Consider the following 144,179-nt stretch of genomic DNA (forward strand, 5'->3'; position numbering starts at 1 on the left):
AAGTGTAATAGTTCAGGAGGAGATAAAAATTTAAATGTAACAGGTTGGCCTAAAACATGTGTAGTGATTCCTGTACTAGATGTAGTAAAGGGATAAAGTAAATAGATAAATGGAGAGCCTAAGATAATTTTATCAGTCATGTTGGTGACTAAAACAAAAGAGGTTTTGAAACATACATTATCTTGGCAAACATGTACTTTTGGTAATTTATATCTGATATGCATTTTAGTACCATTAGCAGAGGTTAACTTTTCTTGACATTTTTCATAACATGTAGTAGGGAGTAATCCTTCTTGAATACAATTTAAATCAGCACCAGTATCAATTAAAGCGATTAATTCTAATTCAAAATCATTAACAATTATCTTAATTTTAGAATACCATTTTTGAATGTAAAGTTTGTTGATTAAACTTAATCGTTTTTCTTCAGGATTATTAGAAGGGGATTGGTGTGATTGGTTATCAAATATTAAATTATCCGGATTAGGATCAGATTCATGTTCAGATTCATGTGGGGACTCTTGTCCATTGGTTTGGAAATTGTCTAAACTTTTATCAAGTTTGAAAGTAATAATTTCATCTTCTAATTTTTTATCTTTATGTTGTAATTCTTTGATTGTTTGTTTAATCCGATTAATTTCTTGTTGTAAATCTTGTAATGTGACTTCTTTTTGTTTATTTTTAAATCTTTCTAAAGTTTTGGAGAGACTAATAATAGGTTTATCAAATTTTGGTTTGGAATCTGAATGAATTAATAGGGATTTTAATTTATCAGTATATTTTTGTTTTAACTTGGGATCATCTAATTTACTAATCAGGTCAATTAAAGCAGATTCTTCTTGAGTAGTTTTGGTAAGGACAGTAATTTGTTTAACTGGTTTACAACAAACATCATTACAACCTATTGTAATATCATTACCAGAATCATCACTAGGTGAGGAGGAATCAGATGAAGTAGCAGGAGGATCCGAAGAGGAACTACTAAGGGAGTGATTTAATTGAAAGATTTCAAATAATTGATTTTTGGAATTATCATCAATTTGAAGTTGATTTACTTTATCTTTTAATTTTTGTTTTTCTTTACATTTATTAGAGTAATGACCTTTTTGACCACAGTTATAACAAGTAACATCTTTAGTGGATTTAGATTTTGGATGTGATTTAGATTTATAATATTTCTTTTTAGGTTTAGTATAAAATTTATCATTGGATTTGGAAGGTGAATAGTTCTTCTTATATTTATATTTATTGGAATGTTTATAGGAGGATTTATGTTTGGAGTATTTGTGTGATTTTCTACGAGAGGGTGCAATAGGAGGTAAACCATATTGTTCACAGAAATTTCCTAATTCGTACTTAGCTTTATGTTTATCTTTATTAGCTTTTTGAGTAAGTTTAAGATCAATACACATTTTTAATCCTTCTTTTTGAATAGTACTAATTATATCACCATACGTGAGATTATCATATTCAATAACACCAGTAGGTTTACTAAGAACTTCTCTAATTTTATGAGCAAATAAGCTAGGTAATCCATTAATAAATTTTTCTTTCCAAAATGATTTAGTACAATCTTCTCTTAACATAACGCGAGAGGTAAATACATCTTTATACCAGCGGAAATCACTTAAGGTTGGACAATTAAGATTACTAAGTTGATCATGTATACGAGAATAGATATGGGTAGGAGTACCAATAAAATGTCGGACTATGGTATATATGAGTTGGTTAATACCATCAGGATGACAACAACCGATATTTTCATCAAAAATAGGGAGACCATTTTCATCAGTTTGATTAGCATATATTATTGTGTCACGTTGGTCTTCAGTGAGGTACTTTTCCCACCAAGATTTGAGCATACCAGTAAAACCAGAGGTAAGCAAGGAAACAATTTCAGGTTGAGTATATTGGGGATAATTACTGAGGTAACTATTGGCGACCATAGATAAATGATTTAATTTTTGAAGGATTTGATCTTCACTGAGACCATCAATATTCCATTCGTATAATCTTTTAGCAGAAACAGAAAATTGATTACTAATATTTGTGTCTTCAAATTGGAGGTCGACAGGAGTAGGTTTAGAATACCAGTTTTTGGTAGTTTGGGGATTAACTTTGGGATAGTGTATTTTATTAAGAGTAGTAGGTTGAAATTGTTGAGTTAATTGATTTGGTTCATTATCAGTAGTGTCGGTTTCAGATTGATCAGATATAGTATTAATAATAGGCTGTTGATTTAAAACAGTAAGACCTTTATCTTTAGATGTAGAAGTATCAGTAGGAGTTAATTTGGTAAATAATTGTTCAATAGCTTTGACAGTAGATTGGTCAGTAGTAACTAGACTATTTCGTTTAGAACGATGACTAGGTAAATTTAGTAACGGTTGATCTAGAGATTTAGTTGATTTGGCAGATTGGTCATCTAAATTAGTTTCTAATTTATCTAATTGTTTACCAATTGTTTTTAAACATTGATTAGTATAATTATTTTGTTCAATGACCTTTTTTATTTCAGGGTCAGTACCAGGTAACTTAAAAGGAGAGGCTGGGACTTCAGAACCTTGGTGATCAATAATTATATTTTCTAATGGCGGGTGATTAGAGCTAACAGAAGTATTTGGAGAAGTTTTCCATTTATGTTTTGTGATTGTATTAACTTTTTTGTAATATTGATCCATATAATCAAAGAAAGATAATTCAAAACCATATTGAATCATAAAATTATACCATTCTCTAGTTATTCTGGATTGTTGAACAGAATTATATTTGGCACTATAAGCATGGCGTTTATTTTTATTTTCTTTAGATCGGAATTCAATAAGTAATTTATCTAAATTAGGAGTAAAATCTTTTTTAATTGTCATTAGCTGAGGATTGACGGGTGGTATTATTCCTTCGAAATCAGTTTGAGTTGGGGAATTATTTGAAGCTATTTCTTCGTCAGGGAAATGTGAAGTAGTAGTATAAACAGGTTTACTAATTTGGGAAGTGGTAGAATGATCGATTCCTTTTAATTTATTTGTTGAAGTTGGATTAATTGGATTAGTTGGACCAAGATGGATTTGACTGTTTTTCCTAAATAGAGGAGTGTTAAATATTTCATCTTCAGTTGAAATTTCAGAAGGGACACTAGATGTACTATGTCTAGAAGATTGACTTCGATTGAATTTAATATTAACGGATCCATCATTATTTTGTTGGATATGTTGAATGTCTTGGATTGAAGATTGTTGTTGATTATGTTTGTAATTTTCATTGACAGTAACCCATTGATCAGGTAAATTAATATCTTTCCATTCAATCATGTGAGGAATATTAATGTTTGATTCATTAGTACTACTGCTTTGGATTAATAAAGTTTTATCTTTGGGACTTTTATGGAGAGCATGAACATTTAAATTAGTTTGCATACATTTATAATGAACACGATAAATCAAAGCAATATTATGAGAAGAATCTAACATTTCAGTATATTCACCATGTAATTGAATGTTTAATGTTAATGCCTTGAGAATATGTGGATCTCTTAAACTTAATGTAAAATCAGGAAAACAGTTAAAATGTACTGGACCTTTATTAAGACCAGTTTCCATCATTCCCATTAAACTAGCATTATAATTAAGAAAACGAGCATCTCTTAAACATAGCAAAACAGAAGTATTTTGTCCTATCATAGTTAATGGATTGACACCAATTTGAATTAAACCAATATGCATAAAATTGTAACCACGGTCTAAATGGCGTTTGATTAATTTTTTATCAAATAGCTGACAGGTTTCTCTTGGTTTTTCGAGAGCATAAACTTGTTCAATAGTTTTAACATGAAGAGTAACTTTAAAAACATTCTGTATAAAAGAAGTTTGATAAATTTCTTTAATAGGCAGTTTTGGAATATTCCATCCAGAATTTATTGAATCATTTTGTATTTCAACATCTTCTTCATTAATTATGATACCTGGATTAGGTATGGAAGGCAAGGTAGTTGACCTAGAACTAACTGATGAGTTGCTCCTAAATAATCGATTCATTGTTTTGTTTTAATTAACCAATTTTACAGATATCTTAATACATACCCTATTCTTGTCAATTTTACCACATACCTAGTATACATACATACCCTATCTTATAACCCCAAAGTCTGACTCTGCCTAAACCGAAGGACTTACAGAAGACTGGGAAGAAGTGGGTGACTTAAACTAGGTGGATAAAATAGACTGATCTTGTGGGTGATTAAGATGAACTGAAAACAGGATTAATTAAACAAACAAGGAAGACGATTGATCAGAAGTAGCTAATCAGTGAGAAACAGGAGATCGACACCCACAAGACGATTGATCAGAAGTAGCTAATCAGACGATTGATCAGAAGTAGCTACTTCTGATCAATCGTCTTGTGGGTGTCGATCTCCTGTTTCTCACTGATTAGCTACTTCTGATCAATCGTCTTCCTTGTTTGTTTAATTAATCCTGTTTTCAGTTCATCTTAATCACCCACAAGATCAGTCTATTTTATCCACCTAGTTTAAGTCACCCACTTCTTCCCAGTCTTCTGTAAGTCCTTCGGTTTAGGCAGAGTCAGACTTTGGGGTTATAAGATAGGGTATGTATGTATACTAGGTATGTGGTAAAATTGACAAGAATAGGGTATGTATTAAGATATCTGTAAAATTGGTTAATTAAAACAAAACAATGAATCGATTATTTAGGAGCAACTCATCAGTTAGTTCTAGGTCAACTACCTTGCCTTCCATACCTAATCCAGGTATCATAATTAATGAAGAAGATGTTGAAATACAAAATGATTCAATAAATTCTGGATGGAATATTCCAAAACTGCCTATTAAAGAAATTTATCAAACTTCTTTTATACAGAATGTTTTTAAAGTTACTCTTCATGTTAAAACTATTGAACAAGTTTATGCTCTCGAAAAACCAAGAGAAACCTGTCAGCTATTTGATAAAAAATTAATCAAACGCCATTTAGACCGTGGTTACAATTTTATGCATATTGGTTTAATTCAAATTGGTGTCAATCCATTAACTATGATAGGACAAAATACTTCTGTTTTGCTATGTTTAAGAGATGCTCGTTTTCTTAATTATAATGCTAGTTTAATGGGAATGATGGAAACTGGTCTTAATAAAGGTCCAGTACATTTTAACTGTTTTCCTGATTTTACATTAAGTTTAAGAGATCCACATATTCTCAAGGCATTAACATTAAACATTCAATTACATGGTGAATATACTGAAATGTTAGATTCTTCTCATAATATTGCTTTGATTTATCGTGTTCATTATAAATGTATGCAAACTAATTTAAATGTTCATGCTCTCCATAAAAGTCCCAAAGATAAAACTTTATTAATCCAAAGCAGTAGTACTAATGAATCAAACATTAATATTCCTCACATGATTGAATGGAAAGATATTAATTTACCTGATCAATGGGTTACTGTCAATGAAAATTACAAACATAATCAACAACAATCTTCAATCCAAGACATTCAACATATCCAACAAAATAATGATGGATCCGTTAATATTAAATTCAATCGAAGTCAATCTTCTAGACATAGTACATCTAGTGTCCCTTCTGAAATTTCAACTGAAGATGAAATATTTAACACTCCTCTATTTAGGAAAAACAGTCAAATCCATCTTGGTCCAACTAATCCAATTAATCCAACTTCAACAAATAAATTAAAAGGAATCGATCATTCTACCACTTCCCAAATTAGTAAACCTGTTTATACTACTACTTCACATTTCCCTGACGAAGAAATAGCTTCAAATAATTCCCCAACTCAAACTGATTTCGAAGGAATAATACCACCCGTCAATCCTCAGCTAATGACAATTAAAAAAGATTTTACTCCTGATTTAGATAAATTACTTATTGAATTCCGATCTAAAGAAAATAAAAATAAACGCCATGCTTATAGTGCCAAATATAATTCTGTTCAACAATCCAGAATAACTAGAGAATGGTATAATTTTATGATTCAATATGGTTTTGAATTATCTTTCTTTGATTATATGGATCAATATTACAAAAAAGTTAATACAATCACAAAACATAAATGGAAAACTTCTCCAAATACTTCTGTTAGCTCTAATCACCCGCCATTAGAAAATATAATTATTGATCACCAAGGTTCTGAAGTCCCAGCCTCTCCTTTTAAGTTACCTGGTACTGACCCTGAAATAAAAAAGGTCATTGAACAAAATAATTATACTAATCAATGTTTAAAAACAATTGGTAAACAATTAGATAAATTAGAAACTAATTTAGATGACCAATCTGCCAAATCAACTAAATCTCTAGATCAACCGTTACTAAATTTACCTAGTCATCGTTCTAAACGAAATAGTCTAGTTACTACTGACCAATCTACTGTCAAAGCTATTGAACAATTATTTACCAAATTAACTCCTACTGATACTTCTACATCTAAAGATAAAGGTCTTACTGTTTTAAATCAACAGCCTATTATTAATACTATATCTGATCAATCTGAAACCGACACTACTGATAATGAACCAAATCAATTAACTCAACAATTTCAACCTACTACTCTTAATAAAATACACTATCCCAAAGTTAATCCCCAAACTACCAAAAACTGGTATTCTAAACCTACTCCTGTCGACCTCCAATTTGAAGACACAAATATTAGTAATCAATTTTCTGTTTCTGCTAAAAGATTATACGAATGGAATATTGATGGTCTCAGTGAAGATCAAATCCTTCAAAAATTAAATCATTTATCTATGGTCGCCAATAGTTACCTCAGTAATTATCCCCAATATACTCAACCTGAAATTGTTTCCTTGCTTACCTCTGGTTTTACTGGTATGCTCAAATCTTGGTGGGAAAAGTACCTCACTGAAGACCAACGTGACACAATAATATATGCTAATCAAACTGATGAAAATGGTCTCCCTATTTTTGATGAAAATATCGGTTGTTGTCATCCTGATGGTATTAACCAACTCATATATACCATAGTCCGACATTTTATTGGTACTCCTACCCATATCTATTCTCGTATACATGATCAACTTAGTAATCTTAATTGTCCAACCTTAAGTGATTTCCGCTGGTATAAAGATGTATTTACCTCTCGCGTTATGTTAAGAGAAGATTGTACTAAATCATTTTGGAAAGAAAAATTTATTAATGGATTACCTAGCTTATTTGCTCATAAAATTAGAGAAGTTCTTAGTAAACCTACTGGTGTTATTGAATATGATAATCTCACGTATGGTGATATAATTAGTACTATTCAAAAAGAAGGATTAAAAATGTGTATTGATCTTAAACTTACTCAAAAAGCTAATAAAGATAAACATAAAGCTAAGTACGAATTAGGAAATTTCTGTGAACAATATGGTTTACCTCCTATTGCACCCTCTCGTAGAAAATCACACAAATACTCCAAACATAAATCCTCCTATAAACATTCCAATAAATATAAATATAAGAAGAACTATTCACCTTCCAAATCCAATGATAAATTTTATACTAAACCTAAAAAGAAATATTATAAATCTAAATCACATCCAAAATCTAAATCCACTAAAGATGTTACTTGTTATAACTGTGGTCAAAAAGGTCATTACTCTAATAAATGTAAAGAAAAACAAAAATTAAAAGATAAAGTAAATCAACTTCAAATTGATGATAATTCCAAAAATCAATTATTTGAAATCTTTCAATTAAATCACTCCCTTAGTAGTTCCTCTTCGGATCCTCCTGCTACTTCATCTGATTCCTCCTCACCTAGTGATGATTCTGGTAATGATATTACAATAGGTTGTAATGATGTTTGTTGTAAACCAGTTAAACAAATTACTGTCCTTACCAAAACTACTCAAGAAGAATCTGCTTTAATTGACCTGATTAGTAAATTAGATGATCCCAAGTTAAAACAAAAATATACTGATAAATTAAAATCCCTATTAATTCATTCAGATTCCAAACCAAAATTTGATAAACCTATTATTAGTCTCTCCAAAACTTTAGAAAGATTTAAAAATAAACAAAAAGAAGTCACATTACAAGATTTACAACAAGAAATTAATCGGATTAAACAAACAATCAAAGAATTACAACATAAAGATAAAAAATTAGAAGATGAAATTATTACTTTCAAACTTGATAAAAGTTTAGACAATTTCCAAACCAATGGACAAGAGTCCCCACATGAATCTGAACATGAATCTGATCCTAATCCGGATAATTTAATATTTGATAACCAATCACACCAATCCCCTTCTAATAATCCTGAAGAAAAACGATTAAGTTTAATCAACAAACTTTACATTCAAAAATGGTATTCTAAAATTAAGATAATTGTTAATGATTTTGAATTAGAATTAATCGCTTTAATTGATACTGGTGCTGATTTAAATTGTATTCAAGAAGGATTACTCCCTACTACATGTTATGAAAAATGTCAAGAAAAGTTAACCTCTGCTAATGGTACTAAAATGCATATCAGATATAAATTACCAAAAGTACATGTTTGCCAAGATAATGTATGTTTCAAAACCTCTTTTGTTTTAGTCACCAACATGACTGATAAAATTATCTTAGGCTCTCCATTTATCTATTTACTTTATCCCTTTACTACATCTAGTACAGGAATCACTACACATGTTTTAGGCCAACCTGTTACATTTAAATTTTTATCTCCTCCTGAACTATTACACTTAAACCAATTAAAAGATTGTTCTATTTCTCATCAAATTACCCGCCTAACTAGACATTTAAAATTTCTGAAAGAAGAAGTAAATCATAAACGTATTGACCAACAATTGACTGATCCAATTCTTGTTTCCAAAATCCATGATTTTCAATTAAAACTTGAGTCAACTGTTTGTTCTACTTTACCCACTGCCTTCTGGCATCGGAAAAAACATGTTGTTACCTTACCCTATATTAAGAATTTCAATGAATCACAAATTCCTACTAAATCTCGACCTATTCAAATGAACTATGAATTACTTGAAATGTGTAAAAAAGAAATTAAAGAACTATTAAGAAATCGCATTATTAGCCCAAGTAAATCACCTTGGTCCTGTCCTGCTTTCTATGTTAATAAAAATGCTGAGTTAGAACGAGGTGTCCCTCGACTTGTTATTAATTATAAACCATTAAATTCTGTTTTAGAATGGATTCGGTATCCTATTCCTAATAAAAAAGATTTAATTAAACGACTTAGTCAAGCCGTTATTTTCAGTAAATTCGATTTAAAAAGTGGTTTTTGGCAAATTCAAATTCATCCTAAAGATAGGTATAAAACTGCATTTAATACACCCTTTGGTCAATATGAATGGAATGTCATGCCATTTGGTTTAAAAAATGCTCCTAGTGAATTCCAACATATCATGAATGACATATTTAACCCATTTAGTCATTTTTCAATTGTTTACATTGATGACATCTTAATTTTTTCAAAATCACTTAGTGAACATTGGAAGCATTTACATGCATTCTATTATACCATCAAAAGTCATGGTCTTGTTATTTCTGCTCTTAAAATTAAATTATTTCAAACGAAAGTCAGATTTTTAGGATACGATATTCATCATAATACTATCCTACCCATTAGTCGATCCATTGAATTTGCATCCAAATTTCCTGATGAAATCCTTGATAAAACTCAATTACAACGGTTCTTAGGTTCCCTCAATTACATTGCTGAGTTTTATAAAGACCTTCGGAAAACTTGTCAACCTCTATTTGATCGGTTAAAAGATAATCCTCCTCCTTGGTCTTCTGTTCATACTTCTATTGTCAAACAGGTCAAACAATATGTTAAGTCTCTTCCTTGTCTTGGTATTCCCACTGAAAATTCATTCAAAATTATTCAAACTGATGCCTCCGATATTGGTTATGGTGGCATTCTCCTTCAACAACTTACTCCTCAATCATCTGAACAAATTGTTCGCTATCATTCTGGTGTCTGGAATAAAGCACAATTTAATTATAGTACTATTAAAAAAGAAATTTTATCTACTGTTTTATGTATTCAAAAATTTCAAGATGATGTTTTAAATCAAAAATTCTTACTTCGTGTTGATTGCAAATCTGCTAAATTTATTTTAGAAAAAGATGTTCAAAATCTTGCTAGTAAACAAATTTTTGCCCGTTGGCAGGCTATTTTAAGTATTTTTGATTTTGATATTACCTATATACCTGGTTGTCAAAATTCCCTACCTGATTTTCTTACCCGGGAATTTTTACAGGGGGGTAAGGGATGACTACACCATTTACTGCTTACCATAAATCCCGCATTACCTATTTCAAAACCCTTATTAAACAGCTTACCTATCGCATCCACCGCCTCAAATCAGCTAAACCTACTACCAAAAGAGCCCAATACATCAATTACCAACAGCTTCTAGCTCGCCGCAATTTACTTGCTCACAACTACAATTGTTTACATCATCATCAAGATTATTTAGATCTTCTTTCTAGTTGCTAATCACTGTTTATTATTTCACAGATGTCTCGTCCAAAGCCCCCTTCAAAGGCTTTGGCCTCCTCTTCCAATAAACCAAATCAACTCATTGTCCCTCCTCCTTTGGAGTCAGTTTCCCCCTCTTATTCACTTGACCTCATTAACCGTTACCAAACCCTTGGTACTATTCAACGCCCTGATTATTCATCTGCATTGGCCTCTGATCCGTTTGTATCTAGCCAATCAGTTTCAGTTACTCCATTCCCAGTTAACCCTGTTAAAACATCTCGATCTGCATATACCAATTCACATGTTACCAACCTGTTCTATAAAGAACCCAGTCACCCAAGAAATCAAACCATCAATGACATTGCTAAATTCCATTTTGGCTCTGGATGCCATTTCATTCTTTCCCATCCAGAGAAAACCCTAGCCTATTACAAGGATATTTTAATCAACCATCATTCCATCTTAATCAAGCCAATTCAGGACCGCACCTATGCCTATAAGGTCCTATATCATTCACTTTATATTCACAACATTGTTTCCATGGCTGAATGGGGTAATCCTAATCAGCTTCGTGATCTACCTGGCCATTCTATTTCATATAATTATCATGATTACGTTGATGCTTGGTTCAAGATTTTCTTGTACCAAAATGAAACTTTTAGTCATTCTTGGTTCATCTCATTTGATCAAAAATTCAAATCTGAGTTACCAACTTGGTTTCTGAGATGGTGGTCTCACTATGGCGCCATTTCAGCTATCCTTCCTGATGATCTCAAAAATATAATTCATTATTTCAACTCTGTTTACCCATTTTCTGCTCACCAGAAGCAATTTCCCTTATTACTCATATTCATTGCCAAATACAAGATTCCATGGATATTCAAATGGAATTATGGGATTGATGATAATATTATCATCCGCCAACACACAGTTAAATGGTGGGATAAATTCAATGTTCCCAGAATTCTTGAAATTGTTCCAGCAGAATTTCCACCTGATCAATATGCTCCAACTCCTGCTCTTGCTCAAGCCCAGCAGAACCCAACTGCTGCAATCACTCAAGGAAGCCAGCCCAGTCTTCCTCCAGTCAACCTTGGCAGTCCCTCATCTAGTGGCTCCAAGCCCAAATCGACAAAATCAAAGTCCAAAGCTGTTGCTGCTCAACCAGCCCAATCCAAGTCCAAAGTACAGTCCAAAGTCAAGGCAAAACCTATTCCACCTCCTATTCAGCCCAAAGGTAAATCGAAAAGTAAAGCCCAATCATCCAAAGCAGACATGATCCAGTTAGCCCATCAGCTGTTGAATCAAGCTAAAGCTCAATCCACCGATTCAGACAGTTCAGACGGTTCAGCCCAGGTCCATTCCTCTGAAGAATCAACCAATCAATATTCAGGACCCGAGTTTCAAGATGCTCAGGACCCATTTGTTTAAATCAACATTGGATTCCATATAGATACAAATTAGCTTCAATCAATACTCTTTTGAGAAAAGCTGCCAATTTGTATTTATATTAATCCCTTTATTTTTATGTTCCACCGAAAGTAATGAATAGTAAAAGTTACTGTTCACTTTTACTGTTCACTATTCACCCAATCAACTTTTGTTTAAAGCTGCTCAATGATTCAATCAATTAGCCGAAAGCACCCGACAGCATCTACTTTTCACATGCTCGGCCAGCTGCTTTCAGAAGTCACATGTTTACTGTGTCTACTTTATTTCTTTAAATTGTAATCAATTGTAAGGATTCAGGCATTCTTCAATTTTTCTTCTCCATTTCTGTTGTAAGAAAAACCAGAGTGTTTTGAGAGCCTTACCAATTTCCCTGTTGTACCTATTTAAGATCCTTGCAGTTGCTACTAATACAATTGTAAGTTATGTTTTAAGTTTTCAGTTAATTAAATGTATTTTAATTAAATAATGCATTCCAGTATCTTGCATGTTGATTTCGTAATCCATCTCCTTCATACATATGCTGCTTGGGCCTTCATGGTATCAGAGCCAGAAGTATTTGAAAATTACAAACATATGCTGCTTGCGCCTACATATGCTACTCTTAATATGTAATATATATATATATATATATATATATTACATATATATATTATATTCACTAACAGCCTTCCTCAAACTCAAAGTGCTTGCAAAGAGACCAACTAGAGTTTGGAAAGAAAAACTAGAGAAAATAAAATAGAATAAAAATAATAATGTTGAAAAACAGTTTATGGTCATGCCAAACCATTGTAGAAGCAACCGAGACTAATGCCGGAACACAATTTTTGATCATGTCGGACCATTGTAGGAGCAGGGCCAGAGCTAATGCCAGGAGACAGAAAATAGTTTTTGGTGAGGTGCCAGACCGTTGAAGAAGAAGCCAATAGCATAAGTTTGAACCGGAAAAGAAACATGTGTGCTAGGAGGAGGCTTAGGTAGTGCGCCAAGGGAGCAGCTTAGGGAGTGCGTCAAGGGGGTGACTTAGGTGGTTCGTGTGGTTCGCATGGTATGACCATGCTCACCATGATATAGGTATAATACCCTCCCTCAAACTCAAATAGGTTTAAAGATAGAAACCTATTTGAAGTTGAAGTAGAGGGACAAACAGAGTGAAGAACTGCAGAGGAACTTTAAGGAACTTTGGCCGGTGATGAAGGAACATAGAAAAACCAACAAACAGAGAAGGAGATTACCACGAAGTGATATTGAAAGGAAAATATGACAGCGGAATGGGTTAAGGTCCAGCGGACGGCCAAGGCAAGGTTACCGGGCGCCAATAAGGCAAAGAACACGAAGAACATAACCTATAACTCTGATACCATGTTAGAGCATCTCCAACAGTGCATCGAAATTTTCACCAAATTTGAGTAAAAGGTCCAATTGATATCAAGTGCTCCAACAGAGGTATCTATCTATTAAAAATTACATCAAGAGTTTTTGTAGGTCTCTCTCTCTCTCTCTCTCTAAAAACCTCCACCCCCGGGCCTTACTTTTGGCCGGTCGACCACCGCCTTTCGCTATGGCGGTCAGCTGGCACAGCTCTCTTTTGTGTTTGTGTGCTGGTTTCTGCTTTCAATAAACTTAATTCCCACAATTTCTTTCCACTTTGGTGTCCTTTTTTGTTTCAGCAGGGGGTGCTTCGGTTTGTTTATTTTGTATCATCAGGGGGTTGTTTATTTTGTTGTCTGTTTTTGTCTCAACCTTGGGGTTGCAAGTTTTGTTTCAACTGGGGGTGCTTGGTTTAAGGGTCTAAACAAAGTAGAAGGAGGTCGGTTTTGGACCGGAATAGAGGATGGTCAGATCTTGCTGGATCTTCATTCGGGCGCTCTTTTGTGAGTGGGAGTTTGAGGGATGGGCTCGGTTTCGGATCTATGGAGTTGCTTCGGTGCTTTGGTTGGAGGGAACAAGGGTGTTGTAGTTGATCCAGATTTGTCTAAGATTTCATTCGAGCGCTCCTTTTCGAGTGGGAGTTTGAGGAGTGAACTTCATCCAGATGTTTGGTGATGTCTCGGCGGTTGTTCGATGTTCTGGGTTGTCAACACCGGGGCTTTTGCAGTGGGCGTGTTCGGAGTTTGGAACCGGAAAGCTGTGTCCGACCATGGAAGTGGAGATGGCAGTGGGTCTTGGTCGGTTGTGGTGATGGTCGTGAGTCTTGATCATCCTTGGGTGTGTTCGATTGCAAGGAGTGCCCGGTCTCGACCATGGAAGTGGAGCTGGGTGTGGAGTTTCTCCAGCCTTGGAGCTGTTGGCTATGGAGTTTTTCGGCCAAGGACTGTCTCAGCAGAGTGTTGTCAAGTGTGGGCTGCAGAAACGGTTTGGTTTGGGTGGTGCAGAGTGCTTTTCATGCCTTGGTAGAGTGTTGTCTGGTGGGCTGTTGATAAGATTTGTTTTTGCTGGCATGGGTCTTGGTTTTGGTGGGCAGCAGAATGGGTGAATAAAATATTCGGGTTGATTAGTAGTGTGTGGTCTGTTGTTAAGAAGAGTTAGCTCTTAGGTGTTGTTAAGAGGTGTGTAGCAGCTTGGGTGTTTGGTGTTGGTTTTTTGTTTTTTGGGTTGTGTGGGTTGTTTTTGTGGGGATTTTTTTTTTTTTTTAGTTAAGTCCCTCTTAACTTTTTTGTTTAAAAGAAAAAATCGTGAGGCCAAGGGGTTGGTTGTATGGGTGTGAGTAGCACTAGTAGGGGTATTTTGTACTTTTCGAATCTCTCTCGATGCATGTCATCTTCCTGTACCTTTTAATTTCATGTTGTTAATGAAATTTTTCTTTGTTGATCAAAAAAGTGCTGCAACGGAGGTTTTTGAAGCTTCATCAAAACACCGGTCTACCGGGCGGACGACTAGGCGGATGTTCGGTCAGTTGACCGGCCAATGTAAATTTTCCAAAATTTTTGCCTTGAGGCGGTCATCTAGGGGGACAATCGAGTGGATGTCTAGCCAGTCGACCAGCCAGTGTAAATTTTTCACAATTTTTTTCCTTGAGGTGGTCAACCGAGGGGACATCCAGTGGTGAAAATCTAACGGCTATGACTAGTGATTTGTTTTTAGGCACATCCATCCTCAATCTAATGAAAGATTTGAGAAATCCTAGATTTGTTGAAAGATTTGGTGAACTATTGGAGCAGCAGAAAGTAAGTTTTTTCATCAAATTTAGATTTGATGAAACAGTTGGTTAACCATTGGAGATGGTCTTACAAATTCTAAAAGAGAGAGAAAGAGAATATTATATGTATATTATGTGTATACTTATGTAACACGCCCGCGTGGGGCCTCATGCTACAGTTCGGACTCGACTCGATGCTACAGTTCGGACTCGATTTTGTGTCACGGTTCTTAATCTGAACCAAAGAGTCCAAATCTGGCAAATCGTTTTGAGAAACAGATTTTTGAAAAAGTAGTGCCAAACATGTACTGCTTTGCCAGATACAGAGTCACCACCTAAATATTTTAAAATGGGGGAATTTAGGAAACCCTGACTCGGTGCCGAAGGCCACATGTCCGTCATCACCAGAGTTGTCTCGGCTCGGGAGCTTGGGTACGATCGGGGAAGGTCAGCTATGAGCACCCCCTTTCGCCCGGTTCGAAGACCGGCCTTTACTAACCGTGATATCTGATTTTGAAAACTTTATATGTCCTTATTCCAATTGTTAGCCTAGAATTACTATGTTATGCACGCAACAAACAAGTATAGACTAGATTGCCTAATTTGGAAATAAGCATTGCATATCCGTTTATTTTGGAAAAAGTGTTTTGGAATTTGCTACTCGCAAGTAGGCTAAAATACGGATTTCAACGAGTTTTCCCAACTCAAGCAATCCAACCTTCACCCACAGGCATTCAAGCAATTTAACACATAAGCATCTAGCCACATGGTAAGCATGCTGTCATGATAGCATTCACACGCATGCGATATGCTAAAGCAGGAAAATACTTACATAGTACTCCGTGCCAAAACAATGAACTAGTTAGCAAGCATGCATGTCCTAGTTCATGTTAAAAAATGACTAATGCATCGCATGCAAAAATACAATTAGAGTAGGCTCGGCTAATCTAAACATGGCATGTGAAATGCGATCAATTTGATGCACGTATTCAATTTTAAATTGGAATACAAATGCAGTTAGCATGATGTACCGAGCCTAATGCATGCAATACAAATGCATGAATGCACGCATGCATAGCATAAGGTATGCTAATTTAAACGTGCCCTAATACGAACCATCAAAGCAGTTAAATAAAAGGGAAGAAAGACGTGAGGTTGGAAGACATACACACACTCACGTACACTTATTACAGATTTGCCCTCGCCCGGAGGGACCGAATAAATATTACAGATTAATTAACTACGCAAGCTAATTAAATATTACAAATTAATTAATTAATTAACAAATTAACTAATCTAATGAAAACGGTAAACGGCCTCGGGAAGAGGGCCCAATGCAATGCGCGCTCGGTCCTGCTCGGAAATGCACCGCCATGCATAGGCTGCCTCTGTTTTCCTTCCTTTACTCCTCTAGAGGCTGCCAAAACCTCAGGATTGCTTCTCTGGACATTGAGGAGTGCCACCGGCTGAATAGAATTGTCACCGGCAGTGTCATGTGATCATCGGCACAAAACAAATCCATCGGCTGGTGATTAACTGCCGGTCGGCAATGAATTCTGCCGGTCGGCAAAGAAAGCCTGCAGAACCTGCAACTCACAGCAGCAGAGGACAGAACTTGCATGGCAATACAATTCAAGCAATGTATGCATCAATCATGTCCCTTATCATGATAATGACTCAAAAGGGCATGTGTCTCGATTCTCGGGCCATCAATCACGCATTTCCATGCATGATGGCCCAAGTGACCAAGTGTGCAACTTTCATGTCAAATGAAATGCAAACCAAACAAACAAACCAAGGCCCAATTCCTATCACCAAGTCAAGGAACAAGGCATGCATGCAAGATGCAATGCAACCTAGGCATGCAAGCTAAGGATGCAACATGGCATGGCAAGGCACTTATGCAAGCATACAAGCAAACATGAGGCAATGCAAATGGATGGGAAAATGGACTTATACATGATTTAGGCAACTCTAAATAGGCCTAAAACAGTGGCCAAAGTGACCAAAATAAGGGACCAAATACACATACACGCATGCACATGTTAAAGGGCCAACACTTAGGCACAAATGGGGCAACTCTCAAGCACATTTGAATGAGGCAATCATGGACAAATGACATGCAAATTAAGCCTTGAAAACATGTAGGAAATGATGCTAAATTAACCTACCAATGCAAGCTATGCATGCAACGAGGCCCAAGGACCTAAAGCATGATCACACGACTCATGAAGCAAATGACCAAATTGGACCAAAACAGTCCCAAATCATGCAAAAACAAGCCTCAAGAACCACTTCGATGGCATCCAAGCAACCTAATCCTAGAGGCATGCACCATGGCATAAACATAAAGCATGAAACATCAACTCTTGAAACATCAAAAGGGTCATGGAACATGAGCATATAAGCATGCTAAATGGACTGAAATAACATGTAGGGTGGTTCCAAACCACCGAGATGATGCAAGCAACACATACTACCCATTCACATACTTGAAGCATACAAGCTCGAATACAAAGGAGCTATACTAGGCATGCCAAATCCGACCCGAACAACTTAGGACAGACCTTAAACATGGCAAAATATGCACAAAATCTTCACAAGATTAAGCCTAAAACACGCTTGAACAAAGGCAAACAACCTAAGGCATATTAAGGCAATAACAAGGCATTACATGGTAGGTATGCTAAGCATGTATGGTGTACCAAAACCAACAATAAACAGAGGCATATTATGATATAATAGGCACAAAAAACAGCCAAGGCATGGTCAACATGAAACTTAGCTAGATGCTCCCTCAAGAGGCCAAAAAAAGATCCCTTTCAAGGACAACAAGGGGAGGGGATGGCCCTTCCCTTTTCGAGACTTCAAGGCACCATCTCCACCACTGAAATCCCTCAAGATTTTAGTGGTGAAGAGGCCCAAACACCAAAGTCTCGAAACTTGCACAAAATAGCACAAAATGGGGCCTTTCAAGGTCTAAGAGGGGTCAAACACCTCCAAACCACAAAACACTCTAAACAAACAATTTAGAGGGATAAAAAACAGAACTTTTTTGTATTATACACCAAGCTCAAAAACGATTTGAAGACAGGTAAAAATACAATGCAAGATTGGGGAATAAAGAGGCTAAATTCTTACCCTTGAAGACCCATTCAACAATGGTGCTCCAACAGCTCCTTCTAGGTTGAAAACAGCTCCAAAACCTCAAAACCAACCTCTTATAACCTCAGTAGCTAAGTGAAGGTGAAACACTATGTGTTTGTGTGCAATAGTAAGACACAAACACAATTTAACACACACAAGAGGGAGATATAGAGATAGAAAGTGTATGGTTTCTAACCCTAGAACTCAAGAACCCTAAAAATGGCTGTCTAAGCTCTCTAAAATATCTCAAGTGTCTAATCCTTGCAACAAGAGAGAAGGCTCTCTCTTATAGAGCCTTTTGTCTTGTAAAGCTTACAAGACAAGCTTCTAAAGAGAGAGATCCCTCCATACACGTGTATGGAGGGGAGCAAAAAGCAAGACAGCTGTCTTAAAATATCTGCAAAAGCAGATGCACAGTAGTCGGCCGGCCAAAGATGCCATTTTGGCAAAATTTAGTGCCGACCGGCAACAAAAAGTGCCGGTCGGCAATATACATTGCCGGTGGCAGCAAAAACCAGCCGGTGGCCTCTAGCCACTGCCAGTGGTGTGTGGGGATGCCTCACAAGGCATTCCCTGCCCTTCCAAGGCAAAATGCAAGTGTTTGGTGCAAAACCAGACACTAAACGGTCGAATTCGGAGATCCCAAGGCAAGGCACGTAGCTGAGACCTCCGGGAACTCCAAACGAACACAAACATGGATAATCACCGAGTGTTCAAATGGTGACGTCCAAGTCTTGAGGACGGTCAAAAATGGGGTGTCTACAACTTACTATTATGTATCTTACAATACAATGAAGATACCTACATATAGGTTAGGTAAGAGTGGGTAACAAGAAAGTTATGGAAATATCCTAATACGGTAAAACCTAACTACAACATCTAACATATATAGTGAATATATATATATATATATATTTTATCAACCAAAGAAACTTCATTAATGGTGAAAACCATACAAGAGTACAAAATACATCAGTAAAGGAAAAACAAAAATAACTGCACAAGCATCACAGCAAGCCACTACAGATCACAACAATGTTAACACTGCAAGGCACACCAACTCATATGCACCGCAGCTACCCACTGCTAGTGAGATACCAACAGTGTCACGCCCCAAAATTTAGACAATTAAATATTAAATTAGGACTGAACCCCAATCAATATTCCATCATCCAAATCCTAGGGGTGAAACAAAAAAACTAAAACGCCAATTAAACCATCCACCATAATCTCATTACTAACAAATACCTCAACATTAAGTGCCAACAACTGGTCCAAACAACTTAAATAAAATACGGTTACAAACCAATCTAAATTATTCCAATACTAAAGTCATAAAGAGAATAATAAATACATAGACTAATATCAATCCTAAGCTCAATAAAACAAAAGAAGTCCAAACGGCAGGTCCAACACTATCGTAAATCCAAGTCACCACCGTAGCCCCAACTAATCCTGCAAATGAAGCTCAGCTGCGCTCAAACAGAACGCACCCGAGTTGCCAAGAGACAAAACGGGTCAGTATACAGGTATACTGGTATGAGTACAAGAATTTACACCCACGTGTCCACCAGACACAAACAAAAAAAACGTTAAATTCTTATTACAGGACAAGACAAGTAGTTCCAACCGCACCGAGACGAATGGGTAGTTTCTCGAGACACGATGGCATTTAGTTTCTTGTCCGTACACAACGAAATATAAATTTATTATAAAATAAACAAAATAGAAATAGAAATATGGTGGGTCAGCCCTGCATAAAAAGTTAGTAAGACCCACCATCCTGCAAAAACAAATAAAGTTAGTATAATTTAATCATAAGTAACTTGTTGAAACAAATATAAAATTACACCGTTTCATACTTAAATAATTCGAATTTATCAAAACTCAAAGAACGAAAGTTGTACAGAATCAAATTTCCTATAAGGCAACGTGAACGAATTTAACAGAAACTGAACAGGTTAAGAGAAAAACTTGATCTAAAAATCTAGACGGAATTCAATCGAAAAATATGAAGCTGAAAACGAACAAAAACTGCCATAAGATAATTTTTTTCCGAAAAAGTTCAAAACATGAAAAGTGTGCAGAATAATGTTTTTACTTCAGTTTACGCGAAACCAATAAAAATGAACTCGTTTCGTGGTTAAAACATGTAACGCCCTCAAAAAAATAACATTAAACCCATCAAATAGGACATGCATTTACAATTAAACTAACCGCATTCCTTTATTCATTCGAATTCCATTGCATAAGTATTACATGTTAACATCAAAACAAAATGCCCTACGGGCTTACAGCTTTCCAAGTTAACACTTGGTTTCAACAAAAGAGTACTAACTCGTTTACACATTAAGCCCTTGGCTTGAAGTTACATGTAATACATCAAAAGTAAAACAACTACACTATGTCCGCCTCTAGCCTCCCAAGCTATGTCCTTGGAGGTGGCATGCTTCCTGCACCTGAAAATGATATTCCCATATAGGGTGAGCCACAGCCCAGTAGAAATACACTAAACCAACCATGGATAATGACTAAAACATTAGCAATTGATAGTTGGTCAACACTGATACAATCACATAAATTACATATTTATGTCAACGACTTACAAGTCCCAATTACTTTTCATTTTCCCTTTTTCAACAGATAAGCTTGCTAGCTCTATCATCATTTCCACAGATATGTATAAAAACTATATCTCACATTCAGATAAGCATAAAAGCTATATCCACATTCTCAACAGATATGTATATCGACAATATCCACAGATAAGCATACAAGCTGTATCCACACTCTACAACAGATATGTATATCAACAATATCCACAGATAAGCATACAAGCTGTATCCACACTTCACAAAGATAAGCATATGAGCTCTATCTTCACTTCTCTAGACAAGCATATGAGCTCTGTCTACGGAGTTCATCCCCTATCTCCTCCCAATACCTATCCGGTTTAGAGGTACATCCCCTATCTTCCCCTAAACCGCGGAGTACATCCCCTATCTCCTCCTCTACACATAACGTATATAAACACATTGGTTCTATATACAATCACACAATACACACAATTAATGTATTCTATCAACCGTCAAGTTCCATGACACATTCCATTGATTAGTTTCCGTTTACCTAATCATCATGCATTGTCTACAACAATCTCGACTATCCTCCACCGATAGCCCAAAGCAGTTATTTCTAATACAGAAAATAAATGCACAAATGGATATTCAATCAACATTTTGTTTCCTCATTTCTCACCAATTAATTATCCCAATTAATTAAACAATGTAATTAGGCCATTTTCCATAATTACTATTTCAACCCTTAGGTCCCATTTTCATCAATGATTCAACAATCATTCCATTTTCTATGCCAAACATGCATCTAGGTTTATTATGAATAAAACCCCAACTTTTGTAAAATTACACATAAGCCCCAAACTTTCACAAAATTACCAAACCAAGCCCAACATCTCAAAATACCAAAATTTAAAGACAAAACCCATAGAGAGGAGTAGGTTATCCCTACCTCAAATTCGGAGTCCCAAAGGAGAAGACGACAAAACCCAACGTGCTCCAAAACCCGTGATTTTCAGATTAAAATGTAGCCCTCGACGATCAACAACTTTTTTTGTAAAGGCCAAAGGTGAGTAAATCACTCCTACTAGATCAAAACCTAGAGAGAAGGTAGAGTCTAGAGTGAGAGGCTCAACAATGGTGATTTTGGAAAAGTAAGAGAGAGAAGAGAAAGTGAAAAAGTGATTTAAAGAGTCACAAATTCGGAACTTTAACCCAGGTCTCCGCTCGAGCGTAAAACACCCCGCTCGAGCGGCCACTCACAGACTTCCGCTCGAGCGGCCAACCTCCCGCTCGAACGCAAAATGCACTCGCCCAGCACTTTTGCAGAACCAGGCCTCCGCTCGAGCTCCCAACCCTACGCTCGAGCGTACAACACTGCACAACAATTACTGAATGGGTGTAATCTACGCTCGAGCGCCAACACCTCCGCTCGAGCTTACAGGCCAAAAATCTGGGCAACTAGTTTTGGTTTCTAAACTCAACCAACCTGAAACAAATCCGCCCAACACATCCTATAACTCGATATACAAGGTACAAAGGATGCAAACATGATAATAAACAACAACCAACATCCACGGACACATGTCCGGATCACTGTACAACAAGGGTAAACCCGAGATCGCTATAAAACAGCCTATGAAAATCTGCATTACCGGAGTGAATCAAACCGACAATAGCCAAGGTCATCCAATTATAAGTTCTAATCGATCTTTTTAATAAAAAGCTACAACACAAGAGTTGTCCAAAATCACGTATACATACCTCTCCTCAAATTTCATAATTTATCAAGATCGTTTACTTTTCTTCTTTTTTTTTTTATCATGTACATAACAGTACCATACACACTATACTAATAAATTCATAATTACATTCTTTGTTCCTTAACTCCACCACTTCGGCCCTCCACTTCTGGCCTACACATATATCCCATGTGCCTCCCATATATCTAACACCGCTCCGAAGCCAAACTTGCACGGGGATATCGTCCCGAGTTTGACTCACACTCCTCGGATGGTTAGCATATACGTACGCGCGCAAATCAAAGCACTCGTCTACTCATGAGAACGAGGCAACAATATAAATAACATCTCATCAACATCATGAGACAAATATAACAATGCCGGGCATAAGGCATTAAACAACTCTCATAATCCTCACTTTTTTATACACTCTTTCTCCCCATCACTCAAATAAAACAACAATCCATGGAGTCATGGTGGAGTGTAAGGAATTTATCTATATGTTCTTAATTAATATTAATTTCATATAACCATGAGTGTAATTAAAATCATAAAATAAATTCATATAAAAATCCTAAACATGGCATACACAACTAATCAAACTAATTAAAATCAAATCATCATCTACATGCAAATACAAAATCAATCCAACATCAAATAAAAATAAATAAGTAAATAAAAACAATGAATCAATCTATCCTCCAACCAATATCTATGGATTCTAAACTTATTTTAATTTTATATAATCATGAGTATGATTACGATTATAAAATCAATCCATATAAAAATCATAAATCTTGCATATACAACTAATCAAAATAATTAAAATCAATCAATCATCTAAAAACCCTAAACCTTACATAAACAACTAATCAAAATAATTAAAATTAATCAATCATCTAAAAACCCTAAACTTTACCTACACAACTAATCAAAGTAATTAAAATCAATCAATTATCTAAGAACCCTAAACTTTACATACACCACTAGTCAAAATAATTAAAATCAATCTATCATCTTTGTGTGAATACAAAATCAAACTAATATCAAATAAATAAATAAAAACAAAGAATTAAATATAAATCCAGGGAAGTGAATTTTGTACTCACAATTATTTTTGAAGATCAAAGAATCACTCAAAGAATTAATAAAGTCACCCAAAATAAAACCCTAAACCTTGCATACCCAACTAATGCAAATAATTAAAATCAATCAATCATTCAAAAACTCTAAACCTTACATACACGTCTAATCAAAATAATAAAAAATTAGTCAATCATTTAAAAATTCTAAACCTTACATATCCAACTAATTAAAATAATTGCAATCAATTAATTATCTAAAATCTTAGACCTTACATATACATCTAATCAACATAATTAAAATTAATCAATCATCTAAAAATTCTAAATCTTACATATACGTCTAATCAACATAATTAAAATTAATCAATCATCTAAAACAATCCCAAACCTTACATACCCAACTAATTAAAATTATAACAATCTATTAATCATCTAAAAATCCTAAATCTTACATATACGTCTAATCAACATAATTAAAATTAATCAATCGTCTAAAAAAAATCCCAAACCTTTCATACCCAACTAATTAAAATTATTACAATCAACTAATCATCTAAAAATCTTAAACCTTACATATACGTCTAATAAACATAATTAAAATTAATCAATCGTCTAAAAAAAATCCCAAACCTTTCATACCCAACTAATTAAAATTATTACAATCAACTAATCATCTAAAAATCTTAAACCTTACATATACGTCTAATAAACATAATTAAAATTAATCAATCGTCTAAAAAAAATCCCAAACCTTTCATACCCAACTAATTAAAATTATTACAATCAACTAATCATCTAAAAATCTTAAACCTTACATATACGTCTAATCAACATAATTAAAATTGATCAATCGTCTAAAAAAAATCCCAAACCTTTCATACCCAACAAATTAAAATTATTACAATCAACTAATCATCTAAAAATCTTAAACCTTACATATACGTCTAATCAACATAATTAAAATTAATCAATCGTCTAAAAATCCTAAACTTTACATATACATCTAATCAAAGTAATTAAAATTAATCAATCATCTAAAAACCCTAAAGTTTACCTACACAACTAATCAAAGTAATTAAAATCAATCACTTATCTAAGAACCCTAAACTTTACATATACTACTAGTCAAAATACTTAAAATCAATCTATCATCTATAAACCGTAAATCTTATATCCACAACTAATCAAAATAATTAAAATTAATCTATCATCTTTATGTAAAACAAAATCAAACCAACATCAAACAAATAAAAATAAATAAAACAGCGAATTAAACATAAATCAAGAAAAATGGATTTTGTACTCACAATATTATTTTGAAGGTCAATAAAATATTTGAAGAACTAAAACAGCCACCAAAACAAAACCTTAATCTTTCTTTTTCTTTTCTCTCCTCCTTTTTCCGCCGTTCCCCTCTCTCTCGGGTGCTTCTCTATTTTGTGAATAATCTCTCTCTCTCTCTCTCTCTCCCGTAGCCCTGCTGCCTCTGCTTCTCTTTTTTCCTTAATTTGTTTATAACCTAAACACTTCTTATAAATCCTAATAGTTATAATATTATATAACCTCATAGTTATTATACTATATAATATAAATACAACATAATTATAATATATATAAATATAAATATAAGATAATATATATATATATAACACCTCTTTTCTTTATATAACAAATATAAATATTTAAATATTTAGATTAATTATATATAATAAATAACACATTAAATTAATTAATCACCACATTAAATTCATTAAACTCACATTAAATTCTCATGTGACCACACAATTAATAAAACTAAAAATAAAATAAGATAATAATAATCATAATAATAAATAATGACTTAAGAAAATTAGGGTCGCTACAAACAAGGCAACAACCACAATAGCTACAGAACAAAACGTACCCACCTATCCTCAGTCAGACAAAATCAACGCCAACCATTACAAGCAAAATCTGACCTCCCTAATGTTTGAGACAAGGTCATGAACAGAAAAATGGACACCTTTCAAACTTGATTTCGCCCACATTGTCACCCTTACCTTCACAAGCTCCTCAACTTTAGCAAAGTTTGGTATATGGTCATTAAATACATACTCATTCCTTACATTCCAAATAGACCATAACATGGCAAAAGGTAATATCTTCAAAATCTGTAATTCCAATTTTCTAAACTTCACCCTCATCCACCAATTCAACAGGCCCTCCACGTTTGCAGGTGGTACCCAACTAATTTCCCACCAATCCAATAGGGTTGACCACATCTTCCATACTTGGGGGTAGTGAATCAGCACATGAGATCTTGTTTCCACCTCAGATTTGCAAAAAGGGCACATGCTATCTTCACTACATCTAATGACCCTAATGTTGGGTAAGAAAACTGTTGTTTTGACCCTACCTTTCCAAGCTAACCAACCAAAGAATTGTGCTTTTAGTGGAGCTGCATTTTGCCACATCCACTTGGCTACTTTTAGCCTAGGTCCACATTTGGCTTCACACAAATTCTTGACTGATGCAATAGAAAAAAGACCTGAAGAAGTAGCCTCCCAAGACAAGTTATCAAGGCTATTTAAACTAAGATCTGGTGCTTTTGATAGCCAGCCTTGTAATCTAGCAACCTCCTCCTCTTCCTAAGCTAGAAGAGTCCTTCTAAAATTAAACACCCAACCTGTAGATCTCTATCTTCTTCGAACAAAATCCTTCAAGGTTCCTTCTTTATCCACAGATAAGCTATACAACCTAGGAAATTCCTCCTTAGTTTGAATGTTCATATGCCACATGTCAGACCATAAATGAATTCTACAACCATCCCCAATCCCTATCTTTATTGTCACGACCCCAAACCGCCCCTAGTAGTTTGGTGCCGTGATGGCCAGTAATCCGTAATTACCGAAGGCCAACTTACAAAATTCACACACAATCAGAGTATTTATATAAGGGGCTCACAAATGCGGAAGCAATAATTCAAGATACAAGTGGTCCATAAGAGCAGTGCATAAGTCAAATGAAATGGCATACATCTTTACATAGCTTTACAACTTGAATACATAAAGAAATGAAGTACAAAATACATATCACATCTTAACGAAAGGGCTTCTCAGCCGACATGTTCAAATACAAAAGCTTCAAGATTGCCGACGTCCTCACTGCCGACATAACATGCATACAAAACACACATCTCGGCGTAGCGGACTTCTAACTTGTTACCTACATATATACATAGGGAGGGTGAGCTTGGATACTCAGTGAATGATATAAGTAATAAAGGGGTAAATGAATGATTCCCGAGGTTCTTGTCAAAACAATACATATGTCATAACTTGTACAAAACAAAGCATGGGATGAATCAAGTTCATTAATCAAATCTTGGTCTTTCAAATCTTGCTTGGGATGTTAATAACATCTACATAATACTTGTGATGACATTTCGGACAAGACAAGGGAATAATCGACCCGGAATCGATTAGACAAATCCACCCGTTCATAGACCGTCGGTGGGGCCATCCGTTCATAGACCGTCGATGACAGAGATCTCTCAAACATGGTGCTACATGGGCTTAGAGTCCCCTAGCATGGGAGGACTTTCCAAGAATGTCATCAAAACAAAGCTTATACTTGATACACAAAATAGAGATAATCATTCATGCTTGATCAAATACTTTTCTAAAACGAAGCAAGGCTTTGTCAAAACTTTATAACATAACTTTATTAAAAATACCACTCACTTAGTTCTTGGGACGTCGGGATCAAGGCAAAGGTCCAAGTCCTACAAACACGTGGCAAAGTCTATTGAACGCACTCTTAAAACAAGCTTCACATGAATGCAAATGATCTAGGGAAAACATGCTGAAAACATCTAGGGAAAACATGCTGGAAATCATCTAGGGAAAACATGCTGAAAATCATCTAGGGAAAACATGCTGGAAATCATCTAGGGAAAACATGCTGGAAATCATCTAGGGAAAACATGCTGAAAACATCTAGGGAAAACATGCTGAAAACATCTAGGGAAAACATGCTGGAAATCATCTAGGGAAAACATGCTGAAAATCATCTAGGGAAAACATGCTGGGTACCAACCAGGTCCTGGAATGGATGCACAGAGATGATCTAGGCTAAAACGACCTAGCTGGGTGAACTCAGGAGGTCTTGGCCGAGGTCCCACACCTCTTGGCCGAGGTGTGGTTACCTAGGCTTCAGTATGCAGCTGTCTGCCGAGGTGTTACAAGGTGCCGGCATGGGTGTACCATGGTCGGCCTAGGTGTGCAGTGGTTAGCCTAGGTGTGCATGCAAGATAAACTAACGTGCAAGTGATCATGCAAGGTAGACCAAGGTGTGTGATCTAGGCAAGAGTGGTCTCGGTGATCACACCTAGGGAAATCAAGCCTGGAAATCTGGGTTTCCTCCTTGAAGAACATGAAGAACATGAGCATGAAGAACATGAAGAACATGAATGCTAAAATCATAACTTGTTATTACAAGATCTGGGATTTCATGACATGAGTTCGAAAACATGGACCTGGGTACCCATACTTGAAAATCATGTGGAAACAAACACAAAAACATGGATCTTGGCATGAGCTTTCGGATCAAAACATGACTTTTCTTGAAGACCACATGAAAACCATTTTCTCTTTCTAAAACCAAACTTCAAAGCAATGCATGGCTTACAAATCATATTCAATCATGCAATGCAATATCATAAACATATAGAACAACAAGAGCGGATCAAGAATCTAACCTTAGAACACGGATCTAACGGTTCGATCTCAAAGAATCAAGCTTGGAAATCCACTCTCTCTCAAGAACTCTTCTCCCTCTTCTAGAGCTTCTCTCTCTACTCTTCAAAACAAGATACAACAAATGAGGGGTTTCTCTCTCTGCCGGCTAACTTAACTCTCAGCTCGGACACGTGGCAACGGTTGGTTGGTTCTCTTCAAAAAGGTGATAGATTGACAAGACAAGGCCCTGACAAGGCGTATCTAGCAAGCTACTCGGAATGGCACTCCGGCAAGGGGTGACATCGGCTAACCACAAGACTTCGGCAACTAGGGTGACAATGACCTCGGCTAGGAAGGACAACACTTGACTAAGCTGTGCCACACCTCGGCCTAGATGTGCCACACCTCGGTCTAGGTCATTCCAGTCCCAGAACAAGATCACTAGGTGCAAGGATTAAGGATCTCGGACGCCTAGGTGATAATATCTCGGCCAATATGCCTAGGTGACGGTGGAGGTCAACCAAAGGGGTTCCAAGATGGTCCAAGGTGTAAGAGGTTCAAAGGTGTGACCTAGGCTTAACATGACCTCGGCTTGGCATGACCTAGGCTTAACATGACCTAGGCTTGGCATGACCTAGGCTTGGCATGACCTAGGCTTAACATGACCTTGGCTTGGCATGACCTAGGCTTAACATGACCTAGGCTTGGCATGACCTAGGCTTAACATGACCTAGGCTTGGCATGACCTAGGCTTGGCATGACCTAGGCTTAACATGACCTAGGCTTGGCATGACCTAGGCTTGGCATGACCTAGGCTTGACATGACCTAGGCTTGACATGACCTAGGCTTAACATGACCTAGGCTTGACATGACCTAGGCTTAACATGACCTAGGCTTAACATGACCTAGGCTTGGCATGACCTAGGCTTGACATGACCTAGGCTTAACATGACCTAGGCTTAACATGACCTAGGCTTGACATGACCTAGACTTAACATGACCTAGGCTTAACATGACCTAGGCTTGACATAGCAAGGAAGGAACAAAGCATGCATACAACACTTAGGGAAAACATGATAGCATCAAGACAAGACAAGAACCTTTACCTAGGCAAAACAAGTCCAAGTCTACAAATGCAAGCTTAACAAGACAAAATCATGCAAATGTACATGAACATGACTAAGACATTAATGTGGGTTATTACATTTATATTACTTACAGAAAAATCATGAAGGGAAGAGTTAGACCTCACTACTTGCAATATGTCACTCCAAATCCTAGATACCTTCCTATCTTCTTCAAAATTTTAATCAGGTAACCATCTTCCCCCTTGTGATCCATACTTGCTAATTAACACTTGTTTTGACAAAGCTTTGTCATCCACCCCATACCTCCATGTAGACGCGCCCGCGTGGGGGGCCCTCGCTACTACAGTTCGGACTTGATTTGTGTCACGGTTCTAAATCTGAACCAAAGAGTCCAAATCTGGCAAATCGTTTTGAGAAAACAGATTTTTAGAAAAAAAGAAGTGCCAAACATGGACTGCTTTGCCAGATACAGAGTCGCCACCTAAATATTTTAAAATGGGAGAATTTAGGAAACCCTGACTCGGTGCCGAAGGCCACATGTCCGTCATCACCAGAGTTGCCTCGGCTCGGGAGCTAGGGTACGATTGGGGAAGGTCAGCTATGAGCACCCCCTCTCGCCCGATCCGAAGATCGGCCTCTACTAACCGTGATATCCGTTTTTGAAAACATTATGTGTTCTTATTCCATTTATTAGCCTAGAATTACTATGTTATGCGCACAGCAAACAAGTATAGACTAGATTGCCTAATTTGGAAAGAAGCATTGCATATCCGTTTGTTTTGGAAAATGTTTCAGAATTTGCTACTCGCAAGTAGGCTAAAATACGGATTTCAACGAGTTTTTCCAACTCAAACAATCCAACCTTCACCCACAGGCATTCAAACAGTTCATAACACATAAGCATCTAGCCACATGGTAAGCATACTGTCATGTTAGCATTCACACACATGCGAGGATGCTAAAGCATAAATACTTACATCGTACTTCGTGCCAAAACAACAAACTAGTTAGCCAACATGCATGGTCGTAGTTCATGTCAAATTGACTAATGCAACACATACATGATGCAATTAGAGTAGGCTCGGCTAACCTAAACATGGCATGTGAAATGCAACCAATTGATGCACGTATTCAAATTGGAATTGGAATACAAATGCAGTTAGTATGATGCGTCGAGCCCGGTGCATGCAAGACAAATGTATGAATGCACGCATGCATAGCATAAGGTATGCTAATTTTAAATATGCCCTAGTCTACCATCATAAGCAGGTAAATAAAAGGGAAGAAAGACGTGGGGTTGGAAGACATACACACACTCACGCACACTTATTACATAATTGCCCTTACTCAGAGGGTCCAAATAAATATTACAGTCCGAATAATAAACACATAAATTATTACAGAATTTTTAATTAATTAACAGAAAGAATGCAAAAATAAGAAAGGTGGCCACAGCCCCCGCCTCGGGATGCGCGAATGATGTATGCTCGAACCCGTCTCGTCCGGAAAGTCCGTACCATACCAAGGCTGCCTCTGTTTACACTGCCCCGCTTCTCTGAAAAATGCCAAAGTTCTGAGACAGGTTTCTTGCATACTGCAGAATACCACCGGCTGGGGGAAATGCCCACCGGCCATGTATAATTTCCATCGGCTGATGTTGGAGTTATCGGCCATTAAACTATGGCCGGTCGGCATTGAATACTAACGGTCGGCAGAAACTTCCTGCAGGAGACAATTTTGACAGCAACAGAGGACAGACAGTATATGGCATGGGATTTCAGGCACATGTGAGCATGGTCATGTTTCCCATCATGTGTTGAGCTCAGGGAAGCATGGCCCTCGATCCTCGAGCCATCAATGGTGCATGATAGTCCAAGAGATCAAGCTTGCCACTTGATGTAAAAATGCATGCAACACACAAATGAGAACCAAGACCCTATCATGCCGAAGTCAAGGGCCCCGGTGACCGAGAGTCAAGGCGCATTACATCACTTATAGTATGAACGCTCCTTAACTCTCACACTTTGTTTGACACCCCAACCAAGTAATACAATGCATGTTATGCAAACATGACTCAAAAATGCAACATGAGATTTAAGATGCAAGGCATGCCAAATGCTATGCAAACATAGATGGTTTAAGCAATAGGATCATCATGTTACAACACCCTATGAAGCAATTATGCAACAAACATGAGACAAGCATGCAAGGGTGGCCTTAAACCATAAAGGGGCAGACCTCAATCCACCTCAAAACAGTGGCCAAAAGTGCCCAAAAAGGTGGACAAAAACTCATGCCAACAAGCAAGCCAATGGTCCTAAGGTTAAGGCACGAAAGGGGGCACTTTACTTCCACCAACATGACCACTCATGGCATGAATTAGACAAGCAAAAACAGAAACTTAACATGCAAAAATAGACTCCAAAAGCCTACTAATATGGCAGCTAAAGTGGCTCCAATGAGATGCATTCACCAAGACTCATTTCTAGGCATAAAAGGGCACATCCTCAAAGCATGAAAGAGGTCACTTATGCACACATACAAACATGATTTATGGACTGAAATACGATCCTAAATGATGCCAAATCATGAGGATGGTCTAAGCTATGCATGCTAGAGGTTAATATGCTCAAAGCTTACAAGCCAAAACACAAAGAGATGACACCAAACAAGGCAAGCATGACTGAAATAGATGGTCAACAGGTCTTAAACATGGTAAAGTAAGGCCAATACCTTCATGAAATTAGGCTAACACATGCAAGAATCATGACCTAAACATGAGATGCATTTCTAGGCCAAATGGAGGAACGCAAAGCAAGTATGTTAAGCATGCAAAAGGCCACAAATCCGACCAAAAACAAAGATGACATGTGACCTAGAGACACCAAAAAAACTCTGAAATAGGGCCAAAATGAGTCGAGCATGCATGTTGCCCTTCAAGCCAAAAGGCAAGGAAATAAAGCAATGAAGGGAGAGGGGTGTCCCTCCCCTATACAAGAATTCAAACCATCTTTCTTACCACTGAAAATCCACTGGTTTTCAGTGGTGAGAAGGCTAAGACACTCAAGTAAACAAGACCTTATAAATGAAGCACCAAAAGGGGCCAAATAAGCCCTAAGAGGGTGAGTTTGAACTCAAACCACAAAACACCCTTAATGAAAGTTCTTAAGCATGAAAATATAAGCCTTTTTTATGTTATGCACAAAGCCTAAATCAGTAAGCAAGACAGGTAAAAAACTAGTGCAAGTTTGGGAAAACTAAAGCAAAGTGATTACCCTTGAAGAACCTTTGAAGAACAGATGATCCAGCCACCTTCTATTGATCAAAACCAGTCCAAAAACTCAACAAACAACCCTCAAAGTGCCTCAAAGTCGAAGAAAGGTGTGATAGTGTGTGTGTTAGTGCAAAACTAAGGTAGAAATGCACTTTAAGGCCACCAAACACACACAAAGGAGGAGAGAGGGGGAAATATAGAGAGAGAGTGTATGTATATGTATGAGCTCTGGTTTTCTCTTCAAAATTTCTAACCAAGAACAAGGAGAAGAGCTCTCCTCTTATAGAAGTCCCTCTTGCAAAGCTTACACAACAAGCTTGCTTAGAGGGAAATCCCTCCATACACATGTATGGAGGGGAACAGAGTTGGTGCCAGCTATCATAGCTGGCACAAAATATCTACATAAAGTAGATGAACAGTAGTCGGCTGCTCAAAAATGCCATTTTGACAAAATCGAGTGCCGACCGGCAACAAATAGTGCCGACCGGCAACAAAGATTGCCAATGGCAACAAAACACTAGCCGGTGGCCTCTGGCCATCGCCGGTGATGTGTGGGGATGCCTCACAAGGCATTCCCTGCCCCTCCAAGGCAAAACACAAGTGTTTGGTACAAAACCAGATACTAAACAGTCGAGTTCGGAGATCCTGAGGCAAGGCGCGTAGCCGGGACCCCTGGGAACTCCAAACGAACACAAACATGGATGATCACCGGGTGTTCAAACGGTGACGTCCAAGTCTTGAGGACGGTCAAAAATTGGGTGTCTACACTCCACCACCATTTCAATAACAAAACCTAATTCACCTCCTTAATTCTCCTAATGCCTAATCCTCCTTGCTCTTTTGACATTGACACATCCCCCTATTTAACCATATGCACCTTTCTCTTTAGATTTGACTCTCTTCCCCCCCCCCTCCGGCGGAAAGAAAAGAAGCTTGCAACCTATCAATCACCTTGGCCACTCCTTTTCGAATTAAATATAAAGACAGATAATAACATGGTAAATTTGACAATACCGACCATATCAAAGTCAACCTACCAGGAAAAGACAAAAAAAAAAATTTCCATGATGCCAACTTGAACCTGCTCTTATCAACCACTAGATTCCACATCTCTTGCTTTTTGGGCTAGCACCGAGAGGAAAACCTAAATACTTTAGAGGTAGCTTTTGACTTGTACAATTTAGAATAGAGGCAAACTCCTAGATCTTCTTATCATACATTCCCACACCACACACTACACTCTTGTGAAAATTAATCTTAAGCCCTGATATCACTTCAAAACATCTAAGAATCCTTTTAATAACTATAATTTCCTCCACCACAACTTCACAAAAGATTATAGTATTGTTTGCAAACTGAAGATGAGAAAGCTTCAACTCAGATGGCCCAATAGAAGCACCCTTTAACTGGTCTATCTCCTTCACCCTTTCTAATAGAATGTTGAGCCCTTCAACTGCTATGTTGAAAAGAAAAGGTGACAGGGGATCACCTTATCTAATCCCTTTTTGAGGAGAAAACGCATATTTTGGAGACCCATTCACTAATACTTAAACTCTTGCCTTGGTTACACAAGAAACCATCCATTTCTTCCATTTATCACCTAAACCAATGTTGGACATCATATAAAACAGATAGTTTCAGTTCACAGAGTCATAGGCCTTCTCAAAGTCAACTTTCAAAACAACTCCCTTCTTTTTTGTATTCTTCCACCAATCAACCACCTCATTTGCTATCATCATCCAATAAAAAATATTTCTATCTCCCAGAAATGCTGATTGTACTTTACTAATAACATCTGGTAATACCTTTCTAATTCTTCTTGAGAGCAATTTAGCCAATATTTTATAAGCAGAACTAGCCAAACTAATCTACCCATAATAACTCAAACCACTGCGACTATCCTTTTAGGAATCAAAGTTATAAATGAACAATTCAAGCCTTCACAATCTTCCCATTAGAATGAAATTCCTTCACAAGTTGAATCAACCCACCCTTCATGAACTTCCAGCACTGTTAAATACATGACAAATTAAACCCATCTAGCCCAGGTGCTTTGTTTCCATCGCAATCCGTAAATGCTTCCCAAACTTCCGTATCAAAGAACTAAGCTTCAAGTATCTCCCCAACCTTTGATCTACTCACTATTGGAATAGAACCTACTAACTTTGGCCTTGATGCCTAGTCTTCTTTGAACAACATAGAAAAGTGCCTTAACATTTCCTGTTTCACTTGATCAGGCCCCCCAACTCTGACCCCATCAACCTCTAGCGAATCCACCAGATTTTTGGTGAATCTTTTGTTGGCCATTAGATGGGAAAAAAAACCTTGTGTTTTTATCCCCATTTACTGTCCATTACAATTTTGACTTCTGCAACCATACCCACTCATTTTTCTTCCCCAAATTCCAAACCAAACTTCTAACCTCCCTTCTCATTGACACCTCTTGTGGTAGTAATTCTCTTCATTCAGGTCTCAAATCAAAATCACATAATTCATCCTATGTCATCTTAAGCTGGTGATCCACATTTCCAAATCTTGATTTCATCTTTTTAGATCACTCTTTGAAGAGTTCAGTTTGCTGACAAATCTATACCTAACCCAACCATCAATCTTTGAGTCTGCCTAAGATTTCTACATTGTTCTAAGGAAATTAGGATATAGGGTCCAAGCATTCAAGAATCTAAATGGTCTAGGACCCCAATTCCTACCATCCTTCCTAAGTAATATAAGGTAATGAACTGATACATCCCTAGGTAAACCCCACAATTGAAACTTAAACTTCTCCAACCACCTTGGATCAATTAAGAATCTGTCAATCCTACTCCACCTCTCCCCATCAAGTGAATTGTACATTGTAAAGCTTCTCCCTACCATTGGTAAATCATCCAATTCCATTTTTTCAATGAAGTTACCAGACTCTCTCATCCCTTTATCCCTTCTAGATACTCCTTTTCCCTCAGATAAATACCTGATTTCATTAAAATCCCCTCCAGCACACCAAGGTTTTTGGAAATCATTTTTAATCCTTACAAGTGTATCCCACAACTTACCTCTACTATCAACATCATTGGGTGCGTAAATATTTGAAGTCACACACTCAAAAAGATCAGAAGTGATACCTAAGAGCACTATGAAATGCTTGCTGCAGCAACACTCTGACATCATAAAAACTTCAGGGTTCCAAACACACAATAAGCCTCCAACACTCCCCATATATAGTGAATATATATATATACATCATATTCACTAACACATTCTAGGATCTCTTTCTATGCAAGTATCTTTTTTATGGCTAAATTTGTCGCCGATCTCCATGTTGAGTCTCAGCTAACATGGACTGACAATATTTCTCCCTGGCCTGGCTTGTTTACCCAGCCTAATTATAAAACCTATTAATCCATGTTTCTTTCAAAAGAATTATGTTTATGAAATCCCAACAAAATAGCTTGTGTATTTGCTGATAAATAAATAAATAAATACCCTGCAAGTGTATATCCCACATAATTAGCATACCTAGCATCTAAAATCATACAAATTCTATCTCATCAACAAGTCCAAGAACCAAGATAGAGTAATATGAGATTACATTTAGGTTTATTACTACCACACACACACACACACACATGTATATATATATATATCATTTCTTATACAACTATAGGTAGCTGAATAGTTTTGCAATAAACACACTAATGTAGTAGTATATGACAACGTAGACATAAATGACGGGAATTAGAAATCATCTAAAAATTTATTTTTTATTTTATAACTTATTGGAAGAAACAATAAGTTTGCCATTGATTGTAGGAGGGTAATCCAGCATACTCCAATCTTAGCAACTTGAACTCGATCATATCTAACTGCACACAAAATATTGATGGAGTCAAAGTAAAACAAAATATACAATTCCTTAGAAAAAATTGTTGGAAGATGCATGGAGATTTTATAATTACAAAAAGCATTTTGAATTTAATCATTTAAGAAAACAAAATTCAAAATTTTTGATATGGACTTTTAGATTTTTCATTTGAGAAGTGATTTGTGAAAGAGACTAATGAATAAAATAAAAATTCAAATAATTTCTCTTATTGAATTAATATGTACAGGTACCTTTTGATTAGTTTTCCTTTTCAAAAACTTTTTAGTAAAGGGACTCAAATCTTAACATTATGTTTGGGTTTTGAATTTTGTTGTGAGGTATCTATTTTATTTGACTACATGTTCAGATTTATTGTCAAGAGTTTTTTTATGAAGGGAAAGAACTAGAACGTATCATGTCTATCTTATGTTATGTGTTTTGTTTTGTTTTCTTACTACTACTACTACTACTACTACTACTTCTTCTTCTTCTTCTTTATTATTTTTTTATTTTTTAATGATTGGAATGATTAAATTTCTACATAGCATATTTGTCAAGAGAAAAAAAAAAGATTAAATAAATTTAGTTTATTTTACTTCATTTTCTTCTTTTTTTTTTTCATTTTCTTTTTATTTGAATTCACAATCCCTCCACAAATTCATGATTTTTTAACATAGCCTACACTAAGAGAGTTAAACCTGAACTCAAGTTGCACCAAGGTAGCAGAGAGTGTCCTAATAGGAAAATGGTTTGTTGCCTACCAATGATTCTACCAATTACTTGTCTAGATATATATAAATATACATTAAAAAGTTGTTAGTGTTAGGAATTTAGCAATATTATAATAGGGTATTTGATACAGATTATTTGAGTTATTTGCAATATACATATTTTTTATTTTAAAAATGTGATAGATTATTTAGTGAACCTTTTATTTATATATATTACAAAACCAAAATAATTTAAATAAACTAAAAACGAAAGAAGACTATTTAGGAGATGGAAGAGGGACCCTCCACAAATTCATGATTTTTTAACATAGCCTACACTAAGAGAGTTAAACCTGAACTCAAGTTGCACCAAGGTAGCAGAGAGTGTCCTAATAGGAAAATGGTTTGTTGCCTACCAATGATTCTACCAATTACTTGTCTACATATATATAAATATACATTAAAAAGTTGTTAGTGTTAGGAATTTAGCAATATTATAATAGGGTATTTGATACAGATTATTTGAGTTATTTGCAATATACATATTTTTTATTTTAAAAATGTGATAGATTATTTAGTGAACCTTTTATTTATATATATTACAAAACCAAAATAATTTAAATAAACTAAAAGCGAGAGAAGACTATTTAGGAGATGGAAGAGGGAGTGCTTTTTTATTTTATTTTATTTTATTTTTTTTGTTATCAACTTTTAGCTTACCAGTTACACCAAACATACAGAATAAAAGGAGCTTCTACAAAACTTCTATTTTGGAGTGCACCACATGCAAGTTAAGTTATTTTTTGTGATTTTAATACAACTTTCAGTCATAAGCAGATGGGCCACGATAAATCATAATTAAATATCACTTTAGATATAACCATTAAATTCTCCGGTTAAACCAAAATAACAATTACAGTAAGTCATAATTAAATTATAGCCAACATTACAACGAGTTATAACCAACACCAAAACGCATCATAATCTAATATCACTTGAGGTATTATCAAAAATTTCTTCAGTTATAACCAAAATAACATCTATAATTAATTATAAGTAAATAAGTCATAACTAATGACTACAAAAAGTCAAGCATATAATACATCATTTGTTAAAGTGTTATATAGAATTCCGTTATAAATATTGTGAAATATGTATATATATATATATATATAATATTCGAAAATTCTATGCTTTGGTTTACACTTTTGTGTCTTTGATTATGACCTGTTATCTTGTTAGTTATGACACATTGTGATATTGGTTATGAAATTATTTCGGTGATGATTTAAGAGTTCTTTGGTTATACCTAATGTGATATTTGGTTATAACTCAAAAGTTTTTATTTATTTATTTTATATATATATATATGATTCCCCTAGTATTGAGTTAGGTCGTTTGTGATAATCAAACTCACAAATAACATAACTTGTATATGGTAGCATTACCCTATATATATATATATATATATTGGGTAAATTAAGACGGTAGTCCCTGTACTTTACCTCTTGCGCCATTTTAGTCTTTGTATTTTCAATTGACTCGATTTTGACCCTAAATTTAAGATTTTATCTCAATTTGATTCAATTACAACTCTTAGCATTTTTTAATGAAAAATACACATATAAGTATCATGTGCCATATTCTTAAGGGTAAAATTACAAACTTACTCAACTCATTTAATTAATCTCAATCAATTTAGTGATTTTCCTATTAAAAAAAAAAAAACTAACAATATTATTAATTGGACCAAATTAAAATAAAATTTAAAATTAGGAGTTAAAATTGAGGTAATTGAAAGCGTATAGACCAAAATGACACAAGTAAAATATAGGGACCACCATCGTAATTTTATTTTATTTTTTTTTTTTAATAAAGGAGGATATCAACTTATTACATTCAGCTTATAAAATCATAACTAGACATATGATACACTTTTTTTTTAACGTGTTTATTATAAATTTTTCTTATAAATATTATGAAATTTATACATATATATATATATATATATATATATATTTATAATAAAGGATGATCAACTTACTTTACTCATCTAGCCAATAAAGGTTAGAGAACACTTCTTCGATGTTAAAATCACTTTCATCCACGGTTGCGCATTCCTAAAAGAAAAGAAAGTAAAATACATATAAACAAAAAATACATATGAAGCACTCCAGTTTAGTAGTCTCTTGTAAATGTTCAAAGATAAAAGAGTTCATCAACTAACAAAAATAATTAACCGTAAATCAAGTTGAAAAAGAAAGTCAACCTCTTCTTTCGGAAGTCGTTCCTCTAAATACTTATTGAGATCTTCTGTCCAAAGGCCTTCATTGCCACGTGTACTTACAAATATCTGTGACATGCGTACTTGTCCCAAAGTAAAGTTGTGCATATCCGGACACCTCTTCAGAACAACTCTGTTTAATGATGGCAAATTAAAATTATAGTTTGCATTACAAAAACTGTTGAGGTTTGGTAGATCTTTCAGTATTAGCCACTCCAACTTTGGGAATTCAATCACATCAATCACTTCCTTGAGCCCATCCTCTGTTGCTGCAATAACTTCTTCCATCACTGGACAAGACTCCAAATAAAGTACTTTAAGTTGTTGAAGAGCCATGGCGGTGGAACATGTGAATAGATTTCTCAAGAGGTAACATTTCTTAATTGTTAGGTATTGTAGGCTTTGAAGGCCCAGAATTCCATGGGGATCCTTGTTCCACAAACATGTCAATTGACGTAATCCATCCAATTCCATCATTCTTACTTCAATTAATGGCCTAACATGTTGTCCTTCTCCAACATTTAGCCCCTCAAGTTGAAAAACCTCTGCCACCTCACTACAATTTCTCACAATTAACTTGTCCAGATTCGCTACGTCTAAGAATTTTAAACTTATTTTGCTAGCCTGAAGATTCCAAGGATGTATCTCTCTTGAGTTTACACAATTATCGAGAACTAGTGTCTTCAACTTTGGGAAAGAAACCTGCAAAGATTCATTTAGTCATCTTGTTTTATAACAGAATGAAATAGGCTTGTATATTGGAATTCAACGTCAGTGATGATTGATGAGACATGTTTCTCATATTGATGAGCCAAAATTTTATTTTATGTGTGGATTACGAATTTAAGTAAAGATTTTTAAAAAAAAATTGTAAAAGCAATGTCAACAAAATATAAATTATTTTTTTTTTATTTCCCATTGTCTTTCCAAATTTCTATCCAAATTTATGATCAAAATGTTCAAAATAAATAAATATATATATATATACATATAGATTTGTGTATTAAAAATGATAAATCACGTAAATAATGATTAGCAAGTGACACACGCAATGCGTGTGCAATTCAGATAAATCAGAATAAAAATAAATAATAAAAAAATTAATATCATAATATTTATGTTGCCTAAGTGGTAAGATTGTTCTTAATGAAACTTAAAGTCTTGGGATCAAACCTGGATCATGCTTTTGAATTACAATTTTTTTTTTAATTTTAGGCTAGATAAAGCTACCACAGCATGACGTGAAGGCTTGACTAAACAAGACAAAAAATGAGATACAGATATCTCATAAAAGGTAGGTCTCACGTATATTTGGAGGTGTAAATCCTTATTATTTTTAATTATTTTAAATTTTCTAACATAATATATGATATTTTCTAAATTTTTGGGAGTGTGGTCGCCTCCCTCTACACCCCCTAGATCCATCCTTGGGGATCTCACCCTTTGTAAGATATCTATATTTCATTATGTGTTTAATTTTTTGAGTATTATTGCTTTATTCCATTTATAGATTAAACTTAACCTTTTGTCTCCTAAAACATTGTGTGGGAGCCGAGTTTTGACGATTGCAGAAAGGCCAAGTACATTCTTGGAAGCTTATTATGTGAACATCTCATTCGCCCCATCTTGCATCACTCGGAAGCCGAACATCCTAGTCGGTCGCAGAACTAGTTAAGCAAGGAGCCGAGTGGGAATTGATTCATGATGAAAGAAGCCGAGTGAACATTCACAGGGTGGATTGAAAGTGGGCCAGACCCTAAGGCCCACAGAACAAGTATATATAAAGGAAGGACAGCCAAAATAGAGGTATGAGTGAAAAAATCCAAGAAACTTAAGACTTAAGCAAACGTGAGATATATACTGACTTATCCGTCGGAGTGCTAATTCTGGCACCACCGACCGGAGTGTTCATTCCTTTTCAGGTGATTGGCTGAGGATCTCAGGTGTCACATTGGATTCAAAGAGTATTTCCAAACCACATCGCCACAATTGGTGCCATCTGTGGGAATTACTTCAGCACATCCATGGCGGGCGTGAAGGAAGATCCTCCGGCAGTCGCTGACGACCTTACACCACAAGTTGATACCACTCCAAGCAACCTACTTGGACCAGAAAACGTTAACGCACGAAGAGCTTTGAACTTCGACTCAGCTGCCCCGACCTCACCCTCGACATCAGGACGTGAGACAATGAAAGCAATTATGGATCAAGCGAAGCAAAACGAACAGAGGTTGGAGAACATGATGGCGGAGAATGAGCGCCTTCGACAAGATTTAGCCCTGGAGGTGGCAAAATCCCAACAGGTTGTGTGCCAAGATCCGGAACGACCTCTGAGAAAGGATCGTCGACGACCTCAAATTCGGAGACAAGACCGTAGCACTGATTCTGACTCATTATCCCCAGAATCCAAAAAGAAATGACGGGTCTAGGTCTCCAGTTCTTTCGAGGGGAGTCCGCGTCCAAGGACTAAACGAAGAAGAAATGATTCAGACGAAGAGGATCAACATGACCCCTTTGTGCGACGGATCGCAAGGGCTGTACTACCCAAAAAGTTCAAAGCTCCATCGTTCACCCTGTATGATGGCAAATCAGACCCCACCAATCATATCCGTCATTACAAGCAAGCCACGACATTGCATGCAAACGACGAGGCCCTCATGTGTAGAATATTTCCCAACAGTTTGGGACCATTGGCCGTCAGATGATATTATAAATTGGAGCCAGCATCCATTAAGAGCTTCCACCAGCTCCGAAAATCCTTCAAAGCAAGGTTCATCACCAATGAGGTCCAACCGAAGCAGGCCGATTCTCTCTGGGCAATGCAAATTCAATCACGGGAGACCCTACGTGCTTATTCGGCGCGCTATTGGGAATACTTTAATCTCGTAGATAATCCATGCAACGACTCCATGGCCATCACCGCCTTTAAAATGGGGTTACACCCTGATAGTGCCCTCCGTTGCTCCTTGACCAGAAGGCCCCCAAAAACAGTCTGGTCACTAATGAAGAAAGTAGAGGAATACTGCAAAGTGGAGGATGACTCCCTGCAGGTTAAAGCCGGACACATGGCAATTAGGACGGCCCCATCTAAGATCGTTCAGCCAATAAGTTCTATACCCTCGTAGAGCCCTGAACGACGGAGTCGGTCTAAACGTGACAGAAGACGAGATTCGCGCCGATCAAACGAACAATGTCCGCCACGGCCTAGGGAACAACTTCAAGTGGATAGCAAGCGCACCAGGTGCGCGGAGAAGAAATATACGGAGTTGTCGGAGCCAATTAGCATGGTTATGTCTAAAATTCAACATCTTTCATTCTTCAAATGGCCATCCAAGATGGTCGGACCACCTGACACGAGAAGACGGGATTGACAGTGCGAATATCATAAAGAGTGCGGACATGATACCGACAGGTGCTATGCCTTGAAAGATCATCTTGAGGAGTTGGTATAAGACGGTCGGCTTAAGCAACACGTCCGGAAGAATAGTTCCACCAAGACAATTGCTTTACGACAAGAATCACCTCCACTCAGCGTAATCCATATGATTTACACCCTGCCAACAGCTTCCGCAGTGTGTATAATTCAGTCGCATCCCGACCGCCAGAGGCAACTCACACTAGCGAAACGGCCCCATGAAGCACCAAGTATTTCTTTTGATGATGTTGATTTGGTCGGCATAACGCTCCCGCACATTGATCCCTTGGTCATCGAACTGCGCGTAAACCGATTCACTATTGAACGTGTTCTCATTGATCAGGGGAGTACTTCAAAAGTTATGTACTATAAGACTTTCATCAAACTCGGCTTCACTGACTTGTCCCCGGCTCATTACCCGTTATTCGGTTTCAACGCTAATTCAGAATACCCGTTGGGCAAAATCACATTACCAGTTCGGGCGGGCTCCCGATCAGTGGATGTTGAATTTTTGGTTGTCAAGCTTCCCTTGCCGTATAATCTCATCATGGGACGAACCTGGCTGCACATCATGCAAGCTATTCCAAGCACCTACCACCAAGTACTTCGCTTCCCTACTGAACACGGCATTGAACAAATTCGTGGTTCCCAAAAATTGGCACAAGCGTGTTATCTTCTTGCCGCAAAAACACCAAGAGAGCTAGAAGTGAATTCTATTGAGGTACCAGATCGGGAGAACCTCGACAATGTTGGGCGGCTCCCAAGTGAAAAGGCAACGGAAGCCTTGGGCCGAGTTGAAATTGATAGGAACCCTGACAGGTTCTTCATGGTCAGCGGTTCCCTAAATAAAGCTGACAGGCAACAGCTGATTTCCTTCTTACTCGGCAACTTGGATGTATTTGCATGGTCGCCGTATGAGATGCCGGGGGTGGATCCGTCCGTCTCTCAGCACCGTTTAAATGTTGACCCCAAATGTAAGCCGATTATTCAGAAAAGTCAGCAGTTAGCCGTAGAGCATGCTGCTGCCGTTGTTGAAGAAGTTGATCGATTGCTTGATGCCGGAGCAATCTGGGAAGTGACCTATCCTACATGGCTGTCAAATACAATGGTGGTAAAGAAGAAAAATGGGACTTGGCGTGTTTGTGTGGATTTCACGGATTTAAACGAAGCTTGCCCCAAGGACTACTTTCCCCTCCCTAGAATAGACCAACTTATGGATGCCACGGCACACCATCAACGTATGAGCTTCTTGGATGCCTACAGGGGCTACCATCAAATTGCCATGCATCTGGAGGATCAAGAAAAGACTGCATTCCTCAGCCCAAGAGGAACCTACTGCTATAAGGTTATGCCTTTCGGGCTGAAGAATGCAGGGGCAACTTACCAAAGATTGGTCACTGCCATGTTCAAAGAGCAACTCGGCCATACTATGGAGGTGTACATTGACAATATGGTGGTCAAGTCCAAAAAAGAAAAAACTCATCTAGCCGACCTGGAAGAGACATTTGGTATTCTGCGCAAGTACAAAATGAAGCTAAACGCCTCCAAGTGTGCACTTGGGATCGGATCTGGAAAATTCCTTGGCTACAATGTTAACCACCGCGGAATCGAAGCCAACCCGAGGCAAATCACAGCAATTCTAGAACTCAGCTCTCCTCGGTCGATCAAGGAGGTTCAAAAGCTGATGGGGATGGCTACTGTACTCAACAGGTTCATCAGTCGATCCACAGATCGCTACCGACAATTCTTTCATACCCTTCGGCAGACCAAAGCTTTCGAATGGACCTCCGAGTGCGAAGCCGCTTTGAGCGATTTGAAGACTAACCTCTGATCAGTTCCACTTTGGACAACACCTTCGGCAGGTGATCCTCTCATTTTATATCTGGCAGGTTTCGATCAGGCCATCAACGCCGTACTACTAAAGGAAGAACTTGGGGAACAACGGCCAGTGTATTATGTAAGCAAAGCAATGGTTGACACCGAAACACGTTACCTTCCATTGGAAATACTCATCCTTGCTCTCGTCATGGCAGCAGGAAAACTGATGCATTACTTTCAGGGGCATACCATTGGGGTATCAACGGATTACCCCCTTCGGTCAGTACTTCGAAGTGCAGAGGCGTCAGGGCGCATTTCGAAGTGGGCTCTCGAACTCGGCCAGTACGATATTCAATTTCTGCCGAGGACCTTAATCAAGGGACAAGTGCTTGCCGACTTTGTCGCCAAATTCACTGGAAGCCTTACCGAATTTCGGTCTAATCAAACTCAACCGAAGCCGAATTGGAGGTTATACGTCGGGGACTTATGGCAACTGTACTGTGACGGGGTATCCAACCAACGTGGTTTTGGGGCCGGCGTTGTGATCATGGCTCCCGACGGGTCAATAATTGAACAGGCAATCAAACTCGACTTTGAAGCATCAAACAACGAGGCCGAATATGAAACCTTGCTAACCGGCTTACGAAATGCACATCTCCTTGGTGCTCAGTGGTCGCTTGTCTTTTGCGACTCAAAGTTGGTCATCAATCAATTGAAGGGAGAGTATGCAGCCAAAAATGACCGTATGGCAGCTTACATGAAAACGGAAAATTCCTGGCTGGCCAAATTTGACCATCATGAATTGAACCAAATAACCCGTGATCAGAACACACATGCAGACGCCCTGGCTTGCTTAGCCTCCGCCATTAACTTAGAGATTAAATGGACAATTGAAGTGGGATTCATCCCTGAGCTGAGTATTGGCCCTTCTGAGGCAATCCAGGTCAATGTCATAGAATTAGGTCCGAGTTGGATGGACCCTATCGCTACATTCCTATCTTCCGAACAACTCCCGCCGGATAAGAAAAAAGCGCACAAGCTACGAAACAAAGCACTGCGATACTACTTGGATCCGCGAGGAAAGCTCTACGAAAAATCCCTCTCCGGTCCATACCTAGAATGCGTCCATCCAGATAAAGTCGAGGAACTCCTGGCTGAAATACATGAAGGAAGTTGCAGTGCCCATTCTGGTAGGCGTTCTTTGGCTCATCGGGCTGTGACTCAAGGGTATTATTGGCCGAAAATGAAAGCTGAAGCCGAATGTTATGTCAAGAAATGTGAACAATACTAGAAGTTTTCCCCTTTAACCCATTTGCCTGCTAAAGAGTTAAGCTCTATAACCAGTCCTTGGTCGTTCGTCCAATGGGGACTTGACATCACCGGACCATTGCCTCGCACCCCGAGCAACAAGCGATTTTTGATTGTCGCGATGGATTATTTCACAAAATGGGTCAAAGCGGAGGCATTGACACACATTCGAGATAACGATGCGAAGCGTTTTGTATAGATAAATATCATAACACGATTCGGCATTCCAAGGGAACTTATTTCTGACAACGGTACCCAGTTTGATTGTGGTGTCTACTGAGAGCTTTGCAGTAAGTACATAATTCGACCCTATTTCTCCACCCCAGCTTATCCACAGAGTAATGGCCAAGCCGAAGCCTCCAACAAAGCCATTTTGGACAGCATTAAGAAGAGGCTGGAGAAAGCTAAAGGCAGATGGGTCGAACAATTGCCGAGTGTATTGTGGGCTCATCGCACTACTCCGATACGGTTCACTGGGGAAACGCCATTCGCTTTGTGCTTTGGAAATCAAGCAATCATGCCCTTGGAGATCAGCCTCCCAACCTTGAAATCAAAAGCTTTTGATATGGGCCGAAACGACATGATGTTGGCATTGGATCTAACTCTAATTGAAGAACGAAGAGACTGTGCCCTTGCGTCCATGGCACGATACCAGCAGCAGCTCGCTAAGTCGTATAATCAACGAGTTCAGCTACGCCGCTATGTACCAGGCAAATTGGTCCTGAAGAAAGTGCTTCCAGTTGCCAGGAATCCGGCTGATGGAAAATTGGGTCCCAACTAGGATGGCCTCTATCAGATCGACTCAATCACGGGAACAGGGGCATATCGGCTCAAAGACATGTTTGGGAGAAATCTTCCACGCCCTTGGAATTCCTCGCATTTGCGTAAATTCTATCATTGAACCCAACTTGTGGGGCATGATACCTGTTTTGAGTGATTCACCATGTATACATTTCGCTTTTGCAATACAAAGTTTGCTATTTACTCATTGTGAAACTCAATTCAAAAGTCTCCCGAATAAAGACTCCGAATTCGGAGCGCCCTTCGTGCATGACACGATTGGCCAAGATTAAAAAGCCTCCGAATTCGGAGCCCCATCCATGCAGGTCACGTTTTGGCCGAACAAGACTACGGATTTGGAGCGCCCTTCGTGCATGACACGATTGGCCAAGATTAAAAAGCCACCGAATTCAGAGCCCTATCCGTGTAGGTCACGTTTGGGCTAAATAAGACTCTGGATTCAGAGCGCCCTTCGTGCATGACACTATTGGCCAAGATTAAAAAGCCTCCGAATTCGGAGCCCCATCCGTGCAGGTCACGTTTGGGCTGAATAAGACTCCGAATTTGGAGCGCCGTTCGTGCGTGACACGATTGGCCAAGATTAAAAAGCCTCCAAATTCGGAGCCCCATCCATGCAAGTCACGTTTGGGCCGAATAAGACTCCGGATTCAGAGCGCCCTTCGTGCATGACACGATTGGCCAAGATAAAAAAGCCTCCGACTTCGGAGCCCCATCCGCGCAGGTCACGTTTGGGCCGAATAAGACTCCGGATTCGGAGCGCCCTTCGTGCATGTCATGAGTGGCCAAGACAAAAAAGCCTCCGAATTCGGAGCCCCATCCGTGCAGGTCACGTTTGGGCCGAACAAGACTCCGGATTCGGAGCGCCCTTCATGTATGACACGATTGGCCAAGATTAAAAGGCCTCCGAATTCAGAGCCCCATCTATGCAGGTCACGTTTGGGCCGAAAAAAACTCCGAATTCTGAGTGCCCTTCGTGCATGACACGATTGGCCAAGATTAAAAAGCCTCTGAATTCGAAGCCCCATCCGTGCAGGTCACGTTTGGGCTGAATAAGACTCCGGATTCGGAGCGCCTTTTGGGCATGGCACGTGGCCAAGATTAAAAAGCCTCCTAATTCGGAGCCCCATCTATGCAGGTCACGTTTGGGCCGAATAAGACTCCGGATTTGGAGCGCCCTTCGTGCATGACGCGATTGGCCAAGATTAAAAAGCCTCCGAATTCGGAGCCCCATCCGTGTAGGTCACGTTTGGGCCGAACAAGACTCCGGATTCGAAGCACCCTTCGTGCATGACACGATTGGCCAAGATTAAAAAGTCTCCAAATTCATAACCCCATCCGTGTAGGTCACGTTTGGGCCGAACAAGACTCCGGATTCGGAGCGCCCTGCATGCATGACACGATTGGCCAAGATTAAAAAGCCTCCGAATTCGGAGCCCCATCCTTGCAGGTCACGTTTGGGCTGAATAAGACTCCGGATTCGGAGCGCCCTCCGAGCATGTCACGAGTGGCCAAGACAAAAAAGCCTCCGAATTCGGAGCCCCATCCGTGCAGGTCACGTTTGCACCGAATTCAGATGCCCGTCGTGGATTTCAGGACTGGCTGAGTTAAAATGACTTCAAATTCGAAGCCTCATCACTGAACAACACTTTTGGGTCGAGTTGTCATTATAATTCGACACGCGTGCCCTGTGTAATTAACAAGCATAAACGCATTTGATGGAAGATAGAAAAAGATTTATAATATGTTTACACATTAAATGAAATAACATGCCGACATGTCAAATAATTCGCTTTATTAGATTAATAATGCATAATTCGCTACTAATCTACGACAGAGCATTACAATATGTTTAAATTCTATTTGGCTTCCCCTTCATCGTCGCTCTTCTCAATTTCAAAAGCCTCAAAGGGAAAGTGACAACTCTGATATAATGTCGACGCCTCGGAGAGCCTCTGCTGTGGCGAGCTTTTCCTTAGTGTTCTCTATCCTAACTTTCCAACCATCGTGGAAGCCTTTTTCATAAGCCTTGCCCTGTACGACCTCCATTGCAAACATGCTCACCGTATCACGGTCGGCAAGTGCATAACTGATAAGCCGTTGAGTCACCCTTTCTTCCACAATCAGGTTAGCTTGTCCGGTTGGTTGTGTCTGAGCGGCTTTGACCTTCCTCAGCTCACGCTCAGCCGCTTCCGCGCGAGCTTCTAAATTTTGAATACATTCATCTTTCTTCTCTATTTCACGTCACGCGGCATGAAGGCGCATGCTGATTTCATAGGCGGTGTACAGCCCTTACACCGCTCCATAAATGCCCTCTCGAAACACCTCGAAGTCAGGTCGACCAACCATCGACTACTGGACTTCTGGCGGAAAAATCTGTCGTGCAAATTCGACTGCCACGTTGAAATCGTGGATGATGGAGTCTGCCTTCGTCATCAGTTTGTTCTTGACGAAAACTGAAAAGCTCAATGGGCGTGGAGGTTCACTGGCCTGACTTCGCGAATGAGGGGAGCTCTCCCGTTGGCGCTTCTCCTTTCTCGGTGACCTGCTTCGTCGACACGGAGAGTGGCACCTCTCACATGCTGCAGATGCCCTACCTCCCGTACGGGGAGGTTCGCTACCTCGATTCATTACTGAGTCCAGCTCAGCCAGCGTTCTACCCTCTCCCTTACTGTTAAAGAATAGTCTAGTTGACATTCACACTCCTCCGGCCACGTCCGACGGACAGAGTTGAGTTACTTTTTGACACACAATTGGAATCTCCTACTCCATTTTTAATCACTCAGGAGTGCACCGCACTCCCGAGGCGACCTCATCAATGCCCGCACTCCATAGGCTACCGACATTCAGCGTTCTAGTTCATAACGGGGCAAGGGTAGATTCATTAATCTTAATGGCTACCCTTCCAGTATCTTTGCAAACTGCAAAAATACTGAAAGTTCTCAAAGACCGCTAGAGCGAACAAAGGACCGCTCGAGCGAACTGACCAAAATCTGGGCAACAATTCTATTGAAAAAAACAACTCATAACCTGTTCCAAACGCAACAACGACATCTAAACAACCAAACTCAACAAGAAATAGAATGAATAAAGATATGAACAACCATTCAAGAATAGGAATCCTGGATCCAAAACAATAAACGGGTTGGGTCTAAACCAAAATCATTATAACCTTCCACCCTTAAGGAATTTCATCCCTGAAATTTAAACAACACCACAACACGCACATACACAATCACAACCACAACAATGCTTCCCAAAAGCCATAACACCACAAACTACTCAACCATGACCACCTCATTCTCAATAGTAATGCGATAAAGTAAAATGAAATTCAAGCTATAACCACGCAAGGAAACTCATTAAAATCACTTACGACGCTAACACTTAACAAGGTACAAATAACACTTCAAGTGAGGAAATTCAAACACACATCACACTCAGTTATTTCAAACCCAAAAGCACCTCCACTCATAAAACCACCCTAAATACTCTATTCACTCAACATCTTCATCTTTCCCTTCACATGACGACGTAGACATTTCCAAAGCAAAACCTCTCAAAAGGCAAAATTTTAACCCACAATAACCCAACTACGCCGAGGAACACAACCACACACAAAAGAGAATAAAACCATTCCTAGTACCCATCATGAATTCTAAGTTCCAACTTTTACTATATAAACAAAGCTTGCCACAACAGGCACACCAAAATTCTGGAATTGAAAGCAACCAAGACCCATCATAAACTTTTGTTCCTGTTTGTCTTGTTTGCCACAAAAACAACACCACAGTTATGCCAAGACCCAAACCACAGCATCTACAAGACAACTCCCGAAACCAACCTCGGGCTACCCGCCCACACAAATTCAAAATCTCCTTTTTACCTAGGTGCATTACACAAACCCACTACCAGTTTAAAACAACTAAATTTCCAACAAGAAAAGTTTTAGTTCCCAATTTCCTTTCCAAAAGACTTCAATTGATAACGCTCCCAACCATCACTCGACCCATGACACAATCATTTCAAAAATAAAATGGTAATCTTGTTACGACATAGAAATAGAACACGTCAAACATGACAACAAGAAGTTAAACAACAATAGAAAATCACCCAAAAATTACATTCCATTACCACAACGATGACATCCATCAACCACCCGTAACTACACCCTTTCCAGCAAAACAAGCTGCCACAATCGTCTCCACCTAAGGACTAACAACACTGATCAAAACTCATACCCGAATAACACTCTAAACAAATGATCTTAAGATATACACAAGATTAAAAACACCTGAGGATTAATTCGCCCCGCTTCACGAGAATACCAAGAAAGGACTACACTCACTATGCACTGAGCCAAATTTCTACCCTAGGTATCGGTCACTACCTTGACTTTCCTCAATAACAACACACTTGAACTCTTTATCATCCACTACCTCAACTCACCGCCTTCCCTCAAATCCAACGCCTCTTAGAATTTCACCTCATGAACCTAAAATTCACACTTCTCAAACTTAACTAATCATGAAGAGGTCTAAACAGCTCACATACTAACAAACCATCCACACGTTCTTATAAAGAAAGGACAACTTAACCAAGCCAAAAAAAGGAGTTTGCACTCAATCTCGAACGTACAAAGGATCCTGTCAACCTAGGACAAAAGGTCACTTTAACACGTACTCGGCTCTTATAATTACTTTTAATACTTCCCTTAATTCTCCTAGTGTCTCACTACCACCCAACTCAAAATATACCTATGATATGAACTGCTCTACTATGAACTATCATACCTCTTGATTCTAATCAAACAAGGAGTCAACATCCCGAGATCACAACCCTCACTACACGGATACAAAGTACTCCTATTCCACAGACAAAGCTTGCAAAAAGGACTCTACATTTAGTACAAGAAACACACAACCAACCACATCAACACACTCTCGCATACTGCCAATATATGATAACTACCACAAAACGAAACTAACTGCCCTTAATAGACTAGGAAGAAATTTCCAAAAATGAAACTCAAGGCACCTTCACGTCAATCACTCTTAACTACTCCAAACACCAATACTACCAACTCCTAATGACCTGATAAGGAATTCTTAAAGATGTACTAAGGACACTGATTCATCTAACTCACTTCTTGGTATGATAACAACAACACCTTACCCTACACCGACCCATTAGACTCAAACACTTAATCTATGCAACCACTCTCCTCTCTTAGCACCAAAACAACAATATTACAACACCAAACACTCCTATATGTGGTTCTACAACCTCTCCCGCACCCTCTTAAGTTTGAAGTGGACTTCTCGAGGCCAAAACAAACAACTCCCCTTCGCAGAACAATATACACCCTCCAACTCAAATCACATACAACCACACCGCACCACACTGAAGACCGATAAGGTCCATGATAGGCTCACTACCCACACCAATCCACATGCATACACTGCTCCTATCACTACAAGACACAACCGTCCTACTCTCCCAAGAAGCCTCCACTGCAATAAATTAAAACTTATACTTTTATCCTAAGCCAATAGCCAACATCAACTAAACTGAACATACTCACTGGTATAACTCCACCCTCACAATGTCCCAACTAGTCACAATGACCCTCAAAATACCCGTCTTCCATAACCAACTCTAACGTCCACCTATTCTAAATCAATTTCAACCAAACACAAATTATTTAACATAGCAAACAATCTCTAGTCAAAATAAGGCTCTGTGGCCATCACATTCCCAAGTCAAAATGCAATAGTTCATACCCATCAATATGAAGATTTCCAAATTCCACAACTCATCACATTAAGGAAAACTCAAAATCACTGCCTAACTCATAAAAATAAACAACCCACCATACATACGTATATAAACAAAAGTCATAATATTACAACATTCCACACTTTACAGGTTACAAAACAAAACGATCACATAATACTTACAACCATTTGCCCTCCAGTCACAAAACAAGGTATAACCAAAACTAACTACCCAAAACAGCCATCCCTCCGCCAACACCACTATCACCTTTCTAACCAGACTGTCGAGACTGGTCATTCTCAACCCTCGAAACACTTCCAGAATTCTGACGCCAAGAACAAGAGCAACAGACGTGACCCAGCTGGCCACACTTGAAACAAACAGGAATCTTCCCACTCTGAGGATAAAAGTTCGACCATCCAAAGGCTCTTGAAAACTGGCTTACTCGATTTTGGTATAGGCATCACCCCTGCCTGGACAGATAAGGTTGAACCCGACTAGATTGCGAAACACCCAAAGAAGTCCATGATTTCGTACAAAAATGCCTAGTATGACCTGATTAATTACACCCCGAATACGTGACTGGCTCGAAGTCTGAACTGTTAAGGATCCCAATGACTGCTCCTCTTGTGAGCACTCGATCACCCCAAGTCCTAGTTGGCTAGATGATCTCATTAGTGTAACTATTGGTTAGGGCAACAACTTTGCCCTTCTCCTTTGGTTCTTATTAGGTCTACCACGACTCCAAATTGCAGGAGTTGCTGATGTGGCCTCCTCCCCACCCTGACCCATGACCAGGACTGAGGCCTTCAAGTGGGCCGCGATTTCCACAAGCACACGATAATTCTTATGCCAAGACCCGACAATCATTCCCCAAACGTCATCACATAACTTACTCTCAAACTCTGCACAATAAAGCTCCTCAGTTTCTACCAACTCTGGTGCAAACCTCGACAGTTTGGTAAACCATGCCTCAAATTGTGCCAAAGGTGTAATACCTTGGCGCAACTCCAAAAATTGCTTCCTCAATTCTTCCTGTGTGGAAGGAGGAAAGTCGTCACTTCCTTGCCTAAACATCTTAATCAAAACAAACATAACAAATTTAGCACACTTCTAATGGTTCCCCCCAACAAAATCTCATACACTCTAGCATTAAAAACACAATGCATTCCACATTAGTGCTTAGCCAAAAACTGGTTGTGGTAAGAACCACTTCCCACGTACCCTAAGTATTCTAACCCGATACGCTCTAATACCAAGTTGTAATGTCCCAAAATAAATAGACATTCCACTCCATTATAATATTGCTAACATGCAGAACATAACAACAACATGATTATACAACATCGCTTCCAATACATGCCTCAATACATTCTTTTAGTTCTACAACATGAATTGCACCCATAATGAATAAAACTAAATTATTAAAAGTTAATGCCTTAAAGGCTACACATTTCTAGGGCGTTGCCCTATTACAGCAAATGAGTTGCAACTCAATACAAAGAAGCCCGTGGCTTAAATTACAACAATAACCAAGAAAGCAATGAATACGAGCCTCAAGCTCCAAGGCCCTCACAAGACATCACCTTGGCAGAGGCACCCCAGTTCACCTAAAAGTGGTTTCCCTCGTAGGGTGAGCATGAAGTCCAATGGAAATAAACTTAATGACATAAAAGAAGCATAACAATGTCATAAGATGTATGCAGATGAAATGTCATGATAAAACATGCAATTTTCCCTCTTTGAAACAATGTAATGCAAGATTTCCAAAACATCTTTCCAAATCAACAATATTCTTTCCAAACAATCAAGTGGTAAATATAATGAATAAATCTCCAGAGCCAATGTTCATAATAGTAACTATACAAGTCACTATGCCATTTTTATCAGTATTAACCGGAAGGCTCGACACCTACCACACGGATTTTAGGTCTTACACAAAAGACACACAAGCCAACTTAATTCTACTTTAACACCCCCTCATAGCTTCACCATTTCATTCCCCTTTCAATGATACAATACATGTATCTCAAAACAATAATACATTTTTCGAAACATTGAAATCTTCAATTGCAAATTCATGATATGTACAATGCAATGTATGATTTGTAAATATTTCCATTCCCTAATCCACATGCAATTTCTACAACTATCAATACAACCCTCCACCAGTTGCCAAAACAATTGTCTCTAATTAAAAGATAACAACAATAATAATATTCCAAAATCATAACCAAATCGGAATCCCAATAATTTATACAAAAATCTCATGATTCCAAAAACATCATTCACACTCCTCGCGTGTCTTGTGAATCTCCACCGAAAATATAAAATTTTCTCAAAACCATTCATATCGTTTCCAATAAAACCACCATTTCAAAGAAGTAAATAATACTCGGTATTTTCTTATAATTTCAAAACATTTCTCAACCAAACCTCATTTCAACCAAAATCCCATAATGATTCTAATTCCATTCATTTTCATAAAAGCATAAAAAACCCTAGTTTTTTTATTAACCTTTGAAAACCCATTAAAACCAAACGTTTTCTTCAAAAATACATAACACAACAACCACTAGGTTATCAATCCCAAACCACAACTTAAAATAAGTGTTTTTTTCTCAAATTTGTGCATTAATAAATATATATATATATATATATATCCAAATCCTTTTTTTTTTTTTTTGAAAACTCATAACTAACAAAAATAACATATAATGAAGCTACACAACATGCAGACCGTTAAGAAAATCCCTACCTCAACTCCAGAAGAGGAGAAAGCCCAAACACCCAAAACTCAACGTTGAAAAAAACACGAACTTTTCAGATTAAAATGAAGCCCTAGGTGAGCTCTACCTTTTTCTCCAAAGGACAATGGTGAAGAGATCAAAGGGCGAGGGTGTATTTGAGGTTTAAAGGTGAGTTTTAAAGAGAGAGAGAGAGAGAGAGAGAGTAGATCTAGGTTTTCCAAATGTTTAGAGAGAGAAAGAGATGAAAAAGTGATCCAAAAAGTGACTTTTACAGACTGATCTACGCGCAGATAGCTCGAGCAACCAAAACATCGCTCGAGCGACCAGACACAAAAAGTGAGACTGTTCGGGTGAGCAAGTTACCGCTCGAGCGAACAATGACACCCTCTCAAAAGTTTTGTAGACAGAGGCTAACCGCTCAAGCATAAGAAGTGAAAATCCTAAGTGATTCGTGATTAGATCAAGATTAAAATATTTCAATTTCCAATTATTCAAAACACACAATCTAAATCATCAAGCACTTACGAAAGTGATTTAGACTGTTGTTTTCAGAATAAACAATAAATCGACACAAATGATTTTTACGTGGAAAAACCACAATTGAAGAACCTTCAATTGTAATCAAAAACCACGGGCGAAACGCCACTAATCAATTCACTACTGAAGAAAGAAAGATTACAAAGATAACACACAAATTACCCAACTCAGTCAATTTGTCTTCAAACCTTCTGTAACTCTTTCACCAAGCCTTCGTCTCGGAACTGATTAATCTGAAGTTTGAATCCACAACTTCACTTGTCGAATCAACGACTACGTACAAAATCAAACTCCTTTGAAACTCCACGTTTGAATCTTCGGAATCCACTGAAGAATAACACTCTTGTATGTATTCAATCAATCTCCTTGATATGTGCTTGTCAATTCATGAGTTTAATACTCACTCAATTTAACAAGGAAAACTCACAAAAATACTCCAGAAGAAAACCTTAGAAAACCTCAAAGTAGATCTAAAAAACCTAATCCTAGTTTTGGAGTAAAACAAATACTTATAGAAATCCTGGACTGTGAAGCTCGCTCGAGCGAAGCTTCTCTCGCTCGAGCGAGAACCTTATCTCGCGTGAATTCTATAAGTGGCTTCGCACGAGCCACGCAACCTACGCTCGAGCGTACAATCAACTCTTTTAGGTTTTTATGCAAACGCACTTCTTTGCTCGAGCCACGCAAGCTTCGCTCGAGCGCACATTCATCCCTTTCAGGTTTTTTCCAAACGCAGTCTTCGCTCGAGCGAGGACTCTTTTGCTCAAGCAAGCAAGACAAAACAGCACAGAAATTTAAAACTCAATCACATAAGTTTGTTCGCGGGATTGACAAGACTCAGGCACCTAACAAGAAGGATCGCTCGAGCCAAGACCACTCGAGTGTAACAAACACTGCTCGAGCAACGAACACTACCCTCCCAGTATCTTTGCAGACTAATACGGGAAGTTCTCAAAGACAGCTCAAGCGAACAAAGCACCGCTCGAGATAACTGACCAAAATCTGGCCAACAGTTCTATTGAAAGAAAACAACTTCCAACCAACGCCAAACGCAATAACAACATCCAAACAACCAAACTCAAGAAGAAATAGAATGAATGAAGATATGAACAACTATTCAAGAATAAGAATCCCGGATCCAAACTATAAACGGGTCAGGTCTAAACTAGAATCGTTATAGTTAATTTCTTATTTAGTTTATCTTCATTTTCTAGGCATATCTATTTAATATTCATTTTCTGGGCATGTCTATTTAAGTTAAGATGGTAAAACAAATCAAGTTATTTGAACTCGAAATATGATATCCAATATTTAAATATTTTTTTACATATCCAATATTTAAATATTTTTTTAAGGAACCCCAAACCAAGATTAGGCAAATTACAATTTTGGACATAATTTTAGCCAAATAAAATCATATTAAGATTCATATTCAAAATAAAAATATAGTGTTAAATTTAGAATTCATACATATTTTTGTTTGGGTAATAATGTAATTTCCATCGTAGGCCCCTAGCATGGCCACCTTCAAATTATTTTACTTTTATTTGGATTTGGATAGAAAGAGAATATTCAAATAAGTTTCAAATTTAAAATTGTAATTGAAAAGGAATTTTAATTTTTTTTTTTGGGTGCACACTTTCTCATGGACAGGGTTAATAAAATAAATTAGGAAAATCAAACCTGGTGGTTGAACAAGGGTTGTGCTTCAAATCTTGTAGGCCAGTTGTAGAAACTTTTAAGGCTCACCAACTCGGAAAGTCTAAGAGTTGTTAGTTGAGAGAACATGATGATATCATTACTGGTGGTTCCTTTTTCTTTTTCTTTCTCCGCGACTATTCCTTCCATCTTTGGACAATTTTCTACCTTGAATCTTTTCAGATTTTGCAATCGTGGGAGCATATTTAACCAAACCACATGAACCAATTTCTCACAATTAGAAACCTCCAAATCTTCAAGTCGGCAGGACTTTGATTCGTTTTCTGTGGCCATGAGTAATCGCTTCTCCCATATCTCTATTATGTTAGGCAATTTCGAAATTACCAAATTCTCCAAGACGGGGAAATCAACCTGTAAAGTAATTTACAACACTTGTAGTTAGTGACAGTTACAAAATTGTGGATAAGCAACAATTGATAATTGTAACCGTTTCCAAATGTGTGCTTTGATCATGCATGAGTGGAAATGAAAAGCAATAGACAAGCAAATTTACAATTGCATATCTCCATATTCTTTTCAAATATTTATTATATTGCTTAATTATTAACTATGCACCTTTTTGTTATGACCTCTTCACATTGTTTTCCATCATTCATCATTATTTTTCTATTTGCCTTAAATAATTTGTGTTCCTTAATCTTATTTGTTATTTTTTTGATAAGGCAAATTATACTGTAGGTTTGAGTATTAGACCTACGAAAAGGAAGAAAATTTTATTTTAAAAATTCACCACAGTGCCTTGATAATTTTTTATATTGATAGTTTCTTATTTAATTTAATATTCATTTTCTTGGCATACCTATTTAAGTAAAGATGGTAAAACAAATCAAATTAGTATGAGATCCAGTATGATATCCAATATTTAAATATTTTTTTAAGGAACCCCAAACCAAGATTAGGCAATTACAATTTTGGACATAATTTTAGCCAAATAAAATCATATTAAGATTCAAATTCAAAATAAAAATATAGTGTTAAATTTAGAATTCATACATATTTTTGTTTGGGTAATAATGTAATTTCCATCGTAGGCCCCTAGCATGTCCACCTTCAAATTATTTTACTTTTATTTGGATTTGGATAGAAAGAGAATATTCAAATAAGTTTCAAATTTAAAATTGTAATTGAAAAGGAATTTTAATTTTTTTTTTTTTTTTGGGTGCACACTTTCTCATGGACAGGGTTAATAAAATAAATTAGGAAAATCAAACCTGGTGGTTGAACAAGGGTTGTGCTTCAAATCTTGTAGGCCAGTTGTAGAAACTTTTAAGGCTCACCAACTCGGAAAGTCTAAGAGTTGTTAGTTGAGAGAACATGATGATATCATTACTGGTGGTTCCTTTTTCTTTTTCTTTCTCCGCGACTATTCCTTCCATCTTTGGACAATTTTCTACCTTGAATCTTTTCAGATTTTGCAATCGTGGGAGCATATTGAACCAAACCACATGAACCAATTTCTCACAATTAGAAACCTCCAAGTATTCAAGTCGGCAGGACTTTGATTCGTTTTCTGAGGCTATGTGTAATCGCTTCTCCCATATCTCTATTATGTTAGGCAATTTTGAAATTACCAAATTCTCCAAGACGGGGAAAGCAACCTGTAAAGTAATTTACAACACTTGTAGTTAGTGACTGTTACAAAATTGTGGATAAGCAACAATTGATAATTGTAACAGTTTCCAAATGCGTGCTCTGATCATGCATGAGTGGAAATGAAAAGCAACAGACAAGCAAATTTATAATTGCATATCTCCATATTCTTTTCAAATATTTATTATATTGCTTAATTATTAACTATGCACCTTTTTGTTATGACCTCTTCACATTGTTTTCCATCATTCATCATAATTTTTGTATCTGCCTTAAATAATTTGTGTTCCTTAATCTTGTTTGTTATTTTTTTGATAAGGCAAATTATACTGTAGATCTAAGTATTAGACCTATGAAAAGGAAAAAAAAAATTATTTTAAAAATTCACCATGGTGCCTTGATAATTTTTTATATTGATAGTTTCTTATTTAATTTAATATTCATTTTCTTGGCATACCTATTTAAGTAAAGATGGTAAAACAAATCAAATTATTTGAACTCGAAATATGAGATCCAGTATGATATCCAATATTTAAATATTTTTTTAAGGAACCCCAAACCAAGATTAGGCAAATTACAATTTTGGACATAATTTTAGCCAAATAAAATCATATTAAGAGTCAAATTCAAAATAAAAATGTAGTGTTAAATTTAGAATTCATACATATTTTTGTTTGGGTAATAATGTAATTTCCATCGTAGGCCCCTAGCATGTCCACCTTCAAATTATTTTACTTTTATTTGGATTTGGATAGAAAGAGAATATTCAAATAAGTTTCAAATTTAAAATTGTAATTGAAAAGGAATTTTAATTTTTTTTTTTTTTTTGGGTGCACACTTTCTCATGGACAGGGTTAATAAAATAAATTAGGAAAATCAAACCTGGTGGTTGAACAAGGGTTGTGCTTCAAATCTTGTAGGCCAGTTGTAGAAACTTTTAAGGCTCACCAACTCGGAAAGTCTAAGAGTTGTTAGTTGAGAGAACACGATGATATCATTATTGGTGGTTCCTTTTTCTTTTTCTTTCTCCGCGACTATTCCTTCCATCTTTGGACAATTCTCTACCTTGAATCTTTTCAGATTTTGCAGTCGTGGGAGCATATTGAACCAAACCACATGAACCAATTTCTCACAATTAGAAACCTCCAAATCTTCAAGTCGGCAGGACTTTGATTCGTTTTCTGAGGCTATGAGTAATCGCTTCTCCCATATCTCTGTTATGTTAGGCAATTTCAAAATTTCCAAAACCTCCAAGACGGGGAAAGCAACCTGTAAAGTAATTTACAACACTTGTAGTTAGTGACTGTTACAAAATTGTGGATAAGCAACAATTGATAATTGTAACAGTTTCCAAATGCGTGCTCTGATCATGCATGAGTGGAAATGAAAAGCAACAGACAAGCAAATTTATAATTGCATATCTCCATATTCTTTTCAAATATTTATTATATTGCTTAATTATTAACTATGCACCTTTTTGTTATGACCTCTTCACATTGTTTTCCATCATTCATCATAATTTTTGTATCTGCCTTAAATAATTTGTGTTCCTTAATCTTGTTTGTTATTTTTTTGATAAGGCAAATTATACTGTAGATCTAAGTATTAGACCTATGAAAAGGAAAAAAAAAATTATTTTAAAAATTCACCATGGTGCCTTGATAATTTTTTATATTGATAGTTTCTTATTTAATTTAATATTCATTTTCTTGGCATACCTATTTAAGTAAAGATGGTAAAACAAATCAAATTATTTGAACTCGAAATATGAGATCCAGTATGATATCCAATATTTAAATATTTTTTTAAGGAACCCCAAACCAAGATTAGGCAAATTACAATTTTGGACATAATTTTAGCCAAATAAAATCATATTAAGAGTCAAATTCAAATAAAAATGTAGTGTTAAATTTAGAATTCATACATATTTTTGTTTGGGTAATAATGTAATTTCCATCGTAGGCCCCTAGCATGTCCACCTTCAAATTATTTTACTTTTATTTGGATTTGGATAGAAAGAGAATATTCAAATAAGTTTCAAATTTAAAATTGTAATTGAAAAGGAATTTTAATTTTTTTTTTTTTTTTGGGTGCACACTTTCTCATGGACAGGGTTAATAAAATAAATTAGGAAAATCAAACCTGGTGGTTGAACAAGGGTTGTGCTTCAAATCTTGTAGGCCAGTTGTAGAAACTTTTAAGGCTCACCAACTCGGAAAGTCTAAGAGTTGTTAGTTGAGAGAACACGATGATATCATTATTGGTGGTTCCTTTTTCTTTTTCTTTCTCCGCGACTATTCCTTCCATCTTTGGACAATTCTCTACCTTGAATCTTTTCAGATTTTGCAGTCGTGGGAGCATATTGAACCAAACCACATGAACCAATTTCTCACAATTAGAAACCTCCAAATCTTCAAGTCGGCAGGACTTTGATTCGTTTTCTGAGGCTATGAGTAATCGCTTCTCCCATATCTCTGTTATGTTAGGCAATTTCAAAATTTCCAAAACCTCCAAGACGGGGAAAGCAACCTGTAAAGTAATTTACAACACTTGTAGTTAGTGACTGTTACAAAATTGTGGATAAGCAACAATTGATAATTGTAACAGTTTCCAAATGCGTGCTCTGATCATGCATGAGTGGAAATGAAAAGCAACAGACAAGCAAATTTATAATTGCATATCTCCATATTCTTTTCAAATATTTATTATATTGCTTAATTATTAACTATGCACCTTTTTGTTATGACCTCTTCACATTGTTTTCCATCATTCATCATAATTTTTGTATCTGCCTTAAATAATTTGTGTTCCTTAATCTTGTTTGTTATTTTTTTGATAAGGCAAATTATACTGTAGATCTAAGTATTAGACCTATGAAAAGGAAAAAAAAAATTATTTTAAAAATTCACCATGGTGCCTTGATAATTTTTTATATTGATAGTTTCTTATTTAATTTAATATTCATTTTCTTGGCATACCTATTTAAGTAAAGATGGTAAAACAAATCAAATTATTTGAACTCGAAATATGAGATCCAGTATGATATCCAATATTTAAATATTTTTTTAAGGAACCCCAAACCAAGATTAGGCAAATTACAATTTTGGACATAATTTTAGCCAAATAAAATCATATTAAGAGTCAAATTCAAAATAAAAATGTAGTGTTAAATTTAGAATTCATACATATTTTTGTTTGGGTAATAATGTAATTTCCATCGTAGGCCCCTAGCATGTCCACCTTCAAATTATTTTACTTTTATTTGGATTTGGATAGAAAGAGAATATTCAAATAAGTTTCAAATTTAAAATTGTAATTGAAAAGGAATTTTAATTTTTTTTTTTTTTTTGGGTGCACACTTTCTCATGGACAGGGTTAATAAAATAAATTAGGAAAATCAAACCTGGTGGTTGAACAAGGGTTGTGCTTCAAATCTTGTAGGCCAGTTGTAGAAACTTTTAAGGCTCACCAACTCGGAAAGTCTAAGAGTTGTTAGTTGAGAGAACACGATGATATCATTATTGGTGGTTCCTTTTTCTTTTTCTTTCTCCGCGACTATTCCTTCCATCTTTGGACAATTCTCTACCTTGAATCTTTTCAGATTTTGCAGTCGTGGGAGCATATTGAACCAAACCACATGAACCAATTTCTCACAATTAGAAACCTCCAAATCTTCAAGTCGGCAGGACTTTGATTCGTTTTCTGAGGCTATGAGTAATCGCTTCTCCCATATCTCTGTTATGTTAGGCAATTTCAAAATTTCCAAAACCTCCAAGACGGGGAAAGCAACCTGTAAAGTAATTTACAACACTTGTAGTTAGTGACTGTTACAAAATTGTGGATAAGCAACAATTGATAATTGTAACAGTTTCCAAATGCGTGCTCTGATCATGCATGAGTGGAAATGAAAAGCAACAGACAAGCAAATTTATAATTGCATATCTCCATATTCTTTTCAAATATTTATTATATTGCTTAATTATTAACTATGCACCTTTTTGTTATGACCTCTTCACATTGTTTTCCATCATTCATCATAATTTTTGTATCTGCCTTAAATAATTTGTGTTCCTTAATCTTGTTTGTTATTTTTTTGATAAGGCAAATTATACTGTAGATCTAAGTATTAGACCTATGAAAAGGAAAAAAAAAATTATTTTAAAAATTCACCATGGTGCCTTGATAATTTTTTATATTGATAGTTTCTTATTTAATTTAATATTCATTTTCTTGGCATACCTATTTAAGTAAAGATGGTAAAACAAATCAAATTATTTGAACTCGAAATATGAGATCCAGTATGATATCCAATATTTAAATATTTTTTTAAGGAACCCCAAACCAAGATTAGGCAAATTACAATTTTGGACATAATTTTAGCCAAATAAAATCATATTAAGAGTCAAATTCAAAATAAAAATGTAGTGTTAAATTTAGAATTCATACATATTTTTGTTTGGGTAATAATGTAATTTCCATCGTAGGCCCCTAGCATGTCCACCTTCAAATTATTTTACTTTTATTTGGATTTGGATAGAAAGAGAATATTCAAATAAGTTTCAAATTTAAAATTGTAATTGAAAAGGAATTTTAATTTTTTTTTTTTTTTTGGGTGCACACTTTCTCATGGACAGGGTTAATAAAATAAATTAGGAAAATCAAACCTGGTGGTTGAACAAGGGTTGTGCTTCAAATCTTGTAGGCCAGTTGTAGAAACTTTTAAGGCTCACCAACTCGGAAAGTCTAAGAGTTGTTAGTTGAGAGAACACGATGATATCATTATTGGTGGTTCCTTTTTCTTTTTCTTTCTCCGCGACTATTCCTTCCATCTTTGGACAATTCTCTACCTTGAATCTTTTCAGATTTTGCAGTCGTGGGAGCATATTGAACCAAACCACATGAACCAATTTCTCACAATTAGAAACCTCCAAATCTTCAAGTCGGCAGGACTTTGATTCGTTTTCTGAGGCTATGAGTAATCGCTTCTCCCATATCTCTGTTATGTTAGGCAATTTCAAAATTTCCAAAACCTCCAAGACGGGGAAAGCAACCTGTAAAGTAATTTACAACACTTGTAGTTAGTGACTGTTACAAAATTGTGGATAAGCAACAATTGATAATTGTAACAGTTTCCAAATGCGTGCTCTGATCATGCATGAGTGGAAATGAAAAGCAACAGACAAGCAAATTTATAATTGCATATCTCCATATTCTTTTCAAATATTTATTATATTGCTTAATTATTAACTATGCACCTTTTTGTTATGACCTCTTCACATTGTTTTCCATCATTCATCATAATTTTTGTATCTGCCTTAAATAATTTGTGTTCCTTAATCTTGTTTGTTATTTTTTTGATAAGGCAAATTATACTGTAGATCTGAGTATTAGACCTATGAAAAGGAAAAAAAAAATTATTTTAAAAATTCACCACGGTGCCTTGATAATTTTTTATATTGACAGTTTCTTATTTAATTTAATATTCATTTTCTTGGCATATCTATTTAAGTTAAGATGGTAAAACATATCAAATTATTTGAACTCGAAATAAGATATCCCGTATGATATCCAATATTTAAATATTTTTTTAAGGAACCCCAAACCAAGATTAGGAAAATTACAATTTTGGACATAATTTTAGCCAAATAAAATCATATTAAGATTCATATTCAAAACATAAATATAGTGTTAAATTTAGAATTCATACATATTTTTGTTTGGGTAATACTGTAATTTCCATCGTAGGCCCCTAGCATGTCCACCTTCAAATTATTTTACTTTTATTTGGATTTGGATAGAAAGAGAATATTCAAATAAGTTTCAAATTTAAAATTGTAATTGAAAAGGAATTTTAATTTTTTTTTTTTTTTGGGTGCACACTTTGTCATGGACAGGGTTGAGAAAATAAATTAGGAAAATCAAACCTGGTGGTTGAACAAGGGTTGTGCTTCAAATCTTGTAGGCCAGTTGTAGAAACTTTTAAGGCTCGCCAACTTGGAGAGTATAAGTGTTGTTAGTTGAGAGAACACGATGATATCATTACTGGTGGTTCCTTTTTCTTTTTCTTTCTCCGCAACTATTGCTTCCATCTTTGGACAACTGGCTACTTTGAATGTTTCCGGATTTTGCAGTTGTGGGAGCATATTGAACCAAACCACATGAACCAATTTCTCACAATTAGAAACCTCCAAGTGTTCAAGTCGGCAGGACTTTGATTCGTTTTCTGAGGCTATGAGTAATCGCTTCTCCCATATCTCTGTTATGTTAGGCAATTTCAAAATTTCCAAAACCTTCAAGACGGGGAAAGCAACCTGTAAAGTAATTTACAACACTTGTAGTTAGTGACTGTTACAAAATTGTGGATAGGCAACAATTGATAATTGTAACAGTGTCCAAGTGCGTGCTCTGATCATGCATGAGTGTAAATGAAAAGCCATAGACAAGCAAATTTATAATTGCATATCTCCATATTCTTTTCAAAAATTTATTGTATTGATTAATTATTAACTATGCACCTTTTTGTTATGACCTCTTCACATTATTTTCCATCATTCATCATTATTTTTGTATCTGCCTTAAATAATTTGTGTTCCTTAATCTTGTTTGTTATTTTTTTGATAAGGCAAATTATACTGTAGATCGGAGTATTAGACCTATGAAAAGGAAAAAAAAATTATTTTAAAAATTCACCACGATGCCTTGATAATTTTTTATATTGATAGTTTCTTATTTAATTTAATATTCATTTTCTTGGCATATCTATTTAAGTTAAGATGGTAAAACATATCAAATTATTTGAACTCGAAATAAGATACCCGTATGATATCCAATATTTAAATATTTTTTAAGGAACCCCAAACTAAGATTAGGCAAATTACAATTTTACACATAATTTTAGCCAAATAAAATCATATTAAGATTCATATTCAAAACATAAATATAGTGTTAAATTTAGAATTCATACATATTTTTGTTTGGGTAATATTGTAATTTCCATCGTAGGCCCCTAGCATGTCCACCTTCAAATTATTTTACTTTTATTTGGATTTGGATAGAAAGAGAATATTCAAATAAGTTTCAAATTTAAAATTGTAATTGAAAAGGAATTTTAATTTTAATTTTTTTTTTGGGTGCACACTTTGTCATGGACAGGGTTGAGAAAATAAATTAGGAAAATCAAACCTGGTGGTTGAACAAGGGTTGTGCTTCAAATCTTGTAGGCCAGTTGTAGAAACTTTTAAGGCTCGCCAACTCGAAAAGTGTTGTTAGTTGAGAGAACACGATGATATCATTACTGGTGGTTCCTTTTTCTTTTTCTTTCTCCGCAACTATTGCTTCCATCTTTCGACAACTGGCTACTTTGAATGTTTCCAGATTTTGCAGTCGTGGGAGCATATTGAACCGAACCACATGAACCAATTTCTCACAATTATAAACTTCCAATTCTTTCAGTCGGCAGGACTTTGATTCGTTTTCTGAGGCTATGAGTAATCGCTTCTCCCATATCTCTATTATGTTAGGCAATTTCGAAATTACCAAATTCTCCAAGACGGGGAAAGCAACCTGTGAAGTAATTTACAACACTTGTAGTTAGTGACTGTTACAAAATTGTGGATAAGCAACAATTGATAATTGTAACAGTTTCCAAATGCGTGCTCTGATCATGCATGAGTGGAAATGAAAAGCAATAGACAAGCAAATTTATAATTGCATATCTCCATATTCTTTTCAAATATTTATTATATTGCTTAATTATTAACTATGCACCTTTTTGTTATGACCTTTTCACATTGTTTTCCATCATTCATCATTATTTTTCTATTTGCCTTAAATAATTTGTGTTCCCTAATCTTATTTGTTATTTTTTTGATAAGGCAAATTATACTGTAGATCTGAGTATTAGACCTACGAAAAGGAAGAAAAATTTATTTTAAAAATTCACCACGGTGCCTTGATAATTTTTTATATTGATAGTTTCTTATTTAATTTAATTTTCATTTTCTTGGCATACCTATTTAAGTTAAGATGGTAAAACAAATCAAATTATTTGAACTCGAAATATGATATCCAGTATGATATCCAATATTTAAATATTTTTTTAAGGAACCCCAAACCAAGATTAGGCAAATTAAAATTTTGGACATAATTTTAGCCAAATAAAATCATATTAAGATTCATTTTCAAAATAAAAATAGTGTTAAATTTAGAATTCATACATATTTTTGTTTGGGTAATAATGTAATTTCCATCGTAGGCCCCTAGCATGTCCACCTTCAAATTATTTTACTTTTATTTGGATTTGGATAGAAAGAGAATATTCAAATAAGTTTCAAATTTAAAATTGTAATTGAAAAGGAATTTTAATTTTTTTTTTTTTGGGCACACTTTCCCATTGCTAGGGTTGAGAAAATAAATTAGGAAAATCAAACCTGGTGGTTGAACAATGGTTGTGCTTCCGATCTTGTAGGCCACGTGTAAAAACTTTTAAGGCTCGCCAACTCCGAAGGATTGAGAGTTGTTAATTGAGGGAACGCAATGATATCATTACTGGTGGTTCCTTTTTCTTTTTCTTTCTCCGTGACTATCGCTTCCATCTTTGGACAATTATATACGTTGTATGTTTTTAGATTTTGCAATCATAGGAGTATATTGAACTGAACCACATGTACCAATTTGTCACCAATAGAAACCTTGATATCTTTCAAACCCATATCTCTATTATGTTAGACTATAGCGATTCTGGTTTAAGACCCAACCCATTTGATACTCTGGATTCAGGTTTCATAGTTTTGTATTATTGTTCATGTCTTATTTCCCTTATACCTCCTTGAGTTTGGCTATTGAGTTGTATTGGCTGCGTTTGGAACAGGTTGGTAGCTTGGTTTTCAAACTTTTGTTGTACAGAATTTTGCTCCTTTGCTCAAGCATCACTTCTTACGCTCGAGCGGGCTTTGTGAACTCGCAGCACTTTTGCAAGTCTGCAAGACTACTGGGAAGTGATATTCTATGCTCGAGCGGAACTTTTTGCGCTCGAGCGGTCTTGGCTGAAGCGGCCTTTACTGCGATCGAGCGTTGGCTTTTTGTTTGTAAACCTACTGGGAGTGTGTATTCTACAATCGAGCTTCACTTCTTGAGCTCAAGCGGTAATTATTTTTGTGTCTAGACGCTCGAGCGGACTGTGTATATCTGTCCATAAAATTCACTTTTCACATCACTTTTTCATCTCTCTCTAAAACATTTCAAAACCCTAAATCTAGTGCATCTCTCTCTAGAACTTACTCTCTCTCTCTACAAATACACCAAGATCTACCCAGTTCTCCACTCCACTCCCATTGTTAAAAAGGTAGAGCTCACCCAGAGCTTCGTTTTCATCCGAATAGAGTTAGATTTCAGCTTCCTTGAGGTTTCTCCACTCTCTTCTTAGTCTTCTAACTTCGAGGTAGGGATTTTCTACACTCATTTATGATTTTTAACTTCGCTATTTGTTTTTATAAAACAATCTTGTGATTTTGGAGAAATTTTGAGCAAACCTAGGCTTTTGGTTTAAAATCAAAAGAGAGGTTTTCAAATGGAGTTATTGAAAATGGTTGTGTGAGTGGAAATAAGGTTGAGTTGTGATAAAATTGTTGATTTTGATACTTGGAATACATTTTGGAAGAAAATTGATTTTGTCCTAAACGTCTCAAATATTTATTTTCTATAAATAAATGGAATTGATGTTAGAAATGTGAAATTAGATGGATATTGGTATGGATGGTGGAGTTGGATATGTATTATCACTCACATCTTGAATTTTGGAAAGTTTATCTGTATTGGAGATTTTATATCTATTTAGAAATATCTATTTTGGACTATTAGTGGAGGATAGCTATGATTGTTGTAAAAATTGCATGAGGATTAGGTGAATTGAAACTAATTCCTCATCCATGAACATTGTTGCTCATTTAATGCATTGCAAATGTATTTGATTTTGAAAAAAATGGGTGAAAGTGGGAAAGAGGTGTGTATCACCAAATTAAGTTAGCCTATGTGTCAATGGCGAAAGTCCCAAAAAACGCACATATACATGGGTGTCGATTCCCGCGGATGAAATATCCGTAAAATGGTAATACTATAGGCTATGTTTACATGGGTGCCGTTTGACGATTTCCCGCGGACGAAATATACGTGAAAGGTTGTACCGGTTTGAGAATTCCCCCTTGTATTATATGGTAAAGGACATGATTTGAGAATTGTGATATAAACTAAGCCGGGCATGGTCTTTGGGAAAGAAATGTAAAACATTTTGACATGGGCATCGCATATGCATTTCACCATTATATCTTTGTTAAGATTCATATATTGTGTTGGATTATTTCTACTGCTCTTTGACTCACCCTCTATGGGAAAACCATTTTTAGGTGTTGGTGAGATGTCTCCGCCAAGGAAGTAACTTGGGAGGATTGGAGCAAGAGCTTCATTTTGTTTACTTGTTATTATTTTGTACTAGCCTAGAGCTTTACCTGTGTTAGATTTAAATACATTTTGATGTAACCAAGTATAGTCTTGAAAAGTTGTAGCCTTCAGGGCATTTCAATTATCTGTTTAACTTCTATTTTCATATCTTTGTTGTTGACACATGCTATAGATTCAGAGTTAGGACTTATGAATGTATATCCGCATGTGTCACCCTTTTATACAACTGAGTCTTATGTAATGGAAAGCTATTATACTCTGATTTAGATTGTTATTTACTTATCATCGTGGATGGTTTGTTATAATTGTTTCGAGGCATGACATAGGCAATTCCTCCAAGACAGGGAAAGCAACATGTAAAGTAATTTACAACACTTGTAGTTAGTGACTGTTACAAAATTATGGATAAACAACAATTGATAATTGCAACAGTTTCCAAATGTGTGCTCTGATGATGTAAGAGTGGAAATGAAAAGCAATAGGCAAGCAAATTGATAATTGCATATCTCCATATTCTTTTGAAATATTTATTGTATTGCTTAATTATTAACTAAACACCTTTTTGTTATGACCTCTTCACATTGTTTTCCACTGTCATGAGTTGAATCAAATTTGATTTATTTAATTATTTATTTTCTTGGTACCTATTTAGTAACCTTCTTAATACGTTTGCGAGTTTGGATGTTGGTTAGTATTGGATTAGTATGGATTTTAAATTTTTTTTTTTTTATTGCGTTGTCATTACTACTGTAGTTGTTGTGTGGTGGACCATTCAATTTAAATTTGTGAAAAACATATTATATTACCCTTCAATTTTGACTTTGTGAGACCTGCTTTGAAATTTCTGAGTCTTAATTACTCTTGATTTTTGGTATTGAACCTGTATATAAATTAAATTTTTTATAGCGATTCTGGTTTAAGACCCGACCCATTTGATATTCTGGATTCGGGTTTCATGGTTTTGTACAGTTGTTCTAGTCTTATTCCACTTTTCCCTCCTTGAATTTGGCTATTGAGATGTGTTGGTTGTGTTTGGAACAGGTTGGTACCTTGTTTTTCAAAAACCTTGTTGTCCAAAAGTTTGCTTCTACGCTCGAGCACCACTTCTTGTGCTCGAGCAGGCTTTATGAACTCTCAGTACTTTTGCAGGTCTGCAAAACTATTGGGACTTGTTATTATTCACTCAAGCGAAGCTTCTTGCGCTCGAGTGGTGTTGTGCTCGAGCGGCCCTTTTTGCGCTCGTGCATTGGCCTTCTGTGTTTAAAACTACTAGGAGGGTGTATTCTACACTCGAGCATCACATCCTACGCTCGAGCGGACGACGTGTATATCAGTCTGTAAAAATTACTTTTTACATCACTTTTTCATATATCTCTCTAAACTTTCTAAAAACCCTAAGTTAAGACCCTCTCTTTCTAAAACTCACTTTCTCTCTTCTAAAACACTTGCATTCATTGATTTATCTACCTTACTTCCTTTAAGAAAAAGGTGGAGCTCACTTAGAGCTCCATTTTCATCCGAGTATAGTTGGATTTCGGCTTCTTTGAGGTTTCTCCTTTCCCTTCTTGGTCTTCTAGCTTCGAGATAAGGATTCTCTACACTCCTTTATGATTTAACTTAGCTATTTGTTTTTATAAAATAATTTTGTGATTTTTGGGGATTTTGAGCAAACCTAGGGTTTTGGTTTGAAATAAAAAGAGAGTTTCCAATGGATGTATTGAAAATGGTTGTGGGAGTGGAAATGAGGTTGAGTTGTGATGAAATTATTGATTTTGATATTTGGAATGAATTTTGGAAGAAAAAGGATTTTTCCCTAAATGTCTCAAATATTTATTTTGTATAAATAAATGGAATTGAGATTGGAAATGTAAAATTAGATGGATATTGCTATGGATGGTGGAGTTGGATATGTATTATCGCTCACATCTTGAATTTTAGAAAGTTTATCTATATTGGAGATTTTATATCTATTTTGGGCTATCGGTGGAGGATAGCTTTGATTGTTGTAGAAATTGCATGGGGATTAGGTGAATTGAAACTAATTTCTCATGCATGTGCATTGAATATTGTTGCTCATTTAATACATTGCAAATGTATATAATTTTGAGAAAAATTGATGAAAGTGGGAAAGAGTTGTGTATCACCAAATTAGGTTGGCCTATGTGTCCAAGGTGGAAGTCCTGAAAAACACACGTATACATGGATGCCGATTCCCACGAACGAAATATCTATAAAATGGCAATAGAGTCGCTTGTATAGGCTACGTATACATGGATGCCGTTTGACGGTTTCCAATGGACGAAATATCCGTGAAAGGTTATACTGGTTTGAGATTTGGCCCCTTGTTTTCTATTGTAAAGAACATGATTTGACAATGGTGATATAAACTGAGCATGGCGTGGTCTTTGGAAAAGAAATGTAAAACATTCTGGCATGGGTATTCCATATGCATTTCACCCTTAAATCTTTGTTAAGATTCATATATTGTGTTGGATTATTTTTACTGGGCTTTAGCTCACCCTATATGGGAAAACCATTTTCAGGTATTGGTGAGATGCCTCCGCCAAGGTAGTTGCTTGGGAAGATAGGAGCAAGAGCTTCATTTTGCTTGCTTGTTGTAATTATTTTGTACAAGCCTAGGGCTTTACCTGTATTGGATTTAAATCCATTTTGATGTAACCAAGTACAGTCTTGGAAAGTTGTAGCCTTCAGGGCATTTTTATTATCTGTTTAACTTTTATTTCATATCTTTGTTGTTGACACATGCTATATATTTAGGGTTAGGACTTATGAATGTATATTCGCATGTGTCACCCTTTGTACAATTGAGTCTTATGTAATGGAAGGACATTATGCTTTGATTCATATTGTTGTTTACTTATCGTCGTGGATGATTTATTGTAGTTATTTCGAGGGGTTACATTTTTGGGGTCTTATTTGATTAGACCAAACTTAATTATTTTAGTTCATATTTGATTGTGTTAATGGTGGGGGCAACCTTGAGTCTATTTAGATTATTTTATAGTTTAATCTCAGTTAGAGATTTATTCTAGATTATTAAATTTGATTCATTTTGGATCTAATTGATTGAATCGTGACTAGTTGTAATCACCTATTATTGTTGTTGTTATTATTATTATCCTTATTATCTATTTTACTACCATGAAAGAGTTACAAATATTAATGGTGTGCACCATCAAACAAAAAATATTTTGTGGTGAGAAAATATAATATCATTTTATCATTTATGTTACAAAATATTATGACGGTGTGAAAATATACTTTAATTGATATATATATATATATATTATGTAAATGAGAGGCAACCCAAGCGGGGGTTGCCCCTTCCACTCCTTTCCCTCATTTCTTTTTCTCTTTTCTTCTACTTTCTTTTCATCTCTTCTTCTGTCTCTCTGCTCTCTATCTCTTGGCTGACTCTCTCTCTTATTTTTTTTTTCTTTAAACATTCATTATACAAAATCTTTGATCCACCAAAATCCATTAGGTTTTGGACCCTTGTTCTTGAGATCAAAGTGCAGAGCTGGCGAGGATTTCGTTTTGTGCAATGGAGATCAATTTTTTGGCACCATCAATTTTGGGCATTTTCTTTCTTCTCCTTTTCTAGAACTTGAGGTAGGGATTTTCTAAACATTGTGTATGTGTTTTGGCTTTATTATGTGTTATTTTGATAGTGTGATATTTGAAAAGATTAGGGTTTTGTATGACTCATGGATGTTGAATGTTTTTTTTTTTTTATGAGAAATCCCCAAATTTTTAATAAAACCCTAGAAATTTAAAATATTAAGATTTAGATTTTGGGATGAGTTTGTGAAAAGCTTACAAGAGTTAAAACATATGTTTATTTAAACAAATGAGAATTTGAAAGTGGATGTTTATAGGGATGAGATTGATGAGAATGTTGTTGGGAATTGAAAACCATTGAGGTTTTCTTTGGAAATTGTTAAATTTGAAAATATTGAACTTCTGAGAAAGATGAAAATATTTATCATGTTGAGGTATTGAGAATTGTTGAAAGGAACGTATGTTATTTTTTGCATTATGAAAATTCTAGATGAATTCTTGAGTTTGAATAAAAAGGGAAGATTGATGAAATTTCTTTTAAGAATACTATAATTCTTAATTGAGTTGGGAACGAGTAGATTGAACATGTGATTGTTACTCTTGTGTTGAAATGATTGAAAATATGACATTATGAGTTATATTTATCTCTTGAAATTTATATTTTGTACAGAGATAATTATTTGGGCAACCGTGGAGGGTTGTAGTGGTTATTGTAGAAATTGCATGTGAAATAGATAAATTGAAATATTTGCAAATTCATGCATGGCATTGAACATTGCATAATCTAATGATTTAATTCTCGCATTGGATTTGAGAAATTGATTTTGTTTCAAATTGATTCATTGGGAATATTTGAAATGTGTTGAGTTATGGGACAAGCACGTTTGGTAAGTCCGGATAAGGGGTGTAGGTTGGTATTGTTTAAGTTGGCCTAAGTGTCCAGAGTGAAAGACCGAAAACACGCGCAAAGTAGGTACCACGTGCCTTCCGGTTAGGAGCCAATAAAGTGGAGATTGGTAGTGCTAGTTATGCCTACTTGCAGACACCAGCCTAGGGATTACTAGTGTCATATTTACCACCCCTTGTTCTATCAAATGAATGATTAAATTGGTTATGCTTTTGAACAAGTGCATGGCATGAGAATTTCAAAATGAGAAACCCTATATTTTTTACATTGGCATCTCATATGCATTGCACCTCATGACATTGTCAAACTGCATGCACTTTATTTAGATTATCGTTGCTGGGCTTTATGCTCATCCCTTAGTGGAAACCATTTTCAGGTGATTGCAATGTGCCTCTACCGAAGTGAAGGCAATGAGGAACTTTTGGAGCACGAAGCTCGATTTTTATTTTTATTTTTTTCTTTTTGTAAGCAAAGGGCTATTCGTGTTTAAGTGTGAACACCACTTTTGTGTAATCGGGCAAGGCCTTGGAACTTGTAGCCAATAGGGCATTATTTGGTACTTAGCTTGCTTTAAATTTCTGTCATCACATGCCATAGATTCATATTCTAGAAATAGTAAATGTATGAATGCATGTGATTTGTTTTACGAATCTTACTAGAAAGTCATGAATAGAAAGAAGGGGGGTTTTGGTCCTTACATTAATGAATGTAGTATTTATTATTCTCTCTCTCTCTCTCTCTCTCTCTCTCTCTCTCTCTCTCTCATGTTAATGATGGAATAATTCAGAATTAGATCATGTTATGAGTTAAATTGGGTTTATCAGATGTATATATTTTTGGGGCGTTACATCCATCTTTCATCATTATTTTTCTATTTGTCTTTAATAATTTGTGTTCCATAATCTTATTAGTTATTTTTTAGATAAGGAAAATTATGTTGTAGATTTGAGTATTAGACCTATGAAAAAGAAGAAAATTTTATTTTAAAAATTCACCACGGTGCCTTGATAATTTTTTATATTGATAATTTCTTATTTAATTTAATATTCATTTTCTTGGCATATCTATTTAAGTTAAGATGGTAAAACAAATCAAATTATTTGAACTCCATTTATATTCGGCTCAATAAAAAACAATTGAAGAATGACTTGTTATATAAATAAGTTAAAGTTGAACACATTTTGAAATTCACCAATTTTTTGAGTTTAGCTCGAACTCAGTTCTTTAAACTTAAATGGGCAATAAAATACCACGTTGCTCAAACTCCATTCGATTAAAACTCGTTTGGGTTCGGATCAAATGGTAAAGAAGACAAACTTATATATATTTTTAAATTCGTTAAGTTTTTCAAATTAAATTTGAACAACCTATTATATGACTCGACTTGACTGATTTACAATCCTGATTCTAACCATTAATATGAGAATGACAACCTTTACACATACGGAGTGTTTGGACATCATGATGATTTTAATTTGTTTTGGCTTTAGATAAGATTTTATTTATTTTAACCTTTGTGTATGAATGCTTTTTTTTTTTCATTCTTCAGTATTGGAACCCATGGATAGTTAAAGTCTTACTTTTTTGGAGGGTAAGTAAAAGTTTTACTTTTGATAGGCCTTGGGTCAACTTTTTTTTTTTAGAGTGATTTTTATTTTATTTTGTTGTGCTTTTGGAGATATTTTAGGTTTGTATTTTGGAGATGTTAGGTATAACTTTAGGCCATACAAAAGGTATGGCCCATTCATTCAATGTGATACAAATGGCAATTAAAATAAGAAACTGTTAAGTTGTTGTTATTGGCAATCCTGTTTGACAAAACTCTTTTCAACTGTAATTTTATTCGATTTTTTATTTCACTGAAATTATGAGTATTTATATGCGAATCCAACTCGAATTGTGTCTATGAAGAGGAGTTTGTAATCTCAATCCTTTCATGCTTGCCACTTCGCTGACTAAGTACGAGGATTGAGCTGCCTGGTTATCCAGTAGTTTTGCAGAGCGCCAGAACTTCTGGGAATAAAGTTTTACTGCTCGAGCAGTGAAAGTTGCGCTCGAGCGGTTAGCCTATATGTTTTGCACCGCCTTTAGTCACACCACTCGAGTGGTGAAATGTGCACTCAAGCGGTCTACGCGATCCTGTTTTTTATAAAGTGCCTTGTTCGCTATTTTCAAGGTTTGAGCCATTCAGATTTTCAGAGAGGAAGAAAAAACAAAGTGTTTTCTATTGGAGGGTGGTTTATATGAGTTTCCTTGGTGTGTAGAAGTTGATCGATTAATTAACAAACTACAGGTTTTCACACATCAAGGGTTGTTCTTATTCTTTTGTTCACAAAGAGATAAGCGTTCTTCAGTGGATTTCGGATAACTTGGGCCCTGAAGCTTTGGTGGATTCCGAAGTGGCTCATCGTCATGGATTCGACATCAGTGCTGTGGATTCAACATTGGACAAGACAATTCTGAGGTGAACACGGTGGTGCAATAAGAACATTGGGGTCGGTTCAATTCAGGCGTGGATTCGCTAGGTAATTGAAAGTACACTTGTGTAATTCCTTTTTGTCTTCTTAATGGATTGTTTTGTGGCTTTCACCTATGGTTGTTTATCACAATTGGAGGTGCTCTAGTTGTGGTTTTTCCATGTTAAATCGTTGTGTCAATTTGTCTTTGATTGTCTGATTGGGATTGTTATTTATTGTTTAAAAATTGAAACATAATCACAAATCAATATCACGGCGATTTTTAGATTTGTCAGAAACTTTGAAGCCCACACATAGATATTGTTCACAAAAGCCATTCATTCCACAAAAGTCCCGCATTGTTCTCTACTTAGGATACTAATCTGGTCATCATGTTTTAAGTGTGTTTTACTAGGGTCATGTTTGGTTCTTTGTTACGTTGTTTTCTATTTTTGTAATTTTGTTCGATTTTGACTATCTCTCATGTACGTTGTGACAATTGTTTTTGGTGGACCACTCGAGCGGTCATTTGGTCACTCGAGTGAAGATTGGTAGCTCTAGTAGTTTGACATTTTGTAGGCAAGACAACTCAAGCGATGAAGTGGTCGCTTGAGCATAAATTTCAAGCTCCCAGTATTTTCACTGTAGCTCTGCAAAACTTCTGGAACCTCTTATTTTGCGTTCAACTGGTAAAAAGGTCGCTCGAGCGATCCCTTCGAATTTGTGTTGTTCGTTCAAGCGATGAAAAGTTTGCTTGAGCAGTCTGTTCGGGTCAGCTCACTTAAAAGTCGATCTAACTCATTATTTTCTCACTTTTTCCAATTTCTCTCTCTCTATTACCCATTCCGAAACCCTAGCCCCCAAATCACTTGATTTCTGAGCATTTTGCCCTAGATTCACCTAAGATCCTTCAAGATAAGTCAAGTTCAAGCCACCGATTATTTTGCGATCCCCTCGAATTTGTGTTGTTCCCTCGAGCGATGAAAAGTTCGCTCGAGCGATCTGTTCTGATCAGCTCACTTAAAAGTCGATCTAACTCATTCTTTCCTCACTTTTTCCAATTTCTCTCTCTCTCTCTATTACCCATTCGAAAACCCTAGCCCATTGTGCCCTAGATTCATCCAAGATCCTTCAAGATAAGTCAAGTTCAAGCTATTCACTGATTGTTTTGCGATTTGGTGGAGGTTTTGCTTGGATTCACCACTTTAGCTTCTATTTTCGAGATAGGGGTGTTCTTAACTTGTTATACCTTTAATTTAGAACTCATATGTGGTAATTTCATTGGCTTTTCATTTCGTGGATATATATATATATATATATATATGTATATACATATAGATGGTGTTCACTATCCAATGATTTGGAAGGAAATGAGTAATGATTTATAATTAAGGATGGAATTATGCTTATCTTTGATGATTAGTGTTGTTGGTGAAGATATTTAGCCTCTAATTCATGAAAGAGGGGAAATCCCTAAATTTTTTTATAAACCCTAGTTTTGAAACATGTTTTAAAAAGAGGAGTTTTATTCAATTGATTCTTAGAACATGAAATTGGGGGTGATTACTTAGCTTTGAGGTTGGAAATTTTTGTCTCCTACATACATCTTGTGTTGGTGATAATGGTTGAATGAACCATGGTTAATATTGGAAAAGTGAAATAGTAAATTTTGTACATTGAAAATCATTTTAGGGAAAAAGGAGTATTTGCGAATTCATGAATCATATGCGTTACTAAATTTCTCTTATGATTCAATGGATGGTGCAAACAGTGGAAAGCTAAAAAAGGGGTAAATAGTCTATGAATCCATGTAGTGAGTCGGGTGGTTTTGAGTTGTGTATTACATTTAATATCCGCGCGGGGAGTCAAGGTACCCAATTGCCTTGTCTGCGCATATCGCCAAATAAATGTGGAAAAATATTTTTGGGTGTCCACGAGCCTGCCATTTCTAGAGTCAGGGAATGTGGAAAAACATGGTTTTAGGTGTCCGAGGCCCGCCGTTTCTAGAGTCGGCAAATGCGGAAGGGAAAAATGTTTCTAGGTGCCCAGGAGCCGGCAAATGTGGGACTATTTTAAGTATACAAAATCTATATCTATGTATGTATTTTGAATATCAGCTCATACTTGGAAGGTCATAGTATATTTACCGCCCCGTCTGAATTCAAGAAATGTGTACTTAACTTACATTTGCATACACATGCATAAGAGCATTCATACATATACATAATACAATAATCATGTGTTTTCCAATTAATGCTATAACCTGTTAAGTTCATTGCCTACTAAGCTTTTGCTCACCCCCAAAACTAACCACATTTCAGGTAATGAAGATAAAGTGCTCCCTAAATGAACGTTTTGGTTTGAAGAACACTTCTTGTACATGAAAGCTTGTGGTGAATCGTATTTTGTGTGTGTTAGAGACAAGTTTCTAAATGACTGTGTAGTCAGATATTTTGATGTAACAAGGATAAAGAAATTTTTGGTTAATTCTATCCTTGCTTGTTAAACTATTTTATTTTCTTTTGCAAATGTAAAGAGACAATGTTGTGAGATTTGGAAACAGTTCAAAAGGGAAGGAATGTTGTTAATGAGTATCATTTCTATTTTGTTTTGTTGTGTTGTTCATCCTATATTGGTAATGCCCGGATGAGAAAGAGAAACAGGAAGGGTTGTTGGTCAGGGCGTTACGTATTGGTATCAGAGCTAACCAAGTTGAATACCTGGAGCTCGTGGGAAGTGGCTTTACTGCATAGGGCTATTATGTTAGAAAGGGATGTTAGTTTGTCTTATGTGTCTTACCTATTTGTGTGATAATGTAGGTATGGAGTTAATCTCTTAGGATGTGATTAGTGCCTATTGCAATCATCAAAATTCTTTTGGAAAGGCACCTGATCAATGTTTTTTCCACTAGGAGGTCCTTGAGTGCCATGGGACTAGTCAGAATTTTGAGGGAGTAACTCGTATGTGTTCTATGTGTTTATATGACTATGTGGTGTGCCTTATGTGACAGATATCTGCATAGGTGTGTGTCTAACTCATGGGTGACGTGTATAGTGTATGAATTGTGAGTTAAATCATTTCTCCTTATCTCTATATAGGATGTTTGGACGCGATAAAGGTCATGACAGGCCACACCGAGGTAGCTGGGATATGCCGGCTCAGCAAGATTTACCTCCCCAAGAAGAAGGGATAGGGCAAAACGATACGACCATCCCTCCGACCCAAGATGCAATGGAGGTATTAGCCCGAGAGATGGCAAGGGCTCTTCGGGAGTCCATGGAAATACTCCGAGCCGAGCAAGCAACGAGGACAATAAAGGAGGAGACTCGAACCTCTTTCTTGAAGAAGGAATTCTTTCATTCGAACCCTGCAGAGTTCAGTGGCGGGCCTGATCCAATGAAGGCAGACGAATGGCAAGAGCACATTATTGAGTCTTTTGAGATTCTAGACATTCGCAATGGAGAACTCCCAATAGCATTGGCAACCTACCAACTAAAAAATGAGGTGAGCCAATGGTAGAAGTCCATTAAGCATGGAATAGAGCATGCTTGGGAGGCATTCACCTATGCCTTCCAAGAGAAGTTTTTGCCTCCTACGGCTAGAGAGAGGTTGAGAAAGCAATTTGAGGAACTTCAGAAGTTGGACACCCCAATGATGGAATTCGAGACCACATTTACTAGTCTAGCAGGTTTTGCACCCGAGCTTGTGGCAACTGAGGAGCATCGGTGTTTGGAAATTGAGAAGACATCGAGGCCCAAAATTCTAATGAAGGTGATGGGAAATATGTATCGGGAGTATGATAGACTGGTGGAGGCCGCTGCCCATGTAGAGATTATGTTAGAGGCTGAGGAAGCTAGGCAGAAACATAAGAGGTTGAGTTATGCGAAATCTAAGGGTGATACTGGATCTTCCAAGAAATCTAGGGGCTCATCTTCATCTTCCTTCCAATCTACGCCCCAGCAATCCAAGTCATCGGGGTTCGTTTATGTGAGAAGTTCTACAAGTGCAGGTCCTATCAATGTTACTTGTTTCCGATGTAGCCAGAAAGGTCACATAGCAATAGAGTGCAAGCAAAATCCTAGTCATCAACAACCAACACGTTCTCAAAGCCAAGCCCAGGAAAAGGGCCAACTGCCTACATGTTACCATTGTAAGCAATCGGGACACATGAAGGGGCCTTGCCCACAGCTAGTCGGAATGGGGAGCGCTTCTAGATCCCGAAATTCTGGGAGTTATCAGGTAGGCCAAGGTTAGTGACAGAATTATCAATCAGTTCAGTCTGGGCAGTCAACAAGGGCAGTACAGGGGGCCACATCAGCACAGCCAACACAACCGGTTAATGTTGTGAGAGCAGGTAGAGGTGAGCAAAGGCCCCAAGGGTGAGTTTATGCAATCACTGCTTCTGAACAATCATCTGGACCATCAGTGATAAAAGGTACTTATCTTATTTCTAACACTTGGGCCAACGTATTGATAGACACGGGAGCATCTCATTCATTTATCGCATCAACATTTGCATCCATGTTAGGCCTAGCGGTAGAACAACTAGAGTCTGCGCTTATGGTTGAGTCACCAATCAGGGGTCAAGTTGTCTTGAATTGAGGGTGTCGTGGGCCCTTTTAATTTGGTGATATTGGAAATGTCAGAGTTTGATGTTATTCTTGGTATGGACTGGTCATCCTCTTATCGGGCCGTCATAAATTGCTATCGCGGAAGGGTTATGGTATGCACCTTTGGCGGGGATTGTTTTTATTTTCTGGATGATAGAGTTGACAGAGGGTTGTCACCGTTGTATGACCCACGAAGTCAAGGCAAACTTAGTTTTCTTCTTGATGAGGATAGTGCAATCCGAGGGATATTTCCTAAAGTGGTTTATGAGTATCCAAATGTTTTTCCTGAGGATCTCACTGAGTTACCACCCCATCATGAGGTAGAATTCTCTATAGATTTGGTGCCCGGTACAATGCCCATCTCCATGTCGATAGAGGGTGTTGTTTGGGCCCATGAGGTCCATCATGGGTCCCGTTTCGAAGATCTGAACAATTTATTATAGCGATCCTGGTTTATCTTCTCTTTATTTATTGTATTCCAGACTCGGTTCCGTAGATGTGTTGTTGTCTCATTCTTATTTGAATCCTTTACTCCTTATATTTGAGTCTTGGGTTGTGTTGGGCAGGTTTGAAACAGGTTGGCTGTGCTTTGAAACCAAAGGTTGATGCCCAGAATTTGGCCTTCACGCTCGAGCGGAGCTTTTGACGCTCGAGCGGGCCCTTCGTTGTTGCTTCTCCGCTCGAGCGGGAGTTTTGACGCTCGAGCGTGAATATCCATCTCCCAGTATTTTTCTCTGCAGGTCTTCGGACGCTCGAGCGGGAGTTTTGACGCTCGAGCGTGATCCTTTTGATTTTGTTCCTCCGCTCGAGCGGGGAGTTTGACGCTCGAGCGGGGACCATGTCTGCAAAACTCCTGCAGGTGTGCAATTGATGCTCGAGCGACGCTTTTGACACTTGAGCGTGAGTTTGTGTCTGACGCTCGAGCGGGGGTTTCCACGCTCGAGCGGGGCGATTTTTATAACACTCCGGGATTTCACTTTTTGGATCACTTTTTGATTTCCTTACTCTCTCTTACTTTTTCAAAACCTCTATTGGAGAGCACCTCACTCTAAAACCTTACCTTCTCTCTAGAGATTGATCTAGTAGGTGTGATTTCCTCACCTTGGGCCTTTGAAAAAATTGTATGGATCGTTGAGGGCTATCTTTTAATCCGAAAATCTAGGGATTTGGTGCACTTTGAATTTCTTCATCTTCTTCCTTTGAGCTCCGAATTTGAGGTAGGGATTTCTACTCATTCTTATATGTTTTAACATAGATATTGAGCTATTTGTATAGATGGTTTGATTTGGGAAGTTAGGGTTTGAGTTATGTAATAATGAAAAGAAGGGTTTTATTCTTTTGGCTCATATATAATTATTTTTGGTTTAAAAAGGAGGTTATTGATGTTAGTTGTTGATATTTGGACCTTTGGGTCAATATTGGAAAAAAGGAAAAAAATGCCATGTTTGGGTATAATGGGGTCATTTAAGTAATTAATGACATTTGTTATGAGAATATGAAATTGAGTTGAATATAATGAAATTGGCTCATTATGAGATGGAATAGTGAAGTTGGATTTATTAATCGCTCACTTTTGAAAATGTTGATAAACTATCTATTGATGCATTTATTATCTGTTTAGAAATAATTGCTTTGGGCTATCGATGGAGGATAGTCGTGATTGTTGTAGACAATGCATGATGATTAAGCAAACTGGAACTAATTAATTGAATATGTCATCGAATATGACAATTGGAATAATACATCGAATTTGTGTATTGATTGAACATGTATATGATAGTTGTTTATATACGTTGTGTTGTGTGGGAGGAGATAGGAGATGTACTCCACGGTTTATGGGAAGATAGGGGATGGACTCCTAAACCGGATGTTATGTAGGAGGAGATAGGGGTTGGACTCCATTGATACAGCAATTCTGTGTATCTATTGAAGTGTTGATACAGCAAATCCGTGTATCACTTGTGAAGTAAGGAAGTGTTTGTATGTGTTAATGATACAGCAAATATGTGTATCTGTTGAGACTTATGGAAGTATTTTGTTGTGAGTTGTTATCTCATTTGAATTATTGAAATGGAAGAACTGTTGACATGAGATGAAATCTCTGTTAAAGTATATGGCCAGGTTCTGAGCCATGATTGGAAATTTGGATAAGAACTGGAATAAAACATGGACACTTGGTCATGTAATTGAAATGGGTTATGAATTGATTTATGTGAGTTAAACATTTATCGATTGCTAATGTCTTAGTTATTACTTATATTGTGTTTAGCATATCTCTACTGGGTGTTGGCTCACCCTATATGGGACATCATTTTCAAGTACAGGTAGCATACCACCTCCAAAGACGTAGCTTGAGAGGCCTAGTGGCTGGGACATCTTTGTGATTACATTCTTGTATTACATGTATATCAAGCCAAGGGCTTATTTTGTATAGAGTTAGTACTCTTTCTTTTGTAACTAAGTCTTGACTTGGAAAGCTGTAAGCCCGTAGGGCATTTGCTTTTGTTATTAACATGTAATACATTTGTAAGAATACTCTGATTTATGAAATTATGCTTTATTCTCTTTTATCTAAGCAGGTCAAGAATATATGATAAATGGGTTTATTTTGAGGGCGTGACATTTATTTTATCAGGCACTTCGTGTATTTCATCCACACAAAAAATTTGGTCGATCTCATAATTATAACTTGTTCAATTTATTACGTTTCTCACTGAAAAAATGTATAATTTATTTTAAAAAACACAATTGTTGTCTATTATTTTTAGTGAAAAATTAAACAAATTACAGTTATGCGATTGACCTTTTTTTTTTTTTTTTTGGATGAAATAAACGAAGTGCCCGACAAAATGAACTTTTCAAATCATCAAAATGAGACCCGTGGTGGGCCTCACGGGCTCAAACGGCACACTCCAATTCAAAATTTGGACTAAAGGAGATCATCTTCCTTCTCAATAAAGGTTGTTTTTTAGGGGTCCTTACTCCTATTGACAAAACCATTATATTGCATCTTATCAGGATAGTCATCCTACTAATGTTTGAACCTTATTCATTGTATATTTGTTTGGGTTTTTCTTTTATACTTTTGATTTTTTTTTTTTTTTGTATAAATTATATATTATATTTAACTATTATAATTTATTGAGTTTTATTACAATATCAAATATTATTATTAATAATAAAAAGTATTACCATAAACAATTGACCGATCTGGCCTATTCCCACTCTTAGCATGACAATATTTCTTGAATACCCGTTTAGATAATATTATTTTAAACATTTAGTTGAAAAAATAATAATAATAAAATAATAAATAAATAAATAAAAGTTATAACCAAATACTACATAAGGTATAACCAAAGATTTTACAAGTCAGAACTAAAATAATGTCATAATTAGAGATACATATGATCTCATAAATTATAACTAAAATAATCATTTTAAAGAGTGTGTATTGTAGAATTTTCTGACTTAAAAACACATTAAATTCCACCTAGAATATTGAAATTAGAAACTTATAGAATCTCCTAAATAAGAGTATATTTTTTGGTGTCTAGGCTTGATGGTAATGTTTGAGTTTGAATCCCATTTACTATTAGATTTTATAATAGAAATATCAGAAAATCACAATTTAAATATTATAATTCATCCAAAATGATGTGGCAAGAAAATTATGTCTTATATGACTAGATTTGTGAAAAATTAAAAATTGACACTTAATAGATCATTCCATTATTGTTGATCAAATTGAAAGAACCTTTTTAAGAGTCTCAAAAGTTTTTTATAGCATAAACGTTAGAACTTCAGAAATTTTCAAGCTACTGCGTGTATCACAACTCAGTTGGCATTTTCCATTGATACAATATATGGCTTTGTCTACTGTTGAATTTTAATTGTCTAGTTTGATATAATATTTCTCATATTATAATTAATCTTATATCGATTTAAAAATAAAAAATAAAAATCACACAAGCATGCTGGCATAAGTTTTTTGCTAGGTTAATTTACCTGTCAACATAAATTTGAACTAGTTTGGAAAGTCACATTATTGTATATAGTTAGATGGACCAATATTTCTATGTAATGAGTATTTTTAACATTTAAAATAAAAAATTTAGATTACTGCTTTGGGGCTTCATCTAAATTTTACTTCATATAGATTATGGGTAGGGGGCTAGGAGCACGTTAGTTTTGTTTAGGAGCAAATCTAAAAGCAAACCAATCCCTAAAACTTCATTTGGAATACTTGGTGACAAAAAAAAAAAAAAAAAAATTGATTAATTAAATTTGACTTGGAAATGAAATAATAGAAATAATTGATATTTCTCTTCATTTATAGAGGGAAAGGAGAAAGAGTTTTAGCAATCTAATTTTAGTCCCCAAAATGAAGGGAGAAACATTTAGGGACTAACTTTTGTTAAAAAGTCAGAAAACATACTTTTGTATCAAAATTTAAAAAATGTGGTTAATAAAATACACTTTAAAAGAAAACAATTTGGGGCATAAGATATTCACTTTCTTAGATAAATTGTGGTCAAACGATAAAAATAATTTATCACTAAATATCTAATTTCATCGCTAAACATACAATGACACTTTTAGCAACTTAAATATTTTGTTCTTAAAAATTAAGTTTATTCATAATTTTTTATTTTTAAAATTTTAATTTGTTGTAATTATTTCATGCTTGCCACGGTGTGACCAACCATTTGGTGATTTTTTTAGGGATTAACAATTTTGATTTCTATTGAAAATACCCTAGCACTGTTTGATTCTATTCCTAATGCATAAAACAATTTATAATAACTAGATATAATGGATTAAAGCAAATAAAAAGGGTATAGATAAAGCATACCTTGTCATTAAACAAAAATTGTGCCTGGGTAGAAGAATTTCCTTCAGATGTTGACATCTTCTCCACTTTGGGGTAGAAGCTTATGAGCTTTGGTAGATTCCCGAGACACAAATATTTCAACTGACTGAAATTAGTTACCTGACTTGAGAGTTCATCTTGATCTTTTTCTTCTTCAATTCCAACTATTGCTTCCATCATCTCACAATCAAATATTTCTAGTCTCTGGAGTCGTGGAAATCCTCTTGCACAGGACAGGGAGAAGAGATATTTCAACCTACAATCTCGAACTGTTAATTCAATTAAATTATTGAAGAACCCTGATGGAGCACCTCTGTCATGCAGCACCTCTTGTAAACCTTCAATTTTTTGCAAATGTAGTTGTTCGGCTCTCATCAACAAAACGATTAACTTGTCCATTAAGGAAACACCCGCAAGTTGACACGACTTTGAATAAGTTCCAGAAAAATCAAATTCCTTACCCATTACTATTTTAAATCTGATCAAGTTTTCAAAGCAGAAGTCCTTGGGCAATAGCATGACATTTGGTATGTGAATCTGTAAAGTGGTTAATTGCGTCAAGTTCATCAATTCATCAAGGCTCACATTGCTTCCTTTGTTGTTGGTTGTTGTGGCCTCCCATTGGTCAAAGCTATCTAAAATGTATAATTCTTCCAGGCGAGACAAATTGGATATGACACCTTGTGGAATCTCTCTGAGCTTTTTACAATTTCCCAGATCTAACAACCGAAGACGAGTCAATTGTCCTATCTCGGATGGCAAAACCTCGATATTAGAACCTCGAAGGCTAAGTATTTCAAGGTTATTATTTAGATCCTTGAGTATAGCTATGTCTCCCAACACACAATAATCTAACCATAACATCCGAAGGTTAACCAAATTAGCAAGAGATAATGGAGGCAACATACGGATTCTCTCCAATTCTAAAATTGCAAGTTTCTCCATTCCACTGAAAAACCTATCCTGAACATTAAGCAAAGGCTGCATATTCCAACTCAATAGCACGGTCAAGGTGTGGAGTTGTGGACATACCAAATCATCCGGAAGCTCAGGACTGTTGTCGAACCTTAACGACATTGCTGAGGAAGATTCGCATGTATCTTTCTCGGGCCACTTTTTGTCACCATGTTTTACTAGAATTTCCTTGCCATCATCTTTCGCAATTGAAAGAGCAACATCTCGAATGACATCATGCATTTTGACAAAGTTTTCATCTTCACCTTCTAATAACAAACAAGCATCTTTGAGGATATCGACCACTGTAAGTACTCGACGGCTTGCTCTTATTAGTGTATTTGTGTTTTGTCCAAGCAAACTTCTTGCTATGCAGTGTCTCGCCAACACTTCAATTGAAATATTAGCATCTTCAGGAAAGAAACAACACAGCAAGAAGCACGATTTGGCATCACTAGATTCTAACCGATCATAGCTTAACTTTAAGGAAGCATACACCTTTGGCTCGATTCCCGCAATATTCTTGAGCATGGAATCTTTGAATTGATCAAGTACGTCTTCCCAGACATATTTTTTCTTATCTTTCAATGCAGCTCCAACTGCAAGTATAGTAACCGGCAAGCCTCCACACTCTTTACAAATTGCATCAGCTATATCATGGAGTTCAGGAGAGTCAACAAAATTTCCCACCTTCTTCTTGAACAGGGCCCATGCTTCTTTCTCTAATAATACTTGCATTGGAAAATATCTATCAACTTCCATCTTCTCCAACACACCTCGGATTCGAGATGTTATCACAATTTTGCAACCTTTGTTTCCATCTGTGATAGGAACACCTATTGTCTTCAAGTTCAATTCTTGCCAAATATCATCCAATATAATGAGATTTTTCTTCCCATTGTTTAATCTATTCCACAGTTCATTTGCTTTTCCCACTTCAGTTTTCTCTATTAGTTTCAGACCCAAGCGGACAGCGAGTTGCCCTTGAATATTGCTCACATTTGCGTCCTGAGAGACAACTGCCACCACGACTTCATCAAAAAGTACATTTTTCACTTGTTTGCCAATCTCTTCGACCATTGTCGTCTTACCAATGCCTCCTGTTCCATATACTCCAATCATTTTAACATTGGAATCTTGTAATGCCGCCATGATGTTCTCGCAAACCGATTTTCGCGACTCAAAATTTGCATAGTTTGCACTTGATGATGGGAATTGAAGTTCTTGAGCAAATGGCTTAGGATGTGCAACTGTGCTAAAATTGCCACTCTGAGTGAGATTTCTTACTTCTTTCATCTTGTTTTCGGCTTCCTTGCTCATACGGTATCGCGAGATGTAATCCGGACATGAGAATTTAAAGCACTGCATGTTTTCGTTAATAATATTGTCATCCTTAATTTTCTGAAGTCTTTCTTCCACCTCTACTAGCCAGTTTGAAACAGGTTCATCAACTTCTTCACCACGAGTAATGGCTTCATCAACTTTTTCTTCCATTTGTTTTCTCTTCTCTTCAAGGTTTTTAATTTCGACTTCTAGTTTCTCCTGCTTCTTCTTGTACTGAACAACAAAACCAACGTGGAGCACCACTAATTGGATCACTGGCTCAACTATTCTCCCTGTAATTGCCCCTACAATTGAAAATACACCTTGCAGGGCACTCATTTTCAATCCACCTTTTCTCTTTTTTTTTTTTTCTTTTCTTTTTTTTTTTTTTTTTTGAAACAAATATTGAAGAAGAAACTAGTTTGAGATTCGAATTTCAGAGGATAAAGCTCTCTCAATTTGTATCTGCAGGTAAAACAAAAAGAGAGATATCAAAGAAGAGAAATAAAAAGTGAAGATAAAATTCTCTCTTTTGCTGATTAGGAAAATAAAAAACGCGGGGAAAAAAAAATTAACATTAACTAGCTGGAAAGAGTTAATTACCTAAAAGTGCTTTTTACAAATGTTATGCTTACTCAAGTCCTATTTAAGATTTTTTAAATCAATAAATTCTATTTAGTAAAACTGAGAATATTATCAGTTTTTTCCAATTTATAAAACTAACAACATTATCAATTTTATATAGTAATGGGGAAAAAAACAGAATATGGGATTACATGTTTTTGCCCTTCTACTTATTAGTTTGATTCAACTATCTAAAAAAATCGAGAACATTATCAATTTTTTCATTTTAAATTTTTTTTTTTTTTTTTGCACATCAATGTTCCATCATCATGCTTCTTTATAGACACAAAATTTTTAATTTTATCCAAAAAAATTAATTTAATTTTTCAATTTTTTCAAAAAAAAAAACATTTAGTTTTTTCTTTTTAATATATATTTTACCTTTTTTATTCCCTTTCTAAATCCCTCTCTAAATTTATGAATCAAACAGTGTTTATCATACCTTGAGCCTCTCTCTACCAAAAACTTCTTCTTTTTTTTAAAAAAAAATTCTGAAAATATGATAAACACCAGAGAAACGCTTGAGGAGAGATGGGAAATTATAGATACTACATAAAGCATTCACAAATATTTGTACGTTAATAATCATAACAAAATAGAATCCGTTTAAGTGTAGGAAAAATTAGTGAAAAGCCTCTTTTCAAGAATTTGTTTGGCCATAAATATTATGGAAATAAAATGTGATCCAATAAATTCTATATATGTATGAAATTGTATATTAGAAATCCTTTTATAGAAATTAGATGTTTTTTTATGACAATTTTATCCTTATTTTGGTCAACATGCTTATATATATATATATATATATTGGTCAGTGAAAGTCAATTGTTGATTGTTAGATTAATACCTGTGAGAGTTAGCCTCTGCATTCTTTACAAAGTCAAGTGATTGCCTCTTTAATTCAACTCCCTTAAGGAGATTTAAACCTATGACCTCCCTAGGGACTGAACCCTTAAGAAAGTCATAGTAGCCAACTGGGTTAGGCCTAGTTGATTAACATGCTTATGTGAAAGACTTCTTTTTTTCTTTTTTAATGTTTCAAAACTTTAAAATTTTACAACTTTTAAAATGTACATCTGTTTTTTTATATAATTTAGATTTTTTATGACGCAAAATTTGTTTTATCCCCTTGTGATTTGAGGCTAAAGCACTTTACCCTTATAATTCAAAAATAGTCAGAAAGATCTCGTCATATGATTTTGAACTAAAGTGGAACCATTAACATTAGAGACGTAAAATCACTATAATACCCTTTAATATACCTAGTTTATAATGTTTAAACATTAATTCAATTAAAACACAATTAATTATATATTCTGAATCATTTATTATAATTCTTAACTTTTTATTCTAATTTTAATTTAATCATATTTTAAATTACAATTAATCTTAAATATTCAATTAGTTATAGTAATTGCTAAATTTTAAATCTAATTTTAATTTAATCATATTTTAGATCAATTTCTAATTATTATATATTTTATATTCTTACTTAAAATATTTAGTTATATTTTATATTTTAAATTAATCGTTAATTATATTGTATTTTATTTTATTTTAATTAACATATTAATCTTTTTGTTGTATTAATTTCATGTTATTTTTTCAAAAAACTAAACCCATTTTAAAATATTGTGTGTAATACACCTTCCGTCAATTTGAAAGAAAAAATTAACGACACTTTAATCCTCCAAAATCACTTGGGAATTTTCTAACTATATTTAAATCATAAGAGGTAAAATGAATTTAATCCGTTTTTTATAACTACTCAGCCAAATCGTTCTCAATTAAATACAAAATTATGTAAAATGAAAAAAAAAATACACTTTTTTAGAATTTGAAATTGTGAAAAAAAATTCACTTATAAAATTTCATACTTTTGAGAAATATATTGTCATGAGACTCATCTTCCTTGCATTATAATAGTGTGAATTTTGTAATAAGTGTGGAAATTGTAAATCTGAACATTTATACTTTTAATTATTAAGATATTATTTAGAAAGTACGAAAGTTAGTATGAATGCATTTAAAAATATTCACTTCTTAAAATTTTATATTTTTCTAATTTATTGAATGTGTGAATATTTGTATTTTTAAAAAATTCCTAGGTAAATTATAATTTGCAACCCTGCAGTTTGCACCAAATTCCACTTTGGCCCTTATATATGAAATCATGACAATCAAGCCATTACACTTCTAGTCAAATCTTTTGGTCCCTACACATGAAATCGTGATAGTCAACCCTTACATTTCTAGTCAAGTATCAATGTCTCCCTTTTGTTACTCTACCATATAAATCTTTAATAAATGTCAGTAATGCGACAAACATGTGACTACAAAATAAGAGCAAAGGAGGAAAATCATGCACATTTCCTGCCTATACACATCCCAAAATTTACATCATATTTTGTCTATATTCGATTAAAACAAAACATAAATTATGAACAAGTAAAGAGACATATTAAGATTTTTTGTAGAAATAGAAATCACAAAACTCTGTTTTGCACAGTAACGATAGAATATTCCTCTTCCCTTTTTTAATTTCTCTGCTACCTTTATTTATTTGAAAAGAGTTATGTTTTCTTTACTTTTTGTCCTAATTTTCTTACATGTTTATCACGTGAGACAAAGTAAGTATTGGTGGAAAATAAGGATAATTTTCTTCTCTTATCCTCATTTTGTAGTCACACATTTATCATAAGACTGAATTCCTATTAAAGACTTAAACAATATAGTAACAGAATGGGACATTGACACTTGACCAAGTGAAGGGAGTTGATTGACACGATTTCATGTATAGGGACCAAAGTAGAATTTGACCAAAATTACAGGGGGTTAACTGTCACAATTTCATATGCAGGGATCAAAGTGAAATTTAGTGCAAAGTATAGGGATGCAAAGTGTAATTTACTCGTGATTTTTTGTGATTTTCACTATTAAGCCTAACAAAATAAGACAAACTTTTAATTGGCGAATTGAAAATAGAATAATTTGAAATTATTTATCCAAAAAATAAAAAAGAACAATTTGAAATTAAAATTGATTTGTTCACCCTCTTGGCCGAAAATCTATTGACTCCAATATTTCATAATTTTGTATTATATGGTCATTACCAAATTAACATTATATTTTCTTCTTCGTGATTTGAGATTGGAACATTTTAGCTCTCCTATTGTTCAAATATAGTTAGAAAGGCCCCATCTAATTTTGGACCAACATATAACCCTTAATTTCATTAATTATAAATATGAAATGATTGTAATAATCTTAAATCTTATGTTTTATATATATATATATATATATTCTTTTTTTCCTCTCTCATATACATAATTTATAATTTCTAAAATCAATTCAATTAAATCATAATCAATCATAAATTGTTAATTATTTATAATAATTCCTAATTTTTTAATCTAGTTTTAATTTAATTATATTTTAAATCAAAATTAATCGTAAAATCCTTAATTATTTATTATAATTCCTATTTTTATCTAATTTTAATTTAATTATAGTTTAGATCACAATTAATCATACATCCTTAATTATTTATTGTAATTCCTAACATCTTAATCTAATTTTAATTTAATTATATTTTAGATCAATCCTTAATAATTATTTATTTTATATGTTAATTTAATTATATTTTAAATCACTCTTTCATTATATTTTATATTTTAGGTCAATCCATAATTATATATTTATTTTATTTTAATTACATCTTAATTTAATTTTAGGTTTGGAGAAGATCGAGATAAAATTGTCTCTTTATTGTGTTAATTTCAATTTATTTTTTTATAATCAAGTCATTTTAAAAAACAGTGTGCATGATACACCTTCTGTTACTGTGGATGGAAAAATTAACAATTGTATTTTAATCCAAAATCATATAGAACCTTTCTGATCATATAAATGAATTTTGTCTTTAATCCAATTAGTTGATCAAACATAGTTTAGAACTTGTGCATTTAAGTTTGAGAACAAGAATTAAAGATTACAGTAGACAGAAGTTACCTTAATTTAAAGAAATTGTAGAATACATTCACCAAATCATGAATTGAGATAAGCATGCAAGAGATCTGTTTGTCCACAACAACAAAAATTAATGAGTAGATACATTTTTATGAGATAAGCTTGCAATCTATCTCGAGACAAAAACATATGTGGGAGCATTTGGTGAAATGTATTTCCACATACTACCTAGATATCACCTAAAAATACATATATGGTTCAATATCACTAGAATTGAGCAAATCCAAAATGCTCACGAATCTATTACACAAACCTAGAAAAATGAGCTTGAAATAATGCAGAAACAGAATCTCACTACATGAATATTGTTGCAGTAGAAGGCAACAAAATTAAGAGTTATTATGTTAACAATCACAATAAGAGAGTTTTTGTTATTTCTTGAGAATACGAGTATTTTTTATTAATGTAGATTTTATTTTGCTAATCAAAAAATTGAGTTATTTGATCTTTGATGTCAAAGAAGATAAGCCATAATTCTATAACTTTTGCTCCACGTTATATGGATTCTCAACCCCCTATTGTACTCATGTCCATATATTAAGATGTAAGGAAGAAGTCAAAAAAATTATTAGAAGACTGATAAGTGTAGCAAAACGAGATTAAAAAAAAAAAAAAAAGTGTATCAAACAAAATAAATTTAACTTTTATAAAAGAGAAATTTACTTACATTAGTTAATAAACAATCACAAGAAAAATGAATAAATGTAGGAAAAATAGGTCAACAGTTCCGCTCATTGATTGTTTTGTGGCAGAGATCCAAATTTTGGTTTTTCTTAGTTACAAGCTGACATGCACAACACTTTCTCATTTGCAAGTCTAAACATTTTATGGCAAAGAATTTTTTTGACATATTTACCTTTTTATGTGTAGTGTTCATAAAATTTTAAGATGTTATAACTTTAACTACATATATCAATTTTTAATAAAATCATATTTTTGGGTATGTTTGGTTTGTGTTTGTAAAGTAATTTTTAAGATAAAAAGTACGAAAACTTGTTTTGTTTACCTTTTTTTCAGAAATGATTTTGGAAAATTGTTTTGGAGAGAAAGTTTTAAAAAAAGTGATTGATTTGATGTGTATGAAAGAGAGTGTGTGATTTTGGAAAGTAGGTAACCAAACAAAATTTTGAGATTTTTTTTGAAAAAATTTGTTTGGTTTGATTACTCTTGAAAATTTGTTTGTTGAGAATTTTTTCCAAAAATTTTTCTGAAAAACAAACCAATTGTGTTTGCCTTTTCAAGATCTTTAAAAAAAAGATCAATATTAAAAATAAAAAATAAATTTAAAAAAAAACAACAACAAATAAACCTATAGAAAAATAATGAATAGATCTATTTCGAAGCATGTCAAGGCCAAGGAAATTCATGACAATGCAACTATGTAGTATCATAAAAATTATAGATCAATACCATAGAATTGCAATTTTCCCCACCATGGACCAAATGACATGATTTTTTAATGAAATTGTGAAATTCCTTGGCCCAGTATTCTAACTCATGCTCTAGTTGAATCCTTTCATTAATTCTGACTAGTAAAAGAACTCCGTTGATTAACTTTGGTTGGTAAAAATCTTAACTATGTGATCCAGTTGAAATTTCAACATGAGACAAATCATTCCTTTTAAAGATGTAAGTCTGCAGAATAAAAAAAAAATGATACTACTGAGATTCCAAGATTTTAGCACCGTGAGCAATGTTAGGCATACAAAAAGTTTACCAAAGATTTAACCACATGAGGGGGTGAGATCCACCCTCATGTGAAACCCATCTAATGTGAATATTTTGTAAAAAATTAAGTAAAATATTTAGTGTTTCTAACCTTTTAAATTTGGATATAGAGTGACAAGTGTACGAGCATTGATCGAGTTGGTGGATTAATCGGGACTAGCAAGACGGCTCATGGAAAGATTTGGGATAAGTTTGGGGCGAGAGAAAAAGACGTATAAAGTGTGGATCTCAGCTCTCAAAATTTAAAGGAGATGAATTTTCTCTGGTTCATAATTTGGATTGTATGGAACTAGTCTAGATTGTGAAGTGCATCAAGTGTATTGGTTCAATTATTCAAATAGTTCATTTTGTTCGACACTTCTTATATCATTTTTTTTTTAAATAATTAAGTTGATCCGATAATCGTAATTTATTCAATTTATCGTATTTGTCAACAAAAAAATGGACAACAATTGTGTTTTTAAAATACTTCATTTGTTTTTTTTATTTATTCATTACAAAAGCGAAAAAATAATTATCGAATCGATATAATTTTTTGTATGGATAATGTACATGAAGTACCTAATAAAATGAATGGTTCGACGTTGAGATGGGATCCGTAGTCCCGAACAATGATTTCCAATCCAAATTATGGACCGGAAAAGAAACTAGCTCCCAGTTTAATAACCAAGGGACTTAAATTTTGAACATCTTTTTATATGGACTTGATCTAATATGAATTTATTCTAACAAATTTGTTTAGCTCCAATTTTCTAAATTCAATTTTTTTTTTAAATTGAGTTTTTTATTTTTGTGTTTTTTATTTTTAATGAATTTTTTTAATATTTTAGGTAATTAGATGCACCTAAAAAATAAAATATTTGTAAGAAAATATTTAAATAATCAATAAATACATAAAAATATTAAAAAATACTGAATTTTTGTATTTTTTTATTTTTGGTATTAATTTTTTATAATTTTTTTCATAAATATTATACTTTTTAATTGCATTTATATTAAGTGTATCTAAAAAGTAAAAAATTTACTTAAAATATTGAAAAAAATTTATTAAAAACAAAAAAAAATATAAAAATATAAAAAAATCAATATCTAAAAAATTGAATTTAAAAAATTGGAACCAAAGAAGATAAAAATTTTCAAAAAGAGAGTGCAGTTACTATTACAATATAAGATATAAATAAATGTTCAAAATATGCTTATGTACATATCCCTTGACATCTCTCTAGTCGTCTAAAGGATTATAGGATTACACCGTCGAATTTTTGGTGTGTGAGCCCCCCTCAACTTCCGTTTCGTTAATTTGAATTATTTATTTTTAAGTACTTATGTTTAGATTATTCTTAAAAAAATCATATTAATTCAATAAATATAATTATATAATTTTAATGTATCCATCTTTAAAAAATTAATGATATATTTTTTAAATTATATTTGTTATTTATTTTTTAAAAAAATACACAGAAATTATGTGACTACGTTTTATCAATAAATTTATTTTCTTTTTTAAAACTTATCTACACAAAAATACTTAAAAGTGAACTTTTGGAATCCCAAACATAGAGCTTATCGTGGCCTTCCAAAACTTGATAGTCTTCAAAACTTGATAGTCTTCAGAGCCCATTTGTTTTGGGAGACAAATGTGGGATTGAGATGGAAGTGAAACGCACTATATGTTATATTTATTTTGAGAGATGAAAAGGGAATTCATAATCCTATAACCCCGTTTGCTTGGAGAGTTAGAGGGAGAATTGGGATTGGTAGTGAGGTGGGATCTACTAATATTGTGTTTATTTTGAGAGATGGGGAGAGGATTGATAGTGAGCTCCGGATTAGGATTGAGCTCCCCAATGGGAGTTGGAGGGGCCTCCAAGACTTAGTATTAGAAAAATAGTCCGACGGACTAGAAATTTTTTTTTTTATTTTATTTTTTACATGTCTGGCATTTTTTTTTGAACATTAATGTTTAATTTTTTGTATTTTTTGTTAAGTAAAAATCATTATTTTATTTGTTTTATTTTTTTCTAGAAATTTTTTATTTTATTTTTATTTTTTTAAAATTTTTACATGTTGGGCATTTTTTTAAAAAAAAAATTAATGTTTAATGTTTTGTATTTTTTATTTGTTTTATTATTTTATATTTATTTTATATAAAAATAATTTAACAATCCCTACACTAACAACTACCATCGAAACAAACATAATTTTACTTAATCCCCTCACTATTAATCCCCTCACTAACAATCTTTTCATTATTAATCCACTCACTATCAATCTCCTTCATTCTACCTCTAAAAATTAGGGTGTTGGGATTAAGATAAAAGAAGTGGAGATGATGTTAGAAAATTAGTCCCATGGAATTAGATTTTTTTGTTTTTTATTTTTTTATTTACATGTTGGGCATTTTTTTTAAACATTAATATTTAATATTTTTGTATTTTTTTTTTAAGTAAAAATCATAATTTTATTTGTTTTAATATTTTATATTTCTTTTCTAGGGTAATAATTTAACAATCCTCACATTAACAACTACCATCAAAGCAAACATAATTTTACTAATCCCCTCACTATCAATCACTTCCATTCTATCTCTAAAAACAAACGGGACCTCAAATCTATATAGCACTCATTTGGCATATAGTTGGGTTGGATTTTTGGCTAAAATTGTCCCCCCAAAAAAAAAATAAACTAAAAAATCAATAAGACAAAATATCACATCCAAATTATAATCATTTCATTTTTTCTCTCACAAAAATCAAAAAAGTCAAAAAGTCCATCCCAAACTAGACTTTTTAACTCGAGGCCAAAAAGTCAATCCACATCTCAAACAAAACCTAATATAGCAAGAAAGTTTTTGAAAATGTCCAAAATGTACCAGAGATATATTTTGTTTCAATGATTCAGATTGTCTCATCCAAAATTCAATCGTTGAGATGTCTTTATTTTTCCCCCAAATGCTCTCACTCTCTCTCCTCTTAAATCATCACTCAACAAAACCTCTTTGCTCTCTCTCACCTCAAAATCTAAGCCCAAACCTCTCTCTCCTCTACCTTTCCCCTCTTTGTCCTCCTCCTCTCCTCTTGCGACGCTCCCACCAACTACCACAACCACCAACCACCCCACCACCACCGCCTCTCATCTTCTCTCGCTCTCATTTTATCGTCTCTCTTCTCTGGTGGCTGTTCATCCGACCAAATGAAAATGGCCTCATCCCCATTCTCTCTATCTTTTCTCTCTGAAATCTAATCTCTCTCCCTATACATAACCACTCTTCATTCTTTTATTAAACCCATCTTATTTGCTACCCATCTCATTTTCTCTCTCTCAGATTTCCATTCTCCCAAATCCATAATTATTTTTTTAATCACAACCCGTCCTCCACAATTGATTAATTAAACCCATCACCCTTCCCAAATTTTTTTTTTTTTTTAATCACACTCATGTCGTTCTCTCTCCCACCACACTCATCTCATTATCTCTCACAGGTCATTTGTTTTTTCTATCTACCCAAGTTAAGACCCAAGCGCCAAGAGATGCCCTACCTCTTTCAAACCCACAACACTTTTTTAATGTTTCAACCTTTTCTTTTTTCTTTTTTTTTTCTTCACCCCACCTAGGCATATCTCTCACGAGTCCGGATCCTCTCCAGCTTTCCTCTCCTGCCTCCCTATCGGGCAACGATCTAGATTGGACCACAACATCCCATTCAAAATGTGCGGCTGAGATTAGTTTAAAAAAAAAAATTAACTCACTGACAACACGCCCCACCATTCTCTCTCTCTCTTATTTCTAATAAAAAATTAAAAAAACTATTTTAATTTTTATTTTTTTTTTCATAAGATATACTTCTTTTGTCCCAAAATTTAGTCCCTTATTTTATTTTTTATTATCTCAAAATATTAGTCTACTTTCAAAAATTAAGGACAAAAATAATATAAATTTTCTATTTTTTCATTCTTTTAAATTCATTAATATTCTCTAAAAAAATATACTATCAAAGGGCAATTTTGAAAAATTAATTTTTTTAAGGTACAATAATTGTACTATCAAAAAAAATTAAATTCTTCAAAATGAACTATTATTTTGGGACGAAGAGAGTATATATATAATCTTTAATATGAAATTTTGATTTTATCATTTCTAATAAAAATTTTAAAAACCGTTTTAATCATTTTCATTTTATTTTCATAAAACATATATATATATAATTTTTAATATAAAATTCTAATTTTATAAAATTAGTATCATTAAAAATATACAATAAAGAAAAAGTGTATTTGGTTTGCACCTATACATAGATTAAATTTGTGTTTTAAAGAAAATAAAAACATATTTGATTTGTACCTATGCACAGATTGAATCTGTGTGTTTTTTTATTTCCTTTAAAAAAAATTATAAACTTGTTTGGTTAATAAAATGGTGGGACATGTTGTTAGTGAGAGAATGGTGAGACATGTTGTTAGTGAGTTAATTTATTTTTTTATTTTTTAAGCTAATCTCATCCGCACATTTTGAATGCGATGTTATGGTCCAATCTGAATCGTTGCCCGACGTAGAGGCAAGAGAGAAAAGCTAGAGAGGGTCCGGACTCATCTCTCATGAGTCATTATTTTTATTTCTATAACCCGGGCAATTACCACTTGCATGTAACTCAATCACCTTATCCCACCATTTTTTTTTTTTTTTTGACAAATTATTCACCTACTTTTGTCTCCTCATATTTACCCCAACTTTTGTCTCACCAACTTTTGAAAAGTTGAAGCTTCAACTCTCTGCTGGAAGCAAAGAGTTCAATGTACAAAACCCAAAGCAATAATGCAAGCATGACTTCGAGCAATGTGTGGTGGCCCAAAACAATAATGCAAGCATGACTTCGAGCAATGTGTGGTGGGGGTGACAGATCCCACGGGAGTTTTGTCTCCCTACAAAATGTTTTATTTTATATTATTCAATTTACTAATTGCTAACAATAAAATTTATAATATCTTAAAATTTTATAACATAAATCATAATTTTATTTCACCATAAATCATAATAATTTTATGTCAAAAAATATTTGTGGCAAAAAAAAATTTTGATTGTCAAAGTTGAACTCAAAGTTACAAAAAAATGAAAAAAAAATGCTTACATTTATTAAGAAAGGTAACATCATTAGAAATGTTTATATTTATTAAAACACATAACTATCATTTTCACAAAAAAGAAAAGTGATTATGTGAAAAATATATTTTTTTTTTTTTGTTTTTTGGAGAATATTTTTTTTGGGTTAGATAAATTTAAACTCAAAATTTAAATTGAGTTCTGTTAAAATGTAATCTTTTCACAAGGCAAGTGAGAGAGAGAAAGAGAGATAATGAAGGTGGCATGATTTGTTTAAAGACTAAAAAAAGAGTTTTTTTTTTTTTTTTTTACAGAACTTTTTTATCCACCTTAGTAAAAAAGCCCATGAGAGACATTTTTACAATAAATTTTTTTTTTTCAATTTTTACTTTAATTTTATTGGGTGTCTTTTTATCAGGTAATTTTACAAAATTCATTTAAAAGTCGAAACAAGATCTATATTTATAGTTTGACCTCAAATTTTTAACAACGAATTTAATAAATTACATTTTAATTTAATAATTGTACTTTTAATTATATTTTAATCTCATAATTTAAGGAGATGCAGGACCACTAAAGCTACTGTCCAAAAAAGTAAAAAGAAATTTGTCCATATTTCAAACCTGCAATGGAGATTCAAGAGGTGTTTTTTTAGGTCCATGCATAAAATAAATTTAAATAATGTTGAATAAAATTGAGATATTTATTCACAACTTCTTTTTTTATCTATTTTGTTTAAATTATTTTTTTATATTCCAATAAATCTTATGAACGACATAGTTACTAAAATATTCTTAATAATAATAAGGTAAAGTGCATTAATGTTAACAGTGTGAATGTACTGTAATATAAATATTCACACTATTCACACTGTCAAATATAAATGTTCACATCACTAAATTGTTAAGGGTTTAAAAAATCTTTGTAAGTGTACAATTGTTCAAAAAATACCTTAAATTTGAAATTATGATTTAGTGAATCAAATGTCCAAATAATAAGACTTAGAATACAAGAATATGTCATATATTAATTAGAATACAAATACTTCAAATAAGATTTCCTAATAAATTTCCCAACTAAATTTTGAGTATATATTTATCGTATTATTCGGTCCAGACACACAACTACACCCATTTTCATACTATCAATGTAATATAATAACATAGCTTTCGTTGAATGAATGCAAATTTCAAACAAGGAAATAACACTGTATTTGGATATAGATTTCAATAGAAATTTGAAAATAAAAGAGAAATGAAAAAAAAAAAAAAAAATAGCTTATATTTTATTAACAATTGTCTCACCTTTTCCTTTTTTTCTTTTTTTTCTTTTTCTAAATTCATACCTAAATCTATGATTCAAAGAGATTGATTTGAAAAAGAAAAAGGAACTTAGGTAGATTTTTACCTCTCAAATGATGTCAAGAATAACCCGATCTAGATATGAATGATAAAATTCCAACACCATCAATCTTACTCAATCTGGAGTCATGGTGAGATAGAGAGATTCAACTTTGAATGAAGGGTGTACAGAAAAGAAAATTCTGCACAAATATAAAAAAATCATGAAGGAGGTAACACTTTACTTTAATCATGTATTGATGCCAAGAAGATCTATGAAAATATTCATAGAAAAGAGTACATAATTTAAATAAATAAGTTCGCAAAATAAAAAGAGATACCTCTAAGATCCCAAGATTTTAGCACCATGTGAGATTTTAAATATCTTTCCTTGTCACCAACAAGATTCACAAGAATTTCCAAATCAGTTTTCTTCAGCTTTGCATAGCTTAATGTCTTGCAAAACCTTAACAATAAAAAAATTGAAAACTATAGCTTTTGCAAAGTGTATTTATCAAATTGAACCAGAACATGATCAACCCATGCAGAAAGAGAAATGAAACAATAACTATCAGTCAAAGTTTTGATGTAAAAGTTTCTAGTGGTTTGTTTAAATGAAGGATGAGACGAAACAACAATAATTTAAGCAAAGAATAGCTCACCTTATCTTTTTGCTCACCTATCTGCAGATCTTGCAAATTGCAAGTAATGAATAGAAGAAGAAATATATATACCGCACGTTTGTTTTTGGAGATAAGTTGACCGAGATTGTTAGGGAGCTATTAAAAAAATTGTGTTTATTTGATAAATAGTAGATTAGTAATATAGTTTTTGTTTGTTTTGGGAGATTTGAATAAGATTAACTATGTAAAATTTTATAAATACTCTTATTGCATTACTATTACATTTGGATTTATACCAACTAATAAATTCATTACATATTTTAATATTAAAAATTATATTTCATAAATACAATTTTTTTGGGTAATATTTTATTTTTTTAATATAATTTTTTTGGTATAAATATTATTATACTATTATATTTTTAAATTAAAAATTATTTTATATTAAATTCTTTTGATATAAAGAATGGAGTAAAAAATAGTGGAATAATTAAAAAAAATAGTAAAGAAAAGATCATACTAATCAAGTATAGTAAGTAAATTAGGTAAGATAATAGAGGATAAAATAGTAAATCCTCCTCTAATTCTAAGAGATTGTTTTTCTAATATCATCTTCCATGGGAAATTACTAATCTCATCCATAGAGACTTATCGTAGTCCCAAAGTATTATGAATCTCCTCCCCTATTTCATAAACAAACACAATATTAGTGAATCCCACATCCATCTTAATCCAATCTCATTTCTTATAATCCAAAAAAACAGATCCATAATATACTCAACGTTTATCTAGAGCCAAACACGCTCCTAAGTTAAACTTCACTTAAGATATCTAAACCCAATTCTAGACTTGATTATAGGTGTGACCAAACACCACCTTTCAAAAAAAAAAAATGCAGATTTTTATTTCATTTTGTCTTCATTCTTCTCTCTCTAACTTCTCTCCACCTTTCTCTTATTTTCCCTTACTTTCTTGCTGGCCAAACACCCCACCTTTGCTCCACCATTACACTACCATCTCTACCACGACCGGCCATCTTACCACGTCGGAAAAAGCTCCAATCGCCCACTCCTCTTTCTTTGAAAATAGCACAATAAACTCTAAATTTTTTTTAACCTCTTAAAGGATCAAAGCTTGGATTTGCTTTTCTTGAGGGATTAGAGGCTTTTAGGGGCTATTTGGCATACATTATGAAAAATACTTTGGAGCTTTAATTCTTGAACTCTAAAGCAAGCTCTAATGAGTTGGCAGTGGGCCCCACCTATTATGATGTGATGTTTTGGTTTTGATTTTTTTTTTCACACTTATTGAGTCACATCACCTCTTTATTTTTCTTCACATATTTTTGTAAAATGTCAAAAAAATATACTTATTTAAAACATATCAAATGTCCCTTTAAATGGTAAGAATATCTCTCTAAAAGATTTAATTTAATGTTTTACATTTTTAGAGTTTGAAATGGTGATTTCTAGATTTATGGTGATTTATTTTTAGTTATTGAGTTTTGTACTTGTATTTAGGCCTCATTTGAAATATGCTATTTTAATAATTTTTTGATTTTTTTAAAGTAAAATATGAGATTAAAAAAAAAACACTAGTATGATTGGGAATAATTTTATAACTTTAAGAAAAAAAAAAAAGAAAAAAAAAAGGGGTCAAATAAAACATTTTATGAAATCAAAAAATAGGTAAAGTGACAAGGTAGACTGAAATGAATAAGGATCCTCAGCCACACTTGCCTGCGGCCCTCCCTGCCGCCCTCTCCAAAACGACGTCGTTTGTTTTGTTTTGGTTATTTTTATTTATTTTTTATTTTTTATTTTTTTTGTTCTCCTAAAAATTTCCCTTTCATCATCTCTGTTTAGCCCTAATAGAGATGAGGGGCGCAGCTGAACCAAGAGAGAGAGAGAGAGGCGGAGAGACGATCAGCGAAAACAGAGAGACAATCTGCGAAGACGGAGACAGAAACGAACTGAGAGAGATGGTGGACGGACGAAACGGTGAAGGACAGAGGATGGCGGAGGGATGCGATTTCGGCAGCGACGCGACGGCGACAATCTCCCATTCTCTCTCTCTCTCTCTCTCTCTCTCTCTCTCTCTCTCTCCTTCTTCTTCCTCTTCTTCTTCTTCTTCTTCTGAACATACATAATTCTACCCCAATCATTGAAAAAATTCTCTGAAATGCAAGTGTATGGTGTAAAGTAGTTTTTTTGATAAATTTTTTGAGTATGTAGTGCTGTTACTTTGCATTGAACTCTATTGGGTTCCCCATTTCTTTACAAATTGAGAGCTAATGTTTGTTGATTTTGGTGATAAAAACAGAGCACGGATGAAAAAAAAAAAAAAAAAAAAAAATAGGACTTTTCTGAAACAAATATCTTCTTCTTCTTGTAAGAGGGGCTAATTTGAGCCCACTAAATTATTTAGGCCCAATAGCCCAAGATTAGTGGGCCCGAATTTATCGCAAGTCCAAGAATCGGTGGGCCCAGATTTATCGCCATCAAACGGATTGAATCGCTCTAAGCCTCGAAAGGGTTCGGATCCACGAACCTAGAGACTTACTCGTGCCCGGACTCGAAAGGGTATTAAGCAAGCCTAGAGATCCGAGGCACTCGGACTCGAAAGGATTCGGATCCACGAATCTAGAGATCCGAAGTACTTGGCTTCGAACGGATTCAGACGCAATCTAGAAGTCGCTCCGTTAATGAGTCCCAGAACACTTGCGGGCTCGGAGCTTTCCGGGGTCTACGTACCAGAACCATGGGCGTAATGGAGTCCGAACAAAGGACCCGATCCCGAGGACGGTGAGTGGAGATAAATTCACTCTTCGGTTAAACTAGCCTATACCCGGGTCGAGGTGGCACGACCCCGGGGGGTCCATGAGACTCGGCAATATTTTGCGGCAGGACGTCCTCTGGGACTACCCCTGACCCTTTGGGATGATTGGGGATCATTGGTTAGGTGTGGCTAAGAAGAAGGGTTCGCCGAGGGATTGATCTCCTCTTCGGGGTTTTCTCATCCTCGGAGAAGTCACCTCCTCGGAGAGGTCACCTCCTCGGAGAAGTCACTTCCTCGGAGAGGTCACCTCCTCGGAGAAGTCACCTCCTCGGAGAGGTCACCCCCTCGGACAAGGTGGTTAGAGAAAATATCCCCCATGTGCCTTGCACATGGGCTCCATCCTACATCATGAGGTGCCTATAAATAGCGCCCACCCATAGCTTTACAAGGGATGGATTTTGGAGATTTTTTTTAACTCTTGGGAAAGAACTAATTTCCCTTCTCCATTATCAACCTTGAGAGTGAAAGTGGGAGATCCATGGGAGAGCCTTGCCATTATTCTATTCTCTAGCCATTTTGCCTTCTTCTTCACCCAATCTCTTATCTCCATCATCTCCTTTGTTGTCGTGTTCCTAAGTTGAGATTATTGAAGAATCTAAGCCTCTCATCATATTCTAGAGAATTCGAAATTGTTCTTCAAGGATCTTCGAATTTTCCAACTCCTTTCTTGAACCCTCTCCTACATTTTGGCGACTCTGCTGGGGAGGCGGATTGGTTAATGGTCTCAACGAGATCTGGAATCCACACAACTCCAACAAGGATGGCAGGAGAAGATGAAGTTCACCAACAAGGATCCTCTAATGGTGGTGATGACAGAACCACGGCTCCAGATCAACCACTTTTGCTTGAAGCCATTCAAGGACTTCAAAATACTCAGCAGGAGATTCTTACCACTCTTCAGAATCTCACTCACACCATGTTGGTGATGAGTTCTAACTTTGCACCGGCGCCAAACGGAAATCAAACTGGTGGTGGAGTTATTCCCGCCGGAGCGCAAAATCAAATCCAAGGAGAAGTAGGCCCCAATCAGCCTATGGCTCATGGCAACACGGCCACAGTAACACATGCTCAAACCACAGTAGGCGGCGGCAGTTTGCCCATATCCGGGCTCCATGGCGTGCCAAGCCAAGATCCAATGGTGACTAGGGGAGTTTCTAGTGTAATGAATGGTGCTCCGGCGACTGTTGGTGTCCAGGAAAACATAAGGAGCGTGATGGCGCAAAAGGGAGCTCTGCCCGTACCTAATCTTGTCACGCCACCAGTAAATGTTACCCAAGCACCAAGCGGGCCTCCTTTGGTGCCGACAACAAATCTGCAAGCACAACCCGGTATAGCGGCGCCGTACGGTGGACTTTACGGGCCTCAATTCAATATCCCATCACCAACTGGCTTGTCTATAGGCGCTGATGGCCAGTATCGTCAAATGTCCTCACCAATGATGAATTCGCAGCACCAGAATGGCCAAGACGCCCCTAGCTCAGTCTTCGGGTACATAAGCCAAGTCCCGGGAATACCACCATCAAACTCTCTCCCTCAACAGTTTCTCACTCTCGCCGATGTGCAGGCCATGTTCGATCTCGAACGGGAAAAGAGGACCTTACCTTCTTTGCCTGATCCAGACGTCAAGCCACCTTACGCCATTGAGATGCTGAGCTATCCATACCCTGAGGGGTATACAGTGCCGAAGTTCATCAAGTTCGACGGCAAACAAGGAAATGCCCGAGAACATGTTGTGCGATTCATCGAGACTCTGGGTATTCATGGTTCAAACCACGTCCTCCGACTGAGAGAATTCTCTAAGTCCCTCACCGACCGAGCATATAGTTGGTATGTTAATTTGGCCCCAAACTCTGTCCGAAGTTGGGAGGAAATGGTTAACAAATTCCACTCCAAGTTCTTTCAAGTGGTGGAGAAGGTGACCACACTTACATTGTGTAAAGAGAAGCAACAAGAAAGTGAAGACATCATTGACTACGTCAAAAGGTTTCAGGACAAGGCCGTGGATTGTCATGAAGCAGTTGAGGAGAGTTATCTGGTTCAAATTTGTCTAGAAGGGGCATTGAGCAGGTACAAAATGTTTCTAGTTAATCACAAGCTACCCACCTTCTCGGCATTAATAGAAGCAGCTCGGAACATTAGCATTCCTCAGGCTCAGGAGTCCGGATTTAAAGCCAGTTACAAGACTAGTTTCAAATCGTCTCGTGGACCTATTGTTGCTGCTGCCTCTGCCCCAGATACCCGAAATTCACAAGGAGGAGGTCATAGAGGCCAGAAGAGAAAGCAATATAATGGTGAAAAGGGGAATGTTTCTTATCCATGTGGAGTCGAGGAAGTGAAAGCTCTAGTTAAGGAATGGGTGGCTGACGGAGAGTTAAAATTGCCTTATGTTGAAGAAATGCCATCAAAAAAGGACCGTGAGAGCCCTGAATTCTGTGTCTACCATCGTACATTGAAACATCCGACAGAGAAGTGTTGGACTCTCAGGAAAATCTTCAGAGATAAAGTCGAGGCAGACGAATTAAGGTTCAAAAAGCAAGGGACTCAAGACATCCGAGAACAACCATATCCTCAACACCGAGGCAAGGGCAAGAATGTTGCTATGATAGCTTATGAAGGCCCGATGATCGAGGCTATCGCCAATCTCGATGACGATGATTGTTATCTGGACGACATCCTCGAGCCAGAGGGTGAGCAAGTTTGCTATGGAAGTGCTCTCGATCCAGAGGGCAGAACATTTATGACTCATGGCGAAGATCCCTTTGATCCAGAAGGAGGAGAAGAGTACTACGGAAGAGGAGGACACCATGTTTATGTGGCATCTTATTTTGAAGAGACCGAGGAGATGGTTAACTACGAGCCTCCAAGAGTGGAAAAAGATCCGGATCACTATGCCAAAACCTTGCAAGACTGTGTAAAGTTCAAGCAGTTCTTTGACCAGTTTGGACTTTCCAAGGAGGCAAGAACAGAAATCACCAAGTCTATCATTAATATAGCCGAGGCACACCATGAGGGATGCATGTCGACTGAGGGATCTATCCCGAGGAAGGCAAAAGAGCAGTCTAGTGCCATTACTTTCTCCGAGGTTGATCGGAAGTATCCTTTTTCTCACAATCGCCCGCTTTATGTGACTGCTTTTATTAACGGGGTTGAGTTCAAAAGGGCCTTTCTAGATAGTGGAGCCTCTATCAACATTATGACTCGCGCTACTCTAGAAAAGGCCGGAATCTCTGAAGAACGCATTGTGAAGCAGCCGATAGTCATCACTGGCTTCGGTGGAGAAAGGAGAGTTACTATCGGATGCGTAACAGTTGATTTAGCCGTTGGAGAGATTCGCTCGGCCACCAAGTTCCATATTATCGATTCTGAGACAAATTATCACATCATTCTAGGGAGGACCTGGATGCATAGATATGGGGCTGTACCATCGAGTTATCATCAGTGTGTTAAGGCAAAATGGGGAAAGAAGACGGTGACAATTCAGGCTACAGAAAGGCCTTTCGAGATCCATGAAGCTCATTATTCTGATGCCATCTACTTCACCGAACTGGCTGTCGAAGAAGTTCCCACCACCTCTAAGCCTCGAGGGGTCAAAATTCCTCGTTGGGAGGATATCAAAGATGACAAGGAGCTGATGGCAGAGTCAAGTAAGCAGGCAATGTCTAGACCAGAAAGTCCGCCTATTCCTCGGAAGGTGATGAAAGTTCGAGAAGGAGGCAAGATGGTGTACTATTTATGATGGTGCATGATGGCCACAACCCGAGCAGCTGGTGAAAGCTTTCCAAATGATCTTGCAACTCTAGGGGCAAATTTCAACATTCCGTAAAAGAAGTCTACCTATGACATTTACAGTTTGCATTTACTGCATTGTCCATGAAGTTCTATCTTTCTTATGTTATGAAGAAATTTATTTCCTCCATATTATGTATCTTCATTAAAAGTTATTTTCTCTACATTGTATATCTTCATTGTGTTATGTTGCTTGAAACAGTTTTCAATTTTTGTTGCCCCTCAAAGAAGAAAAAGGAATGGTAGACTCAGTTACCAACCTGAAGGGAGTTTTCTTGACGTAGTAGAAGTATACTCCCACTCAGACCTCCGAAGAGCAGCTATTGCTTCCATCAATGCAAGCTTTAAGGATCTTTCTTATTGAAGCAGAGTGTGTGTTCCCACTCGGACTTCCGAAGAGCAGCCCTCGCTTCTATCAGTGCGAGTCTCAAGGATCTTTCTTACTAAAGTAGAGTGTGTTCTCCGCCTCAGACTTTCGAAGAACAGATCTCGCCTCCGCCAGTGCGAGCTTCGAGGAATAGCCTTTGCTTCCATTAGCTGCCGAAGTAGAAGTGTCCATCCACTCGGACTTCCGAGAGACAGCCTTGTTTCTGCTCGAACTTCAGAGGGAGAGCCTTCCGAGGGACAACTCTTGCTCTCATTAGTGCGGGTCTGAAGAACAGCCCTTGATTTCATCAATACGAGCTCCGAGGATATTTCTTTTCAAAGTAGAGTGGACTCTTACTCGGACTTCCGAGGGACAACCTTATTTCTGCTCGAACTTCAGAGGGACAGCCTTGCTTCTGCTCGGACTTCTGAGGGACAGCCTTATTTCTGCTCGAACTCCCGAGGGACAGTCTTGCTTTTGTTCGGACTTCCGAGGAACAGCCCTTGCTCTCATTAGTGCGGGTTCCAAGGGCCCCGAGGTCGTGGATTTCAATCAAGAATTCATTTGCCTGAAATAGCAAAGCCAACAAATGAGACAAACAATATTAATTTCAGATCATGATTCAGGCATTATCAGAATGGGGCAACATCAACAAATAATAATTATCTATTTAAGCTACAACAATTCTACTCCTTTGAGCGAGCTTGTGAAAAAATGCAACAATCAAGTTTTTGTCTCTTCGGGCCGGCTCCTCTCAAGCCGACGTAAAGCTACAACGGTCACACAAAATTTTGGCATCAGCTATGTATTTCCCAAGCATCCACAAGTTAAACAAACAACAATATATCATCTTTATTATTCAACGAGAGGAAGAGGGAGCCGAATTTCATACTCACAAATTTGGGACTGTTAGAGGGGTGAAGTCCGAAGCCGATGTTGGAAATTCAAGTTGAAATCAGAGAGGTTTTATAGACTGTAATCAACAGGACTGAGCTAGGCTGGGCAAGACCACACACGTTGCGTTGAGTGGGCGAACGTGCGTGGTCGGCGTTGGACAAGTTGAGGCCGGAGGCAGCAATGGTGTCGGAAAGAAGGTGGCGACCATACACGACGCGTTGAAAGGGTGACGAGGTCCACGTTGATTAATCACGGCCGAATCCAGTGAGTATGCAAAAATCGAGATTCAAACTCCGAAAAAAAAAAAAAAAAAAAAAAAAAATAGCGCCGGACTGTGAGACTAACGAGCTGGATGGTGTTAGGCAAAACCACACATCGCGTTGAGTGGGCGACGTGTGGTTCGCGTTGAACAGCCGAAGACGAAGGCAAAGCATCGGGCATCTACTATTTATCTTCCGAGCATCTACAAGATCGACAAGACAATAATTAATTATTCAACATCAGACCTGTATGTATGTCAAAATTATTGTCAAAATTATCGACACAGGTTCAAGATTCAATAGCATGGATTCAAGACAACAAAGGCAGATTTCTTCAATAAAATTAGCAAGGATTCAACATTGATTATTCCAATATTCACACAAAAAAAAAAATCAAGATCTCTTCATCAAGATGTGCAACAGCAGAAATTTATGGGTTACATTATCCAAAATTTTATAAATCAGAATTTATACAAATAAGAAGTTCAAAAAGAGGACTTCAAATACTTGCTCACAGATCTGATGTAACAATGGTTAAGGCGTGAAGCTAAAAGAAGGAAGAAACAACAAATGGCATAAGCCATAAGTACAGATTGTCCACGCAAGGCAAGACTGCGGCTGGTTCTCTTGAAGGCCGACGGCGCGGTGAACGGCGCTCGGCTAGACATTGCTGTGATGAAGTAACGGCACCGATTGGCAGTGGCAAAGTAGACAGTGTTTGGAGCAGAAGAGCAAAGCAAGGCCGAGATCTATGTAAGAAAGATGCTAGACGGACCAACGACGCGTTGCGAGGGCGACGTGGTCGGCACTGGCCGGTCGCGTCTGATAGAAGCAGCGATCTCACAGGTGCTGGACATGAAGCGCACATGCTACGCGAATTGGGTGGTCGCGTGCAAAAAATAGTGCCACGGCTGACTCTCGGATAGGCCGACTACGGTGGTTTGTGGGTCTTCAGTGACGAGCTAGGCTAGTGATAGCATGAGCTGGTGGCGCAAGACAGCAGCGACAGTGGTGTCGCAGACGAGTCAGCGTCGGTGTTGGTCGACGAAATCGAGCTCCGATGTGCCTGGATCTCTGAGGAGTTGGGCCGCTAAGCCGAAGTAAAACAGGTGAAATAGAGCCTCTGGTTTGTTATTAGCCTCTGATTTGTTAAAGAAAACAAAAAAAGAAGAAGAGACCTGGGTTGGTCTCTCTGTGTAGAGAGAGAGAAAGCCGAATGGCTGTGGGCAACAAACATTTAGCTATAGATTAGGGTTTGTCTTTTTCCCCTTATATTAAAAAAAAAAAAAAAAGGTTTGATTCTTAGCATATTCTCTCAAATATCCTGAATATATATATATATATATATATATAAATGATGGCCTTTGATTTGGGCTTCTGGAGTTAAAAAAAAAAATGGTCAAACTTTTGATTTTATTTGCTTCACGAAAAGAAAAGAATTATTATTATTTTCTTTGAGCAACTTATTTGGTGCCTTATTAATTACATGTCCAGGTTTGGTTGGTGGAGAGTAAAAAAAATAAAAAAAAATAAAAAAAAAAAAAAAAAAAAAAAAAGTTTTTCTTCACATATGAGGCTTTTAGGGGCTATTTGGCATACATTATGAAAAATACTTTGGAGCTTTAATTCTTGAACTCTAAAGCAAGCTCTAATGAGTTGGCAGTGGGCCCCACCTATTATGATGTGATGTTTTGGTTTTGATTTTTTTTTTCACACTTATTGAGTCACATCACCTCTTTATTTTTCTTCACATATTTTTGTAAAATGTCAAAAAAATATACTTATTTAAAACATATCAAATGTCCCTTTAAATGGTAAGAATATCTCTCTAAAAGATTTAATTTAATGTTTTACATTTTTAGAGTTTGAAATGGTGATTTCTAGATTTATGGTGATTTATTTTTAGTTATTGAGTTTTGTACTTGTATTTAGGCCTCATTTGAAATATGCTATTTTAATAATTTTTTGATTTTTTTAAAGTAAAATATGAGATTAAAAAAAAACACTAGTATGATTGGGAATAATTTTATAACTTTAAGAAAAAAAAAAAAGAAAAAAAAAAGGGGTCAAATAAAACATTTTATGAAATCAAAAAATAGGTAAAGTGACAAGGTAGACTGAAATGAATAAGGATCCTCAGCCACACTTGCCTGCGGCCCTCCCTGCCGCCCTCTCCAAAACGACGTCGTTTGTTTTGTTTTGGTTATTTTTATTTATTTTTTATTTTTTATTTTTTTTGTTCTCCTAAAAATTTCCCTTTCATCATCTCTGTTTAGCCCTAATAGAGATGAGGGGCGCAGCTGAACCAAGAGAGAGAGAGAGAGGCGGAGAGACGATCAGCGAAAACAGAGAGACAATCTGCGAAGACGGAGACAGAAACGAACTGAGAGAGATGGTGGACGGACGAAACGGTGAAGGACAGAGGATGGCGGAGGGATGCGATTTCGGCAGCGACGCGACGGCGACAATCTCCCATTCTCTCTCTCTCTCTCTCTCTCTCTCTCTCTCTCTCCTTCTTCTTCCTCTTCTTCTTCTTCTTCTTCTGAACATACATAATTCTACCCCAATCATTGAAAAAATTCTCTGAAATGCAAGTGTATGGTGTAAAGTAGTTTTTTTGATAAATTTTTTGAGTATGTAGTGCTGTTACTTTGCATTGAACTCTATTGGGTTCCCCATTTCTTTACAAATTGAGAGCTAATGTTTGTTGATTTTGGTGATAAAAACAGAGCACGGATGAAAAAAAAAAAAAAAAAAAAAATAGGACTTTTCTGAAACAAATATCTTCTTCTTCTTGTAAGAGGGGCTAATTTGAGCCCACTAAATTATTTAGGCCCAATAGCCCAAGATTAGTGGGCCCGAATTTATCGCAAGTCCAAGAATCGGTGGGCCCAGATTTATCGCCATCAAACGGATTGAATCGCTCTAAGCCTCGAAAGGGTTCGGATCCACGAACCTAGAGACTTACTCGTGCCCGGACTCGAAAGGGTATTAAGCAAGCCTAGAGATCCGAGGCACTCGGACTCGAAAGGATTCGGATCCACGAATCTAGAGATCCGAAGTACTTGGCTTCGAACGGATTCAGACGCAATCTAGAAGTCGCTCCGTTAATGAGTCCCAGAACACTTGCGGGCTCGGAGCTTTCCGGGGTCTACGTACCAGAACCATGGGCGTAATGGAGTCCGAACAAAGGACCCGATCCCGAGGACGGTGAGTGGAGATAAATTCACTCTTCGGTTAAACTAGCCTATACCCGGGTCGAGGTGGCACGACCCCGGGGGGTCCATGAGACTCGGCAATATTTTGCGGCAGGACGTCCTCTGGGACTACCGCTGACCCTTTGGGATGATTGGGGATCATTGGTTAGGTGTGGCTAAGAAGAAGGGTTCGCCGAGGGATTGATCTCCTCTTCGGGGTTTTCTCATCCTCGGAGAAGTCACCTCCTCGGAGAGGTCACCTCCTCGGAGAAGTCACTTCCTCGGAGAGGTCACCTCCTCGGAGAAGTCACCTCCTCGGAGAGGTCACCCCCTCGGACAAGGTGGTTAGAGAAAATATCCCCCATGTGCCTTGCACATGGGCTCCATCCTACATCATGAGGTGCCTATAAATAGCGCCCACCCATAGCTTTACAAGGGATGGATTTTGGAGATTTTTTTTAACTCTTGGGAAAGAACTAATTTCCCTTCTCCATTATCAACCTTGAGAGTGAAAGTGGGAGATCCATGGGAGAGCCTTGCCATTATTCTATTCTCTAGCCATTTTGCCTTCTTCTTCACCCAATCTCTTATCTCCATCATCTCCTTTGTTGTCGTGTTCCTAAGTTGAGATTATTGAAGAATCTAAGCCTCTCATCATATTCTAGAGAATTCGAAATTGTTCTTCAAGGATCTTCGAATTTTCCAACTCCTTTCTTGAACCCTCTCCTACACTTCTCAACATACATAATTCTACCCAATCATTGAAAAATTTCTCTGAAATGCAAGTGGTGTAAAGTAGTTTTTTTGGTAAAATTTATGAGTATGTAGTGTTGTTGCTTTGCATTGGACTCTATTGGGTTCCCAATTTCTTTACAAATTGAAAGCTATGTTTGTTGATTTTGGTGGTGAAAACAGAGCATGGATGAAAAAAAAAAAAAAAAAAAAAAAATAGAACAACTTTTCTTAAACAAATATCTATACAAGTACTAGATTAGTTTGAATGCCAACTCACAATGACTTCCTCACTAAATTCAATTACTACAAAGAAATGCTAAGTATAACTCTGTAACTCCATGGATCACTAACAGTGGGTAGATGCCTCTCTTCGTCTGTCTCAGAGGCTAGGTTCAAAGGCTGGGTTCAAAAAGGAAAAGGACAAAATGTATATATATATATATATATATCAAAACGACGTCGTTTTGGCGAAGGCGGCAGGAAGGGCTGCAGGGACGTGCGGTCGAGGATCCGGACTCGTGATAATACAAGACAGTACTTTGGACTGTTTTGTTGCCTATCCCCGTTAATACAAGGGGAAAAATTTTCGGGTGTAATGCGCAACCCTTACACATGGGAAGACGAGGAGACTGGAGAGATGAGAGACAACGAGTAGAAGATGGAGAGATAATAGATAGAGAGAATTTTTAATTTTTTTAAAGTTAAAATTTATAAAAAAAAATAAATAAATTAAAATAGTTAATAAAATATTATATTATATTAAATTCATAATTATTTTATTTTTTTCTCACAAATATCACATCTAATTATAAAAAATTAATTATTTTTTTAAATATAAAAATTTTAATCTATTAAAATAATCAATAATTAAAATAATTAACTTTCCAAACGAAACCAATGAATAATGGACGATGGAGAAAGAATGAGGGGGAGACAAAAAAGGCAATAGGCCTCGTTTGACAAGTAATTTTTTTTAGTCAAAAAGTCATTAAAAAAATAAAAAAATTAATAACTCATATCAAAAAATTAAAGATTCTATTTTCTTTCTATTTTTTGCATATCTTTTTGTAAAAAGTTAAAAAATCATCCCAAACATATTAATTTTTTTTTACATCATATTTTAGTCAAAAAGTCAAAAATATACTAAAAAAATTTGTTTTCAAACGAGGCCTAAAGACATCACAGAAAAAAAAAAAAGGGTGGTGAGACCATTTCTTTGATTTCTCAGTTTATTTCTCAACTTTTGATTTTTGTGATGTATTTATTGTGTGTGTTTATGTTTTTATTGCCATATGTTATAAATTTTACAACAAAAGTGGTATTATATGAATTAATTAGTGTACTAACACTAGTTATGACATTATTATTGATCTCACTCATTAATCACATTATAAATACTAAAAACCTCTTAAATTATGACACATCATCAATTAGTACAGTAGTTAGTATACTAATTGGTGCATATAGTATTATTCTTATAACAATGATTCATTCTCCTAAAACTAGAGCTCTAATTGAGCCCTAGTGATGTGAAAAATTAAAAAAAAAAAAAAAAAGAAAAACAGGGTCAAAGCATCATATCAGATGAAGTCCACACACAAATTAGAGCGATTAGAGTTTTCTCCCTAGACCTCTCAAACATTTCTCTAAGTTTTATGTTGTATTTTGTTAAAAGATTTGATAAGAGATTTAAAAAAAAAAAAAAAACGTGTGTAAAATTAAATAAAATATAAATATATTTTATTTATATTTTATTTTTTATTTTTTTAAAATCTTTCTCAAATCTCTAACTAAACACGATATTAAAAGGAGAAGGAATTAGATTAAAAGAAAACTAAAAAAAGTTATAGAGATTGAATTTTATTTTTTGATTCCGTAAATAAAACAACAAATTCACGAATATATTGTATTCAAAAATATTGAGAAATCGGTGGAGTGAGAGAGAGTTGGATTTTCTCTCTCTAGAAGTTAGAGAGAGAGAGAGAGAGGGGGGGTGTGTGTGTAGGGAAGAGTGACAGAAAGGATAGGAAAAAGAAATAATAATAAATAAATAAAAAACAGTGATTTAAACTCTCTCCAACTTTTAACCCTCATTATCTCACACACACGATAAGTAGTGATTAAAAAAAAATATATATATATATATATATATGATCAATCAAAAAAATTAGAAGAAAGAGAGTCTCAATCTTTATTTTAAAAAAAATAATCAGGAATTGATGGACAGCCCATGTGGGCTCTGTCCCAATTGGCTGTCCCACGTGGTCCACTCGGCACAACAGCGCGCGCACACAAAAAAAAATTTATTTTATATATAAATATATTTTACTCATGCACACATATCTATGTATATATACATATAATAGAAAAAAAATAGAAAAAAAAGAGTTCCAATCTTTATTCTAAAAAAATAGTCAGGAATTGATGGACAGCCCATGTGGGCTTTGTACCAATTGGCTGTCCCACGTGGTCCACTAGGCACAACAGCGCGCGCACACAAAAAAAAAAATTATTTTATATATATGTACGGGGAGGAAATAATTCTCCTCGTATAATCCTGTTGACCAAGTCCACTCTCCTCCGTACGACGTCGCTTTGTCACCTGAAAACACAAACGTGAGCTAGCCGGCGGGTGTGTGCCGGAAACCTCTCCGATGCCTAAGTCAGAAAACTTGACGAATAGACAAAGCTCTAAGTTCTCAGAAAGATTGTGTTCAATTACCCCTCCAAGGTGATGTTTGTGAGCTTTTATAAGTTTCCCGTGGCACAATCCTAGTAGGACTTGTACTTCTCCATGCAGAGTCCTCCTAGGATTCATTCTCCTAAGGATAATGCTTATCCTTTTACACCCTCCCCCACTGCTTAAACCAAGTGGGATGGTTTTCTCTTCGGCCGAATCACCACATGACCGAAATAACATTGGCTACGCCGAACCATAGAATGGGCCATACTAACCGTAGTTCGGTTCTTCTTGCCGCAGCATATATTGGTTCTCCCATACATGAACCGTGGTACGTTTGAACCGCTTTACCAAGTAATAACATTCCGACTGATCTGACCGGAATAACTTATAACCGGACTATCTCTGAGATCGGTTTAACTAGAAGCCACCCCGGACCGGAGTAGCTTTACATCCCTGAGCCGAAGTAACTTTTACTTCTCCCAGCCGGAGTAACTACGCTTCTCCTGGGCCGGAGTAATACTGCTCTCCTGGGCCGGAGTATCCTTTACGGCCTTCTTACTTAGTCCTTCGCGTTTTGGGCCTCAAAACCCAATTTGCAGCTCGGCCCAATTTTTCCAAAAATTACCCTCTCAATATACATATATTTTACTCATGCACACATATCTATGTATATATACATATAGGATTGATTTAAGATATTTTTAAAAAGTATATTTTTTGACTTATTGACTTATATTGATTGAGTTTAGGTTGAGTTTGATGTGATATGTTAGAAAAATGATGAGATTTAAATAAGATGATGTGACTTAAATAAGATAGTAACTTTTTGACTTTTTATATTATTTAGTTTACGCCAAACTAACACATAATATCAATCGAGATTAGATAATTTTTTCAGTTCACCTTGAAAAAATATTTTTTGAAAATAAAAAAACAAGTGGAGAGAAGAAAAAATTTAAAAAAAATGCTACCAACAGTCTGGTAAGTGATGTCTAATGTTTTATGTTTGGGGAAAAAAGAAAGGTAGAGAAGTAAGTATTTTAAAAATAGAATTGTGAATGTAGTTATGTTAAAAAGTATTTGTGAAAAATATTTGGTAGAGTTTTAAAATTATGATTTGAGAATAAAGTTGTATTTTGAGTTTGTGAATTTTGAAATTATGATTTGAGTGTGAAAATTTTATTTGGTTATGAGTTTTGAATTTTTTTTTGAATTTAGTGATGTGACATATGATATTTAATTTGAAAATTTATAACACATAACCAAACACACAATTTAAAATTCTATTTAAACCTCATAAAAAAATTTCAAAAATATTTTTTATTTAAAATATAAAAATAACAGGTGCCAAAAAAAAACCAAGAACACTGTGCCGGTCAACCGGCCGGATGTCCGGAAGGATGACCTGATAGACATGTTTTAAAAAGTGGGTATGGAATTAATTTTTGAAAATTGTAAACAAACAGATCACTCAAACCATGCTCTGGAATTATGTTTGGAAAGTTCAACCAAACACAGCCTATATGTTTTTTTTGATCGACAATGTTGAACTCCAAATTATAAAAAATATAAAAAAAAAATGTTGTTTATTAAGAAATGTAACACTATTAAAAAAAATAAAAAATAAAAAAAAAGAAGTGGGTTTAAATGTTGCTTATTTTTAAATCCACTTTTTTTTGGAAAAAGTTGTTTTTTTTTAGGGATAAATTTATACTCAAAATTTAAATTGGGTTTAAATGGAATTCTGCTATTATAATAATAAAAAAAAAAAGAGAGAAATGTTAGAGATCATGAAAATTTTGTCATGAAAAGGATCATGAAAAATTTGTGACCCTTAGATTACCTTGATTAGTGTGTGATACTTTAGTGTAAGTGTAATCCAAATGTCACAAATCTTTCATGACCATTTTCATGAAAGACTTTTCATGATACCTAGCATTGTTAAAAAAAAAAAAAAGAAGTGGTAAAAGTGGTTTATAATTAGGAGTGTAAAAATGGCCCGTGGCCCATGGACAGCCCAAAGCCTGCCCGTGGCCTGGGGTGGGCCCCACCCGTTTGGGCCCAGGCCTGAGCCCAGCCCAAGACCCAAAGCTAGGGCCTGGGCCATCATTTTAAAGCCAAGGGCCGGCCCATCGACTCTCTTAAGAACCACTCAAGGCTCGGCCCGAGGACCAGTGTTGTTTTTAGTGAAAAATAATAAAATTTTGGTAGAAAAAATTAATAAAACAAAAAATTTGTTCAAGCCCGAGCCCAGGCCTAGGCCCCGCCCAATAGCCCAGTTCGAGGCCCGGCCCACTGGCCTGATTGAGGCCCGAATACCCCATGAGCCAGGGCATAATTTTCTAGACCATGGCCCAGTGCCGAGCCAAATTTATACCTCTATTTATGTTTTATTATTGCAAAATATTTCAGAAGGCAAGTGAAAAAGAAAGACAAGGCAAGTGAGACAGAATGACGAGAAATAATGGGGTAGTGTGATTTGTTTAAAAATTTAAAATAAGAGTTCTTTTTTTTTTTAACAAAACTTTTTTACCTACCTCAGTGACAAAATCCACAACACAAGCAACATATGCATTTATGCTCGGGTAATTTTACAAAATTTATTTGAAAGTCGAAACTAACCGGACCTGTAATTATATTTTGACCTCAAACTTTAGCAACGAATTTCATAAATTACATTTTAATTTAAGAATTTAATATTTAATTATATTTTGATCTTATCATTAATTGCACTTTGTCTTTAGTCATGGTCATACACTAGTGCCTTATACAATTAGATTGAATTTATCACCAATTTTTTCTTTTAATATACAAAAATTATTAAAAATTAAAAAATATGAATTAAAAGTTCAAACTTTTAAAAAGTCCTTAATTATTGAAAGGTCCTCAATTTTTAAAGTTTTCAATTTTTGATTTTGAAAATTAAAATCCTCAATTTTAAAAAATAAGTTTTCAATTTTTAATTTTGAAAATTGAGAGGGTGTTTGGAATAATATAAATAAGTGTATTTTTTAACTTTTTAGGAAAAGATGTATAAAAAAATAATTTAACCTAAAAAAATTAAAAAAAAATATGCCAAATAGTCCCTAAAGTCCTCAATTATTGGAAAGTCCTCAATTATTGAGAGTACCAAGGCCTCATTTAGAATAAATTATTTTAATAATTTTTTAATTTTTTATAAAAGTTACAAAAAAAAAAATGAAGTGAATATTTATAATATATATTTTTTTGAATAAAATATTTTTTGTCCAAGACTAAGCCCAAAAGGCACGCTATTTGAATTATCTCATGAGATCAAAATAATGACGTAAGCAAGACTGAAAGTAATTTTTTTGCTGAGCTAGAAACCACTGCACTTCATAGAAATGGCAATGATCAAATGTACAAAACAAAATATATATATATATATATATAGCAATGATCAAATGTACATAATAATAATAATAATAATAATAATAATAATAATAATAATAATAAATATTAAAAAATAGACCCGTAATTGTGAAAATAATTTTTAAGAGTTTAAAACTCAAAGGGTTCGATTAGATTTAGTTTTTATATTTAGTTTTGAGTGTAGAATTGTATTTTGAAAGACAAGTTTTTTAAATGAGTTTTCAAAAATTTGTTTGGTTATGAGTTTTGAAAAAAATTTGAAAAGAGTTTTAAATTTTGAATTGTATTTTGAAATTATTTTGGGTTTATTTTTTAAAAATATTTAAAATTTTTCTTAATTTTAGTTTTTTAGTGTAAATATTTTTTATTATAAATATTTATTTACTATTTTTAATATGTGCGCTGTATTTTTTTTAATTTTAAATATATAATTTAATTTTAAATATATTTTTATTTTTTTCTATTTTAAATATTTTATTTTATTTTTAAATATTTTTTTATTTTTAAAATATTTAATTTTTAAAAAAAAATTAAAAAATTTATATATGTAAATCATAACAAACTATTTGGCCAATACTTAAAAAAATAACAAAATATTTTTTTTAAAAAATAAAAAATAATAAAAACTATTTTTCTTCAAAAATAAATATAAAAAATATTTTTTCAAAAAAAATAAAAAATAATTTTAAATAACAAAATAAAAAAATTCATTTTTTTTTTTAAAGATGGAGTTTTGATAATAGTTTGGTTATCAGTTTTGAAAATAATTTTTAAATTGAATTATGAAAACTTTGTATGATTATGTGTTTTGAAAAGAGTTTTAATTTTTTTTTAATCAAAATCATGATTTTAAAATCAAATCAGATGCTACCATACGACTACGTTTGGTTAAGTTTTAAAATTAATTTTAAAAGATAAATTTTTAAAATTTGAAAATATGTTTAGTTGTATATTTTGAAAAATATTTTATAGTTGGAGTTTTGTAGTTTTATAATTTGAGATGATTTGTAATTTTTTTATAATTGAATAGATGAATGCGAGAGAAAAAATGATTGATTGATGTGTAAAATGTAAGAGAATAGAGATAAGCTCCCCTCCATACCTCATCTCTCTACACCTCTCCATACTCCTTATATGGGTTTTAATTCAGACTCGCACTAATGATCTGACGGTCTATTTTGTAGGTTCCTCAATAAAGGTCATCCATGTAAAAATTTAATTTTATCAGAAAGTTATAAATACAAAAATAAATCAGATTTTGTTTTATAAAATGAATGGTAAATATAATTAAATTTAAACCATCTATTTTATAAAATAAAAACTTATTTGTTCCTATGTTTATATTTATCCAAAGAAGCTAATTTTTTACATGATTTTCATTGTGGGTCTCATGAGATAGACTGTTCGGAGGGTCCGAATTAAAACAAATAAAAGAAGTATGGAGAAGGTATAGAGAAATGAGATATAGAAGGGAACTTATCCAAAAAAATGAGAGAAAAAATAATTGATTGATGTGTATGATGCGAGAGAAGAAGATAAGAGATAGAAAAAGTGATTGAAAATAATTTTGAAAAAATTATAAACTAAACAAAGGCTCCGTTTGATTTAGTTTTTGAAATGAGTTTTGAGTTGTATTTTGAAAGATAAGTCATTGAGAAAAGTTTTGAAAGTTAAAAATTTGTTTAGCTATGAGTTTTAAAAATAGTTTTGGGATGATTTGTATTTTTTTTTTTTTAGTTGAATAAATGAGTGTGAGAGAAAATTTGATTGAATGATGTATAGAATGTGAGAGGAGAGGATAGAGAGAAAAAATGATTTATTGATTTATTAATTGTGGAGAAATGATTTAGAAATACTCAAGGATCCAAATGGACGTCCTTGATCTTCTGATTGCTACCTGAAAAAAGAGATGAGCACTTCGGTCGGGGGTGCCGGAATTAGCACTCCGACGGACAAGTTAATTCTCTCTCAAGTTTACTCCTATGTCAAGTTATTTCATCTATCCTCACATGCCTCTCTTTGGTTGATGTTCCTCTATTTATATTCCATTCTGGGCCCAAGGGTTGGGCCCATTCTTAATCTTTGCGCATGATTGCTTACTCGGTCTTGCGGTTGTGTGCTGGTTCCTACTCGGCTCCTTACATGGCCAATTTGTATATTTGGCTACAAGAGCCTTTGGACAGAGCCGAATTGTCTTTGGCCCGATGTCTTCAAATTATCTTGGCCTTCTTTAGTATATTATATTCGGCCCCCACAATTGCCCCCCAAACATCTGACTAACGCCAATTAGTCGACATGTGTTGGTTTTATATATGAAAAGTCAAAAATACAGCGCTTGTACTCCTTCCAATACTGAAGTGTCAGAATGACCACGGTTTAGAAATCATTACAATTTTCTACCCCTTTGTACTCATTGTTCATTTAATGCGATATGAAACCGTGCTGTCCCTTCGAATATTTTTTGAATATGCAAGGCTCTTTGGTTGCCTCTTAACATCTCTCTTTCATTTCACGACCTCTACAACTTCCATCTGCTCCCCATTGTCCTCTCTCTACCCTATAAGTTCTTCTCTTCTTTGCATTTCTTCCTCATTCCAACTCCCATTTTCTTGTTTGTTTTTAGTTTAGCATATTTTCTATTCTGACTCGGATGGCGAAACATTTGAAAGCTCTCCTTTCTGCGGACCGTGTTTTCACTTTTCGACACCACCTTTCCATTCCAGATGACGTTCATCTGTCACTTGTGGCAGATAGCATAGTTGACATGGAGATGACTGATGCGAGTACGATTATCTTTCCCCCCTGTCAATCTCTGAGAGAGAAGTCCGTTTCCTCCTTCACCCGTTTTTGAGGGCCGTCTTTCGCTACTGGGGTCTACTTTTTTCACAACCTAATGTAAACTTTTACCGAATCATAATGTGAATAGTAGAATTAAATCGCCGACTTAGGATTAATCTAGGAATCCCTGCTATTCGGCACTGTTATGCCATGGCAAAATCTCCTGGTCGGTATGGACGCTACTTTCTCAGGGCCAAGGACATCGACCACCATTTGGTGACTATGCTTGCTAGCTCTGGTATGCGTGTTAATGACATCATGGTCGTCATTCGAGGCAACTGGGAATTTGGTGAAGGCAAAGATCGCCTAGATCCTGTGCCTAGACAAAAAGGCGAACCAGGTGGCTATACAGTCTCATTTCTTTATGCATTTCCTATACATTCATTCGGCTTAGATTCCATGTACTAATCGTTTCACTTGTGCAGGTAACGATTTGAAGAAAGTACTTGTTTCGGTCGACAACGCAGTGCTTCAGCAAGTCAAAACCGCGTTAGAATTCTTTGGCCGTCCCAACCTCCAAAAACAAGGGCGGGCTGCCCATATACTATTGCAATACGAACCAACATGCGCTACTTTTTCGGCTGCGGATCACATTCCGATTCCAAGAGGTGAACAGCAGCTCACGACACTCATTTTCCCAAACAACAAGAGCTTTAGGGATATTGGTCTTGAAGGTTCGGATTTGGAGCCAGGCGGTGAAGTCGGCGATCAAGTCGCTAACACAACCAAACCAGGCCGACTTAGAGGAAGTCAACGTGGCTCTCAATTTGGCTTTTGAGGAAGTCGACATCAACTCCCCGTCCATTTCAGGATGAGTTGATACATCGTTAGAAGACAATATGTTCACCGATTTAGGAGACCTTCCTAGCACGGATCCTGAAAACATGGCCGGGGAATCGCTTGCACAGATGGCCAGAAGAAAAAATACCGAGAAGATAACAACTCGAAAAATGGTCGAAGCCGCCAGATCTAGCCCTCCACACCTCCTGTTCAGACTAAATCTTCTTCACCGGCTCTGGTTGAGGCTGAATATTCTCCACCTACTCCTGTTGAGGAAACGGAGCAAGTTATTGTGGCCGAGTCGATCATTGAACAATCGGACGACTTGGTGGCCGAACAGAGGGAGGAAAAATGCCCCGCCGAGATTGAAGCCGATTCTTCTGAAAACTTAGTCGATAAGTAGCCACGCATAGAAGAATCACAGGATTTGACATCGTCGTTTATAATCCAACCTAGAATAAAGAACACGTCGGTTTTGGCTGATACGTCGGCTTTGAAGGACCCCGCCATAGCTCCAAGTATGGCCTCATCGATTTCCTTGCCAATAGACAGGGCTGTGTTCTGTGTAGAGTCGGACGTGGTGTCGATAGCACTAGCTGCTCAGTTGGCGATATTGGTACGTAATTGACTCTTTTTTTTTTTTTTTTTATTTCGCTTCTTTTTATGCTGATTAACTTACGCATGTTTTGTTTTAGGCGGCTGGCAAAATCGCAGAAATCAGCCACTGTCATTATGAAAGCCATTGAGCAAATTGGCTTACTTAAAGCCGAGATTGAAACTGAAAAGGGCAAGCTAAAGAGGCATTGGCCAAATTGGTAGTGGCATCTCTTAGGGCCGACTCTGAAGCCAGGAAGGTTGGGGAAGAGCGAGCGAGGGCGAATGCTGAGGAAGAGAAGTGTGAAACCCTGTATTTTTATTTAATAAAAATAATATATATTTTTAACTTTTTTTAAATAATTATTCACAATATTTTGAATTTAATAGTCTGTATATTTTTATACTGAAAATTTATTCAAAATAAAATAAAATAAAATATTTTTAACTTTATATTATTACTCAATATTAATTTCTGAACCTTATAATATTTTTATTATATTTTTCTCTATATTTTTTTTTTGTAATCAAATTACACTGGAACGTAATATTTTCTGTACTAAAACCCAATAAAAAACCATGGGTTTGCTCCCCTTGTTTTCTCACTTCCCACCTTCCACGTGCAATCATTTTCTGTAATAAAGAAAATGTGGTGGACATGCAGATGCTATACACTTCCATTTTTTTTTAATTTCTCTTCATTTTTATCTTCTTTTACTCTTTCTCGTTGAGCCTAACTTTTCCTCACATTTCTTCATCTTTTGCTTCACTTCCAGTTTCATCTTTCTCTCTCTTTCCATTTCATCTTTCTCTATCTCTGTCGGTTCTCTCTCATTCTCTCCACCTCTCATTCTCCAAACTCTCTTTCTCCTTCTTTATCTATGTTTTTCCTCCTCCCCCAGAACCCCATAGCCACGGCCTTAACCTACACTATCACCAACCAGCGAACTTCTCCACCGCCGGCACACCGTCGGACCGCCACCACCACCATTACCTAATTCCATTATCATCTAGAACCACCATTCACAACGTGTTGCAGGTGAAGAAAGAGAAGAAGAAGAATGAAGATAGAGGAGAAATCTCAAACCAGGCTTTTTAGCCCCAAACTAAAATAGTCAAAAAGCCAAAAAGCCAACCCACTTTCCAAACGAAGGCTTAAGAAAGTTATGGATTCCGAAAGATGGTTCGAACAAATGTCTAAGACGGTAGGAAAAAAATCTAATTTTTCGTCAAATTTTAGAGTTCCCATGGCATGCAAAAAGAGACGAAACGAGGCGTGTGAGTAGTGAACCAAAAACTAGGCCGTGAGGTAAATCCAATGATAGAAAAATAAGATAAAACGGAGTTACGATGAAGAAGATACAAGTATTTGAACTGGTGGCATTGAAACTAAATTTCTAGGTCTTTCTGTTGTGTATGCTGCGGCTGTTGGAGAAGATGAACTGAATTTTATCCAGCGTTTCTCAGCTTATTGTGCTACGGTGCATCCTAGTATATTTGGGTTAATGGAGTGGTCCTATGACTTTGGGGATGACCACCCTTAGGTTTTTCGACGTGTAGAATCCATTTTTGGGGTTAGATCTTGCAAATTCTGAGTCTAAGATGGTGATCGACAACTAAAAGTTCTAAGAGAATCCAATGGAAGATCAACGGTGAGATTGCGTCCGATTAATGTGAAATTTCAACAAGACGATGATGGAGCCATACGATCATATCTTACGATCAGAATCATAAATCAAATTCGGACGATAAATCGTTAGCAACCTAACATAGTAAGAAAACTCTCTCAACCCTCTCATTCTTTTTAATTGTTAATTTTTCATATTTGCGTTCATATGTTATAAATAGTTGAAAATTTAGATAAAAATATTGTTTGTAGTTGTATGTAAATTTGTAATTTGCATGTTAAATATTTGAAGGTTATTTTTATTAGTATCCTTAAAATCATGGTATAATCTTGGAATTAGACTTGCATGTGTAGTTTGTGCTATTAAAGAGATGATTAAAGATTTTATTTGGTTTGATTATATAACGCTTTAATCTGCCAGAAACTTGTATGAATTTTTAAACAATTTTATGCTCAAAATTTTGAGATGATTTATTCTAAAAAGTTGTTGAGAATGATATCTAGTTCATCCAGGAATTTTTGCAACAATTATTGAGCTTTGTACGAATTTATACAAATTTTTAATTAAATCTGAAACGGTAAGACAGATTTTACTATATGTTTGAAAATTTATTAAAAATTCTATATTAATCCAAATCTGGTAATTTCTATCTAAAATATGAAATTTGTGAAGTCTAGTTTTATAACAAATTTTTAGATTATGGAATTTATTTATGAATTTAAGTATGGAATTAATTTAAGAAAATGTGATAAATCTCTGTCATAAAATTTCTGGGAATTTTACAGAATTATTTTTAACTTATTTTGGAAAATTCTTTCTGAAAAATGACCTAAACATATTTATTGAATATTCTATACATTTTCACGAATTTTAGAATTGTATAAATAATTTATTTATAATTTTTATTACCTAAGGTATAACCTGAAAATTTCTGGACAGGTTTAAGATCATCACTTCAATTATTTATTTGGATAAAAATCAATTATTGTGTTGGTCTAATTCATCAAATATTGTAAATTAGTAATCCATGTATGGGTGTATTGTGGTTTATTTAATATTGTGGTAGTCTAATCTTGTAAATTAAAAATCCATACATGTGTGTGATTATGGTTTATTTTCTTTGTATCTAAATTATTATTTCATACCATGGTTTAAATAAATTGTTTATTTAAATTCTGTACATTTATTTATTATTGTGTGACATGTGTAATATTTTATGTTGGGAATTTTAATGAGTTGGTATAACATTATTTGTGATTAAAAATTAGAATTATTTGTGATTAATATCAAAATTAACTGAAATGATTAACAACATATACAAAGTTAACAATTGACGGTTAATACCAGTTGTTCAGGGTGAGTCTTGATTTTAAAGAGTGTACGAAATTAAGGGTTGACGGTTAATACCGGTTATTCGGAGTGAGCCCTTATTTTGAGAATTCTCACGTAAATTGTGTCACAAAACCCTAAGATGGCACGGGACTTATTTGAACCCTTTTTGGTATTCGGTTTGGAATAAGAATGGATGTGCAGGTGACACACAGGGAGGTTACGTACCCCTAGCAGACCGTTTCCTTGGGGCAGACCATGAATGCCACTACTTGGGTATATAACTCCGGACCTGGGCATCCCTGGTAGTTACGGTTGGTAATACTTGAATATTTGACCAAGGGAGGGTTTCAAATTAACCATTGCCATACTTAGTTGTTGGTAAGTTAAATCTCTTTGGTGAGATTTCGAGTGTCACCTAATTTATTAAAATTATTGAAATTATTTTTATGGTTGTAATTTATGTTTACAATTATATTGTTATTTCATGTTTATAATCTCATTATTTTTCTCTTAAAAAGAATGGTAAGTTGGTTATATTTTCTTATTGTGTTGCAAAACTCATGACATATATTCTTGTTACTCTAGTGTTTTATGCCAAGTTTTGGCGAGGAAATAATTGAAGCTGAAATGGAGTTAATGCTAACGTAGAGCGTTGGCTGACTTGAAACCCTGATTAGAGTCGAATAAATTATATTATTTTATATAATAGCTATTAAGGACTTTATAATTTCATTTGATATTGTATTTGGATAATTTTAAGTTTTTTATCTATTGTTATTTGAACATTTGGTTATATACGAGAGTTGGATTGCCCTATTAAGATGTCAACTTTTTGGTTTATTAAGTCATTTTGTTTATTTAATTTCCCTTGATGTTCTAAAAATATGGGGCGTCATAAGAAGGCTAAACGCTCCCATCTTTTCAGGATAGCCATCGAGGATAGAGCGAACGCGAGTGACAAAGCGCTCAAGTTGGCTAAGGAGGCGATTGTATAGCGATCCCGGGTTTACCCTTGTTGTATAGTGATCCGAACATGTGTCCGTGGATGTTGGTGGTTGATTATTATCTTGTTTACATCTTTTTTTTTTACTACATATTTGAGTTATAGGATGTGTTGGGCGGTTTTGTTTCAGGTTGGTTGAGTTTAGAAGCCAAAACTAGTTGCCCAGATTTTGACCTGTACGCTCGAGCGGAGGTGTTGGCGCTCGAGCGGGGAATACACCCATCCAGTATTTGTTGTGCAGTGTTGTACGCTCGAGCGTAGGTTTGGCAGCTCGAGCGTAGGTCTGTTTCTGCAAAAGTGCTGAGCGAGTGCATTCTGCGCTCGAGCGGGAGGTTGGCCGCTCGAGCGTAAGTCTGTGAGTGGCCGCTCGAGCGGGGTGTTTTACGCTCGAGCGGAGACCTGGGTTAAAGACCCGAAGTTGTGACTTTCCAAATCACTTTTTCACTTTCTCTTCTCTCTCTTACTTTTCCAAAATCACCATTGTTGAGCCTCTCACTCTAGACTCTACCTTCTCTCTAGGTTTTGATCTAGTAGGAGTGATTTGCTCACCTTTGGCCTTTACAAAAAAGTTGTTGATCGTCGAGGGCTTCATTTTAATCTGAAAATCTCGGGTTTTGGAGCACGTTGAGTTTTGTCTTCTTCTCCCTTGGAGCTCCGAATTTGAGGTAGGGATAACCTACTCCTCTCTATGGGTTTTGTCTTTAAATTTTGGTATTTTGAGATGTTGGGCTTGGTTTGGTAATTTTGTGAAAGATTGGGACTTTTGTGTAATTTTACAAAAGTTGGGGTTTTATTCATAATAAAACTAGATGCATGTTTGGCATAGAAAAATGGAATGATTGTTGAATCATTGATGAAAATTGGACCTAAGGGTTGAAATGGTAATTGTGGAAAATGGCCTAATTACATTGTTTAATTAATTGGGATAATTAATTGGTGAGAAATGAGGAAAAGAAATGTTGATTGAATATCCATTTGTGCATTTATTTTCTGTTTTAGAAATAACTGCTTTGGGCTATCGGTGGAGGATAGTCGGGATTGTTGTAGACAATGCATGATGATTAAGTAAACGGAAACTAATCAATGGAATGTGTCATGGAACTTGACAGTTGATAGAATACATTAATTGTATGTATTGTGTGATTGTATATAGAACCAATGTGTTTATATACGTTATGTGTAGAGGAGGAGATAGAGGATGTACTCCGCGGTTTAGGGGAAGATAGGGGATGTACCTCTAAACCGGATAGGTATTGGGAGGAGATAGGGGATGAACTCCGTAGACAGAGCTCATATGCTTGTCTAGAGAAGTGAAGATAGAGCTCATATGCTTATCTTTGTGAAGTGTGGATACAGCTTGTATGCTTATCTGTGGATATTGTTGATATACATATCTGTTGTAGAATGTGGATACAGCTTATATGCTTATCTGAGGATATTGTTGTTATACATATCTGTTGAGAATGTGGATATAGTTTTTATGCTTATCTGAATGTGAGATATAGTTTTTATACATATCTGTGGAAATGATGATAGAGCTAGTATGCTTATCTGTTGTTAAAGGGAAAATGAAAAGTAATTGGGACTTGTAAGTCGTTGACATAAATATGTTATTTATGTGATTGTATCAGTGTTGACCAACTATCAATTGCTAATATTTTAGTCATTGTCCATGGTTGGTTTAGTGTATTTCTACTGGGCTGTGGCTCACCCTATATGGGAATATCATTTTCAGGTGCAGGAAGCATGCCACCTCCAAGGACATAGCTGGGAGGCTAGTGGCGGGCATAGTTTTGTCGTTTTACTTTTGATGTATTACATGTAACTTCAAGCCAAGGGCTTAATGTGTAAACGAGTAGTACTCTTTTGTTGAAACCAAGTGTTAACTTGGAAAGCTGTAAGCCCGTAGGGCATTTTGTTTTGATGTTAACATGTAATACTTATGTAATGAAACTCAATGAAATAAAGGAATGTGGTTAGTTTAATGTTATTATTTTGAGGGCGTTACAACTTGGTATCAGAGCGTACCGGGTTCGAATACTTTGGGTACGTGGGAAGTGATTAGTATCACAATGGGTTTGTCTCGCTTGATAGAGATTTAGATATAGTATCATATGCTATGGGCTTAAGTGATAACATGTTTATGTGACTATGAGGGTATGGGATTTAATTTCTGGGATATTGATTGGATCCTTGAGTTTCTGGGAGTCTTGTTTGAAAAGCACTTGATCAATGCTGTTTCTAACCGGAACTCTAGTAACGCCTTGGGACTATCATTATCCGGAAATGAAATTCGTAAGTGCTTATGTGTTTATGTGCTTATGTGGAGTGAATTACACTTGTCCATGCATTAGGACGTGAGTGTTTAGTTTCGGCACACCTATGAATGTGCTAACGTTCTGTGTTACCTTTATTAGGATGTCAGGACGAGGAAGAGGTACTAGGCGTGGTAGACCTGCGAGGCAGGAAGTACCGTTACAGGGTGAGATTCCGACAGTGCAGGAGGGAGTTGGGCAGGCCAATGTGGTCGAGCCAGTAGGTCAGCAGGCTATGGGTGCCTTGGCCAGAGAGATAGCAGGAGCTTTGGGTATTCTTAGAGCTGGGAACCAGGCAGCTGAGGCAGGGCCTTCTTTCTTGAAGAGGGAGTTCTTCCGGTGTAATCCGGACGAGTTTATCGGGGATCCTAAAGAGCCGCTTAAGGCAGATGAATGGCTCGAACAGACAACGAAGACGTTTGAGATGCTTGGCATCGAGGACGGAGCACTGAAAGTGACCTTGGCATCCTTCCAACTGAAGGGAGATGCGGGTCAATGGTGGAAGTACGAGAAAGCTCGTGTTGGTGGTACTTGGGAGGCGTTTATAAATGCTTTTCAGGAGAGGTTTTTGTCTGCAGTAGCAAGGGAGAAGCTGAGAGATCAGTTTAGCCGGCTTAATCAGCAGGGCTTGTCGGTGGCCGAGTTTGAGGCTACTTTTACCAGTCTGTCTAGGTTTGCACCTGAACTGGTGGCGTCTGAGGAACGCCGTTGCTATGAGTTTGAGCGGAAGTTGAGGCGGGGCCTCAAGTTGAGAGTTGGTGGGTCTTATATCCGAGAGTATAGACACCTAGTGGACGCTGCAGCTCATATGGAGCTTATGATGCAGGAGGAGGATGAGGGTCAGAGAGGCTCCAAGAGGAGCCAGGATAGTCAGAGTGATGGCAGGAGACAGAAGGGTAATAACCCTCAGCAGTCTCAGGGTGCAGTCTCTAGATCGACCTTTCCAGTGCCTAGTGTAGGCTCGGGGAGAGGCAGTCAGGGAGAATTCACTTGTTACAAGTGTGGCCAGCTGGGTCACAAGGTTTCGGTTTGCCCGCAGAAGGGTGGGAGTCAGAAAGCTGCTTCTTCTTCAGCTAGACCGCCGAGTCAGAGTTTGGGCAGGGGGCAGCTCTTGACTTGTTATCAGTGTGGACAACCTGGGCACATGAAGAGGTTTTGCCCACAGTTGAGTGCCACTTCGGGAGCGTCTGGTTCTAGGCAGACGCAGGGTTTTCAGCCAGCTCAGTCTGTGCAGGCCTCGAGGGCCAATCCGGGAGTTTCGTCATCCCAGTCTGTGCAGCAGTCTTTTGCTCCGAGAGGCGAGCAGGTAGACCAGGGGCCTACGGGGCGCGTGTATGCTGTTACCGCGCAGGATTTAGTACCGGCTCCATCAGTAGTGAGAGGTACTTTTCTGTTTTGCAACTCGGTTGCTAATGTGTTGATAGACACGGGTGCATCTCATTCTTTTGTATCTGCTGCATTTGCATCTGTTTTGGAATTGGAGTTAGCACAGTTAGCATCTCCTATTTGTGTGGTATCGCCTTTGGGTGGTGAGTTGATTCTGAAACAGGGTGTTAGAGGATGTGATATAGAGGTCGCCGACTATAGGCTTCCTTTTCCGTTTATTGTCATGCCCATGAAGGGTTTTGATGTTATTTTGGGTATGGACTGGTTATCGTCATACCGGGCTGTTATTGATTGCTACCGCCAGAGGGTTACATTATGTACCTTGAGCGGGGAGTGGTTCCATTTCTTGGGAGACCGGGTTGGTAGTGTTTTGCCACTGGGGTATGATTCGCGAGGGCGAAGTGAGCTTAGTGGTCTACTTGCTAGCTTTGAGAGTAGTAAGTGTGATGAGACACTGATTGTGTTGCCGAGGGTGGTTTGTGAGTATTCGGATGTTTTTCCCGAAGATCTTGTTAGTTTGCCACCTCACCGAGAGATAGAGTTCTCTATTGATTTAGTGCCTGGTACGGCGCTGATTTCTATGGCACCTTACCGTTTTGCTCCAGCAGAGTTGGTTGAGTTGAAAGTTCAGCTCCAGGAATTGCTCGATAAGGGCTTTGTTCGCCCTAGTGTTTCACCGTGGGGAGCGCCGGCCCTCTTTGTTAAAAAGAAAGATGGTGCCTTGAGATTGTGTATAGACTACCGGAAGTTGAATCGGGCTACGGTTAAAAATAAGTACCCTATGCCCCGTATAGATGATTTGTTTGACCAGTTGAAGGGTTCCCGTTGTTTCTCTAAGATAGACTTGAGATCGGGTTACCATCAGTTGAGGGTCAGGGAGGAAGATATTCCTAAGACGGCATTCCGTACGCGGTATGGCCATTATGAGTTTCTGGTGATGCCATTTGGGCTTACCAATGCACCGGCAGTCTTTATGGACTTGATGAACCGGATTTTCCGGGAGTTCTTAGACCGATTTGTGGTTGTTTTCGTGGACGACATCCTTATCTATTCGTCTTCTGAGGAGGAGCACGAGGCACACTTGAGAGTGGTGCTTGAGTTACTTAGAGCCCATAGGCTGTATGCCAAGTTTGGGAAGTGTGAGTTCTGGCTGAGGGAAGTCAAATTCTTAGGCCACGTGGTATCCGGGGAAGGGGTGTCTGTTGATACATCCAAGGTTGAGGCAGTGCAAGATTGGGCACAACCTAAGAGTGTGTTCGAGATCCGCAGTTTTCTGGGATTAGCTGGGTATTACCGTCGGTTTGTGAAAGATTTCTCCAGGTTAGCGTCACCGTTGACTAGACTGACTAGGAAGGGAGTCAAGTTTGTGTGGAGTGAGACTTGTGAAAAGTCGTTCCAAGAGTTGAAAGTTAGATTGACCACCGCTCCGGTGTTGATTATTCCGGAGAGAGGGTTGGGTTATGCGGTTTATTGTGATGCCTCACGAGAGGGTTTGGGTTGTGTGTTGATGCAGGAGGGCAAAGTGGTAGCTTACGGCTCACGTCAGTTGAAAATACACGAGAAAAATTACCCCACGCACGACCTAGAGTTAGCAGCAGTGATCTTTGCCTTGAAAATCTGGAGGCACTACCTTTATGGTGAGAGGTTCGAGGTATTCTCGGATCATAAGAGTTTGAAGTATCTGTTTACACAGAGAGACTTGAATCTGAGGCAGAGGAGATGGATGGAGTTCATCGAGGATTATGATTTTGAGTTGCATTATCATCCGGGAAAGGCCAATGTTGTGGCCGATGCCCTTAGTAGGAAAACCATTAGTGATGTAGCTTGTATAGCCATCCGGGAATGGGAGATGTTGGGAGCACTGGGCGAGTTTGATTTGCTACTGGGCGAATCTGTCGAGGCTGCGGCCTTGTTTTCTGTTGTTGCGCAGCCTACACTTGTGATTAGAGTGTTAGAGGCACAGAGAGGTGACCTTGAGGTAGAATCCCTCCGAGAGAAGATCTCCAGTGGGAAAGTTGAGAAGGGTTTGACGGTGTATCCCGACCTGGGTGTGAGATACCGAGACCGTTTGTTTGTACCGGAGTCTTGCCGAGAGGAAGTACTCCGAGAGTTTCATCATTCGCGCCTTGCGGTGCATCCGGGAGGTACTAAGATGTATCAGGATTTGGGTCGCCAGTTTTGGTGGCGGGGTATGAAAAGAGATGTGGTTGTTTTCGTATCGAAATGCCTTACTTGCCAGCAGGTGAAGGCCGAGCATCAGAGGCCAGCGGGTTTGTTGCAACCCTTGCCTATTGCCGAGTGGAAGTGGGAGCATGTCACTATGGACTTCGTTGTAGGTCTTCCGAGGACTCAACGGGGTAGTGATGCTATTTGGGTGGTTGTAGACCGGTTGACTAAGTCAGCGCACTTCATTCCTATGCGCGTGAGAGATTCGGTGGATCATCTTGCCGATTTGTATATTCGGGACGTAGTGCGATTGCACGGGGTCCCAGTGACAATCATCTCAGATAGAGATCCTCGTTTTACTGCTAGGTTGTGGCAGAGTTTGCAGAGTGCCTTGGGCACTAAGTTGACCTTTAGTACGGCTTATCATCCTCAGACTGACGGGCAGTCCGAGCGTACTATTCAGATCCTCGAGGATATGCTTCGGGGTTGTGTCCTGGACTTCAGTGGGACGTGGGAGAGGCACTTGCCATTGGTAGAGTTTGCCTACAACAACAGTTTTCAGTCTAGCATCGGTATGGCACCGTTTGAGGCCTTGTATGGCCGACCGTGTAGGTCTCCAGTGTGTTGGGCCGAGGTGGGTGATGCACCTTTGTTGGGTCCGGAGTTGGTTAGGGAGACGACGGAGAAAGTTGAGCTTATCCGTAGGAGGCTTGTTACAGCCCAGAGTCGGCAGAAATCTTATGCTGACCGTAGGAGGAGGCCTTTGGCGTTTGAGGTAGGTGATCATGTCTTTCTGAAGATATCACCTAGACGAGGCCTGATGAGGTTTGGGAAGAGTGGGAAGTTATCCCCTCGGTTTATTGGTCCTTTTGAGATCCTTGAGAGGATTGGTGAGGTTGCTTATCGATTAGCCTTACCACCGCAGTTGTCCGGAGTGCATGACGTGTTTCATGTGAGTATGCTTCGGAAGTATGAGCCAGATCCATCACATGTGTTGGATTGGACTGATTTAGAGGTAGATGAGGATGCCTCGTATGAGGAGAGACCGGTACGGGTCTTGGATAGGCGGGATCAGGTCCTGCGTGGCAAGACCATTCCTTTGGTGAAAGTCTTGTGGAAACATCACGGAGTGGAGGAAGCCACTTGGGAACGTGAGTTGGAAGTCCGAGAGAAATATCCGGACTTGTTTGTTGATATGTGACCTTGTAGTTAAATTTTGTATTTTGTTGAACTTAAGAGCTTTTATATATGTCTTAAGTTGTGAAACATTGAGAATGTTTTGGTTTATTGGAAGTATGTTTTGGGAACTTGCCTCATATGGCAGTTGAATGTAACATTGTATATGTTGAATATATATTGTTGGAATTGGAAAGATAATGCATAATGTTGATGCATGTCAGGAATACATATGTTGTTTACATATTGTGATATGTCTCTTGTTAAAGGGATGGAATAACCGGTAATGGGTCGAATTGTTGAATGTTCAAGTGTAACATTGTTTAAAATGAAAGAACACCTGTTTTTGCAAACTTGTGCTTAATTTCGGGGACGAAATTCTTTAAGGGGGGGAGGTTATAGCGATCCCGGGTTTACCCTTGTTGTATAGTGATCCGAACATGTGTCCGTGGATGTTGGTGGTTGATTATTATCTTGTTTACATCTTTTTTTTTACTACATATTTGAGTTATAGGATGTGTTGGGCGGTTTTGTTTCAGGTTGGTTGAGTTTAGAAGCCAAAACTAGTTGCCCAGATTTTGACCTGTACGCTCGAGCGGAGGTGTTGGCGCTCGAGCGGGGAATACACCCATCCAGTATTTGTTGTGCAGTGTTGTACGCTCGAGCGTAGGTTTGGCAGCTCGAGCGTAGGTCTGTTTCTGCAAAAGTGCTGAGCGAGTGCATTCTGCGCTCGAGCGGGAGGTTGGCCGCTCGAGCGTAAGTCTGTGAGTGGCCGCTCGAGCGGGGTGTTTTACGCTCGAGCGGAGACCTGGGTTAAAGACCCGAAGTTGTGACTTTCCAAATCACTTTTTCACTTTCTCTTCTCTCTCTTACTTTTCCAAAATCACCATTGTTGAGCCTCTCACTCTAGACTCTACCTTCTCTCTAGGTTTTGATCTAGTAGGAGTGATTTGCTCACCTTTGGCCTTTACAAAAAAGTTGTTGATCGTCGAGGGCTTCATTTTAATCTGAAAATCTCGGGTTTTGGAGCACGTTGAGTTTTGTCTTCTTCTCCCTTGGAGCTCCGAATTTGAGGTAGGGATAACCTACTCCTCTCTATGGGTTTTGTCTTTAAATTTTGGTATTTTGAGATGTTGGGCTTGGTTTGGTAATTTTGTGAAAGATTGGGACTTTTGTGTAATTTTACAAAAGTTGGGGTTTTATTCATAATAAAACTAGATGCATGTTTGGCATAGAAAAATGGAATGATTGTTGAATCATTGATGAAAATTGGACCTAAGGGTTGAAATGGTAATTGTGGAAAATGGCCTAATTACATTGTTTAATTAATTGGGATAATTAATTGGTGAGAAATGAGGAAAAGAAATGTTGATTGAATATCCATTTGTGCATTTATTTTCTGTTTTAGAAATAACTGCTTTGGGCTATCGGTGGAGGATAGTCGGGATTGTTGTAGACAATGCATGATGATTAAGTAAACGGAAACTAATCAATGGAATGTGTCATGGAACTTGACAGTTGATAGAATACATTAATTGTATGTATTGTGTGATTGTATATAGAACCAATGTGTTTATATACGTTATGTGTAGAGGAGGAGATAGGGGATGTACTCCGCGGTTTAGGGGAAGATAGGGGATGTACCTCTAAACCGGATAGGTATTGGGAGGAGATAGGGGATGAACTCCGTAGACAGAGCTCATATGCTTGTCTAGAGAAGTGAAGATAGAGCTCATATGCTTATCTTTGTGAAGTGTGGATACAGCTTGTATGCTTATCTGTGGATATTATTGATATACATATCTGTTGTAGAATGTGGATACAGCTTATATGCTTATCTGAGGATATTGTTGTTATACATATCTGTTGAGAATGTGGATATAGTTTTTATGCTTATCTGAATGTGAGATATAGTTTTTATACATATCTGTGGAAATGATGATAGAGCTAGTATGCTTATCTGTTGTTAAAGGGAAAATGAAAAGTAATTGGGACTTGTAAGTCGTTGACATAAATATGTTATTTATGTGATTGTATCAGTGTTGACCAACTATCAATTGCTAATATTTTATTCATTGTCCATGGTTGGTTTAGTGTATTTCTACTGAGCTGTGGCTCACCCTATATGGGAATATCATTTTCAGGTGCAGGAAGCATGCCACCTCCAAGGACATAGCTGGGAGGCTAGTGGCGGGCATAGTTTTGTCGTTTTACTTTTGATGTATTACATGTAACTTCAAGCCAAGGGCTTAATGTGTAAACGAGTAGTACTCTTTTGTTGAAACCAAGTGTTAACTTGGAAAGCTGTAAGCCCGTAGGGCATTTTGTTTTGATGTTAACATGTAATACTTATGTAATGAAACTCAATGAAATAAAGGAATGTGGTTAGTTTAATGTTATTATTTTGAGGGCGTTACAGATTGTGAAGCTGGAGGCCGATATTGAAGAAGGCGAAAGAAATTGCCGACTCCAAGGTTTCCGAAGCATTCGATGCCGGGGAGAACGCGACCTTGGAAAAATATGTGGAGGAAGTACCTAAATTTGAAAATTGAGGATTCAATCACGGCTGGCTTAAAGCCCTGGCGGCCGCTAATGTGGCAGCCAATTCCATACGAGCAGCTAGAGGTTAAGCCGCTGGAGTCTGACCCTGAAGAATAAGTAGTGTTAATGTAATTTTGCTTTTTGTTTGGTATTTTCTTATATGTAGTGTTTTGTAGATTTTTGCTTATTTTGTTTAGAAGTTACTTGTAAGGCAATTTTCATGTGTAAAATGATGATTGTTTGTACTCAATTTATTAATGAAAATCACCTTTGTCTCTTTTTTGTGTGTGCTAATTAACAGCTAAGTAGGATAGTGCCACGCCATTCGGCAATAAATAATTTGCATTAAAGGCCAAAATAATGCAAGACAATGTATCCCAATTCGGCTATAATATAGTATGCCAGATTAAATATACGGTCCGGTGATAATCTCCTATGCCGAGTTCAATCTTACATTTGCCCAGTTGGGCAAGTTGAAGCCAAATAACATATATCACTTGTAACGTAACCTTCTGCTGAATAAAATATTCGGCTCAAAGCTAAATGTCTGGCCAAATGGGGTAATGTATTGTCATTCGGCTATATCATCAGGTGCCGAATATAGTGATGTATTTGCCCTTGCCCTATTTGGGCATGTCGTTCCAAATGCCGAATAAATCATATGGCTTGTGCCAGTCATATTTCAAACCTTACTATGTTTGACAATTCTAAGGTGATAGCAGCTGGGATGACGATGATTAATTCTTTTATTTGGCTGGGATGGCTAGTACGGTACGGTGTTTGACTATTATTTTTTGCATATTTTGGGCCATGTTTGATGATTCTCGGGTCATGCTTTCACCGTCTTTATCTCTCTATTTCTATTTCAATCAACAGATCTTAATCGATTAGCAAGAGAATGGAACATTCTATCTCAAATTATCCCAGTCTATCTGTCTCTCTCTTTCACTATCCATTGTACAACTCATATTTTTTAGAAATGGTAAGAATGTGAGTTGGGATGTGATGGTAGGAACTATGGAATCAATCAAAATTTTCTTGTGAATTGAAATCGATTTCTAGATTATTCGGTTATATATTAAATCATTGTAAATTTTTTATGCTCAAAATTAGTTTATTTTTCATTTTTTAAAAAAATTATTTGTCCCAAAGAGGAGAAAATTATATAAATTTTATTATTATTTTTAACTTAACTAGTTTTGCACAACTGGGCTTGTTCATATATATATATATATATTTGTTAGGCTTCACTAAAAATGTGTAGTAGGCAATTTTTGTTCAGCCGGTAAAAAATTATTTTTCAAATTTCGGCCCAACTAGCCTAACTATTTTTGGGCCATGTTGATAATTGTTCTTGTTGGGCCTGACTAAAAATGAGTTCAAATCGATTTTGAAATCCTTTTTCATGTAAGAATTATTAAAAATAATTGTGTAGGCCCTTGAACTGTCTAACCCAAAAAAAAATCAATTTTTTTCACGCGTGGCAATTGTTGCGAGACTGACTAAAAAATCGATTTTTAAATTTTATTTTTTCAAATTTTCTTTTATACTTCATTTATGGTCACTAAACGATTCATTTTTGTTTCGAAGCTATAGATCTGTCTCTCAGTTTGGCCCTAATTCTGTCTAGCTCTCTCTCTCTCTCTACCCCTCATTCGCTTGAGCACTCTCTCTCAATATCCCACTTTGACCACCGACCTTGTTGTAAGTTTCTTCTCTCCTCCAACTTTTTAATACTTTTGAAATGACTGCTGAAATATAGTGATTTTATTTTCCATTTTTCTCTTCTTTTTTTTTTTTTTTAAAACCTAAAAGACTTCGTTCGGATTAGATTTTGGAAATTATTTCTAATTTTTTTTCAAAAAATGTACAAACTAGCTAGAAAAAAATGAAAAAAATAAATATTAAAAAAAATTGAAATTTTGTAAAATATTCCCTCTGCCTCTCTCTCTTCCAACTTTTGAATTCTTTTGAAATGCTCTGATTTATAGTGCTTCTATTTTTTGACTATTCATTTTTTTTTTTTAAAAAAAAAAAAAAAGAACTAAAAGACTTTGTTTGGTTTAGTTTTTGGAAATCATTTCTGAATTTTTTTCATAAAATTTACATGTTAGTTAGACAAAAATAAATATTTAAAAAATTATTTTAAAGTCTTTTAAGATTATTTTACCTCTCAAAGAAGAGAATCATTTAAAAATAGTTTTTGATTTGGTTTAGCTTTTCCAATTTGGGGAAGTTTTGGGATTTTTAAAGAATTTAAAAAATGAAAATTTTAACTACACGATTGAGATAGTAGTATGTAACCACACGATTCTATGACTATTATTACAAATATTTTAAGATTCTAATGCAGTCTGAGTCATTTAGGCCATGACTGGTTGTAGGTTACTAAAATATATATGATCTAGATTGGAATTATGATAATTATAGGAATAAGGCCTTGTTTGGGAAGTAGTTATTTTTTGACTTTTAGGCTATTTGACTATTTTAGTTGGATATTTTAGTTTTTATGTTTGGGAAGTTAGGTTGAATTTTTGGTTGATTGTTATATTGAAAAATGTGTTTGAAATGATGTTTGAGGCTGAAATGACAAATTTGTTCCTAACCTCACTTTTTTCAAAATTGGTCTAAAGGGACAAAATTGTCATTTACTACCTGTGGAATAGCTTGCCAACGTGACAGTGGTAGGCTGTTAGTGCATTACCAACGTGACAGTGTAAGCTGCCATAGTGGAGTTGTTTTAGAAAAAATATATATAAATAATTAGTTTAGGGTACTATTTGAGGCTATTTGGCTTTTTTAGTATTTGAGGCTATTTTAGCCTCAAACTTGGGTTCCCAAACAGACACAAGATATAAGAAATATAAAGAAGGATTCGCTTACGCCTGATCCAAATATAGGTCGGACACCATAAATCATAAATAAAAGAAAATTAGATAAATTTGATAATCTTGACCATAAATTTGTTGCCCCATTATATGGTCTAACTATAGAGAAGCTCAATATTATACAAAATATATAGAAAAAACTATATTAGTAGTCCTTATACTTTGGCCCTTGTATCATTTTAGTTATTGTAATTTCAATTTACTCAATTTCAACTTCAAATATTTTACTTTGTTTCAATTTGATACAATTGATTACAATTTTACGCATTTTTTTTTTATAATGAAAAATGCACATATGAGCAGCTTATGTCATGATTTTAGAGACAAAATTATACACATGATAAATTCAGTAAGTCAACTTTAATCGACGTGATCATTTTTCGTTAAAAAAATCCTAATTGTGTTGTCAATTAGATCAAATTGACAAAAAATGCTGGATCAAAATTGAGTTAATTAAACAAGAAAAAATGTAGGTAGGTACCAGAAAAAACAAAACACAAAATGATAAAGTAGCATGAGGTTAATAAATACCTTTAAAAGTCCGCCACCAAATGTCGTTTGTCTTGCTTTGTTTAGACAGTAGAAGTTAATAAAGCTGTCAATCTTGGCCTTCACAGTAGGAACGTCTGTGACAACAATACCAGCAATTTCCAGAAACTCGAATTCCCCCTTGACAATAGCAATATCCAATGCCTCCTACATAATTCAACTCTAGGAGATTTGGGGCACAAATTGTTAATGATGTGCTGGTGAAATTACTTCCAACCCCCGATAATAGGCGCAAACTTTGCAGTTCGACACCAGAAATTCTTAAATTACAAGTCATTGTTTCAATTTGAAGACAAAAAGCTTGTAATGTTGAGATTGCTTGCTCCACAGAATGACCGGAGGAGGCTTAAACTTGTGATGGCCTTACAGTTGGACGAAATCCATTCTCCGAGCAATGGATCAACGATTCTGAATGACTTCAACGACAAGTCCTGCAGCGAGTTGAACTCTGCGTTTGGCAAATTGAGAGGAAAACCGTGCAAAGTCCAATTTTAAAACCCGCAATGATGTGCAGTTCAAGGTGAAAAAAGGCAAACATGTATTGTTGACGACAATATCAAGGTCGAGCTCTTGAACATGACACATGGTCGCATTATATATCCATGTCACTATATGAAAATCCATGTCGTGGTTTAGGTCACGGTGAAGGTTAGCAATGCAAAGACGAGGTAAGTATTCCCGGTCGTTGCTGCGTAGCTGCCAGAACCTCTCCATATATGCAGTAAAATTGTTATATTTTTGTTGCTCAATAGGTGTTTTCAAGAATCGGTCTATGGATATATTCAAGGATGGCACAGAAAAGCAAAACTGTCCCAACCTCCTTGACAATGTGCAGACACATGCAATGTCTCTAATACGAAGCAACGATAGGATGTCATGAATTATGTTGTCTGGAAGATTAGTTAACCGATCAAACGTGTTGATGGTCTTCTTCAATGATCGTTCCATCACAAATTCAAGAAGAATACCTACCATACCCCTAAAAAAACAAACATTTAAAATGAAAGTACAAAACAAATTCATATAGTAATGAAAGAAAGAGCATGTAACTAAACTTGCTATTAAAAGAGCGGAATACCTTGCCCCTCACATTCTCATATCTTCTCTATTCTACAACTGATCGATCATGATTTTTTTTTTCTCTGTTTACCCTTTTAAATTGTACAATAGTACTACTCGTCAATTCTAAAGAACTTTGGGAGTGAGAAATTAAATATGTACGTGAATTGAAATACAAAGTTTTACAATACAGCTATCGACTTAAAACAAAGTACAATTTCTCTTATATACCCACAACAAACAAAAATAAAAAACACAAGAAGAAAGGTTTTTCCATCAAAACCGCGATGTATCTATCACAAAACAAGGGTTATATGATTCGAAAAATCCATCGAAGCCTAAGTCACAAGTAATTATTGTGCCTTTCCGGAATATGATTTTGGTTGTGTATGCTTCCAAAAACAAGGACTATATGCTAATGTGATCCCCAAAAAAAAAAAAAATTTGAACAAATCACAAAATACCATTATTTGAGCACAGTACAACTTTAAAAAAAACAAAAAATCAGTTTTTATTCATTGTTTTGTTATGTAGAATACGTGAGTTGGATTGACAAAAGTCTAAAAAGAAATCAAATTGATATCAAAGGGTAAACTTATAATTATATCTATATGGTTTGAATCAATGTTGTCAATCTTGTATCGTACCGGCTAGTACGTTCTATATTAGAGAGAAATTGGCATACACATAAACGAATTTTGTTCCGTCTAATTGCTCGATAAGTTTTATCAATACTGGTCAATACCAGACAATACTAGCCAGAAAATATAAATCTACAGAATTAAACTATATGCAATTTTTGACATTTGATTATATAATATTGTATCAAATATATTTATTCCTGGTTTGTAATATTAAAATAGAAAAAAACTTGTGTTCTATACTCTATTTGAAGTACCTAAATTTGTGTTATGCAACAGACATAGTATGTTTCAAGCTTCTTCTACAAATAAATTTGTGTTTCATAATATTATATACTTCAATTATTTGCTAAGAGATAATGTTTCAATACATGTATAATATTTTCGCAACAAATCTGAAACTTAGAAACATATTCACTTTGGTTGGTTTTCATTTTCAGAATTTACTTCTCAGAAAATTTTACTTTTTTATTTTTCGTATCTTTTTGTTTTCATGGAATTTTTTAAATATTTATAGCAATGTTTTTTTTCAATTTTAGACACACCTAACATGACAGATGGTCGTGTTATATATCCATGTCACTATACGAAAATCCATGTCATGGTTTAGGTCACGGTGAAGGTTAGCAATGCGAAGGCGAGGTAAGTATTCCCGATTGTTGCTGCGTAGCTGCCAGAACCTCTCAATATATGCAGTAAAATTGTTATATTTTTGTTGCTCAATAGGTGTTTTCAAGAATCGGTCTATGGATATATTCAAGGATGGCACAGAAAAGCAAAGTTGTCTCAACCTCCTTGACAATGTGCAGACACATGCAATGTCTCTAATACGAAGCAACTAGAGGATGTCATGAATTATGTTGTCTGGAAGATTACTTAACCGATCAAAGGTGTTGATGGTCTTCATCAATGATTGTTCCATCACAAATTCAAGAAGAATACCTAACATAACCCCCAAAAAACTAACAATTAAAATAAAAGTACAAAACAAATTCATACAGTAATGAAAGAAAGAGCATGTAACTAAACCTGATATTACAGGAGTGGAATACCTCGTCCCCCACATACTCATATCTTCTCTATTCTACCACTGATCGATCATGATTTTTTTCTCTGTTTACCCTTTTAAATTGTACAATAGTACTACTCATCAATTCTAAAGAACTTTGGGAATGAGAAATTAAATATGCACATGAATTGAAATACAAAGTTTTACAATACAGCTATCGACTTAAGACAAAATATAATTTCTCTTATA

General features: G+C 35.9%; 1 protein-coding gene across 1 annotated transcript; it reads right to left on the minus strand.

Annotated features, from left to right (window-relative positions):
- Positions 1–36,271: 36,271 nt before the first annotated feature.
- LOC114256712 (uncharacterized) lies at positions 36,272–102,107 on the minus strand. Its single transcript, XM_082879381.1, has 16 exons — positions 101,909–102,107; positions 101,588–101,712; positions 101,314–101,449; positions 93,064–93,128; positions 86,134–88,893; positions 66,451–66,831; positions 65,193–65,579; positions 63,933–64,319; positions 62,672–63,058; positions 61,411–61,797; positions 60,151–60,537; positions 58,890–59,276; positions 57,643–58,029; positions 39,541–40,257; positions 39,316–39,391; positions 36,272–36,562 (listed from the first exon to the last, which is right to left on the minus strand). Exons 5-15 carry the CDS (start codon positions 88,765–88,767, stop codon positions 39,317–39,319), a joined length of 6,516 nt encoding a protein of 2,171 aa, XP_082735507.1. The 5' UTR covers positions 88,768–88,893; positions 93,064–93,128; positions 101,314–101,449; positions 101,588–101,712; positions 101,909–102,107; the 3' UTR covers positions 36,272–36,562; position 39,316.
- Positions 102,108–144,179: the final 42,072 nt, after the last annotated feature.

The sequence above is a fragment of the Camellia sinensis genome, chromosome 7 (genome assembly GCF_055761805.1).
Source record: "Camellia sinensis isolate YWXY chromosome 7, ASM5576180v1, whole genome shotgun sequence".
NCBI lineage: Eukaryota > Viridiplantae > Streptophyta > Magnoliopsida > Ericales > Theaceae > Camellia > Camellia sinensis.

Excerpts from the sequence above, each read along its gene's own strand:
- LOC114256712 (XM_082879381.1), bottom strand. The coding sequence starts at position 88,767 with ATGAGTGCCCTGCAAGGTGTATTTTCAATTGTAGGGGCAATTACAGGG. Across the intron at positions 65,580-66,450 it reads AACCCTTGTTCAACCACCAG|GTTGCTTTCCCCGTCTTGAA; the intron begins GTTTGATTTTCC and ends ATTACTTTACAG. Across the intron at positions 40,258-57,642 it reads AACCCTTGTTCAACCACCAG|GTTTCTTTCCCAAAGTTGAA; the intron begins GTTTGATTTTCC and ends GAATCTTTGCAG.